General features: G+C 46.4%; 2 protein-coding genes and 2 long non-coding RNA genes across 9 annotated transcripts; 2 read left to right on the top strand and 2 right to left on the bottom strand.

Moving 5' to 3' along the window:
• Window positions 1-2,729: 2,729 nt before the first annotated feature.
• On the bottom strand, window positions 2,730-7,795 carry LOC309361345 (protein FAM162B-like; the record flags this gene model as incomplete). Its single annotated transcript, XM_081896214.1, has 4 exons — window positions 7,408-7,795; window positions 5,265-5,370; window positions 3,715-3,823; window positions 2,730-2,843 (listed from the first exon to the last, which is right to left on the bottom strand). Exons 1-4 carry the CDS (start codon window positions 7,568-7,570, stop codon window positions 2,730-2,732), a joined length of 492 nt encoding a protein of 163 aa, XP_081752340.1. The 5' UTR covers window positions 7,571-7,795.
• A 17,326-nt stretch (window positions 7,796-25,121) lies between these two features.
• On the bottom strand, window positions 25,122-79,346 carry SLC6A14 (solute carrier family 6 member 14). Of its 2 annotated transcripts, none has more exons than XM_081896954.1 (14): window positions 78,785-79,346; window positions 48,466-48,625; window positions 47,689-47,820; window positions 45,666-45,830; window positions 41,765-41,903; window positions 40,155-40,287; window positions 37,048-37,188; window positions 35,715-35,943; window positions 32,446-32,571; window positions 31,519-31,637; window positions 30,187-30,286; window positions 28,386-28,495; window positions 27,041-27,208; window positions 25,122-25,879 (listed from the first exon to the last, which is right to left on the bottom strand). In XM_081896954.1, the coding sequence occupies exons 1-14, from the start codon at window positions 78,914-78,916 to the stop codon at window positions 25,730-25,732; spliced, it is 2,004 nt and encodes a 667-aa protein (XP_081753080.1). In that variant the 5' UTR covers window positions 78,917-79,346; the 3' UTR covers window positions 25,122-25,729. The 2 variants fall into 2 exon arrangements, with proteins under 2 accessions (XP_081753080.1, XP_081753081.1); XM_081896955.1 differs by lacking the exon at window positions 78,785-79,346 and adding an exon at window positions 54,104-54,207.
• On the top strand, window positions 54,336-108,941 carry LOC309361813. Of its 5 annotated transcripts, none has more exons than XR_014164643.1 (5): window positions 54,336-54,473; window positions 57,742-57,953; window positions 85,190-85,277; window positions 90,660-90,740; window positions 108,792-108,941. It is a non-coding gene; the product is annotated as an uncharacterized lncRNA (long non-coding RNA). The 5 variants fall into 5 exon arrangements; XR_014164645.1 differs by lacking the exon at window positions 108,792-108,941 and adding an exon at window positions 97,009-97,145; XR_014164646.1 differs by lacking the exons at window positions 90,660-90,740; window positions 108,792-108,941 and adding exons at window positions 78,272-78,467; window positions 97,009-97,145.
• Window positions 108,942-140,124: 31,183 nt separating this feature from the next.
• On the top strand, window positions 140,125-141,369 carry LOC309361358. The gene is made up of 3 exons (XR_014164445.1): window positions 140,125-140,192; window positions 140,568-140,676; window positions 141,308-141,369. It is a non-coding gene; the product is annotated as an uncharacterized lncRNA (long non-coding RNA).
• The last annotated feature ends 2,389 nt before the right edge of the window (window positions 141,370-143,758 follow it).

Below are 143,758 nucleotides of genomic sequence, written 5' to 3'. Positions count from 1 at the left end.
ATTGTTGGAACTCCATCTCCCATCAGCCCCAGCAAACATGGCCATTGGTCAGGATGATGGGAATTGTCCATTGACATCTGGAAGGTCCCACATTCTGTGCCACTGAAATCTGTGTAAGGGGTACAGGACTCTTTCAGCGATGTAGATGATGATGACTCATCCCTTGTAGGAAATTATCTCCTGCTATTGCTCATCCAAGCCTTTTTGGGGATTGATGACTTCAGCTAGACAGATTTTGTACATTTTGTTTGTTGCCCTTTCCCCCCTTAAACTGTATTATAAAGTGTTTATTTTTAAATGACTGAGCAGTTAAGCTTTGAATGGCAGCTGCATCCCCCTCCCCCAGTTAGTGTCATCATAACATCATTATGTTGTTGCTGGAACTCTTTTTTCCCTTTAATCTCCCTCTCACCAAAATATGCATGCAAATAAACGCCGATTCATTTATAGAGCAACATCAAATTAAACAGCTTGGATAATGACTAAACACTGATTATCACCGCCCCGAATAATATCCACTTAGACACACCACTTTGGAATCAAAGGCACAACGCCTGTTGTAACATTCTTGTGTTTTTTTAACATTAGAGAATCCCTTTAGAAACCAGGATGGGTGTATATTTCTCTCTCTCCCCCCTCCCCAAAATGGCCAATCTTCAGTGGGACACTTTGGTAGGTGGACAGAGTCACCAATCAATCAATCTCCAGGCATCCCAAGCAGGAAAAGACAAAGCCTAAGCCTACAAAGGAATCAGAAGTGTGCCAAAGAGACAGGACATGCTTGGAAATGACCAGGAGCTCAGATCCCTCCCCAAAGCAGTGCAACGGGGCAATGGGCCAGATTCCAATTGCACCAAAGGAAAAGCCATGGCTGCAAAAGGATGTTCCTATTTACACCCATGGGTTCAATTTGGTGGTACGCTCAGTTGCAGCTATACTTGTCTTGCACTTAATGTCAGGTGATGTCAGGTGATGGACAGGCAGAAGGAGAGGCCTGGTGGGCCTAACTGGGCTCCAGGGACAGTGGTTCTTCACCATCACTGTTCTATTTTCAGGCATCCATGCCATACAAATCACTGCAAAAACATTCTTCTCGTCCTCCTCCTGCTCGTTAGTTTGAACACTGCTCCTGAAGATGGTTAGATGTCTATTTGTTGAAACAAATGAGACCCACAACAATATGTTGCTGTGCATCCTTTTTCACCGCCTAGCAGGATCACTCCTGTTTTGGTTTCCTGCCGTTGTTGTTGTTGTTGTTATTGTTATTAATATTAATATACTGCCCTTCAGCATAAGATCTCAGGGTGGTTCACAAGATAAAAGCACAAAAAACACCAAGGTTGCAGGTTCGATCTCTGTAAGGGACAGCTGCATATTCCTGCATTACAAGGGGTTGAATTGGACAATCCTCAGTGTCCCTTCCAACTCTATGATTACATTGGGGTGAAATACCACTATGTGTGTGAGGTGATAAAAGATGGACTCGTTGATTTTGCATATTGTCAATCCAAAGGAAAGACAGCCAATATTCTGACCAAGCCACTACCAAGAGACAGTTTTGAGAATCTTTGAGTCAAGATGGGACTCTGGGTGGTTCATTACTTGTGCATGCAATTGTTATATTTTCCAGAGAAGGGGTTTCTGCAATAACCAGCTTCATACAACCAACATAATTAAGTCTATTAATGCATGAAGGGGTTAATAACATAAGGTAAGCTGCCCTGCCAGGCTTAGTGAGGTCACTTTCCCTTAACTTAGGGGGAAATGGGTAACCAAGCCTATTGTTCAACCCTCAGTCTACCAGGGAAGCTCAATGCCATTTAGTTCCTATACTGTACCAATGATTTAAGAAATTTCCCCGGTGCAACTAAGTCAAGTTTTACTGCCTGTGCAACTTTTCCTGGATGATGTATGGAAAAGCGCATGAATCTGACCTTTAGACAGCTTGAAAGTAAACTATTTTTAACTTACCAAACGTGTGGTCTTTTTCTACCTTTTATATCTCTGTTTTTTACTTGAACCAACATGAGTCACATCCATTGCTCCACCCACTATTGTATGTAGGCCCACCGACCACTTGTAAGTGGACCCTGGAAGGCTATGTAAGGGGGGGGCCTTTGTGTTAAACAAGTTTTCCTGCCTCAAGCTTACAGGGTAATTGATCCAGGCACCCCATTTAAATTGTTCCAACAAAATTCCCCTGTTCCACTTCTTGTATATAAATAACATTTTAGTCACACAAATGAATTTTATTAACTATTTTGATTGTGGGTTGGGTTGGGCATATAACAGTTTGGCAAAGGCCAGCCTTCCTCAATAGTTTAGATTTCCAGCTTCCACCAGCCCCAGCCAATTGTGTCCAGCACTGCAGTCCAGCAGCCTCTGGGTGGCACCAGGTTTGGAAAGGCTGGTGTACAGAGAGAGATTTGGTCACAGGTGGTGGCTGTCCTCTAATCAGAAATGCTCAGCTGAGTCCAGACGTTCTCCACTGTCCAACTCAGGTCTGAAAGATGGAAGTATTTTAAATGGTCACAGTCTATGGGCAGAATTAAATACTGAAGTCTTGAGATTGGTTCCCCTCTGGATTCCATTAGGCTGTCTACAGTTACAATAAAAAGGAAATGATTGTTTTCCTATCAGGTATAGAGTAGAGACCCAAGTCTTAGAGGAGCATCTGCCTGATGGCGCTCTCTGTATGGACCACTGGTCATCCTTTGGGATTATCCCTTTCATGGTTGCTCAGATTTTCCAGCCATTGCTTCCTTTTCCACCTGTCCTTCCACTCTCCACTTAGCTTTCTTCTCTGCGTTTATCTTCAGCAGCGTGTCTTCTCTTTTGACAGCCTTCAAAAATAAGAACATCTGGTTGGTAACATTCCCTACAGCAGAGAACCAGGGTAAAGATCACAAGAGCCCCACACAGCTGACTCTTTCTGGAGCAGCCCCCAAGTGCAGGCATCATTCGTCAGTGTTTGAAAAAGAAATTTTTCTTAAGGATTTTGGGAGAAATATAGAGAACTCAATTTCAAATTAGAAACATGAGAAACTTGGGCAGATCCACACCATATATTAAAAACACGTCCAATGCATGTTGAAAGCCTATGACTTCTTTCCAAGAATCCTGGGAACTGTAGTTTAGCCTTCACAGAGCTACAATTCACAGGATCCTTAACAAACAGCTGTTCCCATGAATCTTTGTGGCAAGTCATGTGCCGTACTTTAAATGTACATTAAATGTGCTTTGAATCTTAGGCGTGGCTCTACTCCAAGACAAATCAGAATCGACAGATCTGTCCATCTCTGGCAGTAGTCCTATACAGGTGGGATCCCTCGCAGGGAAGCCCCTCTCAAGTAGACACAAACAGCAAGGCATGTAGAAGCACTGGCGGAGGAAGAGGGGGCGGCGGGTGGAGCACACCACCCCCAGCAGCACGATCCCGGTGGGGTTCCATTGTGGTTGCCCCCCCCACGCTGGGTGCCACGACCCCAGGCCGTGCACTACACCCCCGTGGGCAGTGCACCATGCCCCTGGGCAGAGCACCAGCCACGCCACGCCTGCTCTTTGCCCCCCCCCCCAGTGCCAGAGCATGAAGCTCCGCCACTGGGTAGAAGCGAGAATCTTCACAAACGTATGTGAACCCCTCTCTTGTATGTGTTTAAAGCACGTTGGGGTGTATTTCTTGGTCTGAGAAACAAATGAAGTCAATTCCTTTACCATTTTACCAGAGGCGATCATGGCCATGCATCCTAGCAGAGTCAATGCAATCATGATGTAGCAGATTCGGATCCTCAGCTGGCTCTGAGCAGCCTTGAGGACTTCAACTCTGGAAAACAATGGCATTGTAGTGTCATTGACTATTCTAGTCTCCAGGTGGAACCTCCTGGTTGTTTAGGGACTCCATCAGCTCCAAGCAACATAGCCAACGGTCAGGGATGGTAGGACCTGGAGCTCATCATGTCTGGTGAAGGGTGAGAGCCACCCGTGATCTAAAGTATATCCTCTCTTCAATTAGCACAGCACAGCACAACACCACCCTAGATACTATGCCACCAAGTACAAAGTACCACATGTTGTCACGTATCAACTTTCGGGCAACAAGTTTTGAAATCAGGCCCCCAAAACTGCACTCCCCTCCCCCTCCCCTCTTCTGGCACAGCTGCAGGTATATATGATTCTATGATATTGGAGCTACCACAATAGTTAATTGATCTCTGGTTTTATTTATTTTTTCTGTGCTTTTTGCAATATCATCTCATGTTTTCTTGCTGTAAAGCGCTGGGTTTTTTTATGAATAGCAATATACATTTTTATTACTATAAATAAACATATTAATAATTTTTTGGAAGGAGGCAACAGCAAATTTATTTCGGCTTTCCCCCGCTCTCCAACATTTGTGTGTTACTATCAAGCACCATACAGATGAACCATGATAAAAATGCTGCAGAGATCCTCTGTGTACCTTCTCATGGAAGCAGCTGAGTGCTACAGTAATTTGCTTTGCTAAATTTCTCTCAAAAGCAAGTGGAAGCGGTTATGGATAAACGAATGCTTCCAACTTGGTTTGGTTTATTTTTGGACGGAGACAATGATCGACGCCCACACACTGAACTTCCTGTATTACACACAGCCTGGGTGAAGCCCTTCCAGAGAAAGTACACACTTGCCATTAAATGTATTTTGGGTGACAAGGGAATTAATGGCTGCGCAGGCGTTATTATGAAGAGCAAGCGAGAGAGAGAGAGAGAGAGAGAGAGAGAGAGAGAGAGAGAGAGGAGTCAGGATTTAGTTCTCTCTGCTTAGAGACAGGATGTTGCTTCTGAGGCAGCAGATGGGTGGAATGATGCAACAAAATGCGACAGGGTCTTAACTCTCATTTCACTGGTCTTGCTACCACCCCTTGTTTCACAAATCTGGCAGGATGCCTCTGAATCCCAGGAGCTGGGGATCCCAAGTGGGGAGAATGCTGCAGGTGCCCTCAGGACTTGCTTGCAGGCTTCTCAGTGGGGCACCTGAGAAAACGGTGTGCAGTGTCCTTTTACTGTTGAATGAGCACTTTTAGTTAACGATGTTTCTTTTTTAAAAAAATTCTGATGTATTCTAAATTTGGCATGGTATGGGGTTTTTTTTGGGGGGGGGGGGAGGAAGCAGCTTAATAATCATGCTAGGGTCATATAAAGAAGCCATGAAGGCTGCACTTGATCCCTGGGCCCTTTCCTTTTAAGGATATTGTAATAAATAACTAGCAAACCCCAGTGGCTACTTACGACAAGAGGTGTGGGATGTCTTCTTCTTTTTTAAACCGTCCCAACCACAGCAGTACCTTTTTGTCAAACTTGGTTGGTCTTCTTTCATTTCTGAATGCTCTGTGACCTTAAAAATATAACCAAAGTTCAGTAGTTGTTGGTTCCAACTGCATCCAGAACAGGATCCTTGATTCCCCCCCCCCCCCCACTGAATCAATGGATAGGATTGACCACTCTAAATAATTGCCTTGTAGGATGGGATTTGTGGATCATCCCTTTCCAGCAGGCAGGTGATGGAAAAGCCACAAGTACTTTTCAAGGTGAGATGACGTTTTCTTCCCTTAAACTTTGGTTAAAGGGCAAAAGGGCGCGGGGGTGTGTGTTCCCCCTTCCTTTCCCTCCACCCAATTTAAAAAAACACACAGCCCAGATGGAAATGGCAAATGTCTCGTCTCCCTTTAGTAATTCTCTTCACTGAAATCAATAAAGCACACAGCTCCCAGAACAAGCTATGCAATGAAAAGAGTCTCTAAATGATTTATAGTTTGTGGGAAGAAAGTACCCAGAATAAATTGCTAAGCCGGGAAGTTATAAAAATGCTGCTGCAGCCCCACTGGGTACATACTTCAAGAAATAGATTATTTAAAAGAAGATTTTAAATTTCATTTAAAATCACCTTTCTTCATTTCTACCCGTCTACCTTCTGCAAGGAAATAGAAAGACTTTTACAAGAGAAAGAGAAAAATCATTGCCTGCCTCTCACGTCTTCCGTGATTCAGAAGTGAGCTGTTGTTTTTTTGCTTTGGTTTTCTAATAACTAAAACAGGGGGGACCAAGCTGGGTGACAGATCAGGAGTGGAATTAGATGCAGTTCAAATTCCCTGCTTCAACTCTGAAGATTGTTTGGTGACCTTGGACCAACCACCATCTTATTTCTTTCTTTCATTTATTAGGCACCCAGTAACAGCAGATTTTGAAAAAAAGTTTGCACACGAGGGAATCTGGCCCTTAGGTGAAAAAACCTCCCTACCTCCGGCTTACTGTTTTCCTAATATTTTATTTATTTGAACTATTATTTGAACTATTTCTATATCACATAACTCCAATAGTCCAGACCCTCCAAGTGTCCCTATTTTCCAGGGACATCCATGATTTAGAGACGCCATCCCAGTTTCTGATTAGATCCCAGAATCTCCCACTTTTTCTTAGGATGTCCCTGTTTTCACTAGATAAATATTGGAGGGTACAGAGTTATCCAACCCCCAAGCCTTCTGAAGGCATTCTTGTATAGGGAATGTTTTTAAATGTTGTATTATGTTTTTATTTATGTTGGAAGCTGCCCAGAGTGGCTTGGGCAACCCAGTCATATGTGTGGGGTATAAACAGTAAAACTATCATTATGGAATGGGGAGTCCCTATTTTCTTCAGAGAAATATCAGAGGGTATGATAGTCTCCAAGCAGTTTGGAAAGGTACAATACCAAAAATAAATAAAAGCCGGTTAAAACTATAAAATCAAACCTCAGTTAAACAAATGCTAGCTGGAATGACAAAAAAACAAAAACAAAAAATCTTCAGTAGATGCTGGTTGTTCAACAGGTAGAGAGCCTGCCTGGACTTAACTGGGAGGGACTTGTACTAATTTGGGCACGTAATACTGAACACAGGGCTTCTGATTGATAAAAGCTGTGCTCTAAGCCATGGGGGACCATTCACAGTGACTCCCCCAAGGATCCCAGTGACTTGGCAGGGAATAGACAGGATTAGGTGGTCCCTTGGACCCAAGTTGCTATGGGCCTGATAAAGTAATGCAAGAACCCTGAACCTGGCCTGGAAGCATGGGAACAGCCAGCACAAGCTTTTGAGCACTGGACTTGTGTGATGTCGATTGTCTGTTCCCATCAACGGCCTAGCTGCAGCATATTTTACCAGCTGGAGTTTCTGGACAAGGGAAGGATGGTTGGATGGCACATTCGTGTGCGTGCACACACACACACTGCAGTATAATTGAGACTTGAGGTTAACATTGTGTGGCTTATGGTGGGCAGACTATCCCTTTACAAGAACGGTTGCCTGCTGTGCCCTCCCCCATGTATATTCCACTTGTTCCATTACTTTTCACACACACACAAACTCTAAACAGCTTTAGAACTGCTCTTACCAACCTGAAAAAGTTCTAGGAGATGCCAGCCTACTCTTCACTGAGCCCTCCGTTTCGGGCAAAGGGGTTGTCCTCGCCAGTGTCATTCCGGTGCCATGGCTCCTACAGAAAGCACCTGTTTTCCACAGTGTGGCTAGAGGCCTGTGTCCAAACAACCTTGCAAACATGCTGGCAGCCTCAGTGCTCCCTTTGGAGTTCTGGCTATGTAGGCAACACAGGAGCAATTGAGTCTGTTGACTGAAGCAAGGCAGTATGGAACAGGCCGCTCCCTCCTGAGGTGACTCAGAGGCAAGTTCAGCCTTGGAGGTTTTCTTTCTGGGTTAAAGCTGATGATCATTATATTATCTTGAACCTTCTCCCAGTTAGATCTCCAGAGTAACAGTGACAACATCAATCAAATCTGCTTCCTTTGGCTGTGTACACACCATATATTTAAAGCAAACCCCACCTTCCAAAAAAGAATCCAGGGAATTGTAATTAACCCCTCATAGCACTGGATTTAGGGTGGTGCAGGCAGCTCCGCCATACAGGACACTGAACCAAGAGGGTGCAAAATTGAGAAGATCCATTTTGGGGTGCTAAATTTTGATCTCACACAGTGCGCCATACAGTACTACAAAAGATTACCAAAGACCACACCTGCCCTCACAGATATACAATTCCTAGCACCCTTAACAAATTACAGGATTCTTGGTGATTGTGCTTTTAGAAGTACTGTAAATGCGCGTTCAGCCTCTCCCTTTTGCCACAGGCCATGCATCCCAAAGGAGTCTGGCACGGGAACAGCTTGGGAAGCAACCTTGCAACGTTCATATAAGTCACCTTCCTTCTCCAGGGCAGAACTCCCATAAACATCCAAATGTAATAGTGCCACAAAACTTAGCTGTGGGTGGTGATGGTTGGCCAGCACATGTGAAGCTATCAGGACACTTCTCCCCTCAGTCCCTGGAGAAGTTCTGCAACTTTTTTTTAGAAAGTGGTTTTGGTGTTGGGGAATAAAAGGAAGGATGAAATGTACATAGAATTGCAGAGTTGGAAGGGACCATGAGGGTCATCTAGACCAATCGTCTGTAGTGCAGGAATCTTTTTTGCTCAACATGGGGCTTGAACCCATGAGTTCTGCCAATTGAGCTAGCTCATCAAAATTTCATTTCTAGAAGGCAGAGGGTTCGTATGACGGAGGGTGGGTTCTCCCACACCGCAGGTCTCCAAGCAGACAGCCATCTCTTGAAGGTGCACTTGTTCAGGATTCCCTGCACCAAGGGTCCTTCAGGTCTGACTCTATAGTCCTGTGTTGGAGTGGGCTAACCCAGCGTTTGACTCCATGCAAGGATGGGAAAGTGGGAAGGAGCCTGGCACACTAGGAACAGAGGAACCTGGCTTCTACTGAGTCAGGCTAGCTCAGTATTGCAGTGGCCGGCAGTGGCTTTCAAGGGGTTGAGGAGGAGTCATTGCCAGCACTCTGTGGAGATGCTAGGGCTTGACCCTGGGACTTTGTTCATGCATATAGCATACCCTCCAACATATGGGTGATCCAAGTGGGATTTTTGGTCTGGTGCTCTGGTTCAAGCCAGTTGACTCATGTCAGAGCGCCAGACCCAAGAATGGGATATTCTGGGATCCAAGCAGAAGCCAGGTATGGCTTCCATAATTCCAGGATGTCTTGCTTAAATCAGGATGGTCCAGCAGTATCACATGGAGGGGACTGCACCCTGTGACTTCTCTTTAAATATTGATGCCTGCTCTTCATGCCCCCAGTGACTCCCATTCCACATTGCTACACATCTTGCTAGAAAAGCCAATAGGTGGCATTCAGTGTTAGCCATACTCAGAGCAGACTCATTGAAAAGAACTGTGATGACTTATTTAGGTCTGCTCAGTTCAGTTGGTCCATTCTGAGTGTGCGTTAGTTGGCGCCTGACCTACAATCTCCCACTTATATATTTAATATGTCAACCCTGGCAATGAAAAAGGATGATACTGGTGAGGGATTTGTCACAGAAGGCTCCTAGCCCAGTGAACTTTGGTTGAATATGAGTGTGATTCACCTTTGTGGCTATAAAAAAGAAACAGCAATGTTTCTATTTTTTAGGGGGGGGACATTTGCAGGAAGCCAGATGATCCCCAGGGAAGTTGCAGCAGGAACAAAGCTCCCCCACACACACCGCTTATAGTGAAGAGCCCCAGATCTGCTTACTCCACCCACACCTTTTAAAACAGGCATGGCCAAACTTGGCCCTCCAGCTGTTTGGGGACTACAATTCTCATCATCCCTGAACACTGGGACTGAGGTATGCCGCCCACTTGCCTGCCACTTTGTCACCCCCCCCCCCAGTCATGACACCCGGGTGGACCACACCCACCACACGCCTCTGCCCTTCCCAGGTTGGAGACTTCCATCCTCCCCTCACTTTCCTCTTCCGTATGCACAGAAACTGCCTTCTTGGCCTTTGGACCTATGACTGGTTTCATCTGCTCTATCTGCCAGAGCCTGTCTTCACACGCAGGGCACAGGCAAGGCCCTAACTCACCTGATTCACTGAGAATCTGTTGGAGATGTGGAGACTTTTGGAAAGATCCTGTGAAAATGTGGGAGACTTTGTGAAGGGCTTGTCTGAGGGATATTGGACTTTGCTCCAGCAAGAACCTTGTAAGCTAGAGCCCAAGCTAGACTCAGAGAGTGAAGACCTTCTTGCAGCAACTGTAAATAGTGTTTTTATATAGTGTGCGTGTTTGCTGTTGTTTCCTGTGGTGAGCCTAAATGCTTGACTGAACTTCTGTGGCGCATACTCAACACAAAACACCCCACCCCCACCCCCATGCAAGTTTTGTGCTGAATGCCCCCCTTTTGAACACCCTAAAAATCTCAGTGACTTTCCAGTTTAGCAGAAGCCAGCCTTCCTCCCTTAATTAATATGAACTGCTTGTTTGGAATCAAACTAATTGAGCATTTTGAAGTGAAAGGTTAATCTTGTAGATATCCTTTAGACTGCATTTAATCAAAGTCAAAGCAAACATGATTCAAAGGGGCTGAGGTACCTAGACAAATATGATACACATGAGAAATTCCAATGAAGTTGATGCAAAACTCCCAGCAAACTTGAGTAGGTAGAAAATAAGGCAGGCTATAAAAGACGAAAGGGCCCTCCTATGCCTATGGAGTGTAAAGGTTTGGGTAACGGCAAGAACACACCCTTTGCATGTAAAAGTCCCAGGACCAAGCCCTGAGATCTCCAGGTAAGGCTTGGAAATACTCCCATAGAAGAACCTGCAGGGTTGTTGCCAGTCAGTGTAGACAATGCTGAATCAGATGGAATAATAGCCTTCTATAAATCAACTTCTTATTTTTTCTTGTTTTATCTCAAAATGCAATCTATAGACTGGAAGGTAATTTCAGATCACAGCTTCTGATGTGATGAGGTGAAAAACCTGTGAAGTTTAGGTAGTTTCTATAAGTAGCGGTCATGAGGCCCCCACTCTCCTCATGGATACAATACCCAGAGTTCCCCTGGAAGAAGGATGGACTCAAAGATCAAAATGTTTATTCGGCTTTATGCCCATCATGAAACACACACAACAACAACAACAACAACAACAACAAAAATAAAACAGGGGACTCGTACAAACCACAAATAATATAACACAATTCACAACTCACAAGGGCAGATATTAGCCATTCATAAGAAAAGATTAATATTAAGATTAAAAATTTTAGGCACTACATTAAAATCAATATCTGATGTCATTATAGAAAATTCTTATAACTATCAATAATCAGCTAACATTCCATTCCGTCTCTTGTACGAGAGGACGGCTGTTAGGAATTTAGCAACCTGTAGGGTCATATAAGGATCCACATCTTGAAGAACCCAGGCAAGCTGTAGGTCTACTGGTTTGTCAGCCATAGGCTGGATTATGGGGTTTAGTATACTAGCACGGGCTGAACTGTACAAAGGGCAGATAAACATAACATGATGTAGAGATTCAGATGTTTTCATTTCACACGCACACATTGAAGGGACTTGGCCTTTGGTGAATCTATGTCTCAGCACATTTGTTGGAAAGACATTGAACCTAGCTCTAATGAAGGCATATCGGTGAGACGCGGCCATTAGCGATGTTAAGTAGGACGGAGCGCGGTAGATAGGGGTTATGCCGAAATTTAACGGCGAACAGGCTCCACCGCCAGCTATGAAATTTTGGTATAGCTCCGCATCATCCAGCCTTTGATTTATACACCTTTTTGCCACATTTAGATCCAGCTTGAGCAGTTCAGTGGGCGAGATCTCATAGGACAGCAATTTGGCATGGATTTTTCCTGACCATGAATTTGTGAAGTCATCACGCCACATGCATTGAATGAGATAGTGGTTCAGGAGTTTATGCCATAGGGATATCCAATAAATCAAAACTCTCCTCCATATAACTAACTCCACTGAGGGGATCTTCATTTCTAAGCGGATAGCCGCATTACTTACGCATGTTGGTAATTTTAGGAGTCGGCGTAAGAATTGGCTTTGGAGTGACTCTAAAGGTGAGAGGTTTGCAAAGGCAGCCCATAAAGGTGCAGCATAGGCCATTGTGGCCATCACTTTGATGCTATACACTTTCAAGGCCGCAGGGATGAATAAGGCCCCCTCAGAGTAGAAAAAACGGAGGAGGGAGTGTGATAGGGCTTTTGTCTTGTTTTGAATATATTCAACGTGCGCTTTCCACCCTAAATTATATTGAAAATAAATTCCTAAATATTTTAATTTATGTACTTGTTCAATTTTCGTGCCCTCCAGTTTCCATGAATAAAGTTTTCGACTCCTTGAAAATATCAGTACTTTGGACTTGGTGTCGTTGATAGACAGATGGTTAGAATGGCAATATGTCGCAAAAATCTTTAGTGCCCTCCTTAAACCCACTCTGGAGTAAGAGAGTAGTACCGCATCATCTGCGTAGAGAAGTAGAGGACAACGGTAATCTGCTATACGAGGGGCATGGATAAATTATTCTGAGACGGCTAATGGGTTCCTCATATCACTGATAAATAAGTTAAAAAGAAGAGGCGCTAAAATACAACCCTGGCGCACACCCTTATTTACTGGCACTGGGTTAGTCAGGTCGCCAGCAGGGGATATTCTCACCCTGGCCACGGACCCGGCATGAAGTTGGGAGATAAGCCACAGGAGCCTTCTATCTATTCCCCAGCCGGCAAGTTTATCCCATAGTAATTTCCTCGGAATACTATCAAACGCAGCTTTCAAATCTATGAAAGCTGCGCAAAGTTGGCCCCGTCGAGGTGTCGAGTATTTCCGGGCTAAGTGATAAAGAATAATTGCCTGGTCTGTTGTGGATCGGTTTGATCTAAATCCAGCTTGCTCATGTCCAATCAGGTCAGCCTCAACTGACCACTTCATCAACCTTGCCAGCAAAAAACCGGGCACATATTTTCCCAATGGACGATAGCAGACTGATATTCCGGTAATTCCCTGGGTCACCGGGAGGGCCTTTTTTGTAGATAGGAATTATAATGGCCTCCTTCCACATTCCTGGAATTAAGCCCGTGGCATTTATTGCGTCGAACGTTTTAGCTAGAATCCCTGCCCACCATGCAGAATGAAGCTTTATAGCCTCAACAGGGACCAAATCTGGCCCAGGGGCCTTACCAGTTTTCAGCTCAGCTATCAATTCTAGGATTTCTGCAGGGTCGGTATTAGGCCAGACAGGAAGGGGATTAGAAGGTCTCCAATGAGTGGCCGGAGCTTCTGCCACTGAGAGATATTTTCTCAGGAACTGCTCCCATGTAGGGGCCGGGATCACCGTTAAGGGATATTTCATGCTTCTTCCCTTTATTAAGGACCAAAATTTCCGGGAGTTATGAGATTTTGAGGCAGAAATTATAGTCTGCCAACGATTTAAATGCCATTCCCGTTTGGCCGATTTCTGGGCCTGTTTGTATGCTTTTTTAGCCAGGGAATAAGATGGAGGTAAGGCCGGAGCGCCGGAAAGTTTATAGTCATTATATATTGTATGTAGATGGAGTCTGGCTAGTTTGCAAGCAGAGTTGTACCAAGCGGCGCCAAATTTAAAATCGTTTTTAACTCCATAGATTGGAGAAGTAAAAAAGCGAGTTAAAACTTCTGTCAGGCAAGAAAAAAAATTCAAACAGGTAATAGGATCACGTGGGACTATTCCTACATCCGGCTGATCACCAGAAAACTTTTCTCGGATAAAATCCATATATCTATGAGCGAGGGCAGGGGACCATCTAATCCCCTTTGTTTTAGTGGACGACTCCACAATCACCGGGATTGGGTGGGAGCGGTCGAGCAACTGCCAGTCAACACATAACTTGGTTGTCAGGGGAAGATGGTCATTGAATTGAGCATTATCAATTTTAAAAGAGGTGACATTCAAAAATAGATCCCGGGAAACCAATACATAGTCAAGAACACTGTTTGATTTTAACCCCAGGTGGGTGAACTCTCCTGGTATGTCTGGAGGACACCTGCCATTTAATATAATTAAATTAAGGCGTAGAGTCATCTGGTAAAGCATCACTCCCGCCTTATTGACTTTTACATCCTTTGATATTCTAGTGGGGGTGTATACTAGATCGTAAGCTTCAGCGCCGGGGTCAATCCACCACTTAGACTTTTTAAGAGCCTCCCAATTTGAGGCTATCCGAGCGTTAAAGTCGCCTCCAATAATGGAGGGGACATTGGGATATTTAAGATAACAAGAAAGTAAAAAATCCTCTAGGGATTCCCATCTAAAAGTAAGATCAGCTGATAATCCTCCCGGAAGAAGGATGGACTGTTAAACCAGGGGTGGATCTACACACAGGAAAAAAACACAGTATAAATAATACAGAAATTAAATCATTATAACAAAAGAAAAAAAATGCTATGGGAAATCTCAAAGAATTATTTTGCTCTCCATCGCCATCTGGTGCTTATAATGTATTCAAAGCACTGTTTTTTGACTGATGTAGGTGAGTTCCAGGTCCTTAGTATGTGGGCTGAGAATTGCAGCCTTCAGGGGCAGCAGTCTGAGCTCTGTCCTTTATGAACATCTCCATCTAGAGTCCCTGTGCTAGGTTCCCCTCTCCCTACAGTAGCCCTTCACATGACCTCATACCTTCCAACATCCCAGTGAGACAAATCAATGGACGCCATGTCCCTTCTCAGGCCCCACCCCTTCTCTGTTCTCAACCCCCTCCCTCCCTCCCTCCCTTGGGGCTCACCAAATCCCCACTTGCACCATCCTGCTGGTGGGCCCATATGCACTTTTGCCCACCACCACTCCTTCAAGAGCCACTGCGACTTGGCTTTCCAGACAGCATACTTCTGGAAGCCGGTGCCACTTCTGGAAGGAGGAAGAAGAGTGTGTGACACTTGGGCACAAGGTGAGAGAGCATCTTTTGGAGTCAACTGACTCGTGCCAGAATGTGGAACCCAAGAGCACACATCTTTTGGTCCTGTATTCTGGCACAGCCAGAGCACAGGAGCCACAACAGGACATCTGGGAATGTGATCAGGGTGGCTTCTGTAAATCTGAGATGTCCTTTTTAAAATGGGACAGTTGCATGGTATGTGAGCTGCCAGGCCTGAGGGCTCTCAAGCCTTTCTGGGCAGTAGGCTAGATTAAATGTTCCATACCCAGGTTTCCTAAACATGTGAGAAGAAATGATCCCTCACTTCAACGGAACCTGGTAAAACCCACTTCAGCTAATATGTTAATTTCTCACCAGTGACGTTTTTCCTCATTTGTTACACTTTGTGGTTTTTATTTGAATGCCTGAAACTGTGGTTAATGCTGATGTTTAATTACATCCCCAGGACCCGTCCCCATGACATCTGTGGGCCCCCACCCCTGCTTCTCAGGTTTTGGGAATCTCAAGGAATTTCAAAGTCTGGCATGTGCCTGACTGCGCTTTACATTTGTGCTGCAGATGAAGTTCTGGAGAAAGTTTGCTTAGTTCCATTTTTGATGCTGTTCAGGAGGCAATAAGACAGGCCTGGCCCAGTGCACTTTAGGGACTTGTGTTTGCCAAACTGATTTTTGTTCTTGTTTCTGAACAGTATTCAACGACATCTTTGATCTAAATGTATGATGTTTCTGCTGTCATTTGTATAATGTTTGATATGTGTTTGGAGGATTTTCTTTTCTTTCTGCCTGTGATTTTTTGTGTTCTTTTAGGGTGGTCTGGGAGCTTTCTGTTTTCCTATGAACTGCCATGGGCAGCCTTTGCAATCAGGTGCCCTCTATGTTTGGGGCTACAGCTGTAATCATCCCCAGCCAGTTGTTGTCTCCAACATGTGGAGAGCACCAGGTTGGCCAAGGCTGGTTTCAAGTAAGCTCAGTTAGAAAAGGAGGCTATATTAGTGGGATAGGCAACAAAATATTACACTGTTGTTTTAGGTTTTTAAATTTATTTTTCGAGCATCCATTCTAATGTGCTTGCATATTGGTTAGACTAAAGTTGTGCACGCACTAACTCATACTGCTGGCATGTTGACTCCTGATTATGTGAGGCTCTGGGACTCCCACTTATGTGGAAGCCTGTAAGTCACTGACTTGCACTGATTTAGGCCATCAGCATTGTAGATCAGTATTGTCTACACTGCCTGGCAGGTGCTGTCTGTGATTTCAGTTAGGCATTTCTCCTAGCCCTACCCAGAGAAGCGAGATTGACCCTGGGACCTCCTTCTACATGCAAAGCAGATGCTCTACCTGCTTCCCCAATATACATGCAGGTTTCCATGCTTAGATTTCCTCTATATAGGTTTCTGTACAGCAGGGCCCCACTTCCTAGTATAAGTGGGCAAGCCTTTGCATGGTGAATGCATGAAGCTGCTGTTATGCCCCATTACACCTGGGGGCAGCAGGACAGGGGCAAGCACTCAGCTCTTTCCTCCAGCAGCTAGCTCTTGCTGATTGTGTGTGTGTGCGTGGGGGGGAGCACACTCTATCAAAGAGGAGAGCCGGCCCCGCTCTGCTGTTCTGTAGCTTTAAAGGCAGTTTTTGGCTTAGCCTCTGCCTGTGCTGGACCACAGCATTTGGTGATGTAAGCAGGATGCTGAAGGTCAAGGAAGAGAAATAATAATAATGATGATGATGATGATGATGATGATATTAGTTTTCCACTATTTCCCCAATAATAGCCAAATTATAACAATATCAGTTATTTTTCCAATTTATACAATTATTCAAATGCCAGAGACAGTTTTAAAAAGAAGGAACTTGACAGAGATGGATGGTGGTCAGGTTGAATCCTGACAAGACTTAAGTACTGTCTCTGGGGAGCAGGTGGAGGGTCTCCCTTGTCCTGAATGGGGTAACTGTGCCCCTGAAGCACCAGGGGCATAGCTTGGGAGTCATTTTGGACTCACAACTGTCCATCGAGCCGCAGGTCTAGGACAGCTGTCTACCAGCTCCATCTGGTATGCAGGCTTAGACCCTACCTGTCTGCCGACTGGCTTGCCAGAGTGGTACATGCCCTGGTTATCTCCCACTTGGACTACTGCGGCTACATGGGGCTACCTTTGAAGGTGATTCGAAAACTACCACTAATCCAGAATGCAGCAGCTAGACTGGTGACTGGGAGTGGCTGCCAGGACCATATAACACCAGTCCTAAAGGATCTTCACTGGCTCCCAGTACATTTCTGAGCACAATTAAAGTGTTGGTGCTGACCTTTAAAGCCCTAAATGGCCTTGACCCTGTATATCTGAAGGAGCATCTCCACTCCTGTTAAGTTGTCGGTGAACATATCAGTTGGTCAGTCACCGGCGAGGAGGCCCAGGAGCGGCTTGTGGTTGGTGATGACGTTGAAAGTCCTGCCGTAGAGGTATTCATGGAACCTCTTCACTTCAGCCACAAGTGCCAGTGCCTCCTTGTTGAGCTGGCTGTGATTCCGTTCAGTCGGAGATAGTGTCTTGGAAACATAGGTGAGCGGTGCTTCTCTTCTGTCTGGAAAACAGTGACTGAGGACAGCGCTGATGCCAAAAGGTGAGGCATCGAAGGCAAGGACCAGTGGCTTGGCTTCACTGTACGGTATTAGCACACTGTCCTATGAAAGGAGAGCCTTGATTGCGTTGATGTGGCCCCTTCTGGAACACTTCCGACAGATGGTGTCTCTAAATCGACACCTGGCATGAGAATGGTTGCCTCTGCAGCTGGCACATTCCAATTGGCCCTTGGACTTCTTTTTGAACTTCCTGCGCTCCCGCTTTGTCTGGTGCACGTCATCGTCTTCACTGGAGGATGCCTTGTCTGCTGGCCTCTTCATGATGTACTGGAACTGGCTTCCTAGCAAGACATGGGCTGCTGGCCTTGCGGATCTCCTGGGCAGCTTCCGAGGCCACAGCCCCCTCAATGGCTTTCTGCAGTGTGAGGTCTGGCTTGGCGAGGAGACACCGTTGCAGACGGATGTCCCGGACCCCGCAGACGATTCGATCCATCAGGGCATCGTCTAAGTCTCGGAACTCACAGTGCATTGCGGCCTGTCAGAGGGTGGCGGTGTAGTTGTTAATTGACTCCCCCTCTGCCTGGTTCTGGTGGTAGAACACTTGGCGGGCAGCAATCTTGGACAGCTTTGGCGCGTAGTGGTTGCGGAGCTTCTCTTGAATCGTGTCCCATGGCGCTGCCTGGACTGCTTGAGGTGCAACTAATGCTTGGCCGTCTCAAACACCTCGGACCCACAGAGGCTGAGAAATAGGCCTCGCTTACACTCCTCTGACACTTCCGTCAGCTCGTTGGCTTGGAGGTAGCATTCAAACCGAGCGAGGTAGGAGTCCCATGATTCAGAGGCTGGGGCAAACGGTGGTAGAGGCACGAGTGAAGCCATGGTTCCAATGCCAACGTGGAGGGCGATGGATGGAACACCGTGCTCTAGCCAGAACAGTCAGCTCTGAATTGTGATTTCGCTAGGTGTTTCAGCTTAGTGATTCAGCTCAGTTCAGAGGGTGGCCGCATCTGGCTGTGCTCTGATGTCTATCAATCCCATCCTCATCGCCAGTGTTTAGTTGTGGGTGAACATATCAGACGACACGGCGATTCTTCAAACAGCTCTTGTTTATTCACAGGCCAGAACAGAACTGAACTGAAGGGTTCAGCCAGCCTGCTTATATAGAGCTCCACTACAACGCAACTGTAACACTTTCTGTAACTATTCAATCATTGAACGTCACTTTCAATCCCTTATTTGCATATGTGGACCTGAGTGAAAACTATCTACAGTATCCCCCTGCTGGCCCAGGGTGAGAACATCAGTACATAACAGGTACCCTCCCTGTGGAACGCCCTCCCATCAGATGTCAAGGAAATAAACAACTACCTGACTTTTAGAAGATATCTGAAAGCAGAGCAGAAGGTTTTTTTTAATGTTTTATTGTGTTCTTATATCTGTTGGAAGCTGCCCAGAGCAGCTGGGGCAACCCAGTCTGATACACGGGGTCCACATAAAAAAGTTATAATTATTATCATTATTAGAGAGAAATGTAAACTGCTTAGAGGTGTTTTATGATGGTGCAGTGTAGAAACTTAACTAAACAAACAAACAAACAAACAAGCAGAAATGTCGAGGAACAGGATTACAGCTGGGCAGCCCTATGCAAAGCTGTGGAGTACCATATTTTTTGCTCTATTGGACACACCGGACCACAGGACATACCTAGTTTTTAGAGGGGGAAATCAAGGAACAAAATATTATTCCCCCCCCCCCCAGCCCCAAAGAGCAGCGGACAGGCTGCGCGCTTCCTCTTTAGCCTTGAGCAGCATCTTTAGCCTTGCACAACGGGATGGATCATGCCCGCTGTCCACCGGGGATGGACTAGATGACTCCTGGGGTTCCCTTTCAACCCTGCAATTCTATGACCTTGGAAGGTGTTGGGGGTCTCCACCACTGGAGGCTTTTAAGCAGTGGTTGGGGGACCATCTGCCTGGCGTTCTTTAGCTGTGATTCCTACATTGTGAGGGGGCTGGGCTAGATGACCCTCGGGTGGCCCTCCCAACTCTATACAGTCCTACACTTCTGCAGCAGGAGATCCACAGCCACGTCACACAATGCCCACTCCCAATTTTCATTGGAGAGACATGTGGCTTCAGTGTCTAGATAGGTACCCCCCTACCTGCCACTCTTCCCTCACCCCACTTAAGCCGAGGGAATTCCTGCCCAGAGAAGCTCCCATGTGAGGCAAGGGTTAAGATCCACCTCTGGTAAATGGCTTTGTATCCTCCCTCTTTCCCTTTTCTTTTCTTCTTCTTCTATGCTAGTTCCTTCTCTTGTGTTTTGTTTAATCTGGTTTTATTGTATACTAAAATAAAAGCTGCAAAGTTTCCTTTTTTATACTATTCCCCCCCCCCCAAACTAAAACGTTAATCTAGATAAAAACACTGATCCAGAGGAAAATAAGGGGGTGGAGAAAGGACGGAAAAAGAAAAAGAGGTAGAAATAGAGAGATTTTTAAAAAGTTGGCTTCTTTAGCCTTGTGCAGCCCCCCCCCCCGCGGCGCGCACGGCTAAAGAGGAAGCCCAGGCAGCGAGCGGGCTTCCTCTTTAGCCTTGCATAGCCTCCCGCAGCTGGAGAGATTGCGCAAGGCTTTTCTAGAGGAGGGAGAAGGGACTGACTGACCGCGTCAATCCCTTCTCCCTCCTGGGGAAAAGCCCGCAAGAGCCGCACGAAGCTTGTGTGTGGCTCTTGGGGGCTTTTCCTGCCTGCCTCCCCCCTGCATTCACTCCATAGGACGCACAGACTTTTCCCCCTTAGTTTTTTAAGACAGAAAAACTGCGTCCTATGGTGTGAAAAATATGGTACGTAACTGATCTTGTTCCCAGTGCCACTTACGTTGGCATGGTATTGGGCATGGTAACAGCTTGCCCTGCAATGAAATGTACCTGGCATGGCTGCAAATTTGCAAGAGCAATGACGCTCCATGGTATCCACTTTTGATAACACTTTTTTGTTATCCTAAGTTGTTCTTTTTATTATTATGCATATGAGCCAATAAAATTGCACCACGTGCAAACTACGAGGAGGATGCATTTGCTGAGAACGGGGGCGACAAGGACAAGGAGGCAGCAGAACACCTTGAGCTTCCCCCCCCCCCCCGCTTCTCTTTCCCCTTGTCAAGGTTGCTGAACTAAGCAACAGGACGGCATCATGCAGGCTTGGGGATTTGCCCAAGGCCAATTACTCTGGCAGATGTTTGTGCGTGTTGAGTGGAAGCTGGGTGTTTCTTGAAAACCAGCCCATAGAGGGCAGCATAACCCAGCACTAAGCATCAAAAGCACTTTGTGCGCTAATGATGAAGATTCTCTAGCCCATATGGGGACTCCTGCACGACAAACTCCCAAAGAAGAAGGTGGATCCAAACAGCACAGTTGCCTCTTTTCCATTTCTTTATAAAAGGCTCACACTGTGCAATTTCGTTTTCATATTTGGCCCTTTAAGTTATATCTCAGGGCTACTACCGCGAGAAGCATTTTTAAGCCTGCCAGGCATTGCACAGAGTTATAAATGGGAGGCCTTGAGGGTAGAGAAGCTGCGCAGGCAGCTTCTACGATGCAGAGGGGATTGGTGTATTAGTGAGCCTCTGTGGTGGTTCTTAAGAAGGAAACCTCCACCTTCAGAGGCACTTTACCTAGGACTGCTGCTGTGTGTTGAGGACAAACAGCAATGGCTGTCCCTGTCTGACCTGCTTAGAGACAGGGTACTGGGTTTATTGTGACCTAAGCTGGCAAGCCAAGCCCTCTGCTACTGGTCCCCCCCCCACTTGATGTGGATAATCACCCCAGGGGATTGTGAGATTGTAAAAGATAAAGGTAGGTAAAGGACCCCTGGACTGTTAAGTCTAGTCAAAGGCAACTATGGGGTTGCAGTGCTCATCTTGCGTTCAGGCTGAGGGAGCCGGCAATTGTCCACAGACAGATTTCTGGGTCGTGTGGCCAAACCACTTCTGGTGCAACAGAACCCCATGATGGAAACCAGAGTGCATGGGAATGCTGTTTACCTTCCCGCCGGAGGTATCTATTTGCACTTTGACGTGCTTTCGTACTGCTAGGTTGGCAGGAGCTGGGACAGAGCAACGGGAGCTCACCCCGTCATGGGGATTCGAACCGCCAACCTGATCGGCAAGCCCAAGAGGCTCTGTGGTTTAGACCACAGCACCACCTGCATCCCTTGTGAGGGTGTACATTGTTAGGGAGCCAAAGCCTCTAGTCTCAACCCCGATCTCCTTCTTTCCTGCTCCTTTAAAAAACACCATATAGTGGTACCTTGGGTTAAGAACTTAATTTTTTTCTGGAGCTCCGTTCTTAACCTGAAACTGTTCTTAACCTGAGGTACCACTTTAGCTAATGGGGCCTCCTCCTGCTGCTGCCACACGATTTCTGTTCTCATCCTGAAGCAGAGTTCTTAACCCAGGTACTATTTCTGGGTTAGCAGAGTCTGTGACCTGAAGTGTCTATAACCTGAAACGTCTGTAACCTAAGGTACCACTGTAATTGTATTTGTTTCACTTTGGTTACAGGGTGTGTCCAGAGGCATGTATACATATAAATTAATGCATTCAAATTTTATGCCAGTTTGTGTTATGGGCCTTTTTAAAGTACCTCACGACACTTCTGAATCACCAAGCATTTGCAATTTGACCTTGTTGCTACCACATGCAAATCTAGCTGAGGTTTCAGTGAAATCTCATCTTGGGAGACCTTGGTGATATCTTGCTGGAAATCAGCACAGATGCTGGTGGCAGAAGGTCAGTGGAGGCAGGTGAGGTGCATCACCTTGGGAGCTTCTACCACCCAAGGTGGCTCCTTCATCCCACCTCATGGTTGGGCTATGCCAGGCCTGCAGCTGAATCAAACAGACAGAAATCAGGCAGCAGGAAGTGGGTGAGATCTTTTGAACTGCTTGTTAGGAATGCTGCAAACTAAAAACCCAACAATGGCATAAGCTGAGGCTGCTGCCCTCTAAGGGCCAAGTCTTGAATGCACAGCACAGCGATGTCTCTTGCAACTTGCTTGTCAAAACTTTCTGTGCCTGTGGAACTATTTCCAAACCGAGGTCTTATCCATACCAACTTAAAAGCTGCCTTGTTTTTCATATATTTTGTGTGTGGATGAACCACATCACATTTCTATAAACTGACTGATATGCTGGTTTTGGGGAAGGCAAAAATCCAGCTTCCTACTAGCAGGCAATAGCACAGATGTGATTACATGGCAACTTGCCTGCCAGCCTGTATTTGCCAAATCTTGGTTTTGTGGTTAGCCCACTTTCCCCTGTCTCCCAACCCATCTGCAGCCATGTCCAAGCCACTAAACCTCAACCTTCCTTTCCTCCTTTCTTTTGTTGTCGTTGTCGCTGCTGTTCATTTCCAGTTGCAACTTTCTCTCCTTTCTGAGCCAATTTACCTGGGAGGCAGTTTCTTCGCACTAAACAGTGCTTACTTTTGAGTAGTAGGGTTTACCAGAGGTACAATTCCGATTGTTAAACCACTCTGAGAATTGTAGCTCTGTGAAGGGAAAAGGGGTCAAGCAGGTCAAAAACAAACAAATAGAAATTTTATTGGTTTTGTTCATTTCCCAAAACAGACAATATGTTTTTTTGCAGTACAAAAACACACCTGGGGGAAACCCAGAGCTTCCCACCTATCACCACAGGCTCAGTGTCCCTGGCAAAGAAAGTGCCCTGGCCCTATTTTATGTCATGGACTGTGAAGGCAGCTAAAGGACTCTTTTCAGTGAAAGTAGACTTCCAGGACATTGGCCTACAATTGACAGGAAACGTGGAATGAAGGTGGGTCTAGTGGTCATGTGACCGCTTGGTACGGCAGCTGGAACATCCTGCCACATTGCAATGGCATTTTTCTACCACCCACCCACCCAGAATCAAACATCTGGGGACAAATGGTGGCCACATCCACACTATGAGTTGAAAGCACCATGACACCACTTCAAACGGTTATGGCTCTCCCCCCCAAAAAAAGAAAAGAAAAGAAAAAAGAATTCTGGGAGCTGTAGTTTTTTAACGGCACTGAGAGTTATTAGGAGACCCCTGTTCCTCTCGTAGAGCTGCACTTCCTAGAGAGGCTTAACCATCCCTCTTCACAGGGAACTCTAGAAATTGTTGCTCTGTGAGTTGAATAGAGGTTTTCTAACAATTCTCAGCACCTGTTTTAAATTTATGTTGTGAATGTGACCTGTTTCTGGGATCCCTCCTTGTGGCTGCCATCAGAACCAGAGTAGCCAGTGCTGCCTGTCCTGACATTGTTGAACTACAAGTTCCATCACTGGCTAAGCTGTTTGCGGCTGGTGGGAATTAAGAGTCTATCAACATCTGGAGTGCATTGTGTTGCCTGCCTTTCCATTAGAACAGTGTTTCCCGAACTTGGGTCTCCAGCTGCTTTTGGACTACAATTCCCACCATCCCATGCTAGCTAAGGATGGTGGGAGTTGTAATGCAAAAACTGCTGGAGAGCCAAGTTTGGGAAACTCTGCATTAGAAGGATGAAACAACTCCACTTCCATTCTTCAACTGAGATGACTTAGGGCAAAGGAAGAGTGTTCTTGCTCCCCCACCCTGGGCCCAAAGAGGCTGTTATCTTTCAGAGCATAGGCCAGGGCTGAAGAATTGGTGTCCTCTAGATGTTATGGGGAACCTGTAGCTCTCTGGCCATCTAGCAACATCTGGAGAGCTGGACATTCCCCCTCCCAGGTGTTCAGTGGGACAAGGCTATGGACATCTTGCTGTATCCCATTATAGAACCACAGAACTGTAGAGTTGGAAGGGACAACAAGGATCATCTAGTCCAACCCTCTGCAATGCAGGAATCTTTTGCCCAACCAAAGGTTTGGACCCATGAGATTAAGAGCCTCAGGCTCTACCAGTTGAGTTATCTTCTAACAACAACAACAACAACATTCTGAAATAATATATATATATATTTAAAGCCACTTTTCTCTTTTGGAAGTAAACAAATTCGATGCCATAAAACTTATAGCAGGAGCTTCAGGGAAAGTTCCTTTGTAACTCAGGTTGCCTGAGGGTTTAAAGAATGGCATTTTTGAAGAAAACTAGAAAACAAGTGCTGACTCACTTGTGCAACATCCTTAAGAAAAATGACCCTCTCCAGAGACACTCACAAATTAGAGATTCAGGAGAGAATGGGGATAAAGATGGATGAAAGGAAGAGCCTCTTGAGAAGATCACAGCCATTACTAGCTCAATACAAGATCAGAAGCATCCTGAAAATCAGGCCTTTGGGCTGGCCAGCCAGCCACTCCGGGCTTTCTGAGACTAAATAAGGCCACAAAGCACAGAATATGGCACTAGGCACAGGACCCAGCTTCTGAAGTGTCGCATTTGAAAAACAAACTCCAAACACCAAGCTGCTAGCCTATATTGCTGGGACTGTAACGATATGCTTAAAGGTGTGGAAGAAACACCAGCTGAAATCCCCAAAGCCAAAGAGTTGGCTGGATCTTTAGCAACTGCATGAGGGGTGGAGAGCACCTGGCTTATCCATCAAGAAGAAAATCTGATCATCATCATCATTATTTTGCAAGAGGATAAAAACAATAAATTATGCAAAATAAAATAAAAAGTGCACATCACTCAGGTTTCTGTGGTGCCAAATTTGGAATGCCTGGATGCAGAAATACAGATATAGATCTGATGTATCATACACATAGTCCCAGGAACAGGAACACAGAAACAATAGCTAATTGTCAAAAAACTAATCTATTTGGGATTACATCCCACTGACTTCAACAATGCTTTCTTCTAGGTAAGGCACTTGTGTGATACTGAATCACCTTTGAGCATTATGGAAGTGTCTTCCTATCACAAAGCCTGTTAGGATGGGCAAGGCTGCTGCCCTTACGTTTTCAGTGGAGGATTAAGACTCCGGGGAGGATTTCTGCAGGGTCGTTACAGGAATGGATCATGATGGGTTAGGGAATGGAGCCCACTCCTAGCAAGATCTATGTGACAGCCTCCCCTGGGAACAGGGACTAAACTCTGGAACTTCTTCCAGCTCTCCCCATGCATAGCATGGACCAGTTTTAGCACCAGCTAAGGGGTCAGGAGACATGCTGTCTTCCTCACTATATCTAGCAACTGGGCAGGTCAATAGGGCAGTACATGTTAGCGACGAAGAACCTGCCTCCACGCTCCGTTGACTTGCTGTCCATTGATCTATCACAATATACAGTTCTCAGAATAAATAATATGGCTTCCATTATATAAAAAAAACACCCCGTTCACACAAACCCAAAAAACCCACTCTCTCTGCTGCACATGAGTGCCAATTGCCTCCCAACGGGCCACTTCACTCAGGCTTGTGTACATAGGCATCCACAGTCGGGATTTCGATGTCTTTCTCCTTCTCTGTGTCAACCATGTTGCGGTATCGTTCTCCACGATTGCGCTCTAGGGCGGGACCCCAGTTCGGCTGGGGCTTGCAGCAGAAAGTAATGCGCTAGAAGGGGGAGAACCAGAAAGGGGGAATGAAGGCTCAGTCTAGAGGTGTCATCCTAGTAGCAGACACAAGAGGCCTGGCGCAATCCTCTGCTGCAAGGTGTGTAGGTGAAAGCCTCTGGTTTAGATAGCTCTTCCAAACAGATTAGGTCAGTAGTATGGAACTTCAGGTTTGTGGGGGAATGAATGTGACTCCTCTCCCCAGGCCTTTCTATCTAGCCCCTGGGAGTCTCCCCAGACCATGCCCCTTCTTCTCAGGCCACATCCCTCACCACTCCTGCTCCATGCCCTTATGAGAAGTGTCCATAAGTTTCTAGTCCTTAACGTTATGAAGAATGACTGGAAGGTACATGGCCTGTGTCAATATGTGACACGAAAACTCAGGACCCCAAGGGACAGGAATGTGAGCAGCCGCCATGCAAGGCTTCAGAGGCACTATATTCCCAAGAGCTGACACAAAATCTGATGTCGCTCCACGTCTGGTTTCATGTTAGGCTTCAACAATTGGGGGAGGGGCCAGCTCCCTCAAAAAGGAAAAAGAAAAAGATTGGGGGGGCAAAGAGCCTTGGACCCCCTGGAGCTGTTGCCTATGCAAGGTTTATTGGCCAGCAAGTCTTTGCGGAAAGTAGAAAGCTTATAAACCAATGCTTTAGATTGCTTAGCAAAATTGTCCTAGCATTCATGGGAATTTACATATGCATTATTATTTGCTATTGTTTCAGCTCTGGCTGAACTCAGTGCCTCTGGGTGCCTCCAGGCTGATGTTTTACTGTGGGTGTATTCTGCAACATTTTCTTAACATGATTAAAGTGCAGTAATAGCTGATTTTATCTGCTTTAGTTTGGTCTGTGAAGTTTCTCCAATGCTACCACATTATTGATGTCTGGAGGGGCTACAGCAGAAGAAAAGCAGGGCACCCGCCTGCCAGAACATTTGTGGTATGAAAAGTTAAGGAATTTCAACCGGAAGTTACAGGGTATGCACTGATGGGAAATGACGATGCCCCAAAATCTTTACAGGCACAAACAGTATCAGGATTGCGTCTAACCACTTCAATAGCATTGTGATCACAAATCATCACGAATGCACAATTAAAGGAAGGGACCCAGAGAAGGGCGACTATCCCATCAGAGCAGAGTTCATGATGCCTCAAAGCACTCACCTGCCACAAGCTCCCCTTTGCTTTTGATATCTTGTAAATGGCAATGATGGGAATCCAGATCAGGCAGAACATGATCATGCACCAACCAACAGCAGCTCCCCAAACTGGGTATTCCACAGAGCCAAATGTTGGGCGCTCAAATGTGACCAAAGACCAAATCAAAATTGCCTGTTTGAAAAAAAAGTTAGAGGAACAGGAGAGTCAAACTTAGACCAGCCAAGACTAAGCTGCATGTGCAGCATTGAACAAGACCTGATCAGACATGTTTTAGGCCCAGCATTCAAGACTTGGTTTCCTAACCTCAAAATCTGGCCAAAAGGGAAAGCCAGGTTCTGAGACTGAACCACAGCTGTAGAGCTGGTGGCCCCTGGTAATGTCATGAGGTGGGCCTGGAGATGGATGCTAATTGGAAGAGGGGAGCAGAGGAGGGCAACCCCCCCAAGTGTTTGTGCTATCATTTGCAGCCAGCTCCTGCCAGTCTTCTTACTATATATTTTTTTATTAAAGGCACTCTTGCTCACCTGGAGATTCAAGCTCTCCACCTGACACCTGAAGAGGCACCAGGCAAACCTGGAGACTTCAGAGCAGACCTAGATGTCTGGCAACTGCACCAGGGAGAGAAGTTCACCTTGGCCTGTTTTCACACTGCATTTGAACATGGCTGAGCATGGTCCCATCCTTCACCTATTCATGCTTAATGTTTGCAGAGTGCCAAGGAGAGTCAATGTCATTGTCTTCAGTGGTGCAGCCAAGCCTAAAATCAATGTGGCTTCTTTCCTTCTGTGTACCTAAGAACCATTCCAAGATAACACATGCCCCCCCCCCAAGAGAGGCATCTCATGGGAGTGTTGGGGTGAGGGAAATATCTTGCTCCCTCTAGCCCAGGAGCTTATCCAGTCAGCCAGGATATTTCTGGGCAGCCCACAAAAAGACTACAAAGACCTCCAATATTATACGTCATGGCATTACAAGGAGTGGGAGCAAGTAGTATTAAGCTTCTGCTGGTGAGCCAGATTCTTCAGGATTTGGGTGTGCAATGCAGTTTCCTGCAGGAGGCGGGGCGGACATCTCACACATCCAAAGCATTCCTAGATGTGCATGTGAGTTTAATCCTGCTTTCTGCAGGAATCAACCATGCGAGGTGCTGATCCAGCCCTGTTGCCACCTGCCCAATACCTGACACCATACATGATGTCAGTTGTGGAGATGAGGGACTTGGATTTGGGAAAATATGGGGAAGCTTGGCTGGAAAAAAAATGACCCACGGAGGTTCCCTGTAAGCCCAGCTCTACCTCCCCCCAGCCTCAGAGCTACTGAAATCTCTTGCTAAAAGTTGGCTACTTACGAGGAGGAGGAAAGGTGTGATAAAAAACCAGCAGACTCTCCACCACAGCCAGAACAACCAGCTTTTCTTCCCAATCATCATCTCAGTGTCTTCAATAAATCGGTTTCCACCTGTGCAAAGGGGACACAAACCGCTGGGTTAGTTCTGTGTTTGAAGAGTCAGCTTTCTTTTACTCCCCTTGGGATGGTCTGCAGACTGTCCTCAATTGCAGGTGTGTGGCACTGAGGTTTCTGCCTTGGAGTGACTGAAAAACTGCTGCTAAAGTGTTTTAAGATGGGGAGAGATGTTAACAGACAGAGAAGGCACAGGACTGGAGTGATTGAGTGGATTCCAGAATCTAATCTAAGATGTGACCGGCTTGGATCAGATCCTGTGACTCCATGCTAGAGTCCTGCGATTCCTCCCCACCCCTTCCCTGCCTACCTCACAGGGTCGTTGTGAGGATAAAATGGGGAAGGGAAGGAGCATGTATGCACCTTCAGTTCTGTGGAGGGAAGATGGGATGCAAATGTAATGACGAGGATGAGGATGCCAAGAATTAAACCTGGGACCTTCTGCATGCAAAGCAAGTGTTCTGCCACAGAGCCCCTTCTCACAGGCATAGTGGTTAGAGTGCTGGACTTGCACCTGGGAGACCAGGGTCTCATGAAACCCCTGGGTGACCTTGGGGGCCAGTTGCTGCCTCTCAACCTAGTCTACCTCATAGAATTCTTGTAGGGATTAGATGACAAGGGGTTCTTTCTGTGTGAAATAAACAAGCTGAAGGTTCCTGATGTTTGGGTTATACCCTCAGAGCGCTGAGTACAGCTGGCTTAAACCGGTTCTCTTATCTCTTTCTGTCAAGGTTGTGCTGACTATGATAATCAGCCAGAAGGAGCCTGGGTTTAGCTGTCTCTTTTTATCGCTTTTCCTTCTGGTGTGGTGTTTTGTACCTAGTATGCTTAGTATTAAGGTTTAGTCTTATTATAAGTTATTGTAAGTTTAAGTTAAGTCTGCTGCAACTGGATTTCTTATGGACAGGGCCAATCCTGAATATATTGGATTTTTAACCGTTATGCTCATTTGCCTTCAGTAGCAGTAAAACTCTTCTGGATAAAATATAATTGCCTCTGGTCTATTTTGGGGGGAATCCTGCAATGTGTTGAAGTTTTTATTCTGCTAACTATACTTTGGAGTTCTGCTCTGGATCAATATTGAGTAGAATTTCATGACGGAACCATGTACACCACCTTGAGCTCCTTGGAGGAAAAAAAAAGGGATATAAAAGCAACAAACAAACAAACAAACAAAGCTGCTAATTCAATCTTACAATTATGGGTGTCACTGGGTCTAGCCATTTGACCAGGGCAAGGTAGCATATAAAGCAATGCATTTGGGAGACTGAATTATCAAAATTTAAGTTAGATGTTAAATGTTGATCGCTGGCAGAGGAAGAGGGGGGTGGGGGGAGCGCACTGCCCCCGGCACCATGATCCCGGTGGGGTGCCATGGCAGCTGCCCCCCCAGCGTTGGGTGCCACGCCCCTACAGGTGGTGCGCCATGCCCCCAGGATGCACGCCACGCCCCTGCGGGCAGCGCACCACTCCCAGGACACACGCCAGTCTGCCCCCACCTGCTCTCGCCCCCCCCCCATGCCAGAGCAAGAAGCTCCATCACTGAGGCCCCCTGGATGCACGTCACGCCCCTGCGGTTGATGAAGCCTTCCTAATCATGAAGTTGCTGTTGTTGCTTTGGAACTGGGGAGTGTTTGGTGAGGTTAGTGTTTTATTAGGGGCTGGGTGACACAGCATTCATCATTTACCATAAATCCAGCAGATCCCCACCAGCTCCAGGACAGCTGCAAAAAGGATCCCCCAGCCAGCACAGAAATGGTCCACCAGGTTGACCCAGTAGATCCCTGCCTGCAGAAACAGGATGAAAGGCAGCAGAAAAGTTAGTTCCATTCCACACAGATCTCTCTCAAGTCTCTCTAGATCAGGGATGGACAAGTCTGTCAATTTTTGTTTCCTCTGTTTCTCAAGAACTCTCAAGTTCAGTTCACATTTTTGCAGCATTAAGAAAATGCAGCAATTTCTCATTTAAATCTTCATGAAAATTTATCAGCATTTTAGTGTGATTTTTTCCTAATATACACGTTTATTGTATGCAGTTTTGCCTAATATACACATTTTTGCAAAGCCGTTTCCTCCACTCTAATGCATTTTCATGTTATTTTCAACAGCATATGCATTTAAATTGGATGCAATTTTTGTACCCAGTACTTGGCTGGAGAACTGCATTGCAAATTTCGGAGGAAGATGAATTTGGGAGCATGGGTGTGTTTCAGTTTGTATACTGTTTTGGAAATCCAGTGGGTTTATCTTTGAACCCAAACTTCAAATTAATTTCTCCCCCATTCCTTCTTCTGAGTGTCACTACTTCCAGGAGGGACTGAATCACATCTCAGAAATATAGGCTCACATGGTTAAAAGGGCACTCTCTGGCCCTTGCACAACAAATCCTCTTATTCCTATTCTTCCTTTTAAAAAGACTTTTTGCAGCTAGGGAAGTGACAGGAATTGCACTGAGAAGTGCAGGATGCACAAATCATTAGCAGGAACATGCACAGCCAACCAGGATGATCACTCAATAATGATGGGAATAGGGCATCAGGTGGGCCATGATTCAAAGCAGTATCACACCACTTAAAACAATCATGACTTTCTCTAAAGAATCCTTAGAAGTGTAGTTTGCCATGGGTGCTGAGTGTTGTTAAGGAGATCCTTATTCTCCTCACAGAGCGACATCTCCCAAAGCTCCCTGGGTAGAGGGAACGAGTGTGCTAAACCACTCGGGGAGTTATAGTTTTGAGGAGGGTATAGGGGTTCTCTTAACAACTCTCAGCACCATCACTGTTTAAAGCACTACCACAGTTCTTTAAATGCATAGTGGAGATGGAGCCACAGTCTGACCAGTGTGTAAGCTTCATGCACATAAACCAGGGTGCATGCTCAATAGGACAGTCATCTGGAAAAGGCTATAGTGATTCCCACCCCCCTTTCTCCCTGAGATGAGAGATTCACAAGTTCTATCCTCCTGGGGTCCCATGCCTCAAGGGAGAAGGTGGGTCCATGGAGACTTTGCTCCTTCCTACCTGCGTGACACAGACAAGCCCAAGCAGGAATAGCACGGTGCACAGGCCCAAGGTCACTGGGATCCTCATTTTCTTCATAAGTTTGGGGTAAACATCTTGGATGGTGGTTGTAAGGGTCTCTGCAGGATAAGGTGGGCATGGTGAGCATTAGTACTACTGATTTATTTTATCATTTCAAGCTGCACTATACACACTATACATTTAAAGTGTGCAACTTCCCCACCAAAGAATAATGGAAACTGTTGTTTCTCAAGGGTATGAGGAACTGGATCCCTAGAACTACAGTTCCCAGGGTTCTTTGGGGGAAGCCATGTGCTTTAAATGTGCAGAAGTTTGCCAATCTAACATGCATTGCAAATAATTCATTTCCGCAGAAGGGTTTGCAGAGTTTAAGGGAGTGTAATCCTAGGAAGACAGTTCAGAGTGGCAACCTGATGAAATAAAATTTAATACAATCTCTGCTGACTGATTAATAAAGGGTTCATTTGAGGAGGTTTGAAATGTTAATAAATTATTAACTAAAGAGTGCAATCCTAAGCATATGACTTTTCTGTTCAGGCCAGGCTACCCAGACATGGAATTTTGTTGTATATATTGCTTGCTAATCTTATCATGTCTATTTGTTTATAAAGTCTGTTGATTTTATTGCTATTTCCCCATCATACTAGGTTTAAAAGCAATACATAAATGAACACCTATGAACAGGCTTGTGCAGAGTTTGTCTGAGGCCGGAATCTTGCTAGAATAAAATTATAAATTTAAACAAAAAAGGAGCCAGTCCTTGGCGGAGGCCCCTCCCCCCCAGCCAGCTTAGCTTTCATCTTTGCATCAGGAAACCAGCTGCGAGAATCAAGGCTGGAGATTAGCATGAAGGTCACAGGGAAGAGTGGCTGAGATAGGAACAGCTTGTTTTGTAGCATGACTCACCTACAGTAGCAAACTGGGAATCGAGCCCCAGGAGCAGGAGCATGAAGAAGAACAAGAAAGACCAGAGGGGGGCGACGGGGAGCTTCGAAAGGGCCTCCGGATAGGCAACAAATGCCAGATCAAAGCCTGTAACAGAAGAGAAACAATTGTGGGATGAGAAGGCAACAGGAAGTGGTTTCTTGCAGTGTCTCAATGGAGGCCTCTGATGCTGTGGATTAAGGAAGAGCAGCAGGGAGGCTGCAATCTCCAGCCTAGTTTCATCAAAATCAGCTCTCATTCCGTTCATTCTGCTGCAATTCTGCATCTGCTAAAATCTACCTTGTTCATCTTGCTATTTGGCATGGCCAAAACTAATGCAATTAATTACATAATCATGCATTTGATTTCAATGGAGGAAAACAGCATCTTTATCCAATGCTTATGGACTAAAAACCCCTCACAATGATAGTGAATGCCACTCATATTTGCTTGTGGGATTTCTGTTTCTGGCCTTGGAATATATGCATTGATGGGATTTTTTCTGCTTCCGGTTTCAATGAAATGCTCCAACTTCCCTACCAACACATATCCCAAGAGCAGCACAACCCCCGGACGCCCACAGCCTGTTACAGCAAAAGTAGGTGCCCCAGCAGGCTCTGGCTGCAGATGACTAAGTATCCTCCAGCTGTGCTGCCCAGTGGTTGGAGGGCACCAGTTTTGGCAAGGCTGCTGTAAGATCACCAGCAGAGCCTTACTGCATCAGAGCAGCTGGGCTGGCACAGAAGAACATTTGGCCACCTAAGGTGAAGGAGAAGGTGGCGTCTCCCCCACATGTCAGGGGGGCAGCATCCTCTGTAGCACCTGAGGTTTTCAACCTTTTTGATCCCGCAGCTCCCTTGACCAACTACATTCTTTCTGTGGCTCCCCTGTGGGGTCAGGAGCTCAGTTATGTTCCCCCCCTGCCTGCAGAGCTGGCAGCCCCTCACCCTTTTTCAAACACCCTCCCTGGTGGAGTGCTCCCTCAGCCTCCTCTCCCCTCCCCCTTGGGAGTCCTCTGGGCAGCTGCCCCCACCCTTGCAAAGAGAGGTGCCTCCTCACACGGCCCCATAGGGAAGAAGACATTCCTAGCCTTTGTGGCCCAATGGAGACTGACCAAAGGTGAACAGGAAGCCAGCACTTTACCTTGGGAGGCAGCAGTGGCGGCAGCAGGTGCTGCGAGGCCTGCATGGTGGAAGGGCTCCCCTATCACACAGGGCACTCAGCTCCCAGGCAGGCCTTGCACACAGTGAGCACAAGAAAGGCCAGTGTAATGGCTGTCTGCCTGCACAGCCTCCCATTTGTCTGTCCATTTCCCAACAGCAAGGGCTGCTGGGCTGGCTGTCTGGGCTCCCTTGCCCGCTTGCTTGCTTGCTTGCTTACTCCAAGGCTGCCTGAGCTCCTGGCAACTGGCACCCATGACCAGTCCCAGAAACACCATTTGCCTGCGAAGCTTATAGCCAGGGCTGCTGCAACAAACAGCTGGGCAAGCCTTTGGGAGGCTTGAGAGAGAGCATCAGAGGAGGGAGGGAAGGAAGGAGGGACAGGGACAGAAGCCAGGGTTGCCCGCGGCACCCCTGACTATCCTTCAAGGCACCCCAGAGTGCCATGACACACAGGTTAAAAACCACTGGGCGACCATATAGGGTATGGGGCAGGGCACAGGGCACAGGGCACACAAACCTGTGCTCGCTCCCCATCCTTCTGTACCCTCAGCTCTCTCTCTGCCTCATGGTAAGGCTAGGATCCAATTAATCACAGTTCTAAGAAAGCTCAGGAGAATTAATGGAAGGATCTTTTTTATTTTGCTTCTCCCAGCTTTTTTGCTTTTTCTGTCTTAGATTCTCTACATTCTTGAAGCAATTGGTGTACTTTCTTGGTGTACAGAGGCATGAAAATGTGCCAGTGTTTCATCATTTTTTTATGTCTGTGTTCCTAATCAACACATTTTTTGTATATTATTTTGACTGCAAACATTTCTGCAAGTCACTTCCCAGTTCTGGGGAGGGCAGGAAACAAATAAATAAATACCTAATGGAATGCATTTTTGTATGTCATTTCCACGAATGCTTTCATTTCTTAGGCATGCTTTTCTCTGAAATAAGCATTTTTGTAAACATTGGTTGGTAGGAGAGCTGCATTGCCAAATTTGGAGCAGTGCAAATTTTGATGGCTGGCTGGCTGTGCTCTGCTTCTCATATACTTCTCGAAAGTGCAAACTTGATAGATCCAACTTTAAATGCAAACTGCATAGAATTTCTCCCCCACCCCTACACACTGCTGCTCTATAAGACCCAAGAGCGCCACATTTGAATGTCCGTTTTCTCTCCCCACATTCCAGGTCAGGACTGCAGGCAAATACACACAGGGTCCATGGCTTCAACACCAGCCAGCCTTTCCTCCACCCAACCTTTACTGCTCAGTATCTAGCGTGATGAAAAGCCATGGAGAACCCCAAAGTTGGCACACTATCATTGTGATATTTTATTTATCATTAAATCATTTGATTCTTAAAATTAGGCCCGATTCATCCTTTCCCCAAATAACCGAGGGCAGCAAACCACTAACTTAATAATTCCAGTACAACACAGACTGGGAAAAATCTCTGTTTAAAAGAGGAAGGTGTTCAGTTGGCACTGGAAAAAACATCAGAGGAAGTGTCTGTCTAATATTTAATGGGAGAGAGTTACATAGGATAGGTACCACAACACAAAAGACCTGATTTCTTTGTTGTGTGGAAGAAATCTCCAGATAAGGAGGCAGTAATTGACTAGGGTGAGATAATCTTTCAGGTTCCCTGGTCACAAGCCACACAGGCTTTATGCACTTAAGCCAGCACCTGTAACTTGGCTGTTAACTGCTAATTAATTGGCAGCCAGTAGCAATTAGGCCAGCACTTTGGTTGAGCAAATAAAAGTATTGCTGTAATTTGGATTAAAAAAGAAGATTCTGAGCTACAGGAGGACAGCTGTCTTGAGCCTCCCACCCTTATTACTTGTTACTTATAGTCCTCCTTGTCAAGGAGCCACTGCAGGACAAATGCATTTGGTGCATATTCACCCAGGCATGAACTATGAACACATCATACATTAAAGCACAGAGAATCTTGAGAACAGAGCTGCAATTCCCTGCACCCTTAACAAACTGCAGTTTCCAGGATTCGGGGGGTGGGTGGGGGGAAGTGTCGCATGATTTAAATGTCCCTTAAAAGTACCCAGCCATAGATGGATCTAAACAGTATTTCTCCAGTCTACCTGAATCGACGACTTCTGAGACTTTCTTGCCTGCCTCGTGTGCCATGTGCCCCAAGATGGAGAAAATCGCAAAACCAGCAAAGACGCTTGTGAGGCAGTTTATCACGCAGACAAAAATGGCATCCGAATAGCAGTTGTTGTTGAATTTGTTGTATGAGGAGAGGGCGACCAACCCTCCCCACGCAACAGACAGAGAGAAAAAAATCTGCGTGGCAGCATCTTTCCAGACCTTGAGAAAGACAGATGGAGGTGGGGGTGGACAATATAGATATTATTGCATCACAATCCCTGCAATGTAATAGGCATGTGTGTCACAAAGGCTGTTGTACACAGGTATAGGCTGGGGTAGCCAACATAAGAACACAAGAGATTGCTGGGTCAGGCCCAAGGGGGCCTATCTGGTCCAACATCCTCTTCTGAAAGTGGAGGAAACATCTCTGAGGAACAAGGGGAAGTTTAGGTGTGTGGCCTGATTCTGTTCATATTTATTTTTTAAAATATAACGTCCCTGCTCTCTTCATTGCTGGATAGCAATGTTAGACAACAGGAAGTTTTTGCAATGATGCCTGCCATGTTCAGACTGGGAAATGATGCATTTTTAATGCCACACTGGAACTCATACTTTGGGGGGGGGGGCAGAGGGGAGGTATGCAGGAATTCCCACTTTGCCTGTTATCAGTAGTGTGGAAATAGGATAACAGGGACTTGATCCCTCTTAGGAACATCATAGGAAGCTCCTTTATATAATGTCAGACCATTGGTCCATCTAGCCCAGTTATGGAGATGTTAAGAGGTCATGACTCCCCAAGGTTTCAAGGAGAGGACATCCCAGCCCTGGAAAGTCCGTTGGGGATTGAACCTGGGGCCTTCTAAATGCAAAGCACTTGTTCTACCATGCACCAATGACCTTTCTCTTAAAAGGTAAGGCTTCTCATGGTTGAAGATAAAGAGCTGATTTAATGGTACATAAGAAGCTAGGACTAATCTACACAGGTGAGTTATACTGTTAAAAATGTGTTATAAAAGTGTGAGGGCACTGTAGAGCAGCGATCTGTCACCAGTGGGAAATTGCCCTGAGAGCAATATTTTTATAGCATTTTTATATCGTTCTCCTGATCAGTGTAGATCCAGCCCTAGAGTCAGACCCATGGGCATATCTAGCTCAGTATTGTCACTCTACACTGACGGGCAGCAGCCTTCCAAGTTTTCAGGCAGGGGACATTCCCAGACAGTGCTCTAACACTGACCCTTCTGTGGCCCTTCTGTGCTGTTATCTGATATCTGGCAGAAGCCGTGCTCAGCCCAATTCCACCACCTGCCAGGACACACTCACCTCTGCCTCTGTGAGCTTGGTGAAATTAGACTGCTTTCCAATGTAGAACTCAATGCCCTCCAGAGCACCGTCTAGAGTGGCACCTCGGACCAGCAATATCACAAGGACAACGTAGGGGAAGATTGCTGTGAAGTAAACAATCTGTGATGACGAGAAAAGAAATGAAAGAATGATCAAGATTTTGGATTTGGGAGGAGGATGTAGAAGGTGGAGTCAGGGTGGGACCGAGTATTAAATGGAGGATTTCACTAGATCTGGAGCAGGGAGCCAATTGCAGCCAATGAGATGGATGCCTTGTGTCCCTCAGAACCCACAGGTCATTCTGACAGATGGGCAGAGATGCCCACCCATCAATCACACAATGATACAATAATGATAATGATAATATCATTATGTTGGACATTATAATATGTTGGAAAAGAGGAGACTGAGAGGAGATATGATAGCCATCTTCAAATACCTTAAGGGCTGTCATATGGAGGAGGAAATATGCCTGTTTTCTCCTGCTCTGGAGGGTAGGACTTGAACCAATGGCTTCAAGTTACAAGAAAAGAGACTCTGACTAAACATATGGAAAAACGTTCTGACAGTAAGAGCTGTTTGGCAGTGGAACACATTCTCTCAAGAGGTGGGGGACTCTCCTTCCTTGGAGGTTTTTAAGCGGAGGTTGGGTGGCCACCTGTCATGGATGCTTTAGCTGAGATTACTGCATTGCAGGGGGTTGGACTAGATGACCCTTGGGGTCCCTTCCAACTCTACAATACTATGATTCTATTAAGTAAGTACTGTAAGTAAGTAAGTAAGTAAATAGTGTCTCAGAGCTATTTAATATAAAACCAGTGCTTTTTTAAAAAAAGATGGTATGCACCAGTAGGCTGTACTGCCACCTCTCCCCCGCCCCCATGCTACAAATTCATGTGACCCTTTTATCACCGCCAAGTGCCTGATTATTGTAAAAAGGTGGTGCCAGGGCAGAGGCGCTTTGGCACAATCCTTTTGTGATTGTCAGGCAAGTTCCTGGAAGGCACTTTGCTGTTCGTAAAAGGATTGCGCCAAAGCACTTCTAGGATGCAGGAGGCAAAGGTGCGAGGGGGGAGGGAGTGGGCAGGTGGGTGGGCAAGTGGGGTCCAGCATGGTGGCGGGGGGTGGGGGTGGGTGCGAACAGGCAAAAAGCAGCAGGGTGGGAGAGATGGGGGGGCATGGTGCGTACTGGCACCATTTCCCCTAGAAATAAAGCACTGTGCATTACATACATACAGTTGTTAAGTAATATGTGCAATGATTGCCTATAGAAAATATTTCTTGAAAATAATTATAATTGTAAAAGCTGCTCCTTCTATATACATGCAAAGCAGCTGATCTGCATTTGTGACGGCCCCTCCCTCAATTCTGCCAAACTTCCTTCTGGGGAACAGCCTCCCTCTCTTCTGCTGCAATTGTGAGCAGTCGTGCAGGTTCTCTGGAATGCATGAGTGTGTGAGTGACTGTGTGCACGAGTGAGGACACTCCCATAGGTGATACCCCACAGGAGCCTCAGCTCTTGTCCTTAGGATCACCTCCAGATGAGCAACATAGATAAGAGCAACCCACAGCTTCCTGCCAAACTTGTCCTTCTATGCTGGCCCTGCAGAATTGCTTAGGAGAACCCAAATGCCGTGCCAAACTAGACTCCTCTGCCACGTTGGTAACTGCTAATTTTAGTGGAATCACCCTGCCGATGCTTCTCAGTGACTGGAGAAGGAAAGGGAGTCGGCTCCTGAGCTTAGCAGTGCTTAGAATAATCATTGCACTCTCAGGATGTCATCACTGAGCCGCCAGGCTGGTTCTGCTCTCACAAACAGAAGCCCTCGCATTGCTTCACCATCACCACTTGCCAGAATCCCTATGCAGATGGATAACCCTCTAAATCTCTCTCTCTTGCCACCCTGAATTTAAAACACCATGATACTGACTTAAACAGTCATGGTTTCCCCTAAAGAATTCTGGGAGTTGTAGTCTGTTAAGGGTGCTGAGAACTGTTGCCCCCACCTTATTGCCCCCACAGAGCTAGAGTTCCCAGAGTTCCCTGTGAAGAGGGATTGACTCTTAAACCACTCTGAAAATTGCCACCACACCCTTAAACTACAGCTCCCAGGATTCTTTGAGGGAAGAAGCCAGGGAGGTTTAAAGTGCTTTAAATGCATGGTGTGAAGGCGAACTCTCTTCCAACTCAAGGGAGTTCTGAGCTATGTTGCACAACCTCTTCTCAAGGGGGATTTTTATTCTGTAGATAGGCATGAAACAAGCCTGAACATCCCACATTGGAACAAGGGGACAATTATGCCATTGCGGCTGACTGGAAAGAAATGCAGGCTCTCATAAGCTCATGTATCTGTGAGCACAAGTCTAGGCAGTGGCTGCTGGTACTCTTGCTTTGGTGCCCAAAGGTTCTTGAACTATCCAAAGTTATTCTGGATTTTCTAGAGTGGGCCTGACCACTGCTGCACAGGAAGCTGCTGTAAACCAAGTCAGACAACTCGTCTGCCTAACTCAGTAACGTCTACATCTAGATAGCTCAGATGGTTACAGCATGATGCTGATGATTCCAAGATTGCAGGTTTGATCCCCGTATGGGACAGTTGCATATTCCTGTATTGCAGGGGTTTCGACTAGATGGCCCTTAGGGTCCCTTCCAACTCTACAATTCAACAATTCTATGGTTCTTTGATGGTCACAGCTCTTGAGGGTTTCAGGGAGGGTTCCCTACCAGCCCTACCTGACACTGGGGATTGAACCTGGAACCTTCTGCATGCAAGGCAGACCCTCTACCATGGACCTATGACCCCCCCCCTGGAAAACAGTGCCTCACTCTAAATAAAGGGCTGGACTTAGGAAACTGATTTGTCCATCAACTTCAGTACAGTATGCACTTGACAAGCAGTTGCTCTCCAGGGTTTGAGACAGGGAGTTCATCTGAGTGTTTTCCTTTCAATGTGTTTGCATCCCATTGGAGTACAGGCTTGGTCAAAGAGAGGGAGAGCAGATCTGGTGGGCTGATTATGACCTTTCCTCACGCAAAGGAGGCTGGCACTGCAGCTGGTAGCCCAATGTGTCTGGGTTAAGCCTACCTTTCCCGAAGACTTGATTCCTTTAAACAAGGCCACTGCCACAATCAGCCAGGAAAGGAGAAGGCAGAGGGCGAGGTACCACACAACCTCCCCGGTCTCGTCTAAGCCACTTGAACGCTGAAGGACCTTGTTGCTGGGGGGAGACAAGGGAAGCATCAGCAAAGACATCACTTAGAACGGAGTGTTGTAGCCAGCTGTGCAAAATGAGGTGTTCTAAAGGAGGCATCTGTGTAGCCTCCAAAAGGGGCTCCTACATCCTGCAGACCCCAGTTTGGCTTAGGAACTTTTATTTCACCCAGGGATGGGAGAATGGCCTAAGAAAATGTTACAGGCCAGACAAAGGGGTTTAGACGCTATTTGGTTTTGATTCACCAAGATTTCCCCTGGCAACAAATACTAGCTTAATCTTGACTTGGTCATACACCACGTCTGCATGTGTGAACCAGATCTAGCTTGCCAGGGTTTCATCCTGGCCCTGGGCACTGATTTTTTTGCCTCTGGGTTTTGAGCTTGGAGAACTGATCTTGTGAAGTCCCACCACAAGCTTGCAAGGTTTCCCAAACAATATTGGCAATGTCACATTTCTCAAAGCAAACCAGGATCCATGTCTCTCTTCTGGAGGCTGTACCATGTTGTTTCACTAACAACATAGCTTTTATTACTCATATTACTCATCGGGCAAATGCGCCACAACCCATAATGATTAGTGCACAAAAGAAGCAGGGCAGGTGACACACCTGCAAATTAGTTGTGTTCAGGTGTCATTGCCACTCTCCAATGCCTGCCCCTTTCTGGTTGTATACACCTGAACAAAGCGGTCACCTAGGTAGATGCTTAATGATCAATGAGTTTTGGGTGGGAGACAAAACTGCCTAACATTTCAGGATCTTCTCTCCTGTGTTGTTAAACTGCTTCAGGATAGGTAGTGATTGGGGTTTTTTGGGGGGGGGGGTGTTGCAAAAAGGTTGATGATAGAGGTGGATGGACAAAGGTCAGCTTGGATATGGAAGAACCCTGTCGCTCATGTTTGTGGCCTTGGGCAAGTTTCTCAGTTCCCCACCTGCAAAATGGGGGTCAGCAGAGTCTTACCTCACAATGCCATTGTTTTAAAGGTCATAGATAGTTGCCTATGGCTGTATGCAAACCAGACCTTTAAAGCACATTCTTCCCCACAAAGAAACCTGGGAATGGTAGATTACCCCTCACCAAACTAAGGTTCCCAGAACCGATAACAAACTACAGAACCCAGGATTCTTTTTGGGGTGGTGTGCTCTGAATGTGCTTTAAAAATCTGGTGTGCACTAGAGTTTGGCTAAGTGAGACCACTGGCCTATTTAGCTCAATGCTGTCTATACCTTCTTTCTCCACTTGCTGCCCATCATCCCTGGCCATTGACGGGAGTCATGGTCTAAAATATCCAGACGGTACAAGGTTGGGCGAATGCTGGTCTACACTGACTAGGCATTTTTCCACCTGGGGATGCCAAGGATCAAACCTGAGTTCCTTCTGTGTGTAGCTGTTGAGCCACAGCCCCTCCACCCACTGAGGGCAACCCCAATGACACCTGCAGACCACATTTCAACTGGAAGAGCAACAGGCCCAGGACTCACTTCCAGTATTGTTCGCTGGGAGCCTGGGTGTTCGCAAACACCTTGGTGCCATTGATGCAGGTGTAGTTGTTTTTCTCAACCCAAGAGTAATTCGCGTTGATAGTAGTTTCATTCTCTAATGTAATGTTGCAGTCTAACACTGAAAGACAAAAAAGTGTTGCTCAGCAGTTCTGCAGAAGTAAGGGAATACAACAAGTATGTGAAGCAACAACAGCAAAAACATTTTTAACCCCCAGTGTGATTTTGACCTCTGACCATTTCTTATGAGCAGAATGCCCATCGCAATGACACAAAGGGTATGTGTCGGTACAGAACAAGCAAGGATGGGGACCTTGATGTTGATGGACGTTGTTGTGGTTGTTGGCATTGTCACATTTATTAATCACTTCCCAAACCACTGTCAGAGTGATTTATACATATGACAAAAGCAGTTAGAAACAGAAAAACAGCAAATACCTTTAGAGCAAAACTAAAACCGTAACCACTGAACACTTACAGTAAAGACCCATTTTATCTAACTGGGAAAGCCTGTTGGAACAAAACTGTGTCCAATGGTTTCTACAAGGTGCAGGTGGTGGTCGTCTGTTGTATATCAACAAGAATGCTATTCCACAGACAGGGGCAACACACTAAAAGCCCTGCTCCAGGTTACTGCAAAGCAGGCTTTCTGAGATCGTTGGAACTTGCAGGAGAAACTCTTCTGCAGAGCACAGTGAATGTATAAGAGATAAAGCAGGTCTTCCAGGTAATTTGGTGCTGAGCAGTATAGTAGTAATAATAATAATAATAATAATAATAATAATAATAATAATAATAATAATAATTTATTATTTATACCCACCCATCTGGCTGGGCCTCCCCAGCCACTCTGGGCGGCTTCCAACGAAGATGAAAGATACACTAAAATGTCACATATTAAAAACTTCCCTGAACAGGGCTGCCTTCAGATGTCTTCTGAATGTCAGGTAGGTGTTTATCGCTTTGACATCTGATGGGAGGGCGTTCCACAGGGCGGGCGCCACTACCAAGAAGGCCCTCTGCCTGGTTCCCTGTAACTTGGCCTCTCGCAGTTAGGGAACTGCCAGAAGGCCCTCGGAGCTGGACCTCAGTGTCCGGGCAGAACGATGGGGGAGGAGACGCTCCTTCAGATATACTGGACCGAGGCCGTTTAGGACTTTAAAGGTTAGCACCAACACTTTGAATTGTGCTCAGAAACGTACTGGGAGCCAATGTAGGTCTTTCAAGACCGGTGTTATATGGTCTCGGCGGCCGCTCCCAGTCAGCGGTCTAGCTGCCGCATTCTAGATTAGTTGTAGTTTCCGGGCCACCTTCAAAGGTAGCCCCACGTAGAGTGCATTGCAGTAGTCCAAGCAGGAGATAACCAGAGAATGTATCACTCTGGCGAGACAGTCTGTAGGCAGATAGGGTCTCAGCCTACGTACCAGATGGAGCTGGTAAACAGCTGCCCTGGATACAGATTTGACCTATGCCTCCATGGACAGCTGTGAGTCCAAAATGACTCCCAGGCTGCACACCTGGTCCTTCAGGGGCACAGTTACCCCATTCAGGACCAGGGAATCCTCCACACCTGCCCGCCTCCTGTCCCCCAAAAACAGTACTTCTGTCTTGTCAGGATTCAACCTCAATCTGTTAGCCGCCATCCATCCTCCAACTGCTTCCAGACACTCACACAGGACCTTCACTGCCCTCACTAGTTCTGATTTAAAAGAGAGGTAGAGCTGGGTATCATCTGCACACTGATGAACACCCAGCCCAAACCTCCTGATGATCTCTCCCAGTGGCTGCATGTAAATGTTGAAAAGCATGGGGGAGAGGACAGAACCCTGAGGCACCCCACAAGTGAGAGCCCAGGGGTCTGAACACTCATCCCCCCCCACCACTTTCTGAACACGGCCCAGGAGGAAGGAGCGGAACCACTGTATGACAGTGTCCCCAGCTCCCAGCCCCTCAAGACGGTCCAGAAGGATGTTATGGTCGATGGTATCAAACGCCGCTGAGAGATCCAGCAGAACTAGGAAACAGCTCTCACCTTTGTCCTTAGCCCGCCGGAGATCATCAACCAGTGCGACCAAGGCAGTTTCAGTCCCATGATGAGGCCTGAATCCCGACTGGAAGGGATCCAAATGGTCCGCTTCTTCCAGGAGTGCCTGGAGTTGTTCAGCAACCACTCGCTCAATCACCTTGCCCAAGAATGGAAGATTTGAGACTGGGCGATAGTTGGCCATCGTGGCCACATCTAAAGATGGTTTTTTAAGAAGCGGTTTAATGACCGCCTCTTTCAGCGGGTCTGGGAAGGCTCCCTCACGGAGGGAAGCATTCACCACCCCATGAAGCCCATCGCCTAGTCCTTCCCGGCTAGCTTTTATAAGCCAGGATGGGCAAGGATCCAGGAGACAGGTGGTTGGCTTCACTCGTCCAAGCAGCCTGTCCACATCCTCGGAGGTAACAGATTGGAATTGATCCCACACAACGTGACTAGACAGGACTCTAGCACTCTCCTGCCCCGGCCCTGCTCCCACGGTGGAGTCTACTTCTTCCCGAATCTGAGCGATTATGTGCAAAAATTTTTGCAAAATCATTGCAGGAGAACCTATACTCTCTGCTGTATTATGAATCCCCATCATCCCTGACCACTGGCCATGCTGGCTGCTAATACTGAGAGCTGGAGGCCAGGAACACCTGGAGGAACCAGGCTAGGGAAGATTGGCCTACAGAAAATGATGGGGGACCTAATAGCCACCAATTAACACCCCAATTGCATTGGTTCTTTTTATGTGGTGCTTTGTTAGTTTGTATCAGCACTTGCACGCATAGGTTAAAACACTGTAGAAAACAGGCCATCTCAATACACTTCCAGGTGTATTAAGAGTCTTGGTGTGGTGTTTTACCACTATGCATGGATGCCTATACCTATCAGTAGATCACATGAAAAATGGACTGAACATAGGAAGCCTCCTTAGACTGAGTCAGACCATAGGTCCAGCTAACTCAGTATTGTCTACTCTGACTATCCAGGGCTTTGTACAGGAAGTCTTTCCTGGCCCAGCCTGGAGATCCTGGGCTACTCTACCATTGCACTACAGAGCTTCCTTGCATTGCAATCATACATATGACCACATCAAGATTGCTCTTTTGCAGTGTTTTATAAGTCCACATTCCATACTGGTAGCATGGAGGTTCAAATGAACAGAAGTTGTTGAGCGTGGAGGCAAGCTCTGTATTTCCCCAGAGAAGTAGATGCAGGCGGGGGAGGGGAGGTTGTAGTTAGAGTAGTAACTGTCGGGGGGGGGGGGCACCGGTGCTTAGCGGACCTCCCATCTCCAGTTTTGCTGCAGCTTACCCAAAAGAAGGAGTGGCGAGGTCAGCATAGTACAAATGCATTGGTAGGAGTGCCAGATTGGTTCTGCCAGTGTGTTTGCACTGTGCCAGCCTCATCCCTTTCTGCAGTGACACAGTGGGCAGGAAACCAGGTAAGAGCCACTTGCCCCACCCTGCCAACCACTACAGACTTAGAGGACACCATTAGCAGTAGGGTCCCAGCTTGCTTTCTGCCCATGGTGACTTGGCCACAGATAACCAAACTCGCTTCTAACCGCATAGTGCCACCTATGCATGTCCACACGCTTCATTTGCAGAGTCCATCCCTGTTTTTTGGTCACACACTGATGTGTGATGGACTGTTGCAACATGGCTCTTATATACTGAGAGGCACCATTTGGGAGGAGTAAAGAAAAATGATGCACTAATCCAGACTCCAAATAAGCCATCATTCAGCAACAGCCAGAGACCACGGCATCAGTTTACTGTAAATAAGTTGCAACACGATCAAGGATTATTGAATGAGCTTGAAAGAACAGTCTTGCTGCTACGGAAGTCTTACCTAGCCTCGTCTTGCTGCAATTTGCATTGGCCCACTCAGGATTGCAATCTGCCCAAGGGAGGACGCTTTGGAAGGAGGCAAACAAGTAGTAGAGGCTGTAGCCAATGATGACATTGTAATAGATGGTCACAAACGTTGAAATGATCACCATTGTGACTCCGACTCCTAAAGGGATAGAGAGGAGACATCGTGATAAGAGCAGGAAGAGCATTTCTAATGGCCATGATGTTCGTTCCCTCAAAATTATTTAACAGACTCACTGGATTGGAGAATAAGGCTTTGTGGGGAGCCGTCCCTATCTCATCCCTCCAGTACCTGCCCAAACTGTCCTCCAAACTTTCTAGTTGAAAACGGCATTCCACATGGGTCAAAGCACTTTCTAGAGCAGAGATGGGCAACACTGAGCCTAAGGGAAGCATCCCTTTCCAGGGGCCACATACTACATGCAAAAGTGGACAGAGCAACAAATGTTAATTTTACCTCTGTACAGTACCCTGGCTTCTACACCTATGCAAGAGGCATGATAAGAGTTTAAGGGCACAATTCCAACCAAGCAAAAGCAGTCAAGGAGGATACAAATCAGATGTGTTGTTGAGTTTATGAATGGTCCCCAGGGATCATGCCTCCTACCTCTTAACATTTTCCATCCAAGGGGTGGTGAATATCCCATATGCTATTATTGTAGCACAGTTTTGACCACAAAGCATGCAATTTTGCTTCCTCTGCTGCTTTCCCAATAAGCCACAAGCAAGACAAGGAAGATGCAAAAGGCAGAGTGGATGGAAACTGATTGACTCAAGTTCTAGATCAAATTCTTTTGGGGGTAAATATTGTGGGATGTAATCCATGAGAGGCAGTCAAGTACAACATTCCTTGAAAAGCTAGAGAAGACGTGTGAGGGAGGGTTTGGTTCAGCCAGTTGAAACTTCCTGTTCCTCCTGGCTGGAGCATCCTTCTTTTTGCATGTGTTAGAAGGTGGGCGTGATGTAACCTGTCCAGGTATCAAAAGGACGAGTCATGCAGCACACCTCTCTCTTTTTCACTTCTTTCTTCATTTGACCAGCTTCTAGCTAGGACTGCTCTGCTAGCTCTTAGCTAGCAGAACAATGGGATTACTCCCCCATATGGGGTAGATCCACATATACATATTTGTAACTAAGTCTGCCTTCAGGGATTCAACTCTGAACTGATGTAAGTAAACTTCTTTTGTTGACTTCTTTATTCTTTGAAGAGGGATTCAAGGGAACTTACCAGGAATGTACAATTCAATTTGAGACAGACTGTGCATTTTTAACATACAGTGTCTATGGGTCTCCCTCCACTGTTTGAGGCTGTGTGCCTCTGAATACCAGTTGCTGAGAATCACCATTGGGGAGAATGCTGCTGCACCCACATTGGGGCATCTGGCTGGCCACTGTGATAACAGGATGTTTGTTGGGTTAAATGGGCCTTTGGCCTGATCCAGCATGGCTCTTCTTATATTCATATGTTCAAGGCTGTTGTGCTGATATATAAACCCCTGAACAACTTGGGTCTAGGGCACCTTAAGGACTGCCTGTGGTCCAATCCCTGAGATCACCCGGAGGAGTGCTGTTTGTTGCCCCTCACGTTGAAATGGCCCAAATGGCTTCATCCGTAAGTCAGGTGTTTAGTGTCACCAGCCCCATTCTGTGGGGCACTCTTCCAGCAGTGATCCAGCAAGCACCCTCACTTCTCAGGCATCTCTTGGAGGTGTTATCATGCTGACAGGCCTATGCAGTTGCTTAAAACTCACACAAATTGTCTGTTCTGTGCTGCTTAAAAAAATGTTTGTATATTGCTCTGCACCACCCTGATATATTATGAGAAGGTGGTAGATTAAAATACATTCCAAAATAAAATAATGAGCACAAACCACCCTCGATTTTGCATTAGAGAGCTACAAACAGAAACCTTCCCAGGAAGTGTTGTGTATGTGTGTGAGTGTGTGGATGTTTCATGGCAGCCCAGTGGAAACCAATGTGGAAAGGGTAACAATGCCAACCTTGTAAAAGGGGTAGAATCCTCCAAACAGAAATGGGTCCCAAGCTGGCAAACTGTCCAAGCGAGCATTCCAGGAAGAACAAAGGCAGCCCAGCCAGAGCCAGCATGATGGTATAAGGTATCAAGAAGGCCCCTGCCAAGAAGACAACAAAAGGAAAGAATGTGAGCATTGGACCAGCCAACCTTCCAAGACATGTGTATATACAAAGGCAACAAAATGTTACGCACCACAAACACACTGGGGAACAGGCAGATTAGCAGCCTGCTGATGGTGTGGGCACAGAGAATCATAATCGCTCCACCCCCACCCCGGAAAAAAGCACACTTAAACAGGCATTTGGATTTGGATGAATTCTGTTGTTAAAGTATTGCCCCAACTTCTGCGTAAATCTAAACCGGACTTCTAGAAATCTGGTGTTTGGGGCTCCCACTCCCAAGACCCCTGCTGACTGGGACTGGCGGGCATTGCTCGAAGCACTGCACCTTTTATGCCAACCACACTTGGCACAATGTAAGTTATTTCTAGCCTGCAGCATTCATGCTGTTTGTGTCTCAAGGGCTGGATGAGGAGTGGGAAGAAATGCCTTTCATGGAAATTTCCTTGGCTGGTTGCCTAAAGGCACTTTCAACACACTCTAGGTGAGTAGGTAAGCAGCTGTTTGCCAGCATGCATTATAAGACAGGCAACTTCAACAAACGCTCCACTAAGGTGCTTCTCCACTTTCTCCTTCTAGGATGGCCTTGCCACTGACACAGGAAGCACAAACAGAAAGCCTACCTCCTCCATCCTTATAGGTGAGGTATGGAAAGCGCCAGACATTCCCCAAGCCAACGGCATAGCCAACCATAGAGAGGAGGTAGTCTGATTTGCGCGACCAGTTTCCTCGTTCACTCTCTTCATCTTTTTCGGTAATTTTCTCAGTAGACAAAGTGAAATCCTTTAAGAAGGAAGAGAGAAAGTCATTCATGCATTTATTTCAAAACCTTAGCATCCCACCATTCTGTCCATGAATGAACATTGGCGAGAGAGGGAGAGAGAGAGATGATACAAAAGAATGCATGCCAATTATTATATTAATTTATTATATTATTACACTGGTCAACAACAAATTTGTTGTCTGCGTTTTTTCAGTTGATTTAGGACAAATCTGATGCGCTGAATCCAAAAATCACATTGGTTTTGCTCAATCAGGTCAAGTTTTTGAGCTATGGCCACATGTCGTTTTTTACATTTTTGTTCACATGTACGCTTGTGTGGAGCATTTTAGAAGAAGTTGGTGGGGGTAAAATGCCATGTCGAATAATTGTTTTGATGGAAATGATTATTTTAATGACAAGAAGTATTCAGGTCCGATAGTTCTGGGTGATTATGTCAAAAAGGGATCAGTTTGAAGTCATAAAACCTCAAAATCTCCCATAAATTGGTCCAGCAAAGCATAAAGTTGGGGGATCAAAACTAAGTTAATGGGGCAGCCGCCCCATGAAGTATCCTGATCTTCAATCAGCACGTCGTCCTGTAGCTCATTGTGATGAAATTCCAGTGCCTATCTTCTGAGAACTTCCTGACATTAGTGTTGAAGATGCCTCCAGTGTTGAAGGACATGAAGAAGAAGAAGTGGTTCTTGAAGATGATGCTCCACATCCATTTTTCCAAAAGGAGTTGAATGATCTAGTTGGGGACCTCAGCTTGTCAAAGGACTCTACTGAACTGTTGGCATCCAGATTGAAGGGAAAAAACCTCCTCTCTGACAGTGCTCGCATTAGCTTCTTCCGCAACAGGCATCAAGAGTACCTCCGTTTTTTCTCGGAAGAGAAGGACTTGGTGCACTGTGCAGATATTGCGCAGCTTCTGCTCAAGCTTGGAGTGCCACAGTATGAACCCAAAGATTGGAGACTGTTCATTGACAGCAGCAAGCGATCACTGAAATGTGTTCTGCTACACAACGGCAACCAGTTTGCCTCTATACCCCTGGCTCACTCGAGTACACTGAAGGAGAACTATGAAGCGGTGAAGTATGTGCCGGAGAAAATTGGTTATGATCAGCATAAGTGGTTTATTTATGTTGACCTGAAGATGGTGAACTTTTTGTTGGGACAACAGCCTGGCTTCACCCATGTTTTCTGTGCATGTGGGATAGTAGGGACTGTGCTCAGCATTACACGAAGAAGACTGGCCTGTGCGGGAGGAATTGGTGCCTTGCAAAAAAAGGAACGTCATCAACGACCCTCTGGTGGACAGAGACAGAATACTCTTCCCACCGCTGCTGCACATTAAGCTCGGCTTAATCAAGCAGTTCACCAAGGCTCTGGACAAGGATGGTGACTGCTTCACTTACATGTGCCAGGCTTTTCCAGGATTGACCATGGAGAAGTTGAAAGCTGGCATCTTTGACGGTCCTCAGATCCGTCAGCTCATCAGAGATCCAGAGTTCGGAAACTCAATGAACGAAGTGGAACTGGAAGCGTGGAAGGCATTTGTTCTGGTAGTGAAGAACTTTCTTGGCAACAATAAGGCCAAAAACTACGCAGAACTTGTCAACAACATGCTGACTGCTTTCAGAAATCTGGGCTACAACATGAGCGTCAAGATGCACTACCTATTTTCACATATGGAACAGTTCCCTGAGAACCTGGGTTCAATGAGTGACGAGCAGGGGGAGAGATTCCATCAGGACACGAAAGAGATGGAGACCAGGTATCAGGGTCTCTGGGACGCAGTCATGATGGCTGACTACTGTTGGACTCTGAAGAGAGACCTCCCTGCCGCTGAGCATTCCAGGAGTTCCAAGAAACGGAAGTTCAAGCCCTGAAGTTTGAAAAATGGTGAAGCAACATGCAATTTACGTGTACTTACCTTTATCAATGCCCACCATTCAGTTTACAGAAAACCTGACCTGATAGAGAGAAACGGATGCCATTTCCTGATTCAGCAGTGCAAAAATACCCTAAATCAGTTGTAGAAATCTAGACAACATTCAAAAAGTAAAAAATTGTTGCCCAGAGTTATATACTCAGAGTAGACCCACTGAAATTAATGAACATGCCCATCTTAGGTCCATCCATTTCAATAAGTCTACTCTGGGTAAAACTTAGTTGGATGCAGCCCAATACTTAATATTTATTAATTTATATTAATTAGTTTACATTAATTTACATACATGACAAGGCCCAAGTAGACCCATTTTGTTATATAACGACAGTTATAATGCTCACCAGCCATGGCGACTATGTTCTGCCTCCATTACAAGAGGCATAATGCTTCTGAACACCAGTTTCTAGGAATCTCAGGGGAGAAATTGCTCTTGCAGACCCTCCAAGTGCCCCTATTTTCCAGGGATGGTCCCAGATTGACAGAAGCCATCCTAATTTCTTATTTGATCCCAGAATGTCTTAAGACGTCCCTGTTTTCACCAGAGAAATGCTGGAAAGTATGGAGTTATGTGACCCCCTGAGCCAAGGAGATAAGTATACAGTGGTACCTCGGGTTACATATGCTTCAAGTTACATACGCTTCAGGTTACAGAAGTTTGCTTCAGGATGAGAACAAAAATCATGCAGCAGCAGCAGGAGACCCCATTAGCTAAAGTGGCGCTTCAGGTTAAGAACAGTTTCAGATTAAGAACTGGACTCCGGAATGAATTAAGTACTTAACCTGAGGTACCACTGTACAACCTTTAGAAGACCTCTAAAGGCAGCCCTATATAGGAAAGTTTTTTTAATGTTTAATGTTTGGTTATCTTTTAAATATGTTGGAAGCTGCCCAAAGTGGGCAGCAAATAGCAAAATTATTATTATTATTATTAGATAGGACACCCCTATTTTCATTGGAGGGTTCGTTGTTGTGCTCATATCCTTCTTGGGGGCTACCCTTGGGGGCATCTGGTCGGCCCCTGTGAGAACAGGATGCTGGACTAGAAAGGCCACTGGCCTGATCCAGCAGCAGGCTCTTCTTATGTGCCTATGTTCTTGGCAGTTTACAAAATAAAAAAGCCAAGTTACACCAACATTAAACTATAAACACCCATGATTGAAATACACAATAAAAGAAAGCCACTTATAACAATGCAGCAATTAAAGGCAGGAGACTCAGGAAAGGCACCTGAGCCAAGGACAAGGTTAATAATGCCCCCATGGTGAAGCTCTCAAGGTTTACCAATCAAAGGCCAGAGATGGAAGAGATGAGCCTGAATGCCAGGGGGCTGCAGGCGGGGGGGGGGTGTTGCTCTTGCACTCATGCGCTGCTTCTGCTTCCCAGAGGCCGAAAGGGGAGCTGGGCCAGTGGGCCTTAGACCTGATCTAGCAGCCAGGTCCTTCCTGTATTTCTCCACCATCAGGGCAGAATCAACAGCAGCAACAGTGAAGCAGGAAAGCATTTCACATAACTCAATTTTTCTGTGGATATCCAGGTCAGAGCATGTCCTGGGCTGCAACTGAAATGACTGCTGTTGCTTTAAAATCAGCTGAGAAAAAGGCAGAGAATCTTTAGTTCTACATGCAGAGCATGGATTCCTCCAAGGCAGGAGTGCCATCTTGGCCCTGCGACTGTGGGTGCCTGGGGCTATGGTGGGTACCATGCAGCTTGCCTGGTCCTGGCGCTGAAATTTGTGGGTGCCCAGCCCATTCATGGGAATTTTGTAGGCGGTGCTCAGGCACCCAGGGTCCCAGGCACCTATGCCCCAAGGCATCTTAGGAGCTGTAATTTGCCCGCAGCAGAGCAACAATCCCCACCACCCTTAACTACACTTCCCAGAATCCTTTTTTGGGGGGGAGGGGAGAGTAGTGTGTTTCAAGTATGCTTTAATTATATGGCAAAGTCAAAATAAATTTGTCAGCCACCTTTAGATCTCATGGCAGTTAGCGGCATAAACTTTTTTAAACACACCCACCCACCCAGGATCAATCCTCATGGGCATGGCCGGGGGGGGGCGGGGGGGTAGTTGCCCCCCAGATCAAGTAAAACAGCAGAAATACTTAACTGAGCAGTCACCGCCCATCAAAATCCTCACTATGCGCACGTTAACCCTTTTACCTCTTGGCCATTTCTGCTCCTTCAGAGGTTCCCAAGAGGGGAGCAACAAAGGCGAGCTCTTCTGTTCAACCTTGTGGAAGTCTTTGGGCTGCCAGAACCCTGCTGTAATTGCTAATCTTCAGTCATGCAAGCCTTTGCTCCCTCTTTCGCTTCTGACTCCGTTTCCCCTACCCCTGGTCTCACCCTGGGGTAGAATGCTATTCGTTCGTTCGTCTGTATCTATATCGATATACTTAGCGATAAGACTGTAATGAGAGCCTCGAACTACAGCAGTTCAGACACTTGTTCCCTTGTTCTGGATCTTGATAAGACGCAGTTAATCACTAAAACCAGGGGCGAAACCAGGCTTTATTTCACCCGGGTCAAAGACCCAGTTTGGCACCCCAAGCCCACGTGCAACCCCCCAAAAAACCCCCCACACAGGCAGGGCGCCTCAATGGCGCCCCTCTGGAGGAGTCACAAGGCAAAAAACCTGGCTAGCCCCGCCCCCCAACTAAGGCACTGACTAAAACCATCTATTTATGCCAGTGACTTACCAAGCAGGACTTTTAAATTATTGTAGCAAAAAGCAGAGCAAGTGATGAAGGCACAAGCCCAAACCCTTTGCTGTAATAATTGAGCATTTCTGATTTGCAAGCTATTGTTCGTCATATATCTGTGTCTATATATCCCAAAGTATCTATAGATCCAAAAGCAAATCAGGAGCAGATAAAAAAAACTACCTTAGTTTAACTAACCAGGGGTGCCAACTTGAATAAAATATGGAGCGGGAGCCCCGCCCTGCATAATCGATCACATTACACGGGGCACACACACCATTTGAATGGCAATGCCCATCAATGGGGGAGGCAGTCCTGACTCCTCTCAAATATTTTATTGGGGGGGGGGGACGGAATCAAAGGTACCTTGGCCCCTCGGAGTTGGCTCCAATGAAACTACCCATCACTAACTCGCTCTAAATGTAGAATCCTTCATACTACAGGAAGCGGCCCCCTCCTTGCAACTTGAATGAGCGACCCATTGAAATGAGGGGGCTTTGATGCACAGGGGGTGCAAAGATGCATGGGGAACGGGGCACACAAAACTTCCCTCTTGCGCTCTGAAAAAGGCTACAGGCAAAGAGGAGGAGGAGAATAGGCAGAAGTTACCTGCCGCAAGGAGCTTACAATCTAAACCTCTACCACATATGATGGAGGAGCCCCTAGGAGCTTCCACGCACCCCGGCTTGCTGCCCCATGTTATTTAGTGGGGAGGCGGACTTTTCAGGCACCACAGTTTGTTTGCGGGGCATCCTGGTTATTCCGAGCAGCCTCCTCCCGTCCCTCCTTGCGCGTCCGGCCGGTGACGCCTGTTCGGCTGCATCTTGCCCATCACTGTGCGGACTCACCTCCTTCTTACCGCACCGCAGGAAAGACGGCAAGCTGAGCCACCCCATTGCTGTCTGTGCTCGAAGCCCGGAGTCTTTCGCAGACTGCTACCTCCTGCCGTCCCATCCAGGTAGCTTTTATGGGGCGAGGCGGGCCGGGCCCGCCCTAGCTGCTCTCCTCCTCCACCTCTCCGGGAGGGATCTTACAGGTGGAACCGGGAGAAGGGCAGGCCCCTCCCCTCCCCCACCCGGTCATGTCCCGTCCCGTTTGGGCACAGCACGTGGGGAGGAGGCCGCGGAGCAGCGTACCCGTCACCCGCCTCCACTTCTCCATTCAGGCAATTTGTCCCCCCGCCCCAAATCGGAGCCTACCCCGGTCTCAGGAGGACAGGTAGCCGTTCAAACGTTCCTCTGTCGCTTCCCTTTTCTTCAATGGATTCACGTCTAAGTTCACTTCCCCTCGTCTCTGCCGCTCAGGCGTCCCATACTTCTCTTCCCCCCCTTCCACCCTTTGCTCATCTGCTGACCAGCCGCCCTTCCCGCTTGCCCCCTCTCTAGCAAGGCTTCCCTTACCCGCTTCAAAATTTTAAAATGGATTTTTCACAACGTCGGCGGGACCTTCCTTACACTAGCCTGGTCCACAAGGGACGTTGAACAGGAGTCCAAACTGCCTCGGTTATTTATTTACTTCTTACATTTATGTCCCACATATTGGTCCCCAAGTAGATCAAGGTGGCCTGCCTGCTTCTCCCTTTTCTCACTTAAGCCCAGCAACAACCCAGTGAGGTAGGTTAGACTGAGAGGCAGGGACCGGCCCCCAGAGTCACCCATCAGGAGCTTCACTGCTGAGCAGGCTTCAAACCTGGTCTTTCCCGTGTCCTAGTCCCAGAGACTCTAACCCAGGACAGCCCAACTTTTCAAACCAAGTGGGCCGAAAAAGTACTTTGACACAGAACCTGTAGGTTGGACACTGCCCTGTTGCGTGGGGGTGGGGGTGAAGACTGCCAAAATTTGACACACTCCCCCAGTGTGCTGCCTTGTAACACCATACAATCAACTTATAATCTACTCCTGTATAAGTGTGTGCACTAATGTACATAGATGGTACCCTTGCTGAATAGCGCACATTAAGAACCATAGGCGTGTGCAGCTCAGTTGGTTTGTGTACACAGACTGTGCACTCATCTAGTGATGATTGGTCCATCGAGCCCAGTATCCTTACTGGCAGAGGCTTTCTCCCTCTCTCTCTGCCTGGAGATGCCTTTGGGGGTTGAACCTGAGACCTTCTGCATTCAAGGCAGATGCTCTGCCACGGAGCTACAGCTCTTCGTCTAAGAACAAAACAAGGTACTAGTCCTCATAGTTTTGTATTAAGGGTGGATTTGATAAGAACATAGAAAACTGCCTGGTACAGAATGAGATCGTTTTGGGTACAACCAGCTCAGTATTGCCTGCACTGACTGGCAGTGGCTCTCCATGGTTTCAGGCGGGCGATATTCTCATCCCAACCTGCAGAGGCCATCAGATGGAACCTGGGCTCCACCTGCAAAGTGGGTGCTCTGCGACTGAGTCAGAGCCCTGCCGAAGGCAAGAGCAGGGGACATAGAGCTTTTCCATTTAGAAGGCCAGAAAGATAAAATCTGTGCCTGATGCAGCAGGATGCTAAAGAACCATCTGTCCACTGAGCTTTCTTTTCAATCCATCATCAACTGCCTCTTTACGACTGTTTTGGCATCTATTCCTCCATCTATTCCTCCCTTTCAGTCCAATTATCCACCATTCCATTCATTTTTGCCTGGCTCTTCATCACAGACTGCTGTGTGTGTGTATGAGAATTGGGGGGGGGGGAGGAGAGGGGGAGGGAGAGGGAGAGAAATGTCTCTGCTAACTTTTCAGAATCACAGTCTCTCTCACTTTCTCCCCTCTCAACCTCTATCCACACATTTCATTTTATTTGGAGCAATAACATCCATACATTTTGCAAAGTACGCTTTTCAGCTCCATCTTTTTTTTTAAAGGGAACCATAGGAGCCAACTCCTAGGGGCCCTGGGGGCTTTGGCCCCCAAGATAAAATATTTGAGGGGGCCAGGCCCTTGCAAAGTTGATGAGCATTGCCATTCAAATGGTCTTGTGTGTGCTGTGTCATGTGATTGATTATGTGGGGCGGAGCCCACCTGTGCCCCCATAATATTTTATTCAAGTTGGCACTCCTGAAGGGAAGCACACAAGGTCTGTGTTTCCTTGCTTTTCGAGTTGACTCCCACAGTATAGCTTTGCACTCTTGAACAGTGCAAAGCAGGACAGCATTTGCATCTGATGGACAAGCAAAGCTAAGCTAGGGGGGAAAAATGAGATTGCATTGCTTGGATAAGATGTTTGCAGTCTAGGGAGCAAGTAGTGGACAGGAGGACAAAAGAGTTTTAGCTCTGCCTCTTCCAGCTGAACAGAGCCTCTCCTACAGAAGGGCTTTAAGAAGACCAGAAACAGTTGGAAGGGGAGGAGTTTGGTGGCAGGGATTCTTTTAATTTTATTGCTTCTTTTTGCATGGCTTTTTATGTATTTCGGTATTTTACGTATTGCAATTCTGCTGCTATTTTTATTGATTATAATTTAAGTAATGGTTTATTGTAATTGTTGAGAGCAAATTTCCATTTAATTGTTATTTGTTGATAAAGGTAAAGGTAAAGGTACCCCTGCCCGTACGGGCCAGTCTTGCCAGACTCTGGGGTTGTGCGCCCATCTCACTCAAGAGGCCAGGGGCCAGCGCTGTCCGGAGACACTTCCGGGTCACATGGCCAGCGTGACATCGCTGCTCTGGCGAGCCAGAGCTGCACACAGAAACGCCGTTTACCTTCCCGCTGGTAAGCGGTCCCTATTTATCTACTTGCACCCAGAGGTGCTTTCGAACTGCTAGGTTGGCAGGCGCTGGGACCGAGCAGCGGGAGCGCACCCCGCAGCAGGGATTCGAACCGCCTACCTTTCGATCGGCAAGTCCTAGGCGCTGAGGCTTTAACCCACAGCGCCACCTGTGTCCTTATTTGTTGATACTTGAGTGTTGATTTTGTTGTGTACTATAATAATAATCATAATTATTTGTGCCCCGCGTCTCTGACTGGGTTGTCCCAGCCACTACATTCTAATGGATTATTGAATACTACATTATTTGATATGTTGTTTATTTTAAGTCATATTTTTGGTATGACTTGTATTGGATTAGATGGTTGTAAGATGTGTGATATTTGTTGTATATTTCCTTGTTTCTTCTGTCTGTAAACTGCCTTGTTGTGTAGCAAAACAGAAAAGCGGTATGCAAATTATAAGTGAAATGAAATGAAAATGAAATGAAGGTTGTTAGAGTAGGACCTGGGAGATCAGGGTTCAAAGGTGCCTGTCATCCTAGCCTCCCTCACAGGGTTGTTGTGAGGATAAAATGCAGAGAGGGAGAACCATGCATTCCACCTTGAGCTCCTTGGAGGAAAGCAATATAGAAACGGGATAAATAAAATAAAATAAATATTGGGAATGTGAGAGGTTTTGCCATGGTTTGAAGAACACATAAATCTGGTGGAGGGGAGGGGTTTAAGTAGAAAGGGTAAGGCAAGTGAAGGATAGCTGCCAGTTCAACATTTCTTCACGCTTCTTCTTTCATTCTTTGCAGATCCAGAACTTTGCTTCACAGTCAGCTGAGAGAAAGGGTGACTTCAAAGAGGAAAATCCAGAATTGCCCCATCACTTTTCCTGCACCCACACAGTTGCTGTGCAATGCAGAATTTCATTCACTCTGAACTAACAACTCTCCAAGGTGTCTTGCAATGTATCTGGAAAAACCAAAGTCACCATCACAACAGCAGCTGTAGCAATAAAACCAAGGTAGGTAAGTTGACTCACAAGGAGGTAGAAACCAAAAACTGAAGACCATTAGAGCAACCAGAATGGCACAAAAGAGTGTGCAAGCTTTTGAGTTACCAGGAAAAGTGGGTAAACAAAGCAACCGGGATCTTTTGTGGGCGGGAGTGAGGGGTGGAGATGAAGCTGTGAGTTTGCAACAGGGAAGAGACTTACGATGGAATGTGGGAGGAGACAGCAGACATTAGAATAAGGTGCACCTGTGTGTGGTGAGGTTTCAGGGTGCAAAAAGGGCTGCTGAGAAATAAGAAGGAAAAAGGGAGGGGTCATAGGTCAGCAGCAGAGCACCTGCTTTGCATGCAGAAGAATATGCCAGGTTCAGTCTCCAATGGCATCTCCCCGTAGGGCTGGGAGAGATCCCTGCCTGAAACCCTGGAGAGCTGCTGCCAGTCAGTGTACGATACTAGTGATGGACAGCTTCCTGTGTTCCTAACGTACAGTGACCGACTCCCCATCTGTGGGAATTCAAAAGAAGAAAATTACCTTGATCCATTGCCACCCTTAGGAACAACACAGGTGTCTTGGAACAGGTGGGAAACAGGAGTGAAGAGGAACAAGGCAGTAGTTATGTCAAGCACGTACAGGCTAATTTTAGGTGCCTGAGATTGCTTTATTCCTCTTACCTCCTGCTCCACTTTCCCTTGTGTTGTGTTGTGTTTGCTTAGATTATTAGCCTGTGGAGAAGGGACTGTCTTGTTTTGTATGTAAGCTTGTTTGGGAACCCACTCCCCTGCCCAATGGTATAAAATCCTTTTTCCAGTTTAGAATTTTGCATCCGAATTGCTTATTTTTTTTAAAAAAAAAATTCTAAAGTCGCATAAAAAGTTAGAATCTAGAATCCATTTTGAGGCACCAAAATGTCACAAAGGATAGGTCCGGATATTATTAGTATTGTTGAGATCTGGAAATGGCCTATGTCTCCAGATTTAAGGACTTAATAAGAGCATTGCCAGATCAGCAACGTTAAGCAAGTTGGTGTTCATCATCATCATGACAGTCATCATTTTATTATTTATATCCCACTCACCTCACTTGGTTGCCCCAGCCACTCTGGGAGGCTTCTAACAGATATTGAAACATCATACATTAAGAGATTCCCTATACAGATCAGACCAAAATACTTCTTTCCTGCACTTACAGTATCCTTTTCAGACTGTGGTGATCAGAAATATGTATTCTATTCCAAATGTGGCAGCACCATAGATAGACATTGCAGTACTGACAGTTTCAACACACAGTACACAAATGTCCCCATTTAGAAGTCAAGAAGAAATCTTTTGATTGCCTCAACAGCTATCAGGGATGCCAACTTGGGTCTCAGCTTATAGGTGCCCAGCATATGTGACATGACATCATGATGTGACATCGTGATGTGATGTCATGATGTCACACACCCCGTGACCTCAGAACCTGACTTTTCCAGTGCCACCGGAAGTCAGGTTCCAAGGTCTCACAAGGCCTTTGATAGCATCTCCAAGGTCTTGCAAGATGCTTTGTGAGGCTCCCAGGGCTCCCTATAGTTGGTGCCCCTGATACCTATGTTCTTCCACTGTAGAAGGAAGCATGCCTCCAAATATCAGTAGCTGAGGTCAATGATGTGAGGTGAGGATAAATTCAATCCAGTTCAGATTTTAAGACATCCTTCAGAATTTGCAGCTCTCCAAATTTTGCACAGTGGTTTTCCAACCTACCAAATGACTACAAGAATCCAAATATTTGGGGAAGTTGTGCATAAAGACAAATATATTAGTGAAAACAGCATACAAAAAATGTAATATATTAAAGAGAAATTGCCTGCATGCATGTGTGAATGAGTCAAAACTGCATACAAAGATGTGTTTCTTAGGAGAAATGTGCACTAAAATGCTGAAGAATTTTCATGAGGGTTTTTTTGAAGGGAAAAAAGGAAAAATCACAGATTGCTGCAGCAACATGGAAAACTGAATTTAAGATTAGAAAAATGAGATAACAGAGGGAACCAAAGCTGACAGAACTTTCTCCCACTAGCTGGGAATTGCAGGTGTTCGGGTGCTGATGTGCTCATATCTTGCTTCCAGGCTTCCCATTGGAGTACCTGGTTGGCCACTATGAGAAGGGGATGCTAGACTTGATGGGTTACTGGCCAGATCCAACTGTCAGGCCCTTCTTGTGTTTTTATGCTTTCTGGTTCAGCTACATTTGTGCCTAACTGGCCAGTGTACCTTGAAAAATGATAATGTGGGGCTGGGAGAGGGGGCAGAAAATAGCAAAAAACACCAGGGCCATTGAAAAGGTTGTTTCCTTCTCAATGGCCTTTGGAATCTCTTCCATTTATGAATGCATTAACCAGGGTGAAGGGTTGCTTATTAGTCTTCTCTAGGGAATATCCCCAAATGGCCAAGCAGTTTCCCCCCTTCAAATGGCCAGTTTTGAATACATTGGCACGGTTTGAGTTTCTGCGCCTGTGTCCTACAAGGTTTCTATATGCCACAAAGCTAGATGGGCATGCCTGTTTCCAAAGGGGACGATGAGAGTGCCTGGGATAGGATGGCCTCCTGCGCAGTGCATTGCAGAACACAGAATAAATGTCTGCAAAATGCTTGCTCTGCTGAGTGACCAGGAGAAAGGCTCCTTCCTTCAAAACAAACTCGGAGCAGGAACAGCATTCCTGTTGAGATTTAACAGCTACCTGCTACCTGCACTTCCCAGGTACAATTGGAATCCTTTTTTTGTTTTGTTCCAATGGGCTTTCTCAGATGGATAAATGGCTTTTAGTATTTTGTATGGTTTTAGTTCCGTTCTACATGTATTCGGTTGGGGATTTGCTGTGTTTTTAATAGTTTTTAATTGTACATTGCCTTGAGACAATTGCATAGAAGATTAATGAATAAATGCTAATGATATTAATTATCCCCATCTGTCCCCTGAATGGCTGCTAGAGGCCACTCAACACACCCTCATTCAATGCATTCCACTCACCATTCAGGAACATTTATCTATGTTCATCTGGAGATCCAGAATCTCAACCCTTTCTGTATTTCCATGGCCATTTGGAAGGGCCACGGAAATACATTAGAAAGGGTTGAGATTCTTTTTGTTCTGGCCATTTGAAGACGGTCCCTAAGAATCACCAAGGACACTGGGCTGGGCCAATCACCACCCTGATGGTGGGAAGCATGTAGCAGTTGGGGCCTGGCATTCCTTTGGCTATTCAGAAGGAACCAATGTATTCCATTTGCTACTCCCTGTTATTGGCTTGAATATCTCCCCAAGGGAAAAGCAAAGGCATTTGGAGCTTTGGAGAAGGGTGGGTGGGTTATAAAAACCATGCATGGTGCAGAGAAAGCAGACAGGGATCATTTTTCACCACCTGCCTCTTATACCACTAGAACTCAGGGCCACCCAATGAAACCAGTCTGCAAGAGGCAGAGAGCAAAGCAAAAGGGGGCACAATTAGCTAGTGGAATTTGTAGGTGCACAAAAGTGGTTTAAAGAGGGCTTGAAGGAGGGGATCGTTATTCTGTTGTGGTTGTTACAACCTTAGGTCTGATCCAGCAGGACTCTCCAAATTTTCTTACTAAATTGCCTCCTTTCAAAAGCACAAGAAAAGGAAAACCTTCTGCAGAAAGCACCTTGATTCATGACAATTTTGGGCTTTGAATGCTTTTGGGGGAGCACTCAAGGCACCATGCCACACCTGGTTTGGGGCTAATCTAGACACTATATTAGCCATATATGTATATAACCCTCCCTTTTTTAGGTGATCTCCAACACATTTTTGGAATGATGCAGCCTTGGCTGGGGCTCATGGGAGCTGTAGTCCAAAACATACGAAGGGCACTAGGCTTGCAAGGGCACTAGGCTTGCAAGTTTTCAAGTCCATTTATTGTAAAATGAGAAGTAATGGAAATTAAAGTTGCAAGCCTCGTGACCATCAAGGGCTAAAACTAATAACCTTTGCAGCATAAATCTGCCAGAATAAATTTTAAGAGACAGATTAAATTGGTATACAGCTGTATAACAAAATATATTTACATTTACATAAGGGAACCCTGCTGGGCCAGACCAAAGCCCAAACTAGGTCAGAATCCAGTTTCTTGCAAGTTGATGCATCTGGAAGAGACCATAGATCAGTAGCAGAGCATCTGTCTTGCATATTAAGGCCCCAGGTGTGACCCCTGGCATCTAGGTTGCGCTGGGAATGTCCCCTGCCTGAAACCCTGGAAAGCTGCTTCCAGTCAATGTAGACAAGTACTGAGTGTGATGGATCATTGGTTGACACAGCACATGCAATTTCCTTTGTTCCAATGGGATGCCCACAAGAGGGACTTAAGAGTACAACGAGCCATCACTGTCATGTGTCCACACCGTTTGGTAAGCAGATGTAGACTGCTTCTGAAAACAGAGGTTCCATCATAACTCCTAGCTGCTCAATCATCTATCCAAAATTAAACATAGCAATGGTTTTTCATTGTCAAACAAACAACAACAACGACATCATAAGCAGAACAGAAAGCAGCAAATGTCTAGGGGGAGGATGCAATTAAGGCTGGGTTTTAACTAGGCACCAAAAGCTACACAGCAAAGTAGCCAAGGCAGGCATCACTTGGGAGATAGGGTTGTAATCACAATAAAAGACCTGCTTCTTGAGTCACCCACTCAGCTTCCCACAGGTGTTTGAGATTCCTGCCCTCCTGCCCAGAAATGCAAAAGGCTATCATTTGCCCATAATAACAAAAGTGTTTTCTGAAGACTAGCCCTAAAAGAAACCAATTTGCTCCAAGCTATCATTATTACAGTGGTACCTCGGGTTACATACGCTTCAGGTTACATACGCTTCAGGTTACAGACTCCGCTAAGCCAGAAATAGTACCTCAGGTTAAGAACTTTGCTTCAGGATGAGAACAGAAATCGCGTAGCGGTGGTGGCAGCAGGAGGCCCCATTAGCTAAAGTGGTTCCTCAGGTTAAGAACAGTTTCAGGTTAAGAAGGGACCTCCAGAATGAATTAAGTTCTTAACCTGAGGTACCACTGTATTTCAATTTATTATTGGCCCCTCAATGTAGGGTCTCAGGATGAACCAGTTAAAACTATTTTCAAACAAGATAATAGGGCTGGCCCTCCTATGAAGAAGAAGAGGAGGAGGAGGAGTTTGGACTTTGGATTTGATATCCCGCCTTTCACTCCCTTTAAGGAGTCTCAAAGCGGCTAACATTCTCCTTTCCCTTCCTCCCCCACAACAAACACTCTGTGAGGTGAGTGGGGCTGAGAGACTTCAGAGAAGTGTGACTGGCCCAAGGTCACCCAGCAGCTGCATGTGGAGGAGCCGAGACGCGAACCCGGTTCCCCAGATTACGAGTCTACCGCTCCTTACAACTACACCACACTGGCAAGATGAGGCAATTGCCTTGGGTGGCAGGATCCACAGGGGCAGCAATTCTGGCTTCCAAGAAATGCATCACCCACTGCTGCTGCCACTTCCATAATGGCAGTGATGGCTGTGGTGACTCAACATTCTGTTTGGAAGTCCCCCCACCCCCACCTTTTCTACAGTGGCCTCTTGACAAATAGGAGACACTACTGGTTTCCTCCCACCCTAGGGAGGAAATGATGGGCGCTTCCATCTGGGGTTTCCAGGGGTCTGCACCTACTAGGTGTGATTTAAAGCAGGCCGCCACCCCACAAAGGCCTTTGATTCTCACTTCAACTGTCAGGTAAGCCTGATTTGATTCCACTGCCCTTATTCCCAATGTAGACCTTCACTCACCCCCCTTCTTCCCTGGAGGGGGCCCACCATTTTGTACTTTGCCTCAGGTCCCAGATGTCTTGGTTCGCCACCCCCCTCCCACACACAGCAGATGGGGCTCATCCACCTGGGAAGGTAGCCCATTTAGGAGAAGGAAAACCCTGATCTTAAACCTCTACTGCCTTGCAAGATATCTTCAGGAGAAGAAAAGGCTAAGGAGTAAACCTACAGAAATCTGGAGTCCCTAAGAAGGGTTGGGTGGTGCCTTGCACACCTCCTTCCAGCAACTCCTGCAGCCAAGCAGGTGCCAAACATCTTGCTCTGCTTTCCTTTGGACCATATCAGTGAGGCCGAGAGGGAGGGGTCTTGCCGTCTGGGCAGCCCAGGACCTCCAGACACACTGCCCAAGCTTGTGCCCCTGAGGGGTCACTTCAGTGCTGCCAACACAGCAGTTTGACTTCCTCCACAGAGGCATGGGGAGGAATTTCTCCTGCTAAGGAGCTGCCACAGAACAATGATATTGAAACCCTACTCCTCAGGTGGATAACAAACAGCCCATAGGCTTATAACAACCCCAGGCTTGGTGGAAGGTTTTTGTTATGATTATTTTTTTAAAAAACAAACAAACACTCTATTGGCATCTTGCCTTAATGATTATGGAAGGCTCCTCTGAGATAATCTGTATTTACTTGGCAACACACCCTGATGCCAACCGCACAGTGCAGTCACGTTCATCCCTGCTTAGCAGGATGAAAGTCTATTTTGCAATGTTAATGATGTCATGCTACTGTGGTGTTTTGTTCCTTTCTTTTTAAAGGTGCAAGCACAAGGTGCCCAGAAAACAAAGTGTCAACACTGCAAGATAAACAGAATTTAATCCTCATAGGGGGTGGGGGAAACCTGGGTGTCCGGGGATATTTACATTATTTCCTTCTTTAAAAAAAATATAACCAGTGTGTGTAACCAGGCTGGCTATTGCAAGGCTATGGTGACTGCTGTGAAACAGCATTTTCTCTGGGTGGAGAGGGGTGGGCTGGGCCTTACAAGAAGGAGTCTGAAAGCCAGTTCAAGCAGGATTTGGAGTTATGGGGGTGAGGAGGAATCAAGCTGCTATTATTATTCACTTTCTACACAGTTGTCTCAGGCAAGGTACACTAGAACCTGCAAAAAACAACCTAGTTTGAAATATAAAAAACAGCAAATTTAAAACAAAAACAAAACCATACAAAGTATACAACTCACAGTGAAGACCCATTTATCCAGCTGGGAAAGACTGTTAGAACAACAGCAGCAAATGTCCTCAGTTGTTTTTGGAAACTCTGGCGGTTAGAGTACTGGGTTGAGACCTGGGAGACCAGGATTCAAACCCCCACTCACTGGGTGTGACCTTGGGCCAGTTGCTTTAGCTCCTTGGAGAAAAAGGTGGGATATAAATGTAAGCAAAGAGATAACAAATAAATATGTGTTCATTCAGAAGCAAGCCCCAAGGTGCTCAGCGGATGTTATCCCCAGAAATGGTTGTGTTGGGATTACAGCCTTAAATCCATGTGATTGGCAGATTAACCAGCCAATTAAGTAACAAAACGTTTAGTCGATTAACTGGGGGAGGCCAGTTCCAAGCTGCAAGTGATGCTGAAAGCGAAGGGGAAAGCTTGTTGTTTCTGTGCCATGGAGTTGTGACATTTAGGAGGGGGGAGTCCCCACCCTTCTAATAACCAAACATGAATGAGAAAAGGAAAATTCATAATTGATTCTTCTAAGAATAAGTGGCAGCTGCTGTTTATAGATCTGTAAGTTATCTTTCCTCACTTTGTAACACTTTCCCCAATATATTAGTTAAACTGTGGAACTCACACCCACAGGAAGAGTTAGTTATGGCCACCAACTTGGATGCTTTTAAAAGAGGGCTGGACAAATTCATGGAGGAGAACACTATTGGGGACTGCCAGTAGCCTCTAGCAGTGATGGCTGTGCTGCACTTCCACAGTCAGCCTCTGGCTACCAGTTTCTGGAAACCACAAGTGGGGAGAGTGGTCTGGTTCTCTGTTCCTGTTTCCAGGCTTCCCACGGGCCCCTGGTTGGCCACTGTGAGAACTGAAAGGTGGACTAGATTGGCGCCCGTTGGCCTAATCCAGCAAGCCACCATTGTGTTCTTGTGCTTAGGAGACCTTTGTATCAGGGGTTTCAAAATAGCACTTTCTTTTCTTCACTGCACTGGAACCTTCTTCCCTCTTGCCTAGGACAAGAGACAGGTATGCCAGCCAACTTGTTTCTGTTTTCACCCAAACACTTTCAGACAGGTTCTCATCCCTCAACATGCAGGTGGAAAATGCAAGATCCACAGAGTAAATCAACTTGTAGGGCAAGTCTGCCCACATGCCACTCATGGAAGCGAGGTGTCCCTTAACAGGAAGTCTTCCCTGAAAAGTGCTGGCAGGAGCAATGAGTGCATGCCAGGGACTTAGATGCCATTGTGGTGGAGATGAGTGACTGTCTTACAAGACCAGGCTGGGTACCCCGTCTGACATATGCGAGAGGCAGCCCTTACACAAGCAGGTTGGCAGAAGGAGAACACCCAGGTCAAACAGTATGTGTCAAGAGGTGCTGCCCAGGTGATGGAATTGCAGAGCTGAGTGACTGTCAAAGCAAGGTTAGTTCAACACAGAGAGCTCCAAGTTGCTTCCAGGCCAAATGGGTGTGCCTGGCATTCCAATTCTCGTCCAGACATAGTTTCAGGAGTTACCTTAAGCAGAACAAAGGCACATGTGTATTCGGACTCTGACCAAAGATAACCCCAGTTCTGTATGTGTGTGTGGAGTGCCGCAGGGCGCAATTCTCTCCCCGATGCTTTTTAACATCTTTATGCGCCCCCTTGCCCAGATTATCCGGAGCTTTGGGCTGGGCTGTCACCAATATGCTGATGACACTCAGCTCTATCTGCTGATGGATGACCACACCGACTCGGCCCCGAACACACTGACCAGATGCTTGGAAGCTGTGGCTGGATGGTTTCGTGGGAGCCGATTGAAACTAAATCCTTCGAAGATAGAGGTCCTATGGCTAGGTCGGGATGGCATGGGGATGAGGGACCAACTCCCTTCTCTTGCGGGGGCCCAATTAGTGCCATTGCCTTCCGTTAAGAGTTTGGGTGTAATCCTTGATGCCTCCCTTTCCATGGAGGCGCAAGTTACAGCAACAGCCAAGGCGACATTTTTCCACCTTCGCCGCATCAAGCAGTTGGTCCCTTACCTTTCCCGCCCCGACCTGGCCACAGTGATCCATGTGACGGTCACCTCCAGGCTTGACTACTGTAATTCGCTCTATGTGGGGCTGCCCTTGAAGCTGTCCCAGAAGCTCCAGTGGGTGCAGAATGCTGCAGTGAGGCTCCTCACGGGATCTCTGCCATGGGAGCATATTCACCCAGTGCTTTTCAAGCTGCACTGGCTCCCGGTAGAGTACAGGGTCAGATTTAAGGTGCTGCTTTTGACGTTTAAAACCCTTCATGGCCTAGGAGCCTTGTACCTACGGGACCGCCTTTCCCGGTATGCCCCACAGAGAGCCTCAAGGTCCATAAATAACAACACCCTGGTGGTCCCAGGCCCTAAGGAAGTTAGATTGGCTTCAACCAGAGCCAGGGCCTTTTCAACTCTGGCTCCGGCCTGGTGGAACGCTCTGCCTCATGAGACCAGGGCCCTGCGGGATCTGATTTCTTTCCGCAGGGCCTGTAAGACAGAGTTGTTCCGCCTGGCCTTTGGCTAGGAGCCAATTTGATTCCCTCCCCCTCTCTCTCTCTCTCTCTCTCTCTCTCTCTCTCTCTCTCTTCTTTCTTTTCCTTCTCCTCCTGCGATGAGGCTACATTTTAATATTTTAATGTGCCATTATTTTAATGTTGTATTTTATTTTTGTTTTTAAGTTGTAACCATTCATCTTGTTTTTATTATTGCTTGTAAGCCGCTCTGAGCCCGGCCTTGGCTGGGGAGGGTGGGGTATAAATAAAAAATTATTATTATTATTATTATTATTATTATTATTATGTATCACCAACAATTTTGTCAACCTGGGATTTTTTTATTACAGCGGTACCTCGGGTTACAGACGCTTCAGGTTACAGGCGCTTCAGGTTACAGACTCTGCTAACCCAGAAATAGTACCTCGGGTTAAGAACTCTGCTTCAGGATGAGAACAGAAATTGCGTGGCGGCGACAGCAGGAGGGCCCATTAGCTAAAGTGGTACCTCAGATTAAGAACAGTTTCAGGTTAAGAACGGACCTCCAGAACGAATTAAGTTCTTAACCCAAGGTACCACTGTACTCATATTGCATATTTCTGTGTAATTTACCGGTATTTGGCTTCTCAGATTTAATGAAATCTATGAATATGTGTGGGTGGGAAAGACTTGGTGGTTGAGCAACTACCAGGACCATGATGCAGCACAGCAAGATCAACCAGGGTTTTGTTGTTGTTGTTTTGTTTTTTAAACCCTTCAGGAATGGGGAATTTGTAGCTCTCCAAAAGTTGCTGGGCTACAGCTCCCAGCCTCCCTGGACATTGGTCCTGCTGGTGGGGGCTGATGGGAGTTGTGGTCCAACAACACAGAGAGAGCTAACCATCCCTGTTCTAACTCTAACTCTAATGGTGCAATGTGCACCATTGGGTTGGCAAAAATGCTAAAATTGTGCTATATCAGTTACAGGCACACACACCCCATTCGCACGCATTCAGTGTGTGTGCAACTGCGCACAGGTGCATAGTGCGGAACCTGGAAGTGACCTGCTGTAAACTTCACAGAAAGAGGCAGACTGAGGGTGGACTTTTCCAGTGGTATTTCAAATATATGCGATTTCGCTTAAATGCACGGTACCTTGGAATGTAACCCCTGTGAAAATTGGAAGCTGCCTGTACTCATTTTTCCAACCTTAACTTTAGTTTGTGGATTTTTTGAAGTCCTCATGGAAATTCATCTGATTTTAGTGTGAATTTCTCCCAATGTACAAATGTTTGCATACAATCTTGCCTAATATGGACATCTTTGCAGAGCAGTGCTTATTATTATTATTAGCCCTCCCTTTACCACAAGGTATCAGGGGCAGTTCTCTGACTGGAAGAAGTAGAAAGTGGAGTCCCATAAGGATTGGTGTGGGAGCCTGTGCTTTTTAACTTGTTCATAAATGATCTAGAGTTAGGAACAAACAGTGCGGTGGCCAAATTTGCCAATGACACTAAATTGTTCAGGGTTGTTAAAACAAAAAGAGATTGCAAAGAGCTCCAAAACGACTTCTCCAAACGGGTGGAATGGGCAGTAAAATAGCAAATGCAATTCAGTGGAAACAAGTGTGAAGTGATACACATATGTGCTAATGGGATCTGAACTGGAAATGACAGACCTTCATATGAGATATCTTGATGAAGATGTTGAGCCAGTATGCAGTGGCTGTAGAAAAGGCAAATTCCATGCTAGGGATCATTAGGAAAAGAATTGAAAATAAAACGGCAGATATCATGAATGCCATTATAGAAATCTATGGTGCAACCATATTTGGAGTCATATGGACAGTTCTGGCCGACTCACCTCAAAAAGGCTATTGTGGAGTTGGAAAAGGTTCAGATAAGGGCAACTGAAAAATAATCAAGGGGGTGGGGTGACTCCCCTCTGAAGAAATGTTGTAGCATTTGAGACTTCCTAGTTTAGAGAAAAGGTGAGTAAGGAGCAGCATGACTGAAGTTTGTGAAATTATGCTTGGCATGCAGTCAAATGCATGGAGAAAATGGGTAGAGAAAAGTTTTTCTCCCTCTCTCATAACACTGGAACTCGTGGACATCGAATGAAGCTGAATCCTGGAAGATTTAGGAAAGATAAAAGACAGTATTTTTTCCAAGCAGCACAGACTGTGGAACTTGCTCCACCAGAAGGCAATCAACTAGGGTGGCTTTAAAAGAGGATTGGGCACACTCAAGGAGAAGAAGGCTACCCATGGCTACTCGCCAGGAGGGCTATGCTCTACTGCCACAGTCAGAGGCAAAAGTGCTTCTGGTTGCCCTCCTAGGGAGGGGAAAGTGCTCTTGTACTCGAATCCTGCCTCTGGGTTTTCCACTAGGGCATCTGGTTGGCCACTGTGAGAACAGCAGACTCTCCAAGTGTCCCTCTTTTCCAGGGATGTCCCTGATTTAGAGAAGCCGTCCCAGTTTCTGATTTGATTGTGGAATGGGACATCCCTATTTTCATTGGAGAAGTGTTGGAGGGTATGGAACAGGATGTTGGGCCACTTGCTTGATCCAGCAGACTATTCTTATGTTCTTGTGGCAGTTACAACCATTACAACACAATGGCTAAGGACAGTTGAAAACAACTTACAGCCACAGAAATAAGGCGAGTCCTGAAATAGAAATCAAAGGGGCCTACAGATGTGTCTTTAGCATCTTTCCACGTTATTTTAAACAATAGTACATTTTAGGCACACTTTACCCAAGTGAATGTGTTTTTGTATACATTACTTGGCTAGAGAAGTGCACTGCAGAATTTGGAGAATCTGGAAGGAAAGTTGTGTTTTGGATCATGTGCAAATCAGGCAGATTCGCCTTGGAATGCAAGTGAGACTGATTTCTCCCCATCCTTATCATGCTTGACATCAGCCGAGTTGAGCATCGTTGGACTTGGCAATGATACAGAGGAACAGACTGCCCCTGTCTTGGGTTTCTGACGCTGTGATAGAAACCCACAATGGAAATGGCGCAGCAGAGGAGGATGCACAGACCACTTTGCATTACGGTGCAGAACATGTCTGGGTTCACTGGGATTAGAGATGGCAGCAGTGACCAACCCTTTTCCCCACAGCCAAAGGGCCCCCCTGCCTCCCATCTGGGGCTAGTGTGTCAGTGATGGCTGTGGCCACTGCCAACTCCCACCTCACATGCACACATCAGAGCACCACAGTGACCAGCTGGCAACCCCTCTCCTGTCAAATCCTCCGCAAAGGACAAGGGCCTGGGGGGACAGTTTCCTCCCCATCACAGCGCTGGGATGGGCAGAGTGCTTGAAATCTCTTTGCTGTGCCGAGATGGGGAGGAAAACCGCAACCGCTCTGCTCTTCAGATGAGAGGCAACAGGACTTGCTGTTACTTATGAGATACTCAAGGCCACTGTCGTCCACCTCCTTCTTCCAAAATTCCTGGATCTGGGCAGTGCAAGGATTCTTCCATGAATCATTCTTTCAATTTCCCCAGGCAGTTTCAGTTTTTGATTGACTCACATTCCTGGGAATGTTGAACCTTCCTCTTGTTCCTGTGCTGTTACATAAACAGCTGTTCAGTAGTTGATGGGGGAAGTTTCTCTAGGGTGTCTCAGTCCAACCATCTAGTTTCCAACACATTCCCATCTAATTGGGGGGTTGGGGTTGGGAATGTGCCAAAAAATACTTCTAAGGCCTTTGGCCGCAGAATGGGGCTTCCTAAACATTTCTTGAGCCTTATACATGCTGCTGAGGTCTTCCAGGTTTCACTGAAGGTGAGGAGCCAGCCTACCTTCTCCTGGCGAGCGGCTCCAAATCTTTGCTTTCAAAGAAACAATAAATGTCACAATTCACGAGGAAATACTCAAATTGTAAGTCATTTTCAAAGGAGGTTGAATCGGTGCACATACGCTCTCTTTGACTTGCTCATAAATTCTGGTAAAATATTGCGGTGGCACATCAGCACAATCTGTTTCTTTTTTGAAACCTTTGTTTCCTGCTCTTCTGGTGCAAAAAACCAGGACACTGGGCGGCTTATGGCTTTTAACATTGCAATGACATTTGAAGCAATATAAAATAATTGTGCAAGGTGACCAGGTTGGTGTTTGAAAAAAGGCTAAAACGTAAAAAGTCTGCCAGAATCCAATGGTCTTTGGGTATTGATGCAGGAGCAAGGTATATTTCTTGAAGCAAGATGTTCCATAAAGTAGCTTGGCCTTGGCTAACCTGAGTTGTAGTCCAGAACATCTGGGGGGCACCAGGCTGGGAAAGGTGCTGAGATATGAATTTTATTGTGGGAAAACAGAAGCTAGTGGCTCACCAGGTATGAGGCTGCCACTGAAAAGGCTTTTCTATAGAACATAAAAGACTTCCATATGCAGCTGGAATTTGCTCCATTTACCTGTGTGGGTGGATGTGTGAAATCTCAAGGCGTTCAACATGAGCAAATGAAGTCATCTTACCCTTTTGAGTCAGATCCTTGGCACATCCAGGCCAGTATCACCAACACTGAATGGCAGCAGCTCTCCAGCATCACAGGCAGCCATCCTTAGATGGTGGCTTAACTGGAGAAGTGCACTTTTTCATGAAATGCTTCCAATTTCCTTCTTATGGTCCTCAGTGCATCCTCTGACTTGTGTGGTTAACAGAGTTGTTTTTCTGGTGATGCAACCATTTTTATTTTTATTTTTTAAAAAGTATCAATCTAAACTTGCCTAACTAGAATTGCAATATACAACACGCAAACCTGTTCAGCAACAGCAACCTGCATGTGGTAGAAACTGAGGCTATAAGTCAATAGATGCTTTATCCTGCCAGATTATTTGCCAATGTGACTGCTTCCTTTTGTGCTCCTTTGGCCACCTTCCTTATTTGTTTTTATGCAATACATGTTGAAGAAGAGTTCCCCCATCTAAGAAAATTATGGACTCCTTTGCAATAGTCATCAAGTGTTTGTGATAACATGCTGGTTTCTCGCTCCCCACCCTCCCCCCGCCAAACCCAGTGAACGCAGATATGCAAAGTATGTATAGAAATATCTCAGCTTGTCAATGCAACATTTGCATTCAAAATTAATAGGGAGCAAGCTTTGGAGTTCACCAGCACTCTTCATCAAACTGTATGGGTAGCCAACATGGTGTGTTCCAAATGTTGTTGGACTACAAACTCCATCAGCCTCAGCCAGCATGAGCAGCCATCAAGGAAGATGGGAGTTGTAGTCCAACATCAACGTCAAGGCATTTTCACTTGACAGAGTTCCAGAGCAGGGGAATGAAATCCTCACCCCCACATCTTGTGGAAGGGTACCACGTCAGCTCTATGGGGTTCAGGTTTCAATTTGCTCTGCCTTTCAGGAGTGCCAACTTGAATAAAATATTGGGGGGGGGGGGAGGTAAGCCCCACCCTGCATAATCAATCACATGACACAGTGCATGCACACCATTTGAATGGCAATGCCCATCAACCTGCTCCTCAAATATGAGGGCCTCCTCAAATATTTTAGGGGGGGGGCAAAGATCCCTCAGCACCTAGGAGTTGGCTCCTATGCTGCCCTTAACATAAAAAGGGATGGCATGCAGAAAGAGGAGTCAGGAACTAAAATGCTGAAAAGTCTTCAGCTGGGCACTGGCTGGTCTCCCAAGCAGGTATTACATTAGTATGGAGAATTTGGCACTGGGTTTCAACAGTCAAGGGAGCATGGAAGTAGACCAAGCAGACAGATCAATGTTGCTTCAGGGGGAAAATGAATGGTGCATTTCCAAAATAGACCAACCTAGAAGATGAATGGTGCCTGCCATGGCCAATGAAACCTGTCAGATCAGTTGACAATGAGTGCAAGATGGTTGCACAAGAGCATAGTGGATCTTCATACACAACAAGAGGAGGCATCTATTTCATCACTGTTGCACAGATTTCATCAAATTTTGCATGGGATTTTCAGTTTGGAGTCAGCTTTACTTCTTCAGAAGGGGACAAACTCTCAGGCCTTGTCTTCTGAGCCCAGGAAGGGGATATGATTCATTTTGGAAGCTGTCTGGTTTTTTGTGTTGTTGTTTGTTTGTTTTTGAGTCAGGAAGGATGTCACAAGGTTACATGTACATTTCTTTTGAAGTATGAAATGCATACATTGTGTTTCCTCCAGAATGAGCTCCAAATGATTCAGATAGGGTCCCTAGGTGGCCTGTCCTTCATTCATGACTTTTATCAAGGGTGGGCTAACTCAGGTTTCAAACCCTGAACCTGAAATCTCATTGGAAGGAGGAACAGGGAAAGCAGATTTCATCAGCGGCACCCTTGAGAAGCAATGTTGCCTAGGCTTCTGGGTGCGTTCCAGGCTGCCCCCCCCCCATCACTCCCAGGTTTACAGGAGCAGAGCATAAAACAAGCTAAACAACAGTTTCAAGGCTGATTACCGACAGATTGGTTAGATCAAGATTGTGTGCATTATTTGCTGCTTTAATAATATCTGACATTTAGTGAGATAGCATATCAAATTTCTGCTCAAGCAGAGCTGGGGCTGCTCTCCCATCCAAGGCCAGTGCCTGCCTTTTTTATTATTGTAGATATCTGAGTCTCTGTCCTCCTCCATTGTAGCAGAACTTCCCCGCCTTCTTGGTCCTTCATATTGCCTTTGGCCATGTCAGCATCTGAGGCCTCCTCTGAAGACTCAGGCAGAGCTCCCTCTACTTCTTCCTGAAGATCTAATCTTGTTGAGGCTGTGTAAAACTTTTTGATTAGATGTCAATAGGATCCATCACGGGCGTAGAATGGGGGTGTGAGCCAGGCGCCCCTGCACAGAGTGTCCCATCCCACCCTGCCTGCTGCTGTGTCCCCAGTCCCCTCACTGAATGGCTGCCTGGCCAGCATAAGGGGGGATTTGCCCACCAAGAGCTGCATTGGTCTACCGGGCTCCACATGTGTGGGCAGGGGCACAGCCCTGCTTGGCTCAGGTGGCCAGGGCTGAGCTGGTGCACGGGCTGCATGAACCCTCTGCACCTGGTGGACGTGTGCTCAGCAGTGTTGGTGGTGATGGCTGGCCTGGCGCAGTGGCGTCTGTGGCCCTGCCCAGCACACACGCACAACGTGCATGTGTCCCAGGTGTCAAAAAGGACGCAACACTGCTGGGATCCAGTCTGCTTAGATTGGAGACAAAGAGCTATGCTGCCATTTCACTTTCCAGCTAGCCACAGTCCCACCCTAGGATTCTGTATGGCACTGCAGACACTCCATTGTGTCAGGAGCAAGGAGCCATCCCTGGAGGACACTGTACCCATCCACCAATGACACCAACAGCTGTCCAGAGTTCTGGGTGGGGTAGGGGATTAAAGGGGAAGAAATGCTGGTCTGATGTGAATGATTTTTGGACTAGGGAGAGGTTGAGGTTTTGTTTATTAAGTAGAGAGCCTGAGTGTTGCTTTTATTATTATTAGGGTATGTTTTATATGGACATTATGGTCTCAAATTGCTTGTAGTTAGAAAGACAAAGACCAGAGTTGGGGGTTGTGTGTGCAAGCTAGAAGCTGGAAGCAAGCAGGCTGCAGCCTGGGCAGCTGGGAGGCAGAGCCATGCCTGATTTCTGCTGGAATCCAAGACTGTGGCTAGGGGAGAAACAAGTCCTTCTGGGGTGTTAATGTTGTGAGCCCCTCCATCATAGGCTCCAGTGGTATATATGTTCAAATAACCCATATATCATGAAGACACCCAGTGCCGAATTCACGTGTAAGCTAAGCAAACTATAGCTTAGGGCTCCACTCTCTTGGCCCCCCCCCAAATAAAGAAAAAAACCTGGATGTACATTTCCAAAATATAAGAAAAAATAAATAAAACCTACATATTTTGTTATGTGCAAATGGCTTGAGATACCTATTACTGTAGGTCCATCAATTACCATATAGCATATATTCAACACAAAAACCAGGACTGAGTTGTTGTTGACAAAGGACAGCTGGACATATAAAGGGCCCCATTACCTCCAGTAACTTTGGGCCTCATCAAACCTAAATCCAGCCCTGAATACACCACAGTTGCCACTGAGCCTCATTCTCGAAGGAAATATGAACCCTGGGTCAGCACCTGGAACCCCTGGAATCTTGCACCACTCAAGAGATTATGGTGGCCTGCAGCTATACTATTCAAGGGATTCTGAATACTATAAAAGCCAGAGTAAACAGGATGGCCTTTCCCTAAAAGAGATGAGGATGGGCAGATCTGCATAGCTTTCAACAACCTGGCATGGCACCCCCAGATATTTTGCTTGGGGCTGATGTGAGTTGTCAAAAACATCTGGTTGGTGGATCCTGGACTAGGGAAAAAGTGTGCCATGTATGGCAGCCTCCAGCAACTTGGTGCCCTCCAGAGGTTATGGACCACCATGCACATCAACCCCTGGAGGGCGCTAGGTTGGCAAAGTGTGGTTTGCAACTCTGTGTCCTGCAGACTCCATGGATATGTCGATAGATGCTATTAAACTACGGAATCTGATCTTTGAATCATTGATAAGGGAAAGGAAGGTGTACAAGAGAATGTACAGACTTGCTGCCCCAGATGATAAGGAAATGGTGAATAAGGGTAAGAGCGTAGGGCGTACAAAAAGATGCATTATCTGATGACAAAGATGATGAGACATTAACAGACCCCTCTCCACCAAGAGTGAGTTTGGGATGTTGTTGGAAAAAATTATATTTTCATAAAACTGTATTTTGGTTATTATGTTTTCTTTTAGGTCTATGGCCTAGCTAAACTGAAAGAGCCTGTACCTGCCTCTTACAGTACAGAACTAGCTGCTTTTAGGTACTGTAAGTAGCTAATGTCCGTTACAGAACATTGAAAAGAATAAGCTGTTAGAATCTAAGGTGCAAAAAAAAAAAAAAGAATCAGCTGGACATAGTAATTGTGATTAATCTTGAATTGTTTTGCAGATGGATGAAAGGCGACATTGGAAGACTTTTAACCAACAGGAAAATTAGTTAAAGTCTTAACAGAGAAAGACGCTGAAGAATGGTTAGATGTAATCACATGATATTATGGTAAGGGCTGATCTGAAGAGTCAAATGACTTTGACTGGTCCAGGATGGTGACACTGGGTTGCAACAGCTAAGATTGCTGTGATCCTTTGAGTATTGAATAGAAATGATGTGTGCAATCTGGAAGTGTAAAAACAAGAAAAACCCATGGCTTTGGACGTGGTTCTTTGCAGCCTCCTCCTTACTTTTTGGGCTGGCCCTGTTTGCATTTGTACAGTCATACCTCAGGATAAATGTGCTTCAAGTTAAGTATTTTCGGGTTGCGCTCCGCAGCGACCTGGAAGTAATGGAGCACGTTACTTCCAGGTTTCGCCGTGCGCGCATGTGCAGACGGTCAAAATGACATCATGCACAGAAGCGGCAAAACGCAACCTGTGCATGCACAGACGCACGGACGTGGATTGCTTTTGCTTCAGGATGCAAATGGGGCTCCGGAACGGACCCTGTTCGCATCTCAAGGTACCCCTGTATTTTAATAAAGGCCTATCTTCTCACTTGGAGCTTGCATCCTTTTCTTTTAGGTTTCTAGGAACCACTTTTTAAATTTATCCAACAATGTCTCTGTGGAAGTGCCTCAATACGAGACCAGGCCTCTTGAGGCATGGCCCCCTACCTGTGGAGTGCTCTTCCCATCTTTGTACAGCTTTTACATGTTTCTGCTGGCAAGGCTTTCAGTTAAGTAAGGGTTGCCTCCTGTGGTGTTGCTTGTGTTTCAGTAGGTGGGCAGGATGCGGTCTGTATTAGTAGGTTGCTAGATGAACATTTTACCTACCATCAGTGTTTTAAACTTAGCATGGCTTTAAACTGTTTTCAGCTATGCTGTGTTTGATTTCTGTCAAGTTATTTTGAGACATTTGATTGCAAAAAAGCAACTGATAAAAGTAATAAATAATAATATAATAATAAACAAAATCACTATAAATATTATATACAGTCTGAAGATCGCAGGGGAATCTTATATAAAACACTTAAATAAACTTATATAAAATATAAAGCTCTGTCTATTCCTCCTCCCCAAGAAACAAATATATACATTACATGTGCGCCAGACCAGGACAAATCTACAATGTCCAAAATTTAAAAATAAATTTATAAATATAGATACGTTATTTCTTGCCCACCCTTCATCATAATGTCCCAGTGTAGATTATATCAACATATTGCACAGTTAGGAAAACAGGTAGAACTATTATAATGATGCAACAAGTAAAGACCATTCCAAGTGGAACAGAACAGTTATAGATGAAAGAGGGTCTCACAAAACAAGACACCTTTTCTGTCAAAGGCAAGGGTAGAGAGGGGCATCTCTTATATTGAAATCAGGCTCCATATACCTGCTGTGTATCTTGCAATGATGCCTAGAGAGAAGGATTCAAGTCTAGCTCTCTCTCTGATACTACATTTTTAGGTACCCAAGTGCCTAAAGGAGTGCCTCTCCTAATACCTCCCATCTTGGGTCCTAGGATCAGAAGGGGAGACCCCAGTGGTGGTGGGTTCAGTGCTGCCTGCTGCCTGTTGACCACAGCAGGCCCTTCTCAGTGGTGGCCCCCCATTGGTGAAATGCCCACCCTGGTAAGGGATGTTTCTCTTCTTTTCCTCCCTTCTGTTAACATTCAGAAGGAATTTAAGAACATTTCTCTCCACCCAATCATTTGATGGCACGAAGAAACTTGAAATTATTAAGTGTGAGGGTGTGCGACTGTTTGTCATTCTTCTTAGATATTGTAATTTTTAAAATGTCCTGTGGTGCATTTGATTTTTTTTATATGTTTTGTTTTGTTTTTAAATGCCTTGTTTTCTTACTTTGTAGCTTGCTGTCCCCAGCTCCTTGGGGAGGAAGGATGGGACAGAAATTTAGTAAAGAAAGAAAGAAGTCAAATTTTGTCTTCCAGAAAAGGAGCCTGCCCCAAAGATCCTTATCACTCTTGGGAGCTGTGCTGTTCCAAGTGGAAGTCTAGGAACTGATGTGGGACAAACCACACAGCAGTACTCACCAAATTCTAAAGGTGCTAGCCAGAAAAAGAATTACTCTGTGTTGACTTTGATGCTCTGCATGAAAAAGGCAGAGGAGAGTCATTCAAGAACATGATGACGGCTCTTCATTTTGTGGTTTAGTATCTGGGCATGAAAATCTAAGGTCCCTGCTCACTTGAGCATGAAGCAGACAGTGGTGCCAGGTGGAACATCATGTGGGCCCCAGGTGAAAAAACTTTCCTCTCACCTCAGCCCTACCCTCTGAATTACACACCAGCTTTTTGCTCCTTGTCTGAAGCATGCCAACCAACCCAGTAACCATATATAGGGATGTAAATCAAGCACCTACTTTGTTCCAGGCCTGAGCCTCTGGACCTGGCTCGCCAGTCCCGGTTCCTGAAGCATTATTCTGTCCTTTCTGGCTGAGGGTCCACAACCACATCAAACCCTGGTCCCACATTTTGGGGGGCAGAGCCTTCATGCTGCCAAGTTCTTGACTGCTGGAGGCTAAGAGGGAGAGAGGGAGGCCCACTATGCACTGGGTGACCCTTGGGTGCTGCGAGTTGAGAGCAATGCCTGCTTAAGCACCCAGCTGATGCACAGCAGGTGCCGTTCAACATTCTAAATCCCTACCCAGTAAGTGGCTTGACTAAAGGATTGCTGGCCAGTTCTAAGCATGGGCTTCTATGACCTTGGATCATGTTCAAGGGTTGTCTTTGGCAGGTGGGGCTTCATGTGGAAAACCCCCAGAAGATGTCCCATCTCCCAAGGAAATGGAACAGGAAATTCCCACACCACTAGGATCCTCTCCCTGCCACCTGACTCAGGTTCTGGCTAAATGGCACTCATGGCTCCCACTGGCTGGCTTCTTTGAAAAGCTTCAGCTGCATCTACCTTTATGACACCAGGTTTACCTCATTAGCTACTTCAAAATGAGCAAACAATGAAATTAGTCAGAGCGATGCCTCTGAGTGATGATCGGGTGTCCCTTCCTAACCTGTTGCCCCTTTCATGAGGAAGTAAAATTGTTATTTAATGACACTGAGGGAATTGCTGTTCCTTCTTCCTCTAGTGCTTGACTTGCTAAGATCAACATTATTCTCAGTACAGACTTTCCACAGCAAACTTATTTTGGTTGCTGGGTTTCTGAGCTTTCCATGTTTCCTCCAAACTTTCCATTTTATTCAGCAACATAACAGCATTTTGAAATTTTGTGGTCAGATTCATGGCTTTCCAAAGGTTCTGAGTGTGCTTGGGGAAAAGGTGTTTCCCTGTAGAAAGTTATAGTGCTTGTCATAATCACCAGTCCAACACAAGTCCACTTCGCTCTCTTTCAAGGTATGCTATTCCCACCCTCTATTGCACAAGTCCCACTCAAAGTGGGGGTGCCCCAAATTCTTCATGTCCTGCATTGCACAAAGAGCACTTAGTTCAGGAATGCATGAAATGAAGCCATTGAGAACTCACTCCACTCTTTCATATCTGCCACCAGCTGTAGAGGCAAAATGTACAGGACTAACATTCTTTGGCACTTGTTTGAGTGGCAAAGTGAATTTACCTTCTGCAGTGTAACATGGACTTAGTCATGAACACAAATTAGTCATCTTAATTCCTCTGCACACACACACACACATATACCAACTCCATGTAATCTTACCTGCAGGAAATGTACAGCACAGCAGTGCCAAGTTCTAAGATTACCACACCTGACTTCCTTGTTTCCCTTGATGAGCACAAGCAGTCCAAACAGAACAAACATTTCAGGCCTCACAAGTCAAAACTTTGAGGCAGCAAAAAGAATACCATAGAATTCAGACTGTGATACAGCAAAATACAATATTAGAAATAAAAACTCAGTTAACAAAAATACAGTGCCTAACGCAGCACATTCCAAATGATAAAACAGGCAGAAAAATTACTAGGTGGTCTGCTAAGACCAGCAGCAATTTTCAAGTGGTTCGTGGGGGGAGGGGGGTTTGGAGCCACATTAAAAAAGAGAAAGTGTAGTGGTGAGAGTGGAAAACCAGGGTTGAAATCTCCACTCAGCCATGAAGCTTACAAGCCTAACCTACCACACAGGGATGTTGTGGGGATTAAAGGAGGAGCAGTAGAACCACCTTGAGTTCCTTGGAGAGAAAACCGGGATATAAATACAGTAGATAAAAAAAGGATCCCCGGTTTATCCTGGACTCCTCTAGATGATGTTTAACTGAGCATTTGCTGGTGAGGTGTTTCATTGGTCAAACATTTGCCCATTCAATTCTCTGTTACTTGCCTAAATGCAGCAGCCGGCTTCTTTTTGAAAGTGCATTGTTGCACCAGGGTAACAGCACTTTAACCCACCTAAAGAAGGCAAACCTAAATCCTACCACAGAATTAAGCCACATTGGATCAATGGTCTTGAGTCCAGTGATTGTACCTTAAGAGTGGATAGTGGAGCTATCACTGGGAACTAGAAAATCTTACAAACACAGGATTGCTGAAAGTGTTCTTGAGGACTCTCCATAATTTAGGTCCCAGGTGGGTAACATGCCTCCTGAAGCCCTCAGCCAAAGGGGGCCCATCTAGTCCAGCATCTTGTTTTTCCAGTGGCCAACCAGATGCCCTAATGGGAAGGGCACCCACAGGACTTGAGGGCAACAGCAAGTCTCCCCACTTGGGAGTCCCAGCAACTGATATTCAAAGGCAGATGGTCTCTGACCCTGGAGGGAGAACATGGCCATACTGGCTAGCAGCTGTTGAGATAGCCTGGTCCTCTGTGAAAGCCATTGAAGCTGGTGGCCATCACTGTCCCTTGGGGCAGCCAATTCCATGTTGTTCTTCAATTCCATGAAGAAGTACAATCCTTAGCATCTCCAGGCAAGGCTGGGAATGTCCCTTGTCTGGAACTGAGGAGAGCCTCTGCTAGATAGAAACCCTGAGCCAACTGCACCCAGAAACACAGGAAGCTGCCCTATACCAAGTCAGATGATTGGTGAATCTAGATCCGTATTGTCTACACTGACCAGCAGCAGTGGCTCTCCAAGATTCCAGGCAGGGGTATCTCTCAGCCCTACCTGGAGATACTGGGGATTGAACCTCAGATCATTTGCCAGGTCTTCTACCAGGGAACTACTGTTGCTCCATTATGGACCAATGGTCTGACACAGCTGAAGATGGATCCATATGTTCTTCAAAACCTTTAAGAGTAGATCAGTATGCTTCCTAAAATGATTTGTGCTTCCCAGAGAAGCCTAATCTAATGAAACTGTTCCATCTCACAAATGAAGCTGGATCACCTCCAGAATTCTCAAAGCTCTTATTATTGTTTTCCTTTCAGAAACTGTATTTTGTGTACTTCAAGTGACAGCTTGAAAACAAATGAATCACTGAGGCCTGGACCAAACCACTGGTGCTTATCTTCTTTGCCCTATGGAGGCTCACTTTGGGCAAACATGTAAATGAGAAACCCCAAATTAGTGTAAATGTGATGTCATTCTTTCTGTTGGTAGCCACCGACTATGAATCAACCTTAATCGTGTTTAGAGTAAGGGATTCTTTGGGCTCAAGCACAGCCTCAAGAAACCAGCATTTCCCTAGGTACTGCCACTAGGATTCTGACTCTGGCAACAGCCCCCTGGACTTGTTGCAGAGAGGAGGGGGCTCAGTCAGAGAGAGGATGTCTTGTCCAAGGGCTTTCTATAACCTGGCACTGACTGTGCAGAACACCTATTTTTAAAGCTTATTTGGGCCATTATTTTCTCCCAAAGAATCCCGGGAGCTGTAGTTTGTAAAGGATCCTGGGAATTGTAGCTCTGTGGAGGTAAACTATGCTTCCCAAGCTTCTTGGCAGGGAAACCATGTGATTTAAATCATATGGTTATTAAAAAAAGAAACTGTATAGATTTGTATAGAGTATAAAATGTAAACCATAAGCATCACAACCAGGAAGGATAAAAATACAGAGATACAGCGCAGCTCCAAAGGGATAATAAAGTGTTAACTCATACAAAGGTTCCCTTTACAAATAATAAAGATGCATAAAAATAAAAGTATTCTCCTCCTTGAATTCCATCATTATTGAGAATTAAGGTTCTATGTGGTCTTAAAGGAACAAGACCTTTGCATATCATGGTGCCTATGAGAGCTCATCCTCAGGAGGAGTATTTCTGAATGTGCCAAAGCTGAGCATTCAGGACCACGGAAAACACAAGGTGCTTCAGTGCATGTTACACACAAGGGAACTTCAAGGAAGGCACAAGTGAAGTCACTCCAGGAGGAGACAGTGGAGCCCTCCACATCCTTTGCCCTTGTACTCATGTGCCCAGGAAATGGTTGTTGCGGAAAGGCAACACAGGGAGAGCTGCACTGATGGCTGCGATGCATCCATAGTTATAATTATGCTATAACCATGAGATTATTTTAGAATCTTAGCAGGTTTGTAATCTTAGAAATTGCCTTGGCTGTGACTATTATGAAATGACTCTGCACGTCTGAGTTTGCCACAACGCTACTGCTTCTGAGTTAACATCAGACCAGGCTGCTAATCACTTTCAAAATACTTTCTTGTATTTTGTGTTTTTAGGGTCTTGCTGCTTTGAGTTGGCTTACCTTAGCCAGATGGCATTAGGTGCACTGAAGCACCACAAAACAGTGGGTGGGAATTTTGAATCAAATTCCTCTGGGTTATTTTTATTTTGAATAAAGAAAGTATATAGGAAAGGGACCAGAGTACTAAAACATGCACGAAAACTTTCAAGCACTCCTGTGATGCCATGTTTCCAAATCAATGGATTCTGTGATCCTCTTAGCAGTCATTTGCAGGCTGAGAAGAATTCAGGCCTCCAGCAAAGCATCACTGTTTGCTTGGCACGTGGAAGACTTTTTGTTCCACATGGATACTGAGCAGATGAACAGTGAGAGGTAGATGGGCTGTTCGTCTTTCAGGCCAAAAGCTCTGAACCATGGGCATACACCTCTCAGTGTTAAAACACTGGAACCCATAAATGGCCAGAATTAAAACACAGAGAGAATTACCAATGAAAGAATAATGGAGGATGAAATTGATGGACTATGCAGAGTTAGATAAAATAACAGGAAGGATTCGAAACCTGCAGGACCAGAGATTCTCAGAAGACTGGAATAAATTTACGAAGTATCTGAAAAGCAATTGTGATGAACAGATTAGGCTAGTTGGATTGCAATAAGTTTTGTTAGGTGAACTATTTGAAATATTGCAAGAAAGACTATGAGGAGAATTATTAGTTAAAGATAATTAAATGTAATATAGAAATTAAGAAATGCAGAATAAGTGACAGAGAATGGGAAATCATCAGCGGTGTTGATGGAAGTCTAAAACATTTTATAAGATGAGAAGTTATGTTGTATGAATGTTGGAATTGATATATTAAAAAATTAATAAAAATGTATATATGTGTGTAGATAGATAGATAGATAGATAGATAGATAGATAGATAGATAGAATTAAAACAGAGAGAGTAGTTAGTTTAGCTGTGAAGTGTCATGTCCTATTGGAAGTTCAATTGAAAAAAATAATCAAGAGAGAAACCAGATTAAGAGATTAAAAGAAGGAGCTTTTCATATTCACAATGTCATATAACTGGTTGGTTGATGAATGCTGGTATTTTTAGCAGTTGCCTGTGTTTTCTGTGACAGTTGTAAAACTTCTCCCTCTCTCGTGGCTGTAGACCTCAAGGTCACACAATGAAACTGACTGAGAGTAGATTCAAGGCAGGCACAGTGAAGTACTTCTGCACATGACACATAATTAATGCTTGGAATTTGCTGCCCCAGGAGTCAGTGGTGGCCACTGGTTTAGATGTCTTTAGAAGGGGACTGGACACAATTGTGGAGGAAGATAGGTTACTAGCTATTAGCCTCTGTGTTCAGGGAGGTCTGCCTCTGAATGCCAGTTGCTAGGTACAGTACTAAAAACAGGGGAAGTCCTGCTTGTGGACTTCCCAGAGGGATCTGGTTGACCACTGTGGGAACAGCTTGCTATAGAATTGTATGGTCTATTATTCATACAAAGATTTATTTCCCATGTTTCTTGAGTTTAGGTACCACCCAGCGTGGCTAAAAAGAGTTAAAAGGGGCAATATCATCCCACAGATGTTCTTCCCTTAGAAGAACAATACAGTGGTACCTCGGGTTAAGAACTTAATTCGTTCTGGAGGTCCGTTCTTAACCTGAAACTGTTCTTAACCTGAAGCACCATTTTAGCTAATGGGGCCTCCTGCTGCCGCCGTGCCACTGCTGCACGATTTCTGTTCTCATCCTGAAGCAAAGTTCTTAACCCGAGCTACTATTTCTGGGTTAGCGGAGTCTGTAATCTGAAGTGTCTGTAACTTGAGATACCACTGTACAATAATTCTCAGGTCAGTCATAAAGTTAGAATCTATGCACAGAGGTGAGGACAATGTTGGAATAGGGAATAAGCCTCATGTTTCCTATGAGGGCATTCTAGGAAGCGGGTAGAATTCCAGGCAGTGAAACTCCCATTCTCAAACAACTTGTGCAATGTGCACAAAGATTTGAATTATTGGAAAGTTTTTGTGAACCATGTTGTAAGCCCAGAAACCGTAAAGAATGTGGATTGGATTAAAGGTTAGGGCACTGCCAGGGCTGGTGATGAATAAGCTGCACCTTGGCTGATCAAAGGATACCACATGGAGGAAGCTCAATATTCATAGACAGATTTATCTAGCATAGCTTTCTCCTTGCCTGAGATGCTATTTATATTTTTTGCACACAGGAGATTTTGACACAAGGAAGCCTTCAAACGTGAAGTTCCCCATCAGTGTGCTCTTAAGTGACAGAACCTCAGGAGATTTCTGCACTCAGTATGTATGTGTGTGAGCGAGCAGGGGCAGACCATGGGGTCTCAAATTTCAGTGACACCCTGTGCGGTGCCAAACTTCGCATCCCGATTCCTGCACTGAATTCCAAATAATAGTTGTGGAGACCCTGCAGCTCCGTGCACAGTGTAACCAAACCGATTGGCTCCCCAAAATCCACCTCTGGCAATATTTCTCCAAGTCCACTCACCTTCTTAGGTGGGGGCTGTTGCGGGCTGTCATGATTCTGGCAGCAGAGGCCCCACTTCCTGGGACACTTCCCAGGCAGGAAAGGACGTCCCTGGACTGAGCTTGCTACCTGGGAACTGGATTCATCCTGCTCACACAATTGGCCAATCGAGATCAGGCTTGGAGTGGTCCACTCCTGGGGGGTGGACCCAACAAGGCCTGTTGGCTTTTCTCAAGTCCCCTCCTAGGGGATTTATATGGGGCCTTTGGCTGGCCTTGGCAGCCACTCCTTTGCTAGATCACCCTCCCTCCCTATTTTTCTGTTGTGTGTTGCATTGAATGGCCTTGCCAGGGATATTGGCCATCACCATATTTGGCAGCAGGTTGGAATTTTCCCATTTGGCTAATTGGCTGCTGCCATCTGGTTTTCTCCATCCTTGTAGGCATTGTCACTACTTTGGCAGTTTAGGCATTGGGTAGGCGTAGTCTTGGACCAAGTGGAAGTTGTAGCCTCTGCTTGCCCCTCCAGAAAATGAGGTATCCCATTAAAAGGATCCAGCAGTGATGCTTCTGTCTGGATGCCCAGGCATGGGTTAGGTCCACAGCATTTCCTAAGTGGAATCCAGAGGGGCAGCTACTTCCTGATGTAGGTCAAGAACTCCCTCCTGGTGACCCCATATTAAGTACTTGCAGCAGGTGGGCTGGAAGAAGTGTGGTCTACCCAATGTCTATGCCGAACCTCTTACAGCCGATAAAGTCAATAAAGTTGTAGCCTGATTTGACCCAGACCTCAGATGATGCTTCCAGGGTTATGGCAGGGGTGGGGCGGTGAAGTTGGGGTGCACATCCGCAGCTGCAGCAGGCCCCAACAAAGGCCCCGTGGTGAAGACAGAGGCCCAATCCAGTTGCCACTGCAGGGCCGGAGAGCTGGAGGTAAGGCAGCAGGTGGCAGCAGGAGGAGGCCGGGCACCCACAGTGAAAATTTTGTGGGTGCCCAGGCCCCCCTGCAGATGGCACCAGTGATTTGATGAAAAATGGAACTTGTCGGTTCTTATTATTTACAGTTTAAGATGTTGCATCAGATAGGGATGCCTGGGAACTCAAGGGACGTTCAGGGGTGCAATGCTCACATGACATAATTTAAGAGGTTCCTCCTTTACCTGCCATAGGCCAACAAAAATGGCACAAAATAGGGTGAAAGCTTTCAAGTTCACCCAAATAATTTTATTATTTGTACCCAACCCAGCTGACTGGGTTGCCCCAGCCACTCTGGGCAGCTTCCAACAAATTATAAAAGCACAGCGAAACATCAAACATTGCAAACTTCCCTATACAGTCATACCTTGGGTTGAAAGTGCTTCAGGTTGAGTGCGTACAAGTTGCGCTCCGCGGCAACCCAGAAGTAATGGAACGCGTTACTTCTGGTTTTTGCCACTCGCACATGCACAAATGCACAAAATGATGTCATGTGCATGCTCAAAGGAGCCAAAACATGACACACGCATGTGCAGACACACCGTTACATCTTACGTTGTGTTCAGGATGAGAACGGGGTTCCAGAACAGATCCCGTTCGCATCCCAAGGTACCATTGTATAGCACTAACAATGCAGTTCTTCTGGTACCAATGTTATACGGTCCTGGTGGTTGCCCCTTGTCACCAGTCTAGCTGATGCATTCTGGACCAGTGATAGTTTGTGAGTCACCTTCAAAGGTAGCCCCACGTAAAGCACATGGCAGTAGTCCAAGCAGGAGATGACCAGAGCATGCACCACTCTGGCGAGACAGTCTGCGGGCAGGTAGGGTCTCATTCTGCGTACCAGATGAAGCTGGTAAACAGCTGCCCTGGACACAGAATTGACCTACGCCTCCATGGGCAGCTGTGAGTCCAAAATGACTCCCAGGACTCCTGGTCCTTCAGGGGCACAGTTACCCCATTCAGAACCAGGGAGTCCTCCACACCCACCCGCCTCCTGTCCCCCCAAAACAGTATTTCTGTCTTGTCAGGATTCAACCTCAATCTGTTAGCTGCCATCTATCCTCTAATTGTCATTAGAAGTAAAATACAAGCTATAACAATATAATAAAATGGGTGGACGTTATAAGCATATTGTACAGCCCTTGTGTTTGTCAAGAGTGGCAGCAAATACCCAATAAATAAAAGTGTCTCCAAATGGTTTTTTTTGGGGGGGGCAGGGAGAAGCAGTACCAGTTTGGGGGTGAACTGAACAGGGTTTTTTTGAGGGACGCAGGTGGTGCTGTGGGTTAAACCACAGAGCCTAGGACTTGCCGATTAGAAGGTCGGCGGTTCGAATCCCCGCTACGGGGTGAGCTCCCATTGCTTGGTCCCTGCTCCTGCCAACCTAGCAGTTCAAAAGCACGTCAAAGTGCAAGTAGATAAATAGGTACTGCTCCGGTGGGAAAGTAAACGGCATTTCCGTGCGCTGCTCCGGTTTGCCAGAAGCGGCTTAGTCCTGCTGGTCACATGACCCGGAAGCTGTACGCCGGCTCCCTCGGCCAATAAAGCGAGATGAGCGCCGCAACCCCAGAGTTATCCGCAACTGGACCTAATGGTCAGGGGTCCCTTTACCTTTATTTAGAACAGGTTCTTTAATAATTTTATAGGCTTATTCAAAAGCTCTAGACCAGGGACTTTTACTAGTGGACGCTCCCACCATAAGTGGAAGTATGTACCACAGGGCCCACATCCCCCAACTCTTCTCAAGATAATACATGGAAGGTGTATTGGGGTACAGTACCACTTGCCTTATTGACTGCCCACCCTACTGCTGTCCCCGTCAGCTCACCGACTGAGACTCCCTGCCACCCTCTCCTCCCTGAGGAAGGACCAAGGGCAGTGGAAGCGCAGCCATTTGGGTGTATGAACCCCTGCCCTGCATACTCTCTCTGCCCAGTGCCAACCCCTGCCTGCTTGCTTTCCTGCCTGAAGCTGGGACAAGCAACAACTCTGGATGTCAGCTGCCTTCTCCTACTTAGTCCCAATTCTGCCCTTGTAAAACTGAGCAGGGAGAATGATGGGGACAAAACTAGAATGAGACACTCTGTCTGTCCATGGCTCTGGCACCACCTGCTGTTGGTCTTCCAGCCTTGCCAGGCACCAGGGGCCAAGGGATCCTTCTTCAGAGTGAGGCATCGGGTGAGGTGGCTGAGGGAGCGCCTGCACTGCTGCAGTTTGCCATGGTGGTGTTAGCGAGACAATTTTCCTATTGCATACACTGGTGAAAGGTGATATTGCGGACCTGAACTCTGCTGATCAAATAACTGATAGTGCAGGTAATAGTCCAGCAAACATAGCACATCTTCTCCAATGGATGCCTGTTGCTCATGCCCCTTTCATCGCTGCCTTGTTAGAAACTATCCTCTGGTCCTCCATATGTCTGTCGTTCATTAAAATGCCTGCACTTCCCATGAGAATGCACTAGCCCTTCCTGGGCATTCCTGGGTGGAGAGCTGCTGTACCCCAGACCCCAAAAGAAAATCCATCAGGCAATGCTAAAAATGAATTCTGTTTTAAATGCAGTTTTTTAGATATATTTGCACAGAAGAGCAGCCAGAAATGTTAAAAGTGCCTGTGTTAGGAATACAACTGGGTTTCTAGCTGTTTTTGGACTACAATTACCATCATCCCTTACTGCTGCTGGGTGCGGGTGATGAGAGTTGTAGTTCAGAAAGAGCTGGAGACCCAAGTGTGGGAAGACCTGCTCTAGTGAAAGGCAATGATATGGACATGAACTGTTCTGATTAAATTGTAGACTGGATCTTTCATAGCTCCGATAAGAGTGAAGTTCAGGGAGCAAACAGCCCTCCTACTCCCATGACATCGCTCCCCCTGCCTTGCTGAACTTGCATGTGTTTACTCCCTTGTAGCCAAGGGATCTGCTGTTGTTCATGCTCATGCTGCTATCTTTGCTGCCTTCTCAGAAGCTGCCCACTGGTGTCCCCCAACCCCAGCCACCCCCGCCCCGTAGATGCATCAATCACCATAAGGCTTGGACTTTCCATGGTGGTGCACAAGCCATTCCTTGCTACTGGCGGAGAGCCTGCCCAGACCCCAATATGTCTCTTTGGTGCTCTGCCACTTCTTCTGCCAAAGATTCCCCATTTTTCCACTGGGCACATGGGCAAGAGGGGAAGTAGGCATACAAATCTTTAAGGCTGGGTTTGCTGTGAAGTCCACAGGATCTAAGCCAGGAAACCTTGGTTCATTGTGGGGATTTGTTTCTCTGCGCACATGTAACTCTTTAGGAAATTAATTTTGGAAATGCATTATTTGCTATGTACTGGATTTCCCAAAAGGGCAGTCAAAAAAGTGAAAAATATTATGATGCTTTAAGCCAACCAGCTAAAATGTGAATTTAAAAAGGAGAAACGGCTGTTGTGGTCATCCCTCTGTCTCAAGAGACCATGGCGTGTGCCTTGGGGGCTGAAGCCAAACTGCTGGGCTAGCAGCAGTGAAGTGACCTCCCCAGGGCATAAGCCTGGGCAGTGTGTCTGGTGGTCTTGGGCTGTCCAGATGACAGGACCCCCCTCTCGGCCTCGCTGATGGGGTCCAGAGGAAAGCAGAGCAATGCATTAGGCACCAGCGTGGCTGCAGGAGTTGTAGGAAGGAGGCACACAAGGTGACAGCCAACTGCCTTATGGACTCCACTCTGCATTGTGTAGGGTTTACTCCTTGGCATTTCCTTCTTCTGAAGATATCCCACAAGACAGAGGAGGTTTAGGATCATAGTTTTCCTTTTCCCAGATGGGCTCCCTTCCCAGGTGGACAAACCCCACCTGCCCCTCAATTCCCACTCCAGCACATGCAGGAACCGCCTCCTTAACCGTTGGACCCATTATTGGTCCCATCTGCTCCATCCTCCGGAGCCTGTCTTTGCATGCAGGTGAAGTCCCTAACTCACCAAGGGTTTGAGACCCTTTGGCTACCCTCCCCTGGTTTAGCCAGTCAGTCGAAGCTGTTCCTGGCGTGTGGCCTCTGTCACGTGCTGACAGCTTCTAGGACCAATTTACATTGAAATGGATGAAAGTAGACACAGAAGCATTTGGAACACACCCACAACCACATTGTTTTTCTATATTTGCTGTAAGTCACGTGCAGAGCTTCGGGTGACAGGCAACTAATAAATGAAATGATTATACTTCCTTCTACCATGATACCTGTCACTTCTATGCTGTCCAGCACTCCGTGTCTCAAAAGCCGCTGTTGGAATCTGCAATAGGAATACACTGACATATAAACCAAGAATGGCTGTTAACTGTGGTGAGTGAGAACATTTATTTGACATTTAAATGAGAAACTGTACTGTGTTAAAATTGTTCCATGAGGCTTTGTTCACACTATAACTGCAAAGCACATTCAAAGTACATTCCTTGCCCCCGAATCCTAGTGGGAATCCTAGGAATCCTAGTGAATTGTAGTTCACTAGGATTCCCAGCAGCCTTTAACAACCACCGTGCCCTGAAATTGAGGAGGGGGGGAATGTACTTTGAAAGTACTGTACTCAGAAGCATAAGGCAGAACCCCAACTCATGAGCTACAGGTATTGGGATATTCTCTGATGAGAATTTCTCTCTTCTGTGGGTTCTTTGATGTGAAAAAAGGAGTGCACTTCCTTCCACGTTCCAAGCATCTGCTTGGAAATTCTCTTATTTCCTTTGATTTAGCAAACAAGGTCTGGAAATTTCTACGGTACCTCCTCCTTGTGACCCAGTTTATGTATTCCAAGACTTAAGGGAGACACAAAAGACTTTTGACTTTTGGAGCATATAAGCTGTGAAGGTGAAGGAGAGGCAGCGCCATCTTCTGCCTGCGCTCTCTCCTTTCCCAGGCTCTGCCTCCTTGGGGATAACTTGGAACCTTAAAGAGCTAGCAGCCCTGTAGCCTGATGTAGGCACTCCTTCTCCTGCCTGGACTGGTGGTTCCACAGGCTCAGGGGAAGCTACCTGCCAGGGTCCTGCCTCTGACCTACGGGATCAGGTGATACAGGAGCTTCTTCTGAGGGCTCCGAACCTGATCTGGATCCTTGGCTGGAGACTGCAGCCCCTGAGTCCAGATTGTCACTGGGCTTTAAGACCAGGACAGTGCAGGTGACAAAGATAGGGATGCTGTATCTTGGCAAAAATGGTAGGGGGTGGATGAAAATTGAGGGTGGTGCCAAGTGGTAAATGCCCAGAGCCCTGAGGCCTTTCTTTTAGGGATAATAAGGTCCCCAAAAATGATTAACTTACCTTTGCAACAACAGCAGCTAGAATTTTGTACGCTCAGAACTGGAAAGAAGAGGAAATTACAATTTGTTGGAAAAGAATATGCAATTTATTACATATTTATTATTATTATTACATATTTTTTATTATTATTACATATTATTATTATTATTATTATTATTATTATTATTAATTTATTACAATTTGTTGGAAAAGAATATGCAAGGAAAACAATAAAAATTCACTTGGAAAGGAAAGAAGAGAAAACGCAGACGAAAGAAGAATGGATTTTGAAGCTAATGGACTATGTGGAACTGGTGAAACCTAACCGCAAAAATAAGAAATCAACATGGCGGACTATTTGTGGAAGAATGCAAGCCCATTATACCTCGCCCATCTGGCAGGGTTTCCCCAGCCACTCTAGGTGGCTTCCAACTGAATATTAAAAACAATACAGTGGCAGACATTAAAAACTTCCCTAAAGAGGGCCGCCGTCAGTTGTCTTTTAAAAGTAAAATAGTTGTTTACTGCCTTGACATCTGCTGGGAGGGCATTCCACAGGGGAGGCGCCGCTACTGAGAAGGCCCTCTGCCTGGTTCCCTGTAACCTCACTTCTCATAGCGAGGGAACCGCCAGAAGGCCCTCAGCGCTGGACCTCAGTGTCCGGGCTGGGTGATGGGGGTGGAGACGCTCCTTCAGGTATACAGGACATAGCTGTCAACATTTCTCTTTTTTTTAAGGGAAATTCCCTTATTCCAAATAGCATTCCACACAAGAAAAGGGAAAAGTTGATGATACAGGACTCAAGCCATTTAGGGCTTTAAAGGTCAGCAACAACACTTTGAATTGTGCTCAGAAACATACTAGGAGCCAATGAAGAGCTTTCAGGACCGGTGTTATATAGTCTCGGCAGCTACACCCAGTCACCAGTCTAGCTGCTGCATTCTGGATTAATTGCAGTTTCTGAGTCACCTTCAAAGGTAGCCCCACGTAGAGCGCATTGCAGTAGTCCAAGCGGGAGATAACTAGAGCATGCACCACTCTGGCAAGGCAGACTGCGGGCAGGAGGGGTCTCAGCCTGCATAGCAGATGGAGCTGATAAACAGCTGCCCTGAACACAGCTTTGACCTGCGCCTCCATGGACAGCTGTGAGTCCAAAATGACTCCCAGGCTGCGCACCTGGTCCTTCAGGGACACAGTTACCCCCTTCAGGACCAGGGAGTCCTCCACACCAGCCTGCCCCCTGTCCCCCAACAGTACTTCTGTCTTATCAGGATTCAACCTCAATCCGTTAGCTGCCATCCATCCTCCAATTGCCTTCAGGCACTCACACAGGACCTTCACCGCCTTCACTGGTTCTGATTTGAAAGAGAGGTAGAGCTGAGTATCATCCGCATACTGATGAACACCCAGCCCAAACCCCCTGATTATCTCTCCCAGCAGCTGCATGTAGATGTTAAAAAGCATGGGGGAGAGGACAGAACCCTGAGGCATCCCACAAGTGAGGGCCTAGGGGTCTGAACACTCATCCCCTACTACCACTTTCTGAACATGGCCCAGGAGAAAGGAGCGGAACCACTGAATAACAGTGCCCCCAGCTCCCAGCCCCTCAAGATGGTCCACAAGGATGTTATGGTTGATGGTATCAAAAGCAGTTGAGAGATCCAGCAGAACTAGGAAAAAGCTCTCACCTTTGTCCCTAGCCCACTGGAGATCATCGATGAGTGAGACCAAGGCAGTTTCAGTCCCGTGGTGAGATCTGAATCCTGATTGGAAGGGATCCAAATGGTCCGCTTCTTCCAGGCGTGCCTGGAGTTGTTCAGCAACCACTCGCTCTATCACCTTGCCCAAGAATGGAAGATTTGAGACTGGGCGATAGTTGGCCATATCGGCCGGGTCTAAAGATGTTTTTTAAAGAAGCGGTTTAATGACCACCTCTTTCAGCGGGTCTGGGAAGCATTCACCACCCCGCAGAGCCCATCACTCAGCCCTTCCCATCTTGCTTTTATCAGCCAGGATGGACAAGGATAAAGAAGACAGGTGGTTTCACTCGGCCAAGCAGCCTGTCCATTTATCATTATTATTATCATTATCATCATCATCCCACTTTTTTCCCTAACAGAAACTGAAGGTGGTTTTCAAAGTAAATCTGGATTATTTTGAAAGTTGCAGCTAGTTTTGCATTAAATGTTGAGTGCTTGACAGAACTGACCACATTATTTCGCCACTTTCTGCTATATGCTTTACATATTTTTAGAAAAAAAATGCAACCGATGATAGTGTGAGAAAGTCACTTTAAATCCACCAAGGTCAGAGTAGTTATGCTCAAGATATTCACTGATAATTTACTAGTAACTGCTTTTCTACATAAAAATGCAACCATAATTTTAAGTGATAGACATTAGGCCAGTAGAAAAAGATTAAAATAAACTACATCTCTGTTAAAAGAACATGCAGAGAATATAGCTCACATTTGCTCCAAGCAAGCTGCTTGAAACTATCAAAGGTTTTTGTTTCTGGCAATGATCTATTTGGCAATGATATCATAATCAGTTGAAACTGTGTGCAGGATTTAAAATGATAATATTTGAAATAGAATAATATGTCTTAGCTGAAACGTTTATCAGAATGCAATATGTAAAAGGGATGGGATTAAGAGCAGCAGGGAGGGAAAGGCGGGAAGCCAAAGTTTAAAGAGAAATGTACGTATAGCAAATTTGAAAGCTGGAATTTATATGTAAAGAAAAGAAGAAATGGAGGTTGGTGGTTGGTGGCCCATTGAGTCCAGCATCCTGTTCTCACTGCGGCCAACTAAGTGCCTGTGAGAAACCAGGGCTAGGGTTGGAACCTGCATTGGGAGAAGGTTTGGAGATGCTCAGTTGAGACTCAGATGGCTCAGAGTCCTGTTGTGGGGCAGATGGTGGCTGCACCTACCATGCCCACAGAAGGAAGCCTCGGTCTTACTCAGCTTGATTTGCCAGCAAGACAAGCAAAGGGTTGCAGGCGACAGTGGCATCAACTTCCTGCTGTGGCAGGGCAGCCCTGTGCCTCAGAACATGGGAAGAGCCTTTAAGGAAGATTGGAAAATGTTTGTAGAATCATTGGAAACTGATGGAAATGTTAGCAAGGTTAGAATAAATCCAGCAGTTTAAATTAAGTGAAGATATAATGGGGGAAATTATTATTATTTAATTAGCATATGCAGTCATAACGGAAAACTAAAACAAACCATGGAATGGGGGGAGGGAAGTTGATGACTATTGTATGGTAATATTAATTTGAATGTGAACCTCTGTAATGTAAAATTACAAATACGTTTTTTGTTTTTTTAAAGAACACAGGAAGAGCCATACAGCTGGGTCATGCCAATGGCCCATGTAGTTCAGCTTCTCATCCTCTCAGTGGCTGATCAGGCACCCAGAGGGCGGAAGCCCCCAGGCAGTATTCCAGCACAAGAGACCCCTCTTCCCCTGTGGTTTCCAGCAACTGGTATTCAGAAGACCTCCAACTGGGGAGGCAGAGCATAGCTATTGTGGCCAGAAGCCATTGAAAGCCCTCTCTGCAATGGCTATCTACTGAATCCTCTTTGGAAGCCATCCAAGTCCCAGAGTTGAACTCTGTGCTGTGTGAAGAAGGGCTGGATCTTCCCACATTCAGCTTCCCAGCTCTAGTGTTGGGAGAGAGGGACCAAAACCTTCCTCTGACTGCTAGCACAGTATGCTGATGCAATAAATACTCAGAAAGATAGGGAGAAAAAGTTCAAAATGCACTTCAAAAGTGGTTGCTTCAACTCTTTTGCAGAAGAGGTGGGGGGGAGAGATGGCTAAGTGGAGTCCTTCATATGGTGAGGTTAGCTGAAAACTTGCCTTGTTTACTAAACTTAGCTTTCCAAATAATGCAACTTAAAAGCAATACAAAAAGACCTTTTGACTTGTTCAGGTCTTGATCAGTTTGCTATCAGGAGTTTGAAGGAGCCATGGCAGCTCCCGTCTGGGAAATTATTCAGTGCCAGTGTTTTGCTGTTTCCTGTGTAAAAGAAAAAGAAGACGAAGAAGATAAGAAGCGGTCTTATACATTCCTAGTATCTTTGAAAACCCAAAACAATGCAATGCCTGGGACAAAGGGAATGTAAACTATTTCTGCACTGTGTGGGAACTCTCAGAATCATAGAACAGTAGACTTAGAAGGGACTCTGAGGCTCATCAATGCAGGAAGAAATGGGTGCCCTGTTAATGTTGGAATCCTTGCCACCTTCCAGTCAACTATTGGAGATTCCATAGCTCTTGATTCCCTGCATTAAACAGGGTCATTTATTTATTGCTTGTCTGATTTATATGCCACATTTTGGGCTGCAATTGGCCCAAAAGAGCATGAGAAGAACCTGTCAGTAGCTCATCCAGTCCAGCTTCCCCCAGATGCCTGTGGGAAGCCAGCAAGCAGCACTCATGTGCAAGAGCTCTCTCCTTTCCTCTGGTTTCCATCATCTGCTGTTTGGGAGCACTGCTCATGGTAGTCTTTGCCTCCATGAGTTTATGCAGTCCTTTTTTAAAGCCATATTCACATAATGCAATAGTGATGCTGTTAATAATGATTCAATTAAAACCATCTGATCACGGGCTCCCTTCCACACAATATAGGAGCTTAGTCTTTAGTGGGGGGTCCCTGCCTTTTGGAATTCCCTCTCCTTAAAATAATAGACAGGCACTGTGCCTGTTGTCTTTTCAACACCTGCTGAAGACCCCTTTCTTCCAGTAAGCCCTTGAAGTAGATATCTATTCTAGCCTGCATATGTTGGAACTGATTATAAGTATTTAAATACAGGTGGGGAAAACCTGTACCTCCTCCGGATGTTGCTGAGCTACAACTCCCTTTATCCCTGACCATTGGCTTTGCTGGCAGGGGCTGATGGGAGTTGGAGTCCAGTAACATCTGGAGGTCCACAAGTTTTTTCTTCTGTGTTTTTATTCTTTTATTGCCTGTGTGATTGCTGCCCCTGGCTCCTTTGGAAGGAATGGCAGGTTTGAAATTAGTACTGGTATTACTATTCCTGCAGAACCTTCTTCGGCTTGCCTTCTCCATCTTAGAGATGAAGCAATCTTGGTAATATTGCCACAACCCACCAATCAGGGACTTGTTCAGGCAACAACGGCCATGCACAACTGTAGACAAACACATTATGACAATGACCAGAGCAATCCCCTACAATACCCTCTGCTTCTCCACATGCCCAAGTGTGGAGAAACCCCAATGCAGCCCCCCCAACCTCTCTCAGCCCCTCCTTACTCTCTGGAGACTACACAACTTTCTTGCGTGTTTTTCCCTAGATGGAATGTGTCCTTGAAGTGTGCCTGGATGAAAAATAGTGATGCAGACTCCTCTGACTCTTGAAAGGCTGGAAGGCAAGGACCACACACCTTCCTCTGACTGCTTTCACAATAAATAAAATACTTTTTGTTCTGCCTGCTCAGTTCCTGCATGCACTTCCTAAGCCTAGCCTAAAGAAGCTCACAACCAAGTCTGGGGCAAAAGAGCACCTCCACTCCTGTGGCTTCCAGCAACAGGTCCTTGGACTTCTTCCTGGCCCACGCTCTGGTCATTTTTGAGCTGCAGCTTGTAGCTCTTGGGTGCTCAACATAAACACAAGTGGTGCCAGAAGTGGGGAATCCATAGGTGGCAACCATCTCTTGACCATCTCCACCCAGAGGAACATCAGAAGATCCTTTATTACCAGGTCAGATGAGGTGCCCATCCAGGCCAGCACTGTCTACACCAGTCTATGTCTAAACATTTGCCCTGGCCAATGTCTTGCAACCTCCTTCATCCCAGTTCCTGTGGAAGATCTCTCATGAGATCCTCAGCAGTGAACATCCAAAGAGTCTTCTGGATCAGGCCAGTAGCCCATTCAGTCAGCATTCAGTCCAGCATCCTGTTCTCACAGTGGCCAACCCACAAGTAGGATTCACACACAAGACCACTCTCTCCTCCTGTAGTTTCCAGCAACTGGGATGCAGAGGCACCACTGCCTCCAACAATGGAGGCAGAGCCTAGTCATAATATCTAGAGCAGGCATGCCCAACAGGCTGATCGTGATCTACTGGTAGATCATTGGACGTCTGTGGTAGATCACTGGCTCCCCCCAAAGAAGCTCAACAACTTTGGCTCCCCTAAAAAAAAGCTTAACAACATTGCCCTGAACCTCTAAAAATGGGGCTTTCCTCCTTCCTAAAAAAACTGCCAGTTTTTAACTCTGTGAGTAGATCGCAGTCTCTTGGGAGTTGGCCACCCCTGCTCTAGAGCCTCAGCAATCCTCTCCTCCAGGACTCAGGTTAATCTTGAGGCCCAAGAAGACCCCTAGATTTTTTTTCACATGTGCTGCTGTCAAACCAGGTGTCCCTATCCTATATTTGTGCATTATTATTCCTGGCTAAGTGTAGAAGCTTTGTAAATTCATTTTGTTAGTTCTCCAATCTGTTAAGACCACATGGAATGCTTTCTTCTGCAGCATTAGCCACAGGTTGGTGTCACTGCAAATTTATTGAACACCCCCTTCCATTCCTCCACCCAAGTCATTGTAAAGACGTGGTCCAAAATGTTCAGACCCTTGACCAGAGTAGAGGAAGACTGAGATTTAGACCCATTTTTTTAGAAAAGAGATGGTGAAATATGACTTCTAGGGATGGAGAGAGTGTGCAGGCTTTGTTGATGCTTAGTCATTTGTGATATATAGATAGCACAGGTGAGGGGGCTTTAGAGTAAGGTTACCAGAGTCCCCATTTCCCGGGGACAGTTCCCGGATTTACAAATCAGTCCCCTGACAAAATCCATCTATTTAGTAGGAAGTTGAAAAGTGTCCCCAGAGTCATTGAAAAAATCTGGTAACCTTACTTTAGAGACACCTGTGGAGCAGATGCAACTGTGGTGCTGCAGGTATTTCAAGCCCCTTGTATAGTGGCTTGGCATCTTCTACACTTGAGGGATTGCCTTGTGCCCTGTGTGCCTACTCAACCTGCACAACTGGGACTGTTACAGCTGCCACGTAAGACTCATTCCACCCTTGCAAGAAATCTATATTTTAGTGCAACAGCACTGACACTTTGGGACTCCCTGCCTAGGGACCCAGGCAGCTGCCTTCACTGTACTCTTCCCCACACCTCCGTAAGGCCTTCAGGTTTAGGGGCCTTTGGAAGACATGTGGAAGGCTGCAGGGTGTGGAAAGCCTTTTGCTTATTGTGGTTCGAGGACCCGACCCCCGCAATGTGGAAAGAATACACACGGACACGTGATATAAGGTTAATGGGCAAGGAAAGGCCACAACTTTATTGATTACAGCAGGGAAAAGGTATTGGCTTAGGCATTGGATTTGAACAAAATATTTTGAAATGTGTGCCTGTATTTCACTGCTTCATTAAACATGAAGTGACATTACATGACATGAGGTGTTTTTGTAAACTTGCTTTAATTTTTTTGACAATCAAGTGGGGTATAAAGGATATAGGATGAATTAAGTTATATTAAATTAAAATGAACTCAACTGAAGTTGAATCAGAAGCGGTGATGGTCTATCTATCTGCTTGTGTCTTATGTTATTCCTGTACTGTATTATTTTTGTGCTTCTTCCTGATTTTGTTGTGTCTTGAGACTGAGATAAAAGCCTCTCGACCTACAGCAGCCATTCTCCTAAAAATATTCAGGACTGACTTCAAGGGCTGCAACTCTTTCCTATCTAACCTTTCCTCTGTTTTTTGACCATGTAGAGGTTACATGCCCCATATGTTTTAGTAAGCTCTCCTCCTTTTATGGAAACCTTTCCTCAAAAGGCCCGCACTTGTGTTCTATGACAAAAGCTTCTGAAGAATGTTTAAAGCGTTCAGTGGAATTCATCTTATTGTGAGGCTACTTATGTACCCTGGGAGTAGAATAGGGTACATAACATATTTCAGATCAATTTTACAACAGCCTGCAGTTTGATTCCACTCTTTGGCTGACAGAACATGGGAGGTCATGAACTGGACACGCCTAAGTTATGGGGATAGTGTTTATCCCCACTGACACAGGGTTATGCTGTTATGCTGTGTGGGTATATCAGAGCCAGGTTGGGGGCTCCTAGATAGTCTTCTCGCAGCCTGAGGTCAATCCTTGTTGGGGGCTGGCAATGTAGCTATCATGCCTGAGTTGTGTTTTCATTGTGACAGCATGGCCTATAAGAGGCTGCCAGTGGGGGGTGGCTCAAAGGGGATCATTTTTCCAACGTCACCATCACCCGCAACATCACAGGTGAGGAACCTTTGAACTAAGGCAGCTTTGCACATAGAAGAGAATCGGGAGAAGCAACTGCAAGCCCCTTAACCGACAGAAATCTGTCCTGGTTGTGGTTTGGGGGAAATACAGTGGCATTGTGTGAGTAGGGTCACGGGGCAATTTTCCTGGGCACAAAATTCTTAGGCGCTTAAAATTTCGAAAAAAGAAAGAAAGTAGTAATAATAAATATAACACCACCCCCAAATCTCCCAGCATTCATGTGAGGAGCAGATTTGGGCAATGGTTGGTTGCAAGGGCACCCTCCACACAGTCTTTAGTAAGATGCCCACTTCCTACCAATCCTCTGTGCTCAGTGCTCAAGGGAGCTGTGGCTGGCACTCAGGTAGTTTGCCGAGCTATTGCCCCTTTGTTGCAGCCTGTTGGGAGTTCTGCCCTGCCCCACGTCCCCTTGCTGGCTGGTGCCAAGAGAGGCTGCTCCCCCATCTCTGCAAAGGGAAGCTGGTGCTACCTCTGTGGAGGAAGCTGCTGGTCTCTGGGTGCTGCAGGGCTGAGTGAGCTGGTGGGGGGCTGGTGGGGCTAGATTGAACTACAACTCACTTCATCCCTGGCCATTGGCCATGCTTTCTGGGATTGATAAGAGTTGTAGTTCAGCAGCATCTGGAGTTTTCCACTCCTGGTATATGTGAATGCATGGGTGGTGAAGTGTGAGACCATTATTGTTGCTCTAACAATGGAGGGGGACACGGGTGGCGCTGTGGGTTAAACCACAGAGCCTAGGACTTCCCGATCAGAAGGTTGGCGGTTCGAATCCCCACGATGGGGTGAGCTCCCGTTGCTCGGTCCCTGCTCCTGCCAACCTAGCAGTTCGAAAGCACCTCAAAGTGCAAGTAGATAAATAGGTATCGCTCCAGCGGGAAGGTAAACGGTGTTTCCGTGCGCTGCTCTGGTTTGCCAGAAGTGGCTTAGTCATGCTGGCCACATGACCCGGAGCTGTACGCCAGCTCCCATGGCCAATAAAGCGAGATGAGCGCCGCAACCCCATAGAATCATAGAATTGGAAGAGACCACAAGGGCCATCGAGTCCAACCCCCTGCCAAGCAGGAAACACCATCAGAGCACTTCTGACATATGGTTGTCAAGCCTCTGCTTAAAGACCTCCAAAGAAGGAGACTCCACCACACTCCTTGGCAGTCAATTCCACTGTCAAACAGCTCTTACTGTCAGGAAGTTCTTCCTAATGTTTAGGTGGAATCTTCTTTCTTGTAGTTTGGATCCATTGCTCCGTGTCTGCTTCTCTGGAGCAGCAGAAAACAACCTTTCTCCCTCCTCTATGTGACATCCTTTTATATATTTGAACATGGCTATCATATCACCCCTTAACCTCCTCTTCTCCAGGCTAAACATGCCCAGCTCCCTTAGCCGTTCCTCATAAGGCATCGTTTCCAGGCCTTTGACCATTTTGGTTGCCCTCCTCTGGACACGTTCCAGTTTGTCAGTGTCCTTCTTGAACTGTGTTGCCCAGAACTGGACACAGTACTCCAGGTGAGGTCTGACCAGAGCAGAATACAGTGGCACTATTACTTCCCTTGATCTAGATGCTATACTCCTATTGATGCAGCCCAGAATTGCATTGGCTTTTTCAGCTGCCGCGTCACACTGTTGGCTCATGTCAAGTTTGTGGTCAACCAAGACTCCTAGATCCTTTTCACATGTACCGCTCTCAAGCCAGGTGTCACCCATCTTGTATTTGTGCCTCTCATTTTTTTTTGCCCAAGTGCAATACTTTACATTTCTCCCTGTTAAAATTCATCTTGTTTGTTTTGGCCCAGTTCTCTAATCTGTCAAGGTCGTTTTGAAGTGTGATCCTGTCCTCTGGGGTGTTAGCCACCCCTCCCAGTTGGGTGTCATCTGCAAATTTGATCAGGATGCCCTTGAGTCCATCATCCAAGTCGTTGATAAAGATGTTGAATAAGACCGGGCCCAAGACAGAACCCTGTGGCACCCCACTAGTCACTCTTCTCCAGGATGAAGAGTCGGTCACGACTGGCCCTACTGGTCAGGGGTCCCTTTACCTTTACCTAACAATGGAGGGGGGAGTTTAGTGCTGGGGGGTGTCAGTTTATGCTTCAGAAAGCAGAATGTCCAGTGCCAAGATTGCAAATGCTGGCTATATTGGCCAAAACAAAATGCCTAGATCTTTGTTTTGCTAAATTATAAGGAACACTGTTAGAATATCACAGACAAAATATGCCTGCACAAGAAAAGCAACCAGGTGTTTCAAAAGAAAAGGATGGGGAAGTTGGGGCTTTGGAAAGGGCCTTTACTGTGACCCCCTCCAGATGTAGATGTACCAACCATCTGAGGAGTTATGACTTCCCCTCCCTGCTGTAGCAGCTTAGAATAATAGATTCACAGAATTGTAGAGTTGGAAGGGGTAGAACATATGAGGCTTTGGGGCTATGCGAGAGGGGGGGAAAGTGGGGCCATAATAGAAATATGCATGATGTGGAAAAGGTGAATAGCAATGCTTTCTCCCTCGTAATATCAGAACCTGGATCTCTTTAAGAAAGCTGAACGTTGGAAGATTCAGGCCAAACACACAGTGCCTAGTGACACTGAAATTTCCTCCTTCCAGAGGCACTGACGGGGATGGCTTTAAGAGAGGATTAGTCAAATTCATGGAGGGTTAGACCATGTTGCACCTCCAGCCACAGAGGCAGTCTACCTCTGCATACCAGTTGCGGGCGTCCCAAGTGGGAAGAGTGGGGCTGCATTTGGAGTCTGCTTGGGGCTTCCCTTGGACATCTGCTGGGCTGCTGAGAGCTGGACTAGATGGGCCTTGGTCTGATCCTGCAGGGCTGTGACAATAAGAGCCTGGAGTATGGCTGCTTCAGGAGCTATTCAGTGAACAGCTGAGCAGAGTTTCATCTCCCTGGGAAGGAGCACGTGCTCAGCAAAGCTGTCTCTTGCTTCTGGTCCTATGAGTTGGGGTGGGGACAGGGAGGAAAGGGCTTCTGTATGTGGGAATGTTCAGGGAGGCAGGAGAGGATATATTGTTTAATTATATCCTTCCCGACTTGTGTTAACAAATTCTACAATTTAGCAGAGTAACAGTCCCCTTTTTAAACTTACACAGCGGATAACACTTTTGCCAGGATTGTTTAAGCCTCTAAAATAAGTTTCCTGGTAATTCCTCTTTTATTCCCTCCTAAAAAGATAGACACAACACAGTCTTGTATAAAAGTATAAAATAGTTTACTCATAGTTTCATTCAGTTCACAAAAGGATCCCTGAAGGCAGACTTGTTACAAAACATATACACCTGGAATCTATCCCATAAGGAGATAGTTCCTTTGATGCTTTGATGAAAGCAAAATGGAGAAGAGAGAGATGTGGTGGCCACTCCTGTGCTTTTGTTACCTGCACAGGTAAAGTCACACCCACCTCTGGTCACATGTAGAGGAAGTTTGTTCCAGCCTAGGAGGAAACAGGAAGCTCATCTACTGGCTGGACAAACATCCCTCTTCATGTCTAAACATGTCAACTCTAGGAATGTTGTATTTGACTGCTTTATGTTTCACAGCCCATACTACAGAGGCCAGTCTCTCCCCTGCCTCTCTCTGCCACCTCTGATGTGTCCTAAAAGGCAGTTGGCATAGGAAGCGAACCAATAGTCACGTTCATCTGTACTGGCTCAGTATGCCCTATTCTGACAGATGCTGCCTTTCATATTCACGCCCAAGAGCCTTTCCGCTCCAGAGATCTGGGGCTGAACCCGGGATCTGCACGCCAAGGCTGGAGTAAGAAAGAGCCCTTGCCAGCTGGCCACGTTGGGCGCCTGCCTGGAGAGTGGAAGCGGGGGTTGGAGGGACATCGTGCTGCTCCTGGCAACCCCCACCCAACCCGACGTCCTCCTCCGCCTGAATCCCGCTTCCCCTGGGACGCACTTCCCATCCTGGAGCGGCGGGAGGGGGGGTCGCTCCCCACCTCCTTTTCCAGACCCCGTACTTCATGCCCCCTCTTCGCTCCTTCCAGCCTGGTCTCCCTCCCCGTGTCAGTGGGCATCCCACGGCCTGCAGCATGCCAGGATTCTCCAAATCGCGAAACAAACGCCCGGGTGTTTTCCTGAGTGTATCTTCACCCTCTGTGAAGGAGGCCCATCTTGATAAAGGTCTGGCCCAAGGTAGCCCTGTGAAGCTGAGAATGCGAGCGGGACAGCATTAAAGAAGTGTCGAACATAGCGGAGCTGCAGGACTCTGGCTCTTTACCTTTGCCAACCATTTCAGAACTGACAGTGAAGAAAGCAGTTTTATTGCCTGAAATAATAAGACTGAACGAGTGAAGTTTTGAAATACTGGTGTATCATAAACCATACATTAAGTCTTGTCACTGGGTCTTAGGAGCTTGTAGTCAAAAGGTAACTTTAGAGGAATTCTGACAAGGCCGCTGGATGTCGCTGGATGCCATCACCCAACACAACACACAGAGAGTGTGTGGAGGGGAGAGAAACTTCTGTTTTGGATGAGAAAGGGCATTGAGTCATGCTAGTGGCCTTGATTTGCTCTCAGGCATCCCATCGCACTTTGTTTTCATACTTGGCATTGGAGGAGGGCAACTGACCCAAGCACATTCAACGCCTTGAGGGGAGGGGGGCAGAACTGCCCACTTCCTTCTCTTATTGGCCGACCGCAGCACGCGAGTTCCAGCCTTTCCCCGACAATTCAGTTAATTGGGGAGAGCAGCCCATCCCAGGTTGGAATCTCTGCTGGCGGCTGCTGTGTCCGGAGCTCGGACTAATCCAGGAGAGCGCGCGTGTCCCGAAACGGAGGCAGCTACAGAGAGGACTTGCCGGGGCATCCTCGGAATGGAAAAGAAAAATCCGCCCGAGAAGCCCGAAGAACCTTCTCCTGCCCAGGTTGCTTGGGAGAACTGCAGGATCCGATCTCCTATTCTCACCTCTTTTCTCTTGCGCCAGGAAAGCTTGGTGCCCTGCCGCCGTCCAGAGCCTGTGTTTGAATCGCGCGGGCCCCACGACCCGTCGACCAGGGCTCCAGCGCAGGCTCCAGCGCAGCCTCCAAGGCAGGCTCCAGCGCAGGCTCCAAGGCAGGCTCCAGCGCAGCCTCCAAGGCAGGCTCCAGCGCAGGCTCCAAGGCAGGCTCCAGCGCAGCCTCCAAGGCAGGCTCCAGCGCAGCCTCCAAGGCAGGCTCCAGCGCAGGCTCCAAGGCAGGCTCCAGCGCAGGCTCCAGCGCAGGCTCCAGCGCAGCCTCCAAGGCAGGCTCCAGCGCAGGCTCCAGCGCAGGCTCCAAGGCAGGCTCCAGCGCAGGCTCCAGCGCAGCCTCCAAGGCAGGCTCCAGCGCAGGTTCCAAGGCAGGCTCCAGCGCAGCCTCCAAGGCAGGCTCCAGCGCAGCCTCCAAGGCAGCCTCCAAGGCAGGCTCCAGCCCAGCGACGTCCGGATGAAAAGGTAGGGAAAAGTTGGCAGAACCCACACGCTATTGTGCTATTGCTATGTTCGGTTTGTGGGGAGAATAGTGCCTTTTTCCTGTGGGTGGCCAGCCAGCAGCAGGTTGGCATGTGGGCCTAGGGAAATGACTTTGTTGGGGACCCTCAGAACTCGTCCCCTGCATGTTTGTTCCCCATTGTACCAAAGTGGGAACTGTCTTGCAATTCAGGCTTGTGGCACACAGGTAGAGAAAGTGAGCTGTTCATTTCTTCAGATGCCTGGGAGAAGAGAGCAGTGGGTGGGGGCAGCCTCTGCTACTCCTTCTAGAAACATGAGTGCAATTCTGGGTGGGAAACATGTTTTTCCATCATGGATTTGGGGGGATGCTGCTGCCAGCCAGTGTGGGCTATTATATAATATTATATAAGATATTAAACATCTTTTTCCTGTAGGCCTGTTTATTTTGCTGTATTTCAATGATTGCATATTTTCTGACATGGTTTTTAAGTGTCTTGAGATTCCCACATAATTGGTGGCAGGTAAATACTCTTAAAAATTTAAATTACTTCCCCCCTATCATGTCACAAAGTCAATTGACATAGAGCGTAAAATAATGCCAACGAGCTCTTCTACCTGGACGTGCAACATTAGCCCTTAACACAACAGCCCATTTCCCCCCCTTACTTGAATGAGTCATTGGATAGCTCAGTCAGTAGAGCATGAAACCCTCAGAGTTGTGGGTTTAATGCCCACGTTGGGCAAAAGGATCCCTGCATTGTTGGGGGTTCAACTACATGACCCTGGTATTCCCTTCCAACTCTACAATTCTATGCTTCTATGAATAATGCAGGTCTGAATAGTGATCCTTTGGTCTTCAAGCCACAAGGAACCCCCACCCCAAATGCAGAAAAAGAGCATCTCCCCCTGACATCCTTCCACTTTAAAGCATGTGAATAAAATACTTTGGGTCATGTGTCTCATAGAAAGTGCCTCCTGGCCGACAACAGGCTCCTCAGGGAAACAGGCAGAAAACTTTCCAACCTATAATGAGATTTGCCGAAAGAGCTACAGGAACACGGACTCCAGATTTTGGCGGTGAGCTGACTTGGTTTGGGGTGGGAGAATGTGCACTGTGTGTGACTGGTTTGCTTATGCTCATTTCTAATTGGTGTTTATGCTGTTTAGGTGTGCATCCTCTGAACTACAAATATTTGACTAGCATTGTATTCTTCTCCTGCAAGGCTGCAGTTAGGTTGGCCAGATGGTAAATCCTGATAGTTGGGTCAGGATGCATATGGAACGGGTTGGGGAAAGAGGGAACTCATTTATAAACTCAAGAGCTGGTTATATGTTGGGATAGGGGAGGAAGAGGGCTGGGTAGACTCTTACGGTTTGTGTAGCAGGCTGTGAGAGCTTTTGGCATTTTCCTCAACAGCTGTTACACTGCATGCTAGTATGAAGGAGGAAACCAGCAACTTTCCATTGTGTGTGGGGTGTTGACCACGACACTTTGTGGTCCAGGCTGTGGACTGAATGGAGATACATTGCAGCCTTAGGACTCAACTTGATGCCTTTCCTAAATTGGTGTTTGTGGTTTTTGCAGCTGGCAAAATAAGAAGAAAGCATCTGGTTTTGTATTCAACTCAGACCAAGAGATCCATAGTTGGGCCTTTGGTTGTGGCTTGGATTGTCACCTTTGGTTGGGTAAAATGCAAGACAGGTGGGGCAGGGAGGGGGGCAGAGAAGATGGGGGGTATTTTTTTACCTGGTGCTGAAATGACTTCAGAGCAATCCATTACAAAGACACATGTGGTACGCGGTGCTTTATTCAATGAAAATACATCAAGAAAAGCATTATGGTTTAGAAGTGTAAGAAAAATATTACATATTACGTGCTTTGCTGGGCTTTGTACTGCTAATTGTTTTGACACAAATCAGCATAAAATATCAGCTGCATGGTGTTCACCCCAATCAATTAGAAACTCTCTGTAACTTCAAACAAGAATTAAGCAAATTAACATCTTTGTTTCTGTGGAAAGGGCCCGTCAGTAAGTCCCTCTGTATTGAGCCAATAGTCACTCCACCCCCCTCCTTCACCTTCCACGACTACATTCTGTCACTCCTTGCTGCATTCAGCAGAGGTCTGCCTTTAAATATAGCAGGGAATGGGCTTGGGATTTTGCCACAAGACAGGGGAGGCATAAAGGGGTTAGGATTTGGCACAGCAGGGCAAGTTAAACACATTGCATACAACATGCATAGCTGAGCTGGCTCTTGTAATACTATTTGCTTAGAGGCAACCTGCATAGGATTTCACAGCAATAACTACAAGCATTCCCAAAACAACTCCAGGCATGCCTGTGGGACCATTTGGATCCCTTCCAATCAGGATTCAGGTCCCATCATGGGACAGAAATTGCCTTGGTTGTGGCGGTCTCTGGTGCGCTAGGGTCAGAAGTGAAAGCTGTTTCCTAGATCTGCTGGATCTCTCAGTGGCTTTTGATATCATTGACCATGGTACCTTCTGGACTGCTTAGGGGGATTGTGAGCTGGGGGCACTATTATGCAGTAGGTCTTCTCCTTCCTTCTGCTGTGATCAGAAAGTGGTGGTGGGGGATGAGTGTTCAGACCCCTGGGCTCCCACTTATGGGGTGCCTCAGGGTTCCCTCCTCTCCCCCGTGCTTTTTAACCTCTATATAAAGCTACTAGAAGGGATCATCGGGGGTTTGGGCTGGGTGTTCATCAGTATGCAGATGATACCCAGCTCTACCTCTCTTTCAAATCGGAACCAGTGAAGGCGGTGAAGGTCCTGTGTGAGTGTCTGGAGGCGGTTGGAGGATGGATGGCAGCTAACAGATTGAGGTTAAATCCTGACAAAACAGAAGTACTGATTTTGGAGGACGGGGCGGGCTGGTGTGGAGGATTCCCTGGTCCTGAAGGGGGTAATGGTGCCCCTGAAAGACCAGGTGCGCAGCCTGGGAGTCATTTTAGACTCACAGCTGTCCATGGAAGTGCAAGTTATTTCTGTGTCCAGGGTGGTTGTTTACCATGCCCGCCTGGTACACAGGCTGAGACAAAGAAGAAGAAGAAGAAGAAGAAGAAGAAGAAGAAGAAGAAGAAGAAGAAGAAGAAGAAGAAGAAGAAGAAGAAGAAGAAGAAGAAGCAGCAGCTTGATGTCAAATGTGCAGTTGGGTTTGTGTTTGTCGCCCATGAATATTCTGCCACCCACTCTGAGCTATATACTGATTTCCTCTTCTGCTTCTGGGATGCATGTTGTAGACATCCTGAATAGATTAAAAACTGCAAAAGGTTCCTATACTGAGAAAGCAATGGGAATATTCATTCTGTTTCTCCTTTTCTTCAGAAAATCACAAACCTAATACAATGTCGCCTCCTCTCCCACCCCAGGTACTCCTGTGCAGCCTGTCGCCTTTCGTCCAGCTGTGCTACGTCCTGCACCATATCCAGTCAGGACTTGGATCCCTGGCTGCTGCTGCTGCTGCTGCTGCTGCACCTATGCGGCTGCCATCGCTGCCACCTTACCTGCCGCTCTCCACTACCAGGCCAGTCACTATTCCTCCTTTAAATTCATTGTGTTTTCAAGCAAATTAATTATCAAACTTAACCAAAGGTCCAAGTGCCAGTCAACATCATCAGTGTATTTTAAAACTTTTCCACGTAAGAAAACAAATTATTACATCCTGCATAAATCTCATTTTCAGAGTTCATAAATACAAACACAGATCCGAGTTACGAGAACTGCACCACAGAATGTCGCCACCCTGAACTATTTAGTTTGCTGCAATCACCTTCCCCATGCAGCCTCACAGAACCACGTTCAGTGCAAGAAAGAAAAGAGGAAGAGGCATACTCCGAGAGCGTATTTTAAAACTTTGCCACATAAGAAACAAAACTACTACATCCCACATAAATCTCAATTTCATTAGTAGATTTCATAAATACAAAACCCCACCTGCTTAGTTTGTTTCTGTCACTCACAAATTCTTTAACCAGTGTCTCTGAGTCTTCTGTAGACACCTGGAGTAAATGTCTACCCATCTCTGTCCTCTCCAGGAAAATCTGGCTCAGAAGATGGGGGTCGAGAGACTTAGGAGGGATGTGCAAAATACATATAGCGATAATCAGGCACTTCAGGTGTTTGAAGCAGACATCTTGGAGTGTGACGCAAGATTCCAGGAGCAGCAAGCAGGAGGTATTTTTGAGAATCCTGTCTTCACAAATTCCAGGGACATGGTCCTCCCAGTGATGTTGGGTTTCAAGTCCCATCATCCATGATGAGCGCTGGCCATGTTGGCTGGGGCTTAGGGGAGTCCCACCACAGTCTAGAGCCCAGTTCAGTGCGCCTTTGTGGGCAGCTGGTAGCCATGCCACGGTTGCCTTTGCCGAGTGGAAGGGGTGGCATCCCTCCCCCCAGGAGCCCAGAGGCCAGTAGCAGACTGCACACGTGCCTCTGAAGGGCACCAAGGTTTGCTGTCTTCCTTGTTTGCCCATTTTCTTGCCAAAAAGAATTAAAAAAAGCTTAATGAAAATACAGCATATGGTTGCACATACCAGGCACCAATTTTAACCCGTGGTTCTTTGGCTTTTCCCTTAGGTGAGGAACAGGAGGAGGAGGAGGAGGAGGAGGAGGAGGAGGAGGAGGAGCAGGAGCAGGAGGAGCAGGAGCAGGAGGAGGAGGAGAAGGAAAAATAAAGAAAACTGGAGGATATATTTTTTCATATCTATTTCTATTATCAGTTATATTCCTATAATCATTTTTAAAAATACATGGTGTGTATTTGTAATAGAGATTAGTCTTCTGAGCACAGTCTGTGAAAAGGTTTTCTGAAGATCAGCAGCACTTGGCTTTAGCTTGCTGCTAAGAAATCACTCGTTGCTCTTGCCTTTCATATCCAGGGCCGGATTTAGGTTTGATGACACCCTAAGCTACCGGAGGTAATGGGGCCCTTTATATGTCCAGCTGTCCTTTGTCAACAACAAATTGTCACTGTTTTTTGTGTTGAATAGATGCTAATAGATCCATACACAACACAAAACACTGTTGATGTATGTAGGTTTTATTTTATTTGTTTTTTATCTTATATTTTGGAAATGTACATCCAGTTCTTTTTTCCTTTAATTTTTTTTGAGGCCCCCAAGATATTGGGGCCCTAAGCTATAGCTTGTTTAGTTTATATGTAAATTATCGTTGTTTTTTCTGTTGAATATATGCTAATAGGTCCATACACAACACAAAACACTTTTGCTGTATGTAGGTTTTATTTTATTTGTTTTTATCTTATCTTTTGGAAATGTACATCCAGTTCTTTTTTCCTTTATTTTTTTGGCCCCCCCCCCCCCGCAAAAGAGTGGGGCTATAGCTATAGCTTGCACTGTTCATATATCACTGTTTTATTGCAGTCCTTGCCATAGCTGTCCAGAGAAGTATTCTCAGGATCCTGTTGAGGTTTCTGCCTTCCCTACTTCCCCCTGGACAGAACTGGTTCTTTGGAATCTGGTAGCCACTGTCCCTTAAAGTTTAGCCTTTTGAGACGCAGGACCCACTTTTCACCCAAGCATGCACCTGAGAGCTCATTTCTTAAATTTCTGGGGCATGCATTTATATTCCCTGAATTGTGGAGGCTCCATTGACAGCAATGAGAAACCGAGCCTTTAGAGTCATCAGCCCAGACCTGTGGAACTCCTTGCCAATAGAGATTAAGAGGGCACTTTCTGTGCCAACTTTTAAACGCCTGCTGTTTCATTCCACCAGGCCTATGCGGGCACACCTCCCACAATGGTATATGGGTGCGCCTTTAACTTTTTTACTTTTGGATTGTTTTTAGTGTTTATGGTTATATCCTATGACTTTTATCTTTCTGATTTTGTAACCTGCTTTGATATATTTAATGGTATATATTCCTTTATTAATAAATAAAATTGTTAATTAAATATGTTGAGAGTACTTCTGTTGTGAAGCTGAAAGCAACACTTTAACAGTGGCGTAGCATGGGGGTGCAGGGGGGGCCGGCCGCACCGGGCGCAACATTGGGGGGGGCGCTTGCACTCACAGTGCTAAAATCAGTGCTAAAATGCACCCCCAGCTTGGAGCCAGAGGCTCTTGATTAGCTTATTTTGCAGAGTGGGTTGACGGCAGATAAAGATCTGGCATCCATCTCACCAATGCCCTGGCCTTTTGCCAGCTGCTGGCATGAGCCTCTTGGCAGAAGCCAACTTCTAAGGGCCGTGGGGGCTTCAGACCCCACAATAAAACATTGAAGGGGCCAGGTCCCCCTAAAGTTGATGGGCATTCCCATTCAAATGGTGTGTGTGCACTGTGTCATGTGGGATGGGGCTTAGGTAGGCCCCCGCAATATTTTATTCAAGGTGGCACCCCTGGGCTCCGGGCAACCACATCATATATGCTCAAGGGACCCTCTAAGCTGGGAGCTCTCTCTGGAGTTAGCCTCTTGCTTTCTTCCCAGAAGGATAAGGCTCCCTACTCTGGAAAGCAATACAGCGAAAGCTGAAGTTCACCAGGCGTCCTGTGTAGGCACCCCCTGTTGACAAGCCTCCTCCTCCTCCTTCTTCTTCTTATCTGCCTGAGCCTTCCCTCTCCGTCCTAATATCAGTCAAGAGCATGGTTGTGAGCTCCCAATTTATTTCTGGGGTTTTTCGCTAGCCAAATCCAGATCCCGTCTTAATATCTGCCTTTGCTGCCTTTGGTGATATGTGAGAACCTTCAGCATCCCCAAACAACTAGAGAGCTCCAGCAAGTGATGGCACACACTCTCAAGGCTTCTTAGGTTCTCGGTAGGGGACTGGGTGCCCCTTTGCAGGGAAGAAGAGGTGGAGAAAGAAGCAGCAGATTTGCTGAAGATCTTCCTCCTCCCCAAAGGCATCAACAAATAAGGAAGGGAAGGGAAACTGCAGCGCTTTGCAAGTCTGTGTCACATTATGCTCCTTTTCCCTGTCAAGGATTGGTTTGATGGAGACATGCAGGCTGCATACGTGGACTTGAGGGCAAAAATATTTCCCATCCTTATGACAAGTAGAATTATGCTGCCCTCCCCCACCTCACAATGCAGTAGATTCATACTGGTTGCAAAAAGGTGAAAGTGCTAAGTAGAGTGAAGAACAGCAGGACCATTGTAGAAAGGGTTACTTGTAATGCCATGCAATGAACAATCCATGCACTCCAACATTTCTCCAGTAAATATAGGGACGTCCTAGTCCATAAAAATAATATTAATCATTTTATTATTTATACTCCACACATCTTACTGGGTTGCCCCAGCTACTCTGGGTGGCTTCCAACACATATAAAAACATAATCAAACATTAAACATTAAAAAAAACTTCCCTATACAAGGCTGCCTTCAGATGATACTTATAGATACTTATCTCCTTGGCTCAAGACACTGTCACTAGCTGAGCAAATGATTAATGTATAAAGTGCAATTCCCAAGGTCTCCTGGGAACTGAAAAGACAACTGGTAACTCTGTGAGGGATAAATTACACTTCTGCTGCAGGGTTCTGTCCTGGGTCTGTTATTGTTCAACATCTTTATAAATGACTTGGATGAAGGAATTGAGGGGGTGCTCATCAAATTTGCAGATGACATCAAACTGGGAGGGGTAGCTAATGCCTCAGAAGGCAGAATCAGAATTCAATATAACCTTAACACACTTGAGAACTGAGCCCATACTAACAAAATCAATTTCAATAGGGACAAATGTCAGATTCTGCACTTAGACAAGCAGAACCAGATGCACAAATACAAGATGGTGAATGCTTGGCTTACCATTACAGTGATACCTTGGGTTACAGTCGCTTCGGGTTACAGACGTTTTGGGTTACAAACTCCGCTAACTAGGAAGTGGTTGCTCCAGGTTAAGACTTTGCCCCAGGATAAGAATGGAAATTGCGTGCCAGTGGGAGACCCCATTAGCAAAAGCACGCCTCAGGTTAAGAACTGTTTCAGGTTAAGAACGAACCTCTGGAACAAATTAGGTTCTTAACCTGAGGTACCACTGTAGTACATATGAAAAGGATCTAGGGGTCTTGGGGGACCACAAGCTTAACATAAGTCAACAGTGTGATGCAGCAGCAAAAAAAGCTAATGCTATTCTAGGCTGCATCAACATAATCAAGGGAAGTAACAGTACCACTCTTTTCTGCCTTGGTCAGAACACAATTTAAGAAGGATATTGACAAGCCGGAATGTGTACAGAGGAGGGGTCTGGAAACTAAGCCTTTTGAGGAACACTTGAAGGAGCTGGGTATGTTTAGCCCAGAAAAGAGGGGACTGAAAGGAGATACGATAGCCATCTTCAAATACCTTAAGGGCTGTTATATGGAGGAGGGAGCATGCTTGTTTTCTCCTGCTCTGGAGGGTAGGACTCTAACCAAGGGCTTCAAGTTACAAGAAAGGAGATTCCGACTAAACATATGAAAAAACTTTCTGACAATAAGAGCTGTTTGGCAGTGGAACATATTCCCATGAGAGGTAGTGAACTCTCCTTCGTTGGGGGGTGTGATGGGACGATGAGCTGCTTGTGCGTAAAATGCAAGTCCCTCAGAGTTTGATCAGGCTTTCAAACCTCTGCCTGTGACGGAGCCCCTCCAGCATGGCTGCGTCAATCACTAGTAGAATCCGAAAGTGGCTGCTTTCGGAAACGTTTCCAACATAAAAGCTCCTTAACGGAAACACGTCGTCTGGCCTCTCGGCGTGACAGTTTCCGTCGAGGTGTGGGTGTCCCTATAGGAGGTCCTGAGACCTCCCCACTGGTTTCGCTTGAAGCGTCTCTGAGCCATCCCTCCGACTCACTTTCCCTTGGAGTTCTTGCTCGCCCTCTACTGGTTCCCTCTTCCGCTGCTACTGCTCTCTCACCCTCAGTGAGCCTTTGCGCCTCCGGCGCTTTAGATGTCAGTTCCCTGACATCCACCTCCCCTCCAGGGCCCCCTTCACCCCCTCCCGTCTCCTCTCCTACTGGCGGTGAGGAGGTAAAACCCTTGAAAGAACCTCCCTCATCTTCCGACGTCGCGAACACTTCCTTCCACTTGTTGCTGTTCCTACTCTCTAGGTACTCTTCGTCATCAGAGTCCACTCCCTCTTCCAACTCCGACTCCACGAACCCTTCCATTTCCTCTTCCTCATCGGTGGTGCCGAAATACTCCCTCCTAAACCTTGCTATCGGCTGAGGTTTCCTCGGGAACCTTTGATGGAACGTTTCTGTTAAAACCTCGTCATTGACTTCCTGCGCACTTACCCAGGTGTTTTCTGACTCCGGTTCCCCTTCCCACGCCACTAAATACTCCACCTGATTTCCCTTCCACCTGGAATCGAGGATTTCCGCTACATGGTTGCGGCGTTCCCTCTCTTCCAAGGCTGGTCCCCTGACGTGCTCCCCTTCACCTCCTCCCCTGTATGGTGACAGTAACGACCTGTGGAACACTGGGTGCAATTTCATGTGATTGGGTAATCGGAGTTTGAAAGCTACCGGGTTGACCTGCTGAATCACCTCAAAGGGTCCCAATCTTCTGGGCCTCAGTTTCTTACAACCCCCTTTGAACGGCAACCCTTGGGTTGACAACCACACTTGATCCCCCACCCTTATGGTTTCACCTTCCCTTCTGTTCTTGTCTGCCTGCTTCTTATATTGTGCCTTAGCCCTTTCTAAGTTGAGCTGGAGCTGCTGATGGATGGCTTCCATCTCTTCTACAAAATGTTCAGCCGCTGGGACGCTCCATCTCTCCCCTCCTTCCCCTGGAAATGCCCTGGGGTGACACCCGTAATTAGCCAAAAAGGGACTCATCCCTGTGGACACATTCTCCGCATTATTGTAGGCAAATTCTGCCAACGCCAACTTTTCGACCCAATCGTTCTCTCTGTCATTGACATAACACCTAAGATATTGTTGAAGAATGCCATTTGCCCTTTCCGCCTGCCCGTTGGTTTCAGGGTGCCGGGCAGTTGAAAAATTGACTTCCACGTGTAACAAGCTCATGAGCTTCCTCCAGAACCTGGAAGTAAATTGTTTGCCTCGATCTGAGATCACCCTCGAGGGAGCCCCGTGCAACCTAAAGATATGTTCCACAAACAACTTCGCCGTTTCTTCCGCTGTGACTGCATGTGAGCATGCTACAAAGTGGCACATCTTAGTTAACAGGTCTACTACTACCATGATGGCTGTTTTCCCCTTGGACCTTGGCAGATCCGTCATAAAATCTATTGATATCGCTTCCCAAGGCCGTTCTGGTGTGGGTAAAGGTTCTAATAACCCTGCCGGCGCCCTTCTTTCCCCTTTGGCTCGCTGACATTGGTCACACCCTCTTACATACTCCCTTACATCTTCCCTCACCTTAGGCCACCAAAATTCCCTGGTAACCAACCACATGGTCTTGTGTTGCCCAAAATGTCCCGCCGTGGGGCTATCATGCAACTGCTTGAGTACTCTCCCCCTCAATTCACCTTCGGGTATATACAGTGCCCCTTTGTAATACAATGCCCCATTTCTTTCCTCAAAACCTCCGGGGCTCTCGCCCTCCCCCCTGAGACCTCTGAGCTTATCCTGGGCATATTCATCATTTTCCGTTTCCTCCACCAGTTCTCGTTGCCCCACCATCGCCGCCCCACACACCCAGCGGTCCTCCGGGATGACATGTCTCTCTTCGATCACCCCCTCCCCTTCCCAATATTCTGGTTTGCGTGAGAGCGCGTCCGCCCCTGACGTTTTCTGGGCCTGGCACATAACAAATCTCAAAGTTAAATTTGGAGAATTCCTGTGCCCATCTCACTTGTCGTTGGTTGAGCACTCGAGCTGTTCTCCAATACTCTAAATTTTTGTGGTCGGTGCACACTTGCACCTTGTGTTGTGCCCCAATTAATAAATGTCTCCACCTCCGGAATGCTTCGTGAATGGCAAGTAGTTCCCTGTCATACACCGTGTAATTCCTCTCGGACTTATTCAGCTTCCGCGAGAAGAAGGCACACGGTCTCCACTCCGACGCACTCCTCCCCGGTTGAAGAAGGACCGCCCCTACCGCCCGGTCGGATGCATCTGTTTCCACTCTCATGGGTTTTCGTAAATCCACATGCAGAAGTTGTTCTTCCGAGGCGAAAGCCCTTTTCAGTTCTTCAAAGGCTCGATCCGCCTCTGCCGTCCAAACAAATTTCTTCTTGCTGCTGAGACAGTCGGTGATGGGCGCCGTCAAGTGGGCAAAGTTCTTGATGAACTTCCGATAAAAGTTCCCAAATCCCAAGAATCTTTGCACGTCCTTCTTGGTCTTCGGTGTCTTCCATTCCAGTACCGCTTGGACCTTGCCTGGATCCATGGCCAATCCCTTGTCTGACAAGCGGTACCCCAGGAATTCCACCTCCTTGGTATGAAACTGGCACTTCTCCAGTTTCACCCACAGCTGGTTGGCTTGCAGCCTGCCCAACACTTCTCGAACGTCCCTCACATGCTGTTCCTCATTTTCCGAATACACCAACACGTCGTCTAAAAAGGCCACACAATTCTTGTAGAGCAAAGGTCCCAGAACGTGGTTTATAAAAGCTTGAAAACACGCGGAGCCCCCTTGTAGACCGAAGGGCATAACGAGGTATTCAAAGGCTCCCAACGGGGTAAACATGGTGGTCTTCCATTCATCTCCCTTCCTTATGCGTATCAGATTGTACGCCCCCCGCAGGTCCAGTTTTGTAAAAATCTTTCCCTTCCTTACTCTGGTCAAAATGTCATCAATTCGGGGCATAGGGAAAGCCAGGGGCTCCGACACTGCATTGAGGGCCCTGAAGTCACACACCAGTCTCGGTTTGTCTGTGTTCTTTTTGTCCACAAAGAACACTGGGCTGCCCCCCACCGCTCGGGACTCTCTGATGAAACCTCGCTTCAAGTTTTTGTCAATGAACTCCCTCAGCTCCTGCATCTCCCTGTCTGACATGGCGTACAGCTTGCCTACTGGGAGTTGGGCCCCTGGGAGTAGGTTGATTTGACAGTCAAAGGGTCTATGCGGTGGCAGTTTGTCTGCTTCCCTTTCGCTGAATACGTTGCTCAGATCTGCGTATTGCGGGGGCACCTTCCCTTTGTCCATCACTTCCATCCCCGCTAGGGCGACTCTGTCTCCTCCCGAAACCTTCCCCTCCTTGCAGTGTTCTAGGCAATGCGCTGACCCAAAGGAGACCACCCTCTGATGCCAGCCCACTAGCGGATCGTGTAGCGCCAGCCAGCTCATCCCCAAAATGATGGGCGCTCCTCCCAGGATGGCCACATTAAACGCTATCTGTTCGGTGTGCCTTGCCACTCTCATTATCATCGGGACAGTCTGTTGGCTAACTTCTCCCCCCAACAGCTCTCTGCCGTCAATCGTAGTCACCTGCAAGGGGTTACTTAAAGGGATAGTCTGTATCTGGTGCTCAGCTGCAAACTCCTTACTCATGAAATTACAGGAGCTGCCTGAATCCAAAAGCGCCTTGACCTTTAGTGGGTGTCCGTTTGGCAGTTCTAGTAACACCTCTATCACTAAAGCGGGTCTGGGGGGTTCTGGCATGGGCACTTTCATTGCTCTTTGGCCTGGCTGCTGTGCCCCAACGGTGGCAGCCAGGCGTTGGCTTTTACTTGCTCCTTGCCTTCCTCTTCCTTTCCCCCAACAGCTCCTGCCATCCCTTGCCATTCCTTTCTTTGTGGGCAAACTCTGGCAAAGTGCCCTGGCTGTTGGCAGAGATAACATCTCTTGGCGCTCTTTCCCTCCTTTTTCCGCCCTTCACTGGGATTTGAAACTGCGCGCGCCCGCGCTGTTCCAACTTCCATCGGCTCTGCCGGCGGGAAAGGTGGCTCTGGAATGTCTGGAATGCGGAACTCCCTCCAACGGTCTCCTTTCCCTTCCCGCTTTTCCATAGCCCTCGCCTCCTGGCGCGCTCCTATGGCCAGCGCAGATTTGGTTAACTGGTCCATAGACTCCGCCCTGGGGCCCCGGGAAAGCTCATCTTTGACGGTTGAAGAAAGCCCCTCTTCGAAAAGCATTTGGATGGGCTCCGCCGATAGGTCCCACCCCAATTTGTGAATCAACATGGTAAATTCAGTCCAGTACTCACGGACAGATCTGCTTCCTTGCTGGCAAGCCATTAACTGCCTTCGCACCACCCCCTGCTCAATATCGCTGGAAAACATCAGGTCCATGGCACGAAAAAACTTCCTCGTGTCCTTTAAGATCTCATTATTCGCTGCCATCAGGGGTCTAACCCAATCTTTCGCCCCGGATTCGAGATGGCCAATCACATACGCCACTCGCGATTCCTCATCGGGGAAGTCATCAAACTGCAAGTTTAGAGCGTATTGCATCTCTGTTCTAAAGGCATGATAGTTCCTGGGATCCCCCCCGAATTTCTGCACCAATCCTGGCACCTTTCTGGCGAGCGGGGTGGTTTTCTCCTTTCCCTTTTCTGCATCCTGAGCCCTCCTCTCCTCAAGCCTCGCCGTTTGCAGCGCCAACTGGATCTCCAACGCCCTGTACCTTTCTTCCAGGCTTGGACCTCCTCCAGCTGCTCCTGCTTCCCCGGTTCCGGCTGGATTGCTCATGATGCTTCTCCCTGCACAAGCTGGCTTTCGGAGTCTTTCGGATTGCTGTGATGGGACGATGAGCTGCTTGTGCGTAAAATGCAAGTCCCTCAGAGTTTGATCAGGCTTTCAAACCTCTGCCTGTGACGGAGCCCCTCCAGCATGGCTGCGTCAATCACTAGTAGAATCCGAAAGTGGCTGCTTTCGGAAACGTTTCCAACATAAAAGCTCCTTAACGGAAACACGTCGTCTGGCCTCTCGGCGTGACAGTTTCCGTCGAGGTGTGGGTGTCCCTATAGGAGGTCCTGAGACCTCCCCACTGGTTTCGCTTGAAGCGTCTCTGAGCCATCCCTCCGACTCACTTTCCCTTGGAGTTCTTGCTCGCCCTCTACTGGTTCCCTCTTCCGCTGCTACTGCTCTCTCACCCTCAGTGAGCCTTTGCGCCTCCGGCGCTTTAGATGTCAGTTCCCTGACAGGGGGTTTTTAAGCAGAGGTTGGATGGCCACCTGTCATGGATGCTTTAGCTGAGATTCCTCCACTGCAGGGGGTTGGACTAGATGACCCTTGGGTCCTTTCCAACATTATAGATCTATAATTCTTTGATTCTTTGCAGAGAAGCCTTGTGATCTAAATGTGCTAACTAGCTATCTATTTAGTGATCTAAATGTGCTACTGTAACTAGCTAGCTATTTAGTTATTTAGTTGTTATTTAGTTATATTTTAAAACTGCATTGATTTAATCAAAGGCAAACATGAAAATCAAAACCTGCAAGTGTTAACCAAAAGGAGGAAAACAAATAATAAAAATGTAAACCATAAGCATCACAACCAGGAAGGATAAAAATACAGAGATACAGCGCAGCTCCAAAGGGATAATAAAGTGTTAACTCATACAAAGGTTCCCTTTACAAATAATAAAGATGCATAAAAATAAAAGTATTCTCCTCCTTGAATTCCATCATTATTGAGAATTAAGGTTCTATGTGGTCTTAAAGGAACAAGACCTTTGCATATCATGGTGCCTATGAGAGCTCATCCTCAGGAGGAGTATTTCTGAATGTGCCAAAGCTGAGCATTCAGGACCACGGAAAACACAAGGTGCTTCAGTGCATGTTACACACAAGGGAACTTCAAGGAAGGCACAAGTGAAGTCACTCCAGGAGGAGACAGTGGAGCCCTCCACATCCTTTGCCCTTGTACTCATGTGCCCAGGAAATGGTTGTTGCTGAAAGGCAACACAGGGAGAGCTGCACTGATGGCTGCGATGCATCCATAGTTATAATTATGCTATAACCATGAGATTATTTTAGAATCTTAGCAGGTTTGTAATCTTAGAAATTGCCTTGGCTGTGACTATTATGAAATGACTCTGCACATCTGAGTTTGCCACTATGCTACTGCTTCTGAGTTAACATCAGACCAGGCTGCTAATCACTTTCAAAATACGTAAGGCAGATGTTGTGTTTTTAGGGTCTTGCTGCTTTGAGTTGGCTTACCTTAGCCAGATGGCATTAGGTACATTGAAGCATCATAAAATTTCTGGTGGGAACTTAACCTAGGCAGTCAGGGTGGGGGAAACTGCAATGAGGTATCCGATTGGCTTTATGGGGTCATATGATGAAGTTGTGGTTTTGAATATCTTATCAAGATCTTCTTCATTGCATCTACAAAAAAAACAAAAAACCAGCAGCAGGAGACTCTTTCAGGTGGTTCATGATCTAACAGAACCACCTTTGCCATCCAGGCCAAGCGTCCCAATAACTCTTGCAATGATTTTGCAATTTTTTTTTCCAGATAAAGTTGCTCAGATTTGGAAAGAAGGTACCCTCCACTATGGGAGCAGGGCTGGGGCAGGAAAGTGCTAGAGTAGTGAAAATCCAGACAGAAAAGTTTTTGAGCTTTTTTTATGGAAAATCAGCAAAAATAGCATGGGCTGCCATACACCCAAATTTTTCTGGGGTTTTTGTTTTTTTGCTGATTTCCACTCAGACACTGCTGTTGGCTGGGTTATTCCAGATATATCAGCGAAATTCTGGACGTATGGCAACCCTATGCTAGAGTCCTGTCTAGTCAAGTTGCATGGAATCAATTCCAATCTGTTACCTCTGAGGATGTGGACAGGCTGCTTGGACAAGTGAAGCCTTGATCCTTGCCCATCCTGCCTGATAAAAGCGAGCTGGGAAGGACTGGGCAATGGGCAATGCAGGGTGGTGAATGCTTCCCTCTGTGAGGGAGCCTACCCAGACCCACTGAAAGGTGGTTACTAAACCACTTCTTTAAAAAAACCATATTTGGACTAGGACAATATGACCAACTATCGTCCAGTCTCAAATCTTCCATTCTTGGGCAAGATGATTGAGTGGTTGGCTGCTGAACAACTCCAGGCCCACCTGGAAGAAGCGGACCATTTGGATCCCTTCCAATTGTGATTCAGGCCTCATCATAGGATTGAAACTGCCTTGGTCACGCTGGTCGATGATTTTTGGTGGGCTGGAGACAAAGGTGAAAGCTGTTTCCTGGATCTGCTGGATCTCTCAGCAGCATTTGATACCATTGACCATGACGTCCTTCTGGACTGGCTAGTGGGGTTGGGAACTGGTGCACTGTTATATAATGGTTCCACTCCTTTCTCCTGGGCCATGTCCAGAAAGTGGTGATGTGGGATGAGTGTTCAGCCCCTGGGCTATCACTTGTGGGATGCCTCAGGGTTCCGTCCTCTCCCCCATGCTTTTTAACATCTACATGCAGCTGCTGGAAGAGATCATCAGGGGGGTTGGGCTGGGTGTTCATTAATATGCGGGTGATACCCAGCTCTACCTCTCTTTTAAATCAGAACCAGTGAAGGCAGTGAAGGTCCTGTGTGAGTGTCTGGAGGCGGTTGGAGGATGGATGGCTGCTAACAGATTGAGGTTGAATCCTGACAAGACAGAAGTACTGTTTTTGGGGGACAGGGGGCGGGCAGGTGTAGAGGCCTCCCTGGTCCTGAATGGGGTAACTGTCCCTGAAGGACCAGGTGCATAGCCTGGGGGTCATTTTGGACTCACAGCTGTCCATGGAGGCGCAGGTTAATTCTGTGCCCAGGGCAGCTGTTTATCAGTTCCATCTGCTACGCAGGCTGAGACCCTACCTGCTTGCAGATTGTCTTGTTAAAGTGATGCATGCTCTAGTTATGTCCCACTTGGACTACTACAATGTGCTCTACGTGGGGCTACCTTTGAAGGTGACTCAGAAACTACAACTAATCCAGAATGCGGCAGCTAGATTGGTGACTAGGAGTGGCTGCCAGGACCATACAGTATAACACCGGTCCTAGAGGATCTTCACTGGCTTCCAGTGCATTTCTGAGTACAATACAAAGTGTTGGTGCTCACATTTAAAGCCCTAAACAGCCTCAGCCCTGTATACTGAAGAAGCATCTCCACCCCCCATCTCTCAACCCGAACAAGGAGGTCCTCCTCCAAGGGTCTTCTGCTGTTTCCCTCATTGCAAGAAGTGAAGTTAAGGGAAGCAGGCAGAAGGCCTTCTTGGTAGTGGCACTCTCCCTATTTAATGCCCTCCCTTCAGATGTCAAGGACATAAAAACTTCATAACTTTTAGAAGACATCTGAAGGCAACCCTGTATTGGGATGTTTTTAATGTTTGATATTTTACTATGTTTTATAAATACTGTATGCCCCACCCCCCTGAAACTCAGCCAGATGTGCGCTGTATAAATAATAAAATTATTATTGTTGTTATTATTATTATTATTATTATTATTATTATTATTATTAGCCAACCAGGGGATTTGGGAACCTGGGCATTCTGGAATATCTTCTTCTTCTTCTTCTTCTTCTTCTTCTTCTTCTTCTTCTTCTTCTTCTTCTTCTTCTTCTTCTTCTTCTTCTTCTTCATCTTTGGCGATCTCTGGTAGACAAGTAAAATTGTCTTCCATAAACACAGTTTTAACAGTGAGTCCATAAGTGACTGTGGAGGCCAATTCTGGATCCACATTCCACAGTGGGGACATAGATTTCTGGGTAGGAGTTGATCATGTTGTGGGTTTGCCAAGCGTGCCTTCCTCTTACCATGTTTCTCCCTTTCATCCTGAGTTTGAGCATCTTCAAAGCCCATGACACCTTTGGTAAAGGCTGTTCTCCAATTGGAGCACTAACAGGCCAGTGTTTCCCAGTTGTCAGTGTTTATACTACTTGGGGGGGGATGAGCCTTGAGAGAGTATTTAAACCTCTTTTGTTGACCACCAGCATTATACTTTCCATTGTTAAGTTTGGAATAGAGTAGTTGCTTTGGAAGACGATAATCAGGCATCCATACAACATGACCAGTCCAACGAAGTTGATGTTGAAGAATCATTGCTTCGACACTGGTGATCTTTGCTTTTTCTAGTATACTGGCATTAGTTCACCTGTCTTCCCAAGTGATGTGTAATTTTTTTCAGAGACACCATTGATTAATCTTTCAAGGAGTTGGAGATGGCATTTATAAGTGATCCATGTTTCACAAGCATACAGTAAGGTTGGTAGTACAATAATTTTGTAAACAAACATTTTTGTTTCAATGCAAATGTCCTGGTCCTCAAACACTCTGCACTGCAATTGGGAGAAAGCTGCTCTCAGAGCTCAGGCAATGCTGGATTTCAGCATCAATGTTGGCCCTTCTGGAAAGATGTAACTGCCCAGGTAGGAAAAGTGATTGACATTTTTCAACATTACACAACTGAGTTGGATTTGAGGCACTGCACAGGGGTTGTTTTGTGTTTGTTGGTGCAGCACTTTGTTTTTTTGTATGTTGAATGATAGTCCAAGCTTTTCGTAAGCTTCTACGGAGATATTGAGGATGGTTTGGATGTTATCCTCTGAGTGCGCACACATTACGTTTTCATCAGCATATTGAAGCTTTATGACAGAAGTTGCAGTTACTTTCCTCTTTGCTTTCAGCATACTCAGATTAAAGAGATTTCCATCTGTTGGATATATGATTTCTACTTCAGTAGGGAATTTCCCTTCGACAAATGGCAATGAAAATAATGAATAGAGTTGGGGCAATAACACAACCCTGTTCAACACCTGATCCCAATGTGAATGGTTCACTTTGAGAGCCATTGTTATCTGCAATTGTTGCTGTCATATTATCATGGAGGAGCTGAATAATATTCACAAATTTATCTGGGCAGCCAATTTTCAGAAGGACAGTCCACAGGGCATTACGATTTACCGTGTTGAAGGCCTGTCAGGTCAATAAACGCCATAGACAGGGGTTGGTTTTACTGTCTGCATTTTTCTTGAAGCTATCGAGTGGTGAAAATCATGTCCACTATCCCCTTAGAAGGTCTAAAAATATTTTGGGATTCAGGAAAGGTTACCTTGGATATTGTTAAGAGATGGTTTGCTAAGATCCTTACAATAATTTTGCTGTCCGCAGCTAATAGAGATGCCTCAATAGTTTCCACAATCCGTTCTGTCACCCTTTTAAAAAAAAGAAATTGATAATTTGGCATCCCTAAAGTCTGTTGGGATCTCCTCTCTTTCCCATATTTCTTCAGTTAGCTTGTGAAGTTGTTGTGTAAATTCAATTCCGCCCACTTTGAAGACTTTGGCAGGTATCCCATCAGGTCTGCTGTCTTTGTTGTTTTTCATTTGGTTAATAGCTGTACACAGCTCTCCCAGATTTGGAGATACCCCAAGTTCATCTCTAACTTGTTTTGGGGGAATTTGTGAGAGGACCCCAGCAGGTACAGGGGAGATGTGGTTAAGGAGATGCTGGTAATGTTCTTTCCAGTGCAGTGCAATAGTTTATTTATCTTTTAGGAGTGTGGTAGTCTGTTGAATGTAGGGGACATATGCCATGATTTATTGGCCCATAGATGGTCGTTGTGGTTTTAAAGAAACTCTGTGCATCATGAATGTTGGCTACGTGCTGGATTTCTTGAGCATTTTTATCCACCAAGTGTTCTTTATTTTTCTGGTTCTTCTTTCAACCTCAGCCTTAGCATAGGCTTTTTTCTTAGTGGCACAGTTTCTATCTCTTTGCCAGATCGGAAAGACCTTCCTTTTCTTGTCAATAACGTATTCAATCTCACTGTCATTCTCATCAAACCAGTTCTGGTGTTTCTTGGTTTGGTATCCAATAATTTGTTCAAAGGCTGCAATAATGGATGTTTTTCCCTTAGTCCAGTGTTCCCCGATGTTATCAGGGAATTCCGAAAGCAGATGGTCCTTAAGAGTCGTTTGGAAGCAATCCTGCTTAATAGGAACTTGAAGTGCTTGAGTGTTCATTTTGCGCCTTGGTTTCCTTCTTTGAAGCCTGCGTTGAAGTATACAGTCATATCCGCAGGATGAATACCCTTCGGGTTAGGCAAATTCGGGTTGCGCTCCGCGGTGACCTGGAAGTAACGGAGTGCGTTACTTCCGCGGTTCGTCGCATGCGCATGCGCAGACCGTCAAAATGACGTCACGCGCACACGCAGAAGTGCCGAAACATGACCCGCGCACACGCAGACGCGCCATCACATCTTGCGTTCCATTCGGGATGCGGACGGGGCTCCGGAACGGATCCCGTTTGCATCCGGAGGTACCACTGTAATCTTGATAGCCGTCATGGAGCATATTAATCGGTGATCTGTCCAACAATCGTTGGCACTCTTCATAGCTCTGAGCACATCACGGCTATCTTCAGCTCGGACAATTACATAGTCTAAGAGGTGCCAGCGGTTTGACTGAGGGTGCCTCCAAGATGTTTTAAATTTATTTTTTTGTCAAAAGAGTGTGTTGGTAATAACAAGGTTGTGTGCTGCACATATCGTCAAAAGTAAGATTCCGTTCTGGTTGCTGTTGCCAATTCCTTCTTTCCCAATAGTCCCAGGCCACAGAAATCTCACAGAAATGGGTCATTAAAATCACCCAGGAGGAAATTTTTATCCTCCTTAGGCATCTCTGATAGGATGGTAGCCAGCTAAGAGTAATTTTTTTCTTTAATGTCTTCATCGGCATCCAGTGTTGATACATAAGCACGGAGAACAGTAGCCTGTTGGTTTTTGGCAAGTCTTATTCAAAGGGTTGAAAGTTGCTCATTAATGCTGGGAGGGACTTCTGACAAGATTTAGTTGGAATTATTTTCATTTAGTGCAGGCTGCTCAGAGAACATTAATATGGAGCAGTATGCTGATACAATAAATACGAAGGAAGAGAAGGAGAAGAAGTTTAAAACACACTTCAAAGAGTGGTTGCTTCAACTCTTTCGCAGGACTTGTTCCAGGTGGGGGCAAGAGAGAGAGAGAGAGAGAGAGAGAGAGAGAGAGAGAGAGAGAGAGAGAGAGAGAGAGAGAGATGGCTAAGCGAAGCACTTCAAATGGTGAAGTAAGCTGCAAACTTGCCTTGTTTATTAAACTTAGCTTTACATATCATGCAACTTAAAAGCAATCCAAATCCACCTTTTGACTTGTCCAGGTCTTGATCAGTTTGCTAGCAATAAATTTGCCGAGAAGTTTGAAGGAGGCATGAAAGGTGGGAGTCTGGGAAATTATCTAGTCCAGCTTCCTGTTTTCATAGTGGCCACCCAGGTGCCTGCGGAAAGCCAGCAAGCAGCTCCCGCATGGAAGAGCAATCTCTCCTCCTGCAGTTTCCAGCAAGAGGTGTTCAGAAGCATTGCTGCCTCCATGACTAGTAGCCATTGATAGTCTTCCCTCCATGAGCTTGCACAGTCCTTTTTAAAAGCCATATTCAAAAAATGCAAGAATGATGCTGTTGATAATGATTCCACTAAAACCATCTGATCAGGGACTCCCTTCCACACAATATAGGAACTTAGTCTTTGGTGGGGGGTCCCTGTCCTTTGGAATTCCCTCTCCTTAAAATAATAGCCAGGCACTTTGTATGTTGTCTTTTCAACACCTGCTAAAGACTTTCTTCTTCCAGTAAGCCCTTGAAGTAGATATCTTTTCTAGTCTGCATATGTTGGAACTCATTATAAGTATTTAAATCCAGGTGGGGAAAACCTGTACCTGTGACAATGCCTGCTGCTTGCCTGGATGAAAAATAGTACTAGTCCAGAGCCCTCCATGGGCATAGCCAGGATTTATGCTGGGGGGGGGGGGAGAACACCCACCTGTCATCATCCTCTGTCTGGTTCTGTCTAGCAGATTCAGAATGAAATGTCTCAACAACAGTTGTTTTAATTTACTTTCTTTTGACTTCTAGTGCTCAGAAAAATCTGTCAAAATCTTCAGTCATCTGAAAACTAGGAAGTTAACAGTAACATCATGTGGTTAATGAGTATATTTTGCAAAAAAATTAAAGAACATGCCTTTTTCATTTTCATTTTTTTAAAATCTAGGCTCAAACAAGTTTTCTTGGATTTGCTGAAAAGCTTTTTGGTGCTTCCTTCTCAAATTCCTCCTCTTTTCTATTGCAGCTGAGTAAGCATAGCCCATTGAGATGTTCCCTTGTCATCCTCGACCTTAGCCAGGTCTTTGCTCTCTGCAAGGGACTGAATGGCTGCTCCAGGGCACAAGTGGTGCCTGGCTGAGCAAGAGAGATGGTCAGTTAGACCCACTGTTGTAGGATCTTAAATTTGGATGTTCTGCAGAGAGTGGCTCATACATTTCAACAAAGTAGTAAATTATATGCTACATGCATAAGTGTAGCAAAAGCAGGCACTGACTTTTTCTAGAGAAATGCTTGTTAGGGAGGGAGATTGCAGTATCTTGGCGAGCGTTTCAATTTCAAATATTCTAATTATTTCTGCTTTTAGCTAGGTATTGCTGTTTATTTACTTGATGCGGGGAGCTGCCCAGCTGCCCCCCCCCACTATGCCCATGGAATCATCTGACTCTTGAAAGGCTGGAAGGCAAGGACCACATGCCTATTTCTGGTCTACGCTCTGGTCATTCTTGAGCTGCAGCTTGTAGCTCTTGGGTGCTCAACATAAACACAAGTGGTGCTGTTATTTGTCCATTTGACTTTCATTTATTCAAGATGTGCATTCTCTGGTCTTAAAAGCCCTCAAGGAGAACCTAAGAGACTGTCTTGCTGAAGCAGAAAGAGAGCCCAAATGGGTGCATTTCCACAGCTCCAGCATCACAGGGCAGCCCTGGCTAAAGTTTCTGGGAATTGGACTCCAGACTGGGGGGGAGGTCTGGCTGTGTGGTGTAGTGGGTAGAGTGTTGGGCTGGGACCTAGAAGGCCAGAGTTCAAATCCCCACACAACCATGAAGCTGTTTCATGGGTGAGCTTGGGCCAGTTCCTGTCTCTCAGCCTAACCTACCTCACAGGGTTGTTGTGAGCATAAAATGAGGAGGGGGGAGATCCTTGAGCTGCATGGAGGAATGGTGGGAGAATAATGCTTGGCCTCCACAAGGGTTGCTAACATGAATAAAAATGAGGGGAGGGGGGTAAGCTCCTCCCTGCATAATCAATCACACACACCAATTGAAGGGCAATGCCCATCCACTTTGGGCTGGGAGCTGCCTTTGGAGTGAAGCCTAGCCATTGGAGATAATGCAATAAACACATCATTATCCTGTTCCACACACTGGCTGACTAGATACCTCTGGGAGGCCCACAAGCCAGGCAGGAAAGCAACCTCTCCACATGCTGCTTCTCCCCAACAGCTTGTCTCCAGTGGCATTCTGTGTCTTGGAGCAACAATTTATACATGGAGGTCCTAACAGCATGGAACTGGGCCAGGCCCACAGGAGGTCAGAGGGGAGGTGGGGGCAATTCCTGGGCTGATGGCTGGCGTCTGGGTCAGGAAGGAGTTGCACTGGAGCTCAGTGCTATAAAGTTTCAAACTATGTACCTGTTGTTCACTGCTTCCTCGAACATTTTTGTGAGGCTTTTTTGGGGGGTGCAAACTGCATAAAGGGGTTTCTTTTGACAATCCAATGGTATATAAATGTTATTGGATAAATTAAATTAGAATGAACTCAACGGAAATTAATTGTGAAGTGGTGAAGGTCTAACTATCTGCTTGTGACGTCTGTTATTCCTGTACTGCATCATTACTGTTCTTGTGCATGATTTTGTTGTGCCTTGAGAGTGAGATAAAAGCTCTAGACCTACAGCAGCTATCCTTCTGCAAACAACCAGGACCTCAAGGGCTGCAATGCTTTCCTATCTAACCTTTCCTCTATTTTTTGACCATGTAGAAGTTACATGTTCCAAATGTTTTGGAAAACTCCCGGATAATCATCCTCCATCTATGGGAACTTTACCTCAAGAAGCCTGCACTTATGTTCTATGGCTAGGCACAGCCTTCTGAAGATTGTTTAATGGTATTCATCTTATTGTGAGGCTACTTATGTACCCTGGGAGTAGAATAGGGTACATAACATATTTCAGATCAATTTTACAACAGCCTGCAGTTTGATTCCACTCTTTGGCTGACAGAACATGGGAGGTCATGAACTGGACACGCCTAAGTTATGGGGATAGTGTTTATCCCCACTGACACAGGGTTATGCTGTTATGCTGTGTGGGTATATCAGAGCCAGGTTGGGGGCTCCTAGATAGTCTTCTCGCAGCCTGAGGTCAATCCTTGTTGGGGGCTGGCAATGTAGCTATCATGCCTGAGTTGTGTTTTCATTGTGGCAGCATGGCCTATAAGAGGCTGCCAGTGGGGGGTGGCTCAAAGGGGATCATTTTTCCAACGTCACCATCACCCGCAACATCACAGGTGAGGAACCTTTGAACTAAGGCAGCTTTGCACATAGAAGAGAATCGGGAGAAGCAACTGCAAGCCCCTTAACAGACAGACACACTGTGTTTCAAAAAGTCATGTCCAAACTGTTTCCAAATTTAGGGCTTGTAGAACTGGAATGTGCCATATCTAATATATCTGAGAAGCTTGCTATTGCTTTTAGCAGTACTATGAGAACTAATGGTGATTTGCAAGAGGAAATAGATTCTCTTGTTCAAATAGTCATTCAAAATAATATGGCACTAGGGGCTCATCCACACTTCCAGAAAGCTGCTCTTTAGCATTCAATCAGAGCAAACAGTCAACTGGGGCTTTCCCCACCATCATTTGTCCTTAGCCATCACTACAGAGCAGGTTTTCCCTTGCAAAGGGAAAACTGCTCAGATGGTGCTTTCTAGCCATATCACAAGCAGAAGTATGGATGAGCCCTTAATCTCACCCAGAAGCAAAGAGGGGAAGAGTGTATTATTATTTATTTGAGTTGTTGTCATTACGTAACTTCTTCGGGGCAGGTAGAGGCTGAAGTGCAGAGAACTGAGGAAGCAATCCATGTGTTTAATGAGGGGCTGGCATTTCTCATGGTTTAACAAGATGGTTGCCTAGCAGCACCTTCTGATTAAAAAAGCTGATAGTGGGATTTACTTCTGTAGTAAGCATCCTGTTTTCAGGTTAATGTCTGGTTCAGTGGCTTCATAGGCTAACCCAGCTTGAGATACAGGATACTCAGTGTGCCATCTTGAAAAGGGCACACAAAATTGAAATGTTAATTAAGGTTGTTGCAAGAGTTAAAGTCTGAACAGGAAGAGGGACAAAGGTTCATGAAAACAGAGGTGCTCCAAAGGTTCTGACTATGCAAGAAATTATTAAAGGCATAAATGCCTTTTAAGGCTAAGGGGGAGGCTGTTGTGGAAAACAAGGTTTGAAGAACATAGAGAAAGTCAGAGTACATGTATGTTGAAAAGGGTAATGCAGTTAAATGCTTGAGGGTGGACAAAATTACGTTTCTGGGCAGGCTTTTGTTGGCATCCATCTGACTTGAGAGACAATGGAGCATGCCTACAGGGGTGAAGTTAAACTGTTGAATTAGCAGGGAAATGACCACCCCATTGCACAAGCTGGCACTGGGTGCATAGAGGTCCTAGGCTGCCCAGATGGTAAGACCCTCCCCCCCCCTTGAGCTCACTGATCTGGTCCAAATGGAAAGAGCAATAATACATTTGGCATCAGCTTGGCTGCAGGAGTTGCTGGAAGGAGGTGTACAAGGTGCCATCCAACCACTCTTGGAGATTCCATTCTGGATTTGTGTTGGGTTCATTCTTTAGTCTTCTCCTCTCTTGAATATACAGTGGTACCTCGGGTTACAGATGCTTCAGGTTACAGACGCTTCAGGTCACAGACTCCGCTAACCCAGAAATAGTACCTTGGGTTAAGAGCTTTCCTTCAGGATGAAAACAGAAATCGCGCAGCGGTGGCAGCAGGAGGCCCCATTAGCTAAAGTGGTGCTTCAGATTAAGAACAGTTTCAGGTTAAGAACGGAGCTCTAGAATGAATTAAGTTCTTAACCTGAGGTACCACTGTATCGTGCAAGGCAGCAGAGGTTTAGGGTCAGAATTCTCCTTTTCCCAGATGGGCTCCCTTCCCAGGTTGACCAGGCCCATTTGCCCCTCACTTTCCTTTACAGCATGTGCAGAAATCATCTTCTTGGCTGTTGGACCCACTATTGGCCTCATCCACTCAATCCACAGGAGCCTATCTTTGCATACAGCCAAAGTCCCCAACTCACTGGGGTTTTGAAATCCATTGGCTACTCTCACCTGGTTTAGCCAGCCAGTTGAAGCCATTTTTCGGGGTGTGGCCACTGCTACATGCTACATGCTGTACCAGGTTAGAATCAGAGAATCACAGAATTGTAGCACTGGAGTCCAGCTAGTCCAGCCCCCTGCAATGCATGAATCTCAACTCAAGCATCCCTAACAGGTGGCCATACAACCTCTGCTTTAAAAACTCAAAGGAAGGAGAATCCACAAACTCCCAAAGGAATCCATTCCGCTATGGCTTGCCCTGTAACTGACAACAATAAGAGCATAGAGTATGGCTGCTTTGCAAGCCATTTAGTGAACAGCCCTGCAGAGTTTCATTTCCCTCAGCAAAGCTCCTGTATATGCTCTGCTTGTGAGCCTATGTTGCACAGCAGAACTTTTGCTTCTGGCCCTAGGGACTGAGGTGGGGACATGGAGATAAGAGGTGCAGACTTCTGTAGAAAGAAACCCCCCCCCCTCTCTCTCCCCTCTGATGTGACCTAAAAAGTTCACAGGAAGTGAACCAATAGTTAGGTCCATCTGTACTGGCTCAGTATGATCTATTCTAACAGATGCTGTCTTTGCAGTTTGTGCCCAAGAGCCTTTCAGCTCGAGAGATCTGGATCTGAACCTGGGCCCTGCATGCCTAGGCTGTGGTAAGAAATAGCCTTTGGCAGGTGGTCATGTTTGGGCCCTGTCTGTGTGGGAATGTTCAGGGAGGCAGGAGAGGATATATTGTTTAATTATATCCTTTCCAACATGTGTTAACAAGTTCTATAATTTAGCAGAGTAACATCTCCCTTTTAAACTTACACAGTGGATAGGTTTACCAGGCTTGCTTAAGCCTCTAAAATAAGTTTCCTGTTAATTCCCCTTTAAAGGTTAAGGTACCCCTGCCCGTACGGGCCAGTCTTGACAGACTCTGGGGTTGTGCGCCCATCTCACTTAAGAGGCCGGGGGCCAGCGCTGTCTGGAGACACTTCCGGGTCACGTGGCCAGCGTGACAAAGCTGCATCTGGCGAGCCAGCACAGCACATGGAAACGCCATTTACCTTCCCGCTAGTAAGCAGTCCCTATTTATCTACTTGCTTTCGAACTGCTAGGTTGGCTGCCGCTGGGACCGAGCAGCAGGAGCACACCCCACCGCGGGGATTCGAACCGCTGACCTAACGATCGGCAAGTCCTAAGCGCTGAGGTTTTACCCACAGCGCCACCCACGTCCCTCTTTATTCCCCTTTATTCCCTCCTAAAAGGAATAGACATGATACAGTCTTGTATAAAAGGTATAAAATAGTTTAGTCACACCCATCTCTGGTCAGAAGGAAACAGGAAGTTTATCTACTGGCTGGACAAACATCCCTCTCTAGGAATGTAGTATTTGACTGCTCTGTATTTGACATCCCATAATCTGGAGAGTTCAACTCAGGGATTCTGAATTAGGGTCACCAGGGCCAGCACAGGACATTATGCTGCTACTAGCAATCCCTACCCTACCCCAACTCCCACCTCTCACAACCTCCTCCTCTGCCGTAACCCCTCTTCCCGTTGGATGCAATGCCCACCCTGGAGCAGGTTGCAGGTGTCACTTCTACTGCCCTCCCCCTTTCCAAATGCCGTTTGGTTCTCCTCATTCTTTTTGTGCCCTCCAGGCTGCCAATTTGAATAAATATTCCCACCCCACATAATCAATCACATGACATGGTGCATGCACACCATTTGAATGGCAGTACACATCAACTTGGGGGGCCCGTCCCCCTCAAATATTTTATTGTGAAAGGGGTCCAAGGGGACCTGGGCCTGTGAGAGCTGGCTCCTGTGATGCTCTCTCGCTCCTTCCTTGCCTGGTCTCCCTTCCTCTCTCTGCCATCTCTCTCTCTCTCTTTCTGTGTCCATGTTGCTTCACTTTCATTGTCCTCCCTTCAGTCTCCACTATTGCATTATGCCCCCTCTCTTGGCCCACCCATGGGCATTCATTCCACTGCCTGCAGCATGCCAGGGTTCTACACATCCAGAAGCAAAGCCTCAGGTCTCTCCCCTGATTGCATCTTCACCACAACCCTGTGAGGTAGGCTAAGTGGTTGGTAAGGGACTGGCCCAGTATAGCCCAGTGAAGCTGCCAAAGCCAGCAGGATGGCGGTTAAGATTAAACAAACACCCCCCCACACACTTTCCCCTCAGATGAGAAAGCCGGGATGAGTCATGCTAGCAGCCTGTGGCCTTGATGGGCTTAGAGGCAGCCCCGCACACCTGGTATTCCACCTCTCAACCAAGGAAGAGAGAAAGAGCCAAGCGCCACCAGCGCAATTAGCAGCCACCTTGGTGACGAGCATCCAGGACCCTTTCACCCAGAAACCAGCCCGTTAGCAAGAGCCCCGCGGCAACGCGCACGGGCAGAGGCGGGCACCCCAAGGCCAGGCTGCATCTCTGCCCGCCCCCGGCTCTGCCCCCTTGTCTGCAAGCAGGCTGCCTCCTGGGAGCATCAGCCTTTTCTCACGAGACACAAGCGCACGACTTTCCCCTCCCACTTGCCGCCCGCCCCAGTCTTTCTCCGACGCCTCAGATCGGGGCACGCGGCGACTTATCCCAGGTGGGAATTCGGCTGGCGTTGCTTGCAGAAAGCGGCAGAAACTCCAATTCTTCTTATTCGGTAGGTTTTCTGTGACCCAGACAACTTTTCCCCAAAAAGTATGGGTTGACTACTGATTTACCATTTAAACGGCAAAAAGACCTAGGTTTGTAGGTAAGGTGGAAAAAAAACCCACGAATTACATTTAAAGTTCTGCGAGATGCGAAGGAAAGCTTGCGTTTTAGACTTCTGCTTTACAGCTTGTTGCTTGGTGCGATTAACGGAATGGAGGATATTGAGAAATAAGAGACTTTGGGAATTAGAAGGTTGGGATTTAAGGGTTAGATGGCTTGGATATTTGTGGTAGATAAAATTAAAGTAATTGCGCACTTTAAGAACCAGTCTGTTAGACGTGCGTGGCGTGTTAAGAATCTGGAAATAGATATAAAGTTAGTTTATGCGCAAAGACTCCATTTTGGGTTTCACCAGAAGCCGCTTTTTACAGAAAAAGGGTGACGGATAAAGAGAAATGGTTAACCTGTCGAGAGTTCTTAAAGTCGAAACGAGGAGATTGTAAAATTAAAACAAGGACCAAATTAATAGTGGAAGGTTACAATTTCCAGTGGTTTTCTCTTTTACAATTTATAAAAGAGGGCTCGGTTCTTTTTCGGGGGAGGGGGTGACGGGGATTTTTGCTGTTGCTGATATTAATTTTTTACATCTTTATTTTGGATCATATGATTTATGTGGAATATTATGATTTACGTGGATTTTTTTCAATTTGGTTGTGTACCTTTTGGCATTTTGTTCATTGCTTATGACTAGTTTTGCTGTGTTTGCACAAAATATATAATATTTTATTTTTTGTAAGCTGCCTTGCACATGGTTTGAACTTTGGAAAGGCAACATACACCACTGGGTTTTTCAGGTATCCAGAGAAATTGTGGATTTTAGGACTTAGAAATGGGTCAGTAGCTTTATTTGGCACTGCCAGAAAAGACTGCCCCTTAAAATTCTGTTTCTAACGCGTAGTATTTAAAGGCAAACTTTATCCTGTTTTATGTCAGGAGTTGGGAATTCTAGAAGTAGAATTCCTTTTTACACGTTCTTACTTCCTGTACTGCTTGAATGGAAGAGTAAAAACTTCACTTACGAATTAATTATGTTAAGCGAGGCAAACGTTAGGTCAGGAAGCGAAAGAGAGACTATGGAAAGAGAGACTAGAAAGCCGAGTAAATGGGACTGTATTGCCTTCGCTGCCCATTTCTGCCTTCAGGCTCAGAACACAATAATATTTCAGGTGTTCTAGTGTATAATTCGGAGACAGGAGTTGATTTTACTTATTGTAACATCCTGGTGAGCACAGAGAGAAGTACGGCTATGATAAATGGAGAAAGGGAAGGCTGGTGGGTCTGGATGCATTTTGAGCAGAGGAGGAGGGTCTGTGGAACTGCCCACCACTGACTGCCGTGTAGTGTTCCCAGGATAGGTAAAGATCATTAAACAGTTTTCAAATTGAAAAAGGTGTTTCATTTTTAATAACAGACATACTAAAGCTGTAGTCACACTTGAAGGACTTAATGGAACTAGCAAGCCACCGGACAAAAAAGAAAGGTTGAGTAGGTTCTTCATTACTTGCTCCAAATGGTCTTAGGGAAATCTTCTGCCACCCACCACAAAATTGGAGCTGTTTCTCGCATTGGGTCTGACTTGCCCTCTAAATACAGATTGACAAAGTTCTGTAAGTCCCTCCAACATGGTTTCATATTGGATAGGAGACCATGTGTTGGGATTCCTGCATTGCAGAGGGTTGGTCTTGATGACCCTCAGGGTCCCTTCCAATTCTACAATTCTATTATTCTAACTAGAAAAAGAATAAGGAAGGCACCAGCAGTATATGATCACAGCAGCCAGATTATTCCATGTACAAAGATGGAAGGACTTCTTACTACCTACAGTGGAAGAATGGTTATTGAAATCAATGGATTTGGCTGAGATAGCAAAGTTGATGTGCTTAATTAGAGAAAAATCACTGTTGACATTTATTAATGAGGGAATTAAAAGGGAAACCCTTTTTTGCACTGAAAGGAACATGAACTTGTGATAATCTGGGTTCAAAGACTGGGGGGGGGAGAGGTTGGTTTATGGAAAGAAGAATTGGATTTTAATATGAAGAAAGAGTTTTGCATAAGTTTTTAAAGTTGTTAGATGAAGAATCAGAAGTCTTCTTCTTTTCTTTCTTATAGATTTTATGTTTAAAAAATGCTTGATATCTGACATTGATTTCTGTATACTGTTTTTTCCTTGTCTTTCAAGCTTTAATAAAAAATAGCCTTTGAAATCAGCCGGTGCTTTGGTCAGAAGACCACAGAAGACGTCCACAGAATGGAGAAGAAAAGTTCAACCAAGTCCCCTCCCAAGTCCCCTGCCGAGACCCCAGCTGAATCGCTGGATGAGCCTTCTCTTCCCCAGCCTGATCCAGAGTCCACTGAGCGCCCAGCTTCAGTTCCCAGCACTGCTGTTGAAAGCAGTGCTGTCTTGGGCCAGGAAGAGCCGAGGTCCCAGCACCCTTATCCACAACTGTTTGGATGGGGCGCCTCCTCCTCCTCTGGCAGAGCTCCATTGCCAGCCCCTGAGCTGAGCACCGCAGATGTGATCAAGCCCTTACTTTTCTGCCAGCCTATGGCCCATGTATACCCACGGGTCCGAGGGCATGCCATACGACCTTCCGGGTGCTTCACTGGAAGTGTTTCCCTCCCGGGCCAAGAAAAGCCGGCTCTTAGGCTGGGCTCATCACGCCGCCGTGGCATCAGCCGAAGTGTTTCCTTTATGATTGATGAAAGTCCAGCTCCCAGGGAGAGCTCCACATGCCGTGGCAATGGCCAAAGTGCTTCCCCCCCAGGGCGAGAAAATCCTTCTCTGGATGAGGTTTCTTCTACCCAGGGAATGGGTCGCAAGCGTGCAGCGACATTCTCTAGCCTGAAGTCTGGGAGTAAGAAAAGTGTGTCCAGCTTTGAGGGCATCTCCTTTGAGAGTGCTCTCCAGGGGACCCAGGCTGTTTCCTCTACCTTTAAGTCTCCAGAGGGGTCTGTCCCAGCTCTGAGCACAGCTGATGTGGCTAAAGGCGGTCAGGGGCAAGGCCAGGTAAGTCCAGATTGAGAGGTAGGGAAAGAGCTTTGAGGCAGTAATGCCCACCTTGAGCCTCTCCAGCTGGTTTGGACAACTGCCCCCATCCCTGACCCCTGACTGTGCGGTCGTGGTCTGATGAGAGATGGAGCCCTGGAACACCTGGAGGGCACCAGGCTGGGGAAGGATGTTGTGAGGTGTAAGGCAAAAGGAAGGCAGGCAGCCAATCCCGGGGTCCGTCCTTCTTCTCCTGCATGCCACATTTCCAGAAGGCAGCTTCTAGCTTAATGGCTCACCTGAGTTGCCATGCTTTAAACTGAGGAAGCCACAGTGGTTCAATAGAACTCACAAGTTAGGAAGTCCTATGTTACAGTCCCCATCCTATTCGGTTTGTGGGGAAAATAGTGCAGTTTCCCTGTGGGTTGGCAGCCAGCAGCAGGGTGGCATGTTGGCCTAGGGAAATGACTTTGTTGGGGACCCTCAGAACTCGTCCCCTGCATGTTTGTTCCCCATTGTACCAAAGTGGGAACTGTCTTGCAATTCAGGCTTGTGGTACACAAGTAGAGAAAGTGAGCTGTTCATGTCTTCAGATGCCTGGGAGAAGAGAGCAGTGAGTGGGGGCAGCCACTGCTACCCCTTCTAGAAAGGAGGCCTTTGCCAACATAGGTGCAATTCTGGTCCAGGTGGGAAGCATGTTTATCCATCATGCATTTGGAGGAATGCTGCTGCCAACCAGTACGGGCTATTAAGGATATTTTTACTTTGGCCTGTTTATTTTGCTGTATTTCAATGTTTGCATATTTTCTGACATTGTTGTAAAGTGCCTTGAGATTCCCACACAATAGGTCGCAGGTAAATACTCTAAAAACAATAACGCCCCCCATCATGTCACAAAGTCAATTGACACAGCCTAAATAATGCCAAAGAGCTCTTCTACCTGGAAGTGCAACATCAGCCCTTAAACACAACAGCATGATGTGCAGTTGTCACACGGCTATGAGCCTATTTCTCATAGGCCATTAATGCAGGTCTGAATAGTGCTTTTTTGGGAATCCCCACCCCCCTGCAGAAAAAGAGCACCTGCCCCTGAAATCCTTCCACTTTAAAGTATATGAATGACAGATACCTAAAAAATGTCTCCTCTGATATTTGGGTCATGTGTCTCATAGAAAAAACATGTCATGGTTTCTCATGGACGAAAACCTGCCATGAAATTTGGTAAAGGAGCTACAGGAACAAGGATCCCAGTTTCTGGCGGTGAGCTGACTTGGTTTTGGTTGGGGAGGGTGTACACTGTAGGGGATTGGTCTGCTAATTTCTAATGGGTGCTTGTGCTAATTAGGTTGGGGTGTGCATCCTCTGAACCGCAAAATATCTGACTGGTCTTATATTCTTTTCCTGCAAGGCTGCAGTTAGGTTAGTGAGTGGCAGGCTATTGCCTCTCTGGTGTATCAGCAGTACTGTAGAGTTAGGCACCTAAACTTGGTCAGATGGCAAATCCTGATAGTTGGGTCAGGATGCATATGGAATGGGTTGGGGAAAGAGGGAACTCATTTATAAACTCAAGAGCTGGTTATCTGTTGGGATAGGGGAGGAAGAGGGCTGGGTAGACTCTTATGGTTTGTGTAGCAGGCTGTGAGAGCTTTTGGTATTTTCCTCAACAGCTGTTACACTGCATGCTAGTATGAAGGAGGAAACCAGCAACGTTCCATTGTGTGTGGGGTGTTGACCACAACACTTTGTGGTCCAGGCTGTGGACTGAATGGAGATGCATTGCAGCCTTAGGACTCAACTTGATGCCTTTCCTAAATTGGTGTTTGTGGTTTTTGCAGCTGCGACTAAGAAGAAAGCATTAGGTGAAGGATCCCACCAGAGGTCATCTCAGTCAGACAAAAGTGTGCAAGGAAAGCAGTCTCAGCAGTGGTAGTGGATCTTAACCCTTCTCCTAGAAAGATAGGAAATAGGTGCTAGACTGAAGCTGTGTGCGTTTGGAAGAGGGACTATGTTGACCAGCCAGGGGAAACTGTAACTGCCTGGTGAGGCAGCTCTTTGGCTGCATGGCCTTGTGTGGGATAGTTGAATTCGAGAGACAGGGCTTCCCAAGCAGAATGCTGGCCATCCAGAGCCACAGCATAGATGCTCTTTTCCTGAGTTATAGCAGCTCTTTTGGCTGAGGTGTGGCATGCATACTTGCCTAGGTAATTCGGGGATGGCCACTTCCAATCTACCATTTTTCTGCTGGAGAGGTGGCTTGCTCCAGCAGAGAGAGGTGACACTCCACAGAAACACTCTCTGTCATACAGGCAGTCCTCTACAAGGAGATCCTTGGCCTGGGAGGGTGCTGGAAGTGACCATATTCCAGATGAGGGGGAGCATGAAGCCAGGCTCTGGGCTTTTGTTTCATGTTGGAATGGAGGTGTAAAATCACTTCTTTTGTACTCAGGTCAGGACAACAGATCCACACCTGGGAGCTTGATGGAGGGTGAAGGGATCCGCTGTGGTCCAGGACAAGCTGCTCAGGTAAGGCCAGAAGGGTAGTTGGCAGATGAAGTTAATGAAGTCAACTTTAATCATTTAAACTGCCAGGAAAAGGGCCAGTTTAAAACAGTGGCTGTCTAGTTCACCTAGTTCATGAAAAGCACACATGAAAAACTGGTTCTATAATAATGGAAATTGCCTGCTTTGCACCTAAGGAGAGCTTGATAAGGATTGAAGAAATGCAGTGTGATACAGAATCTGTCGTAACTTCTCTCAGGTAAGGTCAGAAGGGTGGGTGGAGGGTGGAGTTGATTGAACTTTAATTATTTAAATCACTCAAAAAAGGGCCAGTTTAAAACTGCAGTTGTCTAGTTCACAAACATTCTGAACAAGCATGAAATACAATCATGCATACTCATTTTTCTTATTGTGTGCCTGGTTTCAGCCAGAAATATGGGATTTTCATCATTAAATGTTAACTGGTTTCTATAATAATTGAAATGTGCCTTATTTGTAACTAAGGAGAACTTGATGGCAGCTGAAGAGAACCCAGTTGATCAAAGACGGGCTGGAACTTCTGTTCAGGTAAAGCCATAAGGGCAGGTGGAGGATGGAGTTAATCAAGTCAACTTTAATCATTTAAATTGCCAGAAAAAGGGCCTGCTTAAAACATCAGGCAATGCCATTTATATACTCATAATCCAGAGCAGCCTTTTCCCATACTCCTCTGAAGTACCACCGCTGTAACACCAGCGCGTGGCCTTCTGGCACCTGCAGGCTAGGGAAAGAGCTCTCTGGGCTCTGCCTGCAATGCCTTTAGCATCCTGGGGTGGAATTCCTTCTCAGCAATAGCACTGTTGGCTTAGGTTTGTTGTTGTTATTCCTGAATTCTTCAGCCAGGGCTTCTGCATCTTCTGTAAATGTTTGAAGTAAATATCTACCAATCTCTGTCCTCTCCAGGAAATTGAAGCACTGAGGATGGAAGTCAGAAGACTTAAGAGGGAGGTGAAGTCAATGTATAGAGAAGTTGCAATGATACGCAGAAAAAGCCAGGGAATGCAAGGAAGAGGTATTTTTGAGAATCCTGCACTTGCTAATTCAGGGGCTGCTGCCTTTTCTGAGGGCAGTGATATGGCCCTCCAAATGATGTTGAACTACGTCCCATCATCCGTAATGACCACTGGCCATGTTGGCTGGGGCTTATGGGAGCTGGAGTCCAATGCACCTGGAGGGCCAAAGCTCTCCCCCCTTGGTCTGGAGCAGAGCTCAGGGTGCCTTTTTGGGAGATGCTAACCTTGCCGGATCGCCTTCACTGGGCAGAAGTCTTGGCAGGAGTGGTGTTTACCCTGTACAGGAGGCCAGAGGCCAGTAGCAGACTGCACATGTGCCTCTGAAGGGCACCAAGGTTTGCTGTCCTCCTTGTGGCCTGGATTTCCTGTCTTCCTTGGTTGTCCATTTTTGCCATAAAAAATGAAAGTACAGCATAATGGAAACATGCCCTCCAACATTTCTCTGATGAAAATAGGGTCATCCTAAGGAAAAGTAGGACATTCTGGAATCTAACTGAAAACAGGGATGGCTTCTCTAAATCAGGGACATCCCTGGGAAATAGGACATTTGGAGGGTCTGTGAAAATACAGTTTATGGTTGTACATGCCATATACCAATTTTAACCGGTGCTTCTTTGGCTTTTCCCTCAGCTATTCTTTCACTTGAGGAAGAAGAGGAGGAGGAGGAAGAGGAAGAAGAAGAAGAAGAAGAGGCAGAGGAGGAGGAAGAGAAGGAGGAGGCAGAGGAGAAGGAAGAAGAGGAGGAAGAGAAGGAGGAGGCAGAGGAGAAGGAAGAAGAGGAAGAAGAGAAGGAAGAGGAGGAAGAGGAGGAGGCAGAGGAGAAGGAAGAGGAGGAGGAAGAGGAGGAAGAAGAGGAGGAGGAGCAGGAAGAAGAGGAGGAAGAAGAAGAGAAGGAAGAGGAGGAAGAAGAGGAGGAGGAGCAGGAAGAAGAGGAGGAAGAAGAAGAGAAGGAAGAGGAGGAAGAGAAGGAGGAAGAAGAGGAGCAGGAAGAGGAAGAGGAGGAGGAGGAAGAGGAGGAGGAAGAGGAGGAGGAAGAGGAGGAGGAAGAGGAGCCACTGAAGAAAAATAAAGAAAACTGAGAGATATATATTTTCATATATATTTCTCTTATCAGTTATATTCCTTTAATTATTTTAAAAGTACAGTGGTACCTCTGGTTACGTACTTAATTCATTTTGGAGGTCCGTTCTTAACATGAAACTGTTCTTAACCTGAAGCACCACTTTAGCTAATGGGGCTTCCCACCACTGCTGCACAATTTCTGTTCTCATCCTGAAGCAAAGTTCTTAACCAGAGGTACTATTTCTGGGTTAGCGGAGTCTGTAACCTGAAGCGTCTGTAACCTGAGGTACCACTGTATTGAATAGAGATTAGTCTTCTGAGCACAGTCTGTGAAAAGGTTTTCTGAAGATCAGCAGCACTTGGCTTTAGCTTGCTGCTAAGAAATCACTTGTTGCTCTTGCCTTTCATGTCCAGGGCCAGATTTAGGTTTGATAACACCCTAAGCTACTGGAGGTAATGGGGCTCTTTATATGTCCAGCTTTCTTTTTTCAACAACAAATTATCGCTGTTTCCCCCCCCCCCCCCCCCAGCAAGAGAGTGGGGCCCTAAGCTATAGCTTGCTTAGCCTTATATGTAAATCCGGCACTGTTCATATATCACTGTTTTATTGCAGTCCTTGCCATAGCTGTCCAGAGAAGTATTCTCAGGATCCTGTTGAGGTTTCTGCCTTCCCTACTTCCCCCTGGACAGAACTGGTTCTTTGGAATCTGGTAGCCACTGTCCCTTAAAGTTTAGCCTTTTGAGACGCAGGACCCACTTTTCACCCAAGCATGCACCTGAGAGCTCATTTCTTAAATTTCTGGGGCATGCATTTATATTCCCTGAATTGTGGAGGCTCCATTGACAGCAATGAGAAACCGAGCCTTTAGAGTCATCAGCCCAGACCTGTGGAACTCCTTGCCAATAGAGATTAAGAGGGCACTTTCTGTGCCAACTTTTAAACGCCTGCTGTTTCATTCCACCAGGCCTATGTGGGCACACCTCCCGCAATGGTATATGGGTGCGCCTTTAACTTTTTTCCTTTTGGATTGTTTTTAGTGTTTATGGTTATATCCTATGACTTTTATCTTTCTGATTTTGTAACCTGCTTTGATATATTTAATGGTATATATTCCTTTATTAATAAATAAAATTGTTACTTAAATATGTTGAGAGTACTTCTGTTGTGAAGCTGAAAGCAACACTTTAACAGTGGCGTAGCATGGGGGTGCAGGGGGGGCCGGCCGCACCGGGCGCAACATTGGGGGGGGCGCTTGCACTCACAGTGCTAAAATCAGTGCTAAAATGCACCCCCAGCTTGGAGCCAGAGGCTCTTGATTAGCTTATTTTGCAGAGTGGGTTGACGGCAGATAAAGATCTGGCATCCATCTCACCAATGCCCTGGCCTTTTGCCAGCTGCTGGCATGAGCCTCTTGGCAGAAGCCAACTTCTAAGGGCCGTGGGGGCTTCAGACCCCACAATAAAACATTGAAGGGGCCAGGTCCCCCTAAAGTTGATGGGCATTCCCATTCAAATGGTGTGTGTGCACTGTGTCATGTGGGATGGGGCTTAGGTAGGCCCCCGCAATATTTTATTCAAGGTGGCACCCCTGGGCTCCGGGCAACCATATCATATATGCTCAAGGGACCCTCTAAGCTGGGAGCTCTCTCTGGAGTTAGCCTCTTGCTTTCTTCCCAGCAGGATAAGGCTCCCTACTCTGGAAAGCAATACAGCGAAAGCTGAAGTTCACCAGGCGTCCTGAGTAGGGACCCCCTGGCCTCTCCGTCCTAATATCAGTCAAGAGCATGGTTGTGAGCTCCCAATTTATTTCTGGGGTTTTTCGCTAGCCAAATCCAGATCCCGTCTTAATATCTGCCTTTGCTGCCTTTGGTGATATGTGAGAACCTTCAGCATCCCCAAACAACTAGAGAGCTCCAGCAAGTGATGGCACACACTCTCAAGGCTTCTTAGGTTCTCGGTAGGGGACTGGGTGCCCCTTTGCAGGGAAGAAGAGGTGGAGAAAGAAGCAGCAGATTTGCT

This window comes from Podarcis melisellensis (assembly GCF_964234715.1).
Source record: "Podarcis melisellensis genome assembly, chromosome: Z".
Lineage (NCBI taxonomy): Eukaryota > Metazoa > Chordata > Lepidosauria > Squamata > Lacertidae > Podarcis > Podarcis melisellensis.
This window is presented reverse-complemented; position numbering and strand designations above follow the sequence as displayed.

Coding starts and splice junctions, on each gene's coding strand:
- SLC6A14 (XM_081896954.1), bottom strand. CDS start 78,916: ATGAAGGCTCTGCCCCCCAAAATGTGGGACCAGGGTTTGATGTGGTTG. Junction 47,821..48,465: donor CACCTATAAGGATGGAGGAG/GTAGGCTTTCTG, acceptor TCTTCTTGGCAG/GGGCCTTCTTGATACCTTAT. Junction 40,288..41,764: donor CCCAGCGAACAATACTGGAA/GTGAGTCCTGGG, acceptor GTCTCCCCCCAG/CAACAAGGTCCTTCAGCGTT.